The sequence below is a fragment of the Castor canadensis genome, chromosome 3, assembly GCF_047511655.1.
Source record: "Castor canadensis chromosome 3, mCasCan1.hap1v2, whole genome shotgun sequence".
NCBI classification, from domain to species: Eukaryota; Metazoa; Chordata; class Mammalia; order Rodentia; family Castoridae; genus Castor; species Castor canadensis.
The window spans coordinates 127,498,888-127,643,066 of record NC_133388.1 but is presented as its reverse complement, the minus strand read 5'-3'; the positions used below and the strand labels follow the sequence as shown (position 1 = coordinate 127,643,066).

Here is a 144,179-nt window from a genome sequence, read left to right as displayed (position 1 = left end):
CCAATCCACTGTGTCTTCTTTATATCTTGTTACGTGCAAATAACAGGTATGACTTGTTTGCCAGCTTGGGCATCCAAAAATGGTCACACAACTCTTTGTTTAAACAAAGCGCTATGCCTATACATATCTAAGAATGCTACTGGGGAATCCCTCTCCATGAATTGGGCCAAACATCCAGGGGTTTAATTCCAAAAGAGCCAGGCCCACCATTCCAGCATGATTGCTCCCATGACACTTAGAGTCACTCACTTTCAGCACAATCATCTAAAAACAGGAAGCATTAGGCAGATCCCAACCTCAGCCTCCAAAATGCCAGATAAGTCCTACCTATAGATCTTGGGCTTTCAGATTTATCAGGGGTCACCAGACAGGCCTCACTTTTCCTACGTAGTATGTTGCTTTGCAGGTGCCCTTCTGAAGTAGTGAATTTGCATAGGTTTCAAACTTGGTTGCAATTCTTAGTTCCCTCTCCCCCAAGAAGGGCTCTTTGTGCAAATAGTTTAAACTTCTCCTCACAGTTCTCCTGCCAGAGGATAGGTAGCCTTTGTCAAGATCACAAAATACCCTGCTACACCTTTCCCCAAGTAAGGAGAGTTCAGTTGCCTACAATTGTAAATTTAAAAGAGGTTTCTCAGTGGCTCTGAAGCAGAAGAGAAATTTGCACTCTTAAGTATTCTTTCTGCTTTCCTATAGAAGAATCCAACATAGTTAACTTTTAAATTGTCTGTATCAATAAACAATAGCATACAAAATAATATAATAAATTCCATTTGCTTCTCATTTCAAGAGTATGGTTTAACTCATCCTCCATAGATTATTTCATCATAGTCCTTAAAGAATTTTCATATTTTAGGTTGACCCTTCCTAAGGAGTACAGTTCCTCTTGGTGATTTGTATGAGGGAAGGGAAAAAGGAGAGACACACCTTAGGTGTGGCAGCATCAGGAAGTGATATTCTTTTCTCCTTGGTACTTGAATGTGTATTAACAGCGTAAGGTACAGAGACAGTTCCATTACAGTCTAGGCAAAGGGCCCTTGATGGAGCAGCTGGGCTCTAGAATCATTTTCTTGGCAAAAAGAAAAGAGTGGGAGAAAGAAAAGAATAAGTTCATGGTTGTCTGCAGAAGTTTGGGTGGAAAGCACCAGAGAGTTCTTCAGTCTATATCCCAATGGCATAAGAGTTGCTTGTTTGTTATTGTGTTCTATCCTTACTAATAGAGAAAAGCTGTCTCTTGGTGTTCTGACAAAGGAAAAAAACCTGTAACTGGATGTCATCATTGTCCATCAGTCTGAATATGAAATGAGTTCTGGGAAGATAGAAGGGATGAGGATCCTTTTGCCAGTGGAGCCTGGGGTGCTGCAAGGCTGAGCACAGAGGTGTGCACATTATAAAGCTCCCAGGCACAGCAGGGAATGGATTGGCTATCCACTTAGTGCCTGTTAAGTACACAAGGATCAGGACTGTGTCCTCATTCAACCCCTATTATGAAGACATAAATAAAAAGAAAGGATCAAGCTAGGTGTGGTGGCACAACCTATAATCCCAGTTCTTAGGAGGCAAAGATCCTTTCAAGAGGATTGGGGGTTCAAAGCCAGCCTGGGATAGCTTAAATTTAATAAAAAAGAAAGAAAAGGAAAGGGTCTGCAAGTTCCAATCAGGCCTAGTAGATATGGCTTGTGAGACAGCCTTCCCTCCTTCCTAGATTCCAAAGCCTCATGATCCGGCTAATTTTAATCTTTTTTTTCTTTGAAATTTCTTTTTTTCTTTATCATTTTTACATTTACTTATATGTGTATACATTGTTTGTGCCACCTACCCCCTGCCCCCACTTCCTGGCAGAACCTGTTCTACCCTGTTGTTCTCCAATTTTGTTGAAAAGAAAAACATAAGAGATAATAAGAAAGACACAGCATTTTTGCTGGTTAGAGATAAAGATAACTACACAGAGAGATGCCTAGCATTGCTTCCATGCATTGTGTATTGCAACCCACATTGGTTCATCTCTGCCAGACCTCTCCACTACTTCCTAATCCCCTTCCCATTGGGCTTCTGCCAGTTTAAGATCACTTTATTCACTCCTTTAAAGTGAGCACACCAACCACATTCAAGCTAGAGATTTCCTTTCCTTTTAATATTTCTTTCATGTGCATTCACCCCCTAGTGTGTGACCTATGTCCAATAATATTACTGCATTTGTTTTGGGCTTATAATCCACTCATGAGGGAGAACATGCGTTTTTGGACTTCTGGGCCTGGCTAACTTTGCTTAAGATGATGTTCTCTAGTTCCATCCATTTACTTACAAATGACAAAATTTCATTCTTTGTGGCTGAGTAAAATTCCATTGTGTATAAACACCACATTTTCTTGATCCATTTGTCAGTAGTAGGGCATCTGGGCTGTTTCCTTAGCTTGGCTATTGTGAATAGTGCTGCAATAAACATGGGTGTGCGAGTGCTTTTGTAATAACCAGACTTGCATTCCTCTGGATTTATCCCTAGGAGCGGTATTGCTGGATTGTATGGCAGATCTATGTTTAGTTTTTAAGGAGCCTCCATATTGTTTTCCAAAGTGGTTGCATTAGCTTACATTCCCACAAGCAGTGTATGAGGTTTCCTTTTTCCCTGCATCCACGATAACATTTGTTGTTGGTGGTATTCTTGCTGATAGTTATTTTAACAGGGGTGAGGTGGAATCTTAGCGTGGTTTTGATTTGCATTTCCTTTATGGCCAGGGATGGTGAGCACTTTTTTCATGTGTTTTTTGGCCATTTGGACTTCTTCCAAAAAAAGTTCTGTTTAATTCAGTTGCCCACTTCTTTATTGGTTCATTGATTTTGGGGGAGTTTGGTTTTTTGAGATCCCTATATATTCTGGTTATCAGTCCTTTGTCTGATGTACAACCACCAAATATTTTCTTGCACTCTGTGGGTGGTCTCTTCAATCTAGAGACCATTTCTTTTGTTGTGCAGAAGATTTTAATTGTATGTAGTCCCATTTGTCCATCCTTTCTCTTAGTTGTTGAGCTGCTGGAGTTCTACTGAGGAAGTCCTTGCCTATACCTATTGTTTCCAGGTTATTCCCTGCTCTTTCATATACAAACTGCAAGGTTTCAGGTCTGATATTAAGGTCCTTAATCCATTTTGAGTTGATACTAGTACAGGGTGATAGGCATGGATCTAGTTTCAGTTTTCTGCAGGCAGATAACCACCTTTCCCAGCAACATTTGTTAAAGAATCTGTCTTTTCTCCATAGTATGTTTTTGGCACTTTTGCCAAAAATAAGGTAGGCATGGCTGTGTGGATTCATATCTGGGTCCTCATTCTGTTCCACTGGTCTTCATATTGTTTTTGTGCCAGTACTATGCTGTTTTTATCGCTATGACTCTGTAATATAGTTTGAAGTCGGGTATTGTGATACCTCCATCATTGCTCTTTTTGCTGAGCTATTGGCAGTCTTTTGTGTTTCCAAATGAACTTTAGAGTAGATCTCTGTGATGACTGTCATTGGGATTTTGATGGGAATTGCATTGAACATGTAGATTGCTTTTGGTAGTATAGCCATTTTTACTATGTTGATTTTGCCAATCTATGAGCATGGGAGATCTTTTGTTTCCATCTTCTGTAGTCTTCCTCAATCTCTTTCTTCAGTGGTTTGTAGTTCTTCTTGAAGTCATTTACATCTTTCATTAAGTTTACTCCTAGGTATTTGATTTTTTTTTTGAGACTATTGTAAATGGAATTGTTTTCCTTGTTGCTATATAGAAAGTCTACTGATTTTTGTAAGTTGATTTTGTATCCTGGTACGTTGTTGAAGCTGTTTATGGTGTGTAGAAGTTTTGGGGTGAAGTTTTTTGGGTCTTTGATGTATAGGATCATATTGTCTGCAAATAGACAACATGATCCTATTATGTTTTGATTATTTCTTTACCTAGTTGTTTTCCTTTTATTTCTTTTTCTTGCCTTACTGCTCTGGCTAGGAATTCCAGGACTAGTTGAATAGGAGTGAGGAGAGTGGGAGCCCTTGTCTTGTTCCTGAGTTTAGGGGAAATCATTTGTTTTTCCCCATTAAGTATGATGTTGGCTCTAAGTTTGTCATATATAGCTTTTATAATGTCCAGGTACATTCCTTCTATTCATAGTTTTCTTAGAGCTTTTATCATGAAGTGGTGTTGGATCTTATCAAAGGCTTTTTCTGCATTTATTGAGATGATATAGTGGTTTTTGTCTTTGCTTCTGTTAATGTGCTGTATTACATTTATTGATTTGTGTATGTTGAACCATCCCTGCATCCCTGGGATGAAACTGACTTGGTCATGGTGAATGATATTTCTGATATGTTGTTGGATTTGGTTTGCCATTATTTTATGAGCATTTTTGTGACAAAGTTCATTCAGAAGATTGGCCTGTAGTTTTCCTTTTAGGATGTGTTCTTGGCCAGTTTTGAGATGAGTATAATACTGGTTTCATAGAATGAGTTAGAAAGTATTCCTTCCCTTTCAATTTTGTGGAGAAGTTTAAGAAGTGTTGGTATTAATTCTTCTTTGAAGGTCTGGTAAAATTCAGTTGAGAATCTGTCAGGTCCTGGACTTTTCTTTTTTGGGAGACTCTTTATTGCTGATTCAATTTCATTACATGTTATAGATCTGTTTTGGTGGTTAATATCCTCTTGGTTCAGTTTTGTATGGTCATAAGTATTTAGAAATTTGTCCATTACTTCAAGATTTTCCAATTTATTGGAATATAGGTTCTCAAAGTAGTCTCTGATAATTCCCTGGATTTTCTCGTTGTTTGTTGTTATTGCCCCTTTTCCCTTTCTGATTTTTTACTAATTTGGGTCTTTTCCCTCCTCATTTTAGTCAGATTTGCCAGGGGCTTCCCAATCTTGTTTATTTTTTCAATGAACCAGCTTTTTGTTTCAATGATTCTTTGTATGTTTTTTGGTCTCTATTTCATTAATTTTGGCCCTTTTTTTTTCTCTCCTGCTTATTTGGGGTTTTGCTTGTTCTTGTTTTTCTAAGAGTTTGAGATGTAGCATTAGTTGTTTATTTAAGATCTTTCTGTCCTTTTAATACATGCACTCGTGGCTATAAACTTTCCTCTTAGGACTGCCTTTGCTAAGTCCCATAGGTTCTTGTAGGTCATGTTTTCATTTTCATTAGCTTCCAGAAACCTTTTGATTTCCTCTCTTATTCCTTCTATGACTCACTGATCATTGAGCAATGTGTCATTCAGCCTCCAATTATTTGCATATTTTCCGCTGTTGTTTTTGTTGTTGAGTTCTAGTTCAGTGCATTGCGATCAGATAGAATGCAGGGGATTATTTCTATTTTCTTATATTTGCTGAGGCTTGCTTTGTGCCCTAAGAGATGATCTGTTTTGGAGAACGTTCCATGGGCTGCTGAAAAGAATGTATATTGTGTGAATGTTGGATGATATATTCTGTAGACATCAGTTAGGTCCATTTGATTTATGGTGTCATTTATATCTAGCATTTCCTTGTTGATTTTTCTGTTTGGATGACCTATCAATTGGTGATAGAGGATATTAAAATATCCCACTACCATTGCATTGGTGTCTATATGTTCTTTTAAGTCCTTTAGTGTATGTTTGATGAAATTGGGTGCATATAGGTTGATAATTATTATTTCCTTTAGATGTATTGCACCTTTTATTAGTATGAAGTGTCCTTCTTTATCTCATTTGACCAATGTAATGGTGCTGTATAAGGAGGCTTTCCATGGGCCAGAGGTCCAGGACGTCACAGAGTTTGATTCTGATTGATGTTCTGTCTTCTGCTTGCTGGGAGAAGGAAAAAAAGAAAGAATCGGCCAGGGGCTTTTTTCCCAAGGCCAGAGGCCAGACATGCCTTGCTGGCGTTAGCTGCAATTAAAGGCTGATCTAAGGGTCAGTCTTTGAATTTTATTGGCATCTAACGTGATGGTGGTTATTATTTTGGCTTGGAGCAATCAGAATTACCCAGGTGTAGCTCCAATGTCTCCAGAGGGTTTCTGATGTCACAGAGATTAGGAGTTCTGATTCCCTATCTTAGCTGCTATTTTGGATCCCCAAGTATAATCTAATTTTAATCTTTAACTGCATCAATGTAGTTCGTTGTGGACAGTATGACACCATTATAGTAAAAATAACTTGGAGAGTGCCTTATTCCTGTTTATTTCAGTTCTTACCTGAAATGTATAAGTGATTAACAACCAACAAACATCCTATGTTATTCTTAATAACCAACGCAATTGTAACAACAGGCATCTGTGACTTCTATCTTATTCATATATATATATATATATATATATATATATATATACACATATTTCTATAAAACCAGACCCCTTTCAGTCCATCTGTGGAGCACTTTTCCTAGACAACTAGAATTTGTGTTTTCTCCCCAGGTTGCCATCCTCATTTCAGCTTGAATAAATTCTTTGTTCTCATATTCAGTGTGCCTAATGTTGCCTTTTAGATTAATTGTTGCTACCACCTAGCCCTTTTAAGTGCTTAGAACTTTTAAGTGTATGATGAACAGTTGTTGAATGAGTGAATGGACTCTTTTGTAAACTTCTATAACATAGATGCATGGTAAAAAGTTTTCTCTATATGTATTAGGTATCCCTATGATTGATGGAGCAATAATAGTAAACATTCATATTCCTATGAATGCTTAAAAAAATCTTAAGATTCATATCTTAGGGTTAAAAATGAAGAAATTGAGGCTCAATGAGATTAAGTACATTGCCCAGGCCACCTGATGCTAGTCAAACTACTCAGAGCCAGGATTTAAATCAAGGAAGGCTGGCTCCAGTCAATGTCTTAAATATATTTATTGCCTGCTGTGCTAATCAGACTGTGACAAAATACTTCAGCAAAATAACTTAAAAGTGGAAATATTTATTTTGGCTCATGGTTTCAGTCCAAACAGGTAAGGGGGGTGTAGCAAAGCAGAGAAGCTTACATCATGGCAGCCAGGAAGAGGTGGGGGGGGAGAGAGAGAGAGAGAGAGAGAGAGAGAGAGAGAGAGAATGCCTAAACACTTGGGCTTTCTCCTTTTATTCCATCCAGGCCCCAAGCCTAGGGAATGGTGCTGCCCACACTGAGGGCAGATCTTCCCACTTAGTTAATCATCTCTGGAAATATCCTCACAGACTCACTCAGAGTTGTGCTTTACTAATCTCCAGGGGCTTTTCAACCCAATCAAGTTGACAATCAAGATTAATAATCACACCTGCCAATCTAACCCTATTACATGATGTGACCTTGTAGGTATTTTATTTGAAGTGAGTCACAAACCTGTGTCCAGACAACAATATTATAAATACCTTGATTCATCTAAGGCATTTACCGGCATCTTCCCCACTCCTTACACCACTGAGAGTCTGACTGCATTGAAAACATGTCTTCCTTTTGGGAAGTCTCTGAGGCTTCTTTTCTTTTTGCACCTATACCAGGTATACTCTCATGTTATTGATCACCTTCCAGTGGCAGTGCTTTTGCCTTCCAGTGTGTTGTGCTGAAGGATCCTTCATATTTCAACAGGAAGAAATGTCCCACAACTTCCTGTTACTTAATTTCTTTCCTCACAAGGCGGTGGTAGGAATTAACAGGGTTAGGAGAGGTTTTGTTAATGGTACAGCACAACCCATAGGAAGAATCCTAAATGAATTCAAAACATAAACAATTCTTTGAACATACCCATACTTGATGCACTTTTCCTTTTAGTCAAAAAAGGAAATGGATTCTCTTGACTAAATCAGAGGACAGAATTAAGAATCCCAGAAGCCGTTAGATCAAAAAGAATTAACCTAGAAGGTAACACACATGCACAGGAAATCAATGTGAGTCAATGCCCTGTATAGCTATCCTTATCTCAACCAGCAAAAAACCCTTGTTCCTTCCTATTATTGCTTATACTCTCTCTACAACAAAATTAGAGATAAGGGCAAAATAGTTTCTGCTGGGTATCGAGGGGGTGGGGGGAGGGGGAGGGGGGGAGTGGGTGGTAAGGGAGGGGGTGGGGGCAGGGGGGAGAAATGACCTAAGCCTTGTATGCACATATGAATAATAAAAGAAAAAAAAAAAGAGAATCCCCGAAGCCTATTCTGTCACCCTATCTGGTCAGTTATTAAAAGGTTATTTAAGAAGAAAGAAAAAAATCTGACTCAAACATTGCCTACCTCCTTTGAACTAATTTCTGCAAGTCAATAATTATGATAATAAAACTGTATTTTATAAATATAAATGATTGTGGTGGTAAAAAAAAGGGGGGGGCCTATAAGGATTGTATTGGAAGCATGTGTTCTCTTGACAAAGTATCAGATCCAATAGTCTTCTCTGGGAGACTCAGATCAGATCAGAGAGACCCAAGCTGGAGCCCATTAGTCACAGCTGCATTGAGGAATAGTAGGTGCAAGCAATTCCCATAAAATATTTCAAATATATAGTCTTAGGAAAGCACTAACAATACTAAAAATCATAATCCACATGTGGTGTGCTGCCCTGTGGAGTTACCTGCTCACCTACTTGTTGTCTCTCACAACAGTGCCACTTAGACATTTTCTCACATTTGAATAAATGAGGAAATCATCTCCTATAATTTAGATGCATTAATCCCTCTTTCTGGGAAGACCAATGTACACACAAGAAGACCTGCACTCGCTTTTCTTTCTATAAATGCAGAAAATAAAAATCTATAAAATGATAGACTCTTCTTGACTTCTTCCTGTTCTCCCCAAACTTCTTTGTACTCATGAGTATGAAGGAAGTTGAACTTGGCCTTCATGACTACTGAGTGTAAGAGTGGAGGCAGTTCCCTTTCTGCCATACTATCACAAGGGACTTCACTGGATTTGAATGTGAATTTTTTTTTTCCTTTTTGAGTAGAATTCTAAATGTATTTCTTGAATACTTGGAATTATTTTATATGAAGATAATTGCTAAAAGTAGAAAAAGGAAAAAAATACATATTATGGCATTTTTATTACGAGTATTTCACTCAAATGAGATTTATTCCTAAAAGTATTTGCAAGAAAATGTACTTAAAATGACTGAAATTGTAAGAAGTCATTTTCCATCACACTCTAGTTTTGTAACAATAGTGTAGATTTTCTGTATGTATTTTTGTTATAAAAGATAAAATATTTTTCCTACAATGTAGAGGGTTTGGCCTGCAATTTTAAAAAAATCCCTTTGAGCTACATCCTAACATGATTTCACAGGAAAAATTTCTAATGAAGCAACTGAATTCCAATATAATTTGAAAACAATTAAAGCTTATCAAAGGAACTGTGCAGTAGGGTATTTCTGGACATGAATCGGGCCCAGTGGGAGTAAAACGAGCAGATCTAGGTCTATGCTGAGCAATCAGTGTTTTCTTGAGTTCAACGACCCACTAAGCCAGTGACCATTGTGAGATAAAACATTACAATGCTTCATTCAACTTTTGGAAATGGAGGTTTCTTCAAACTCAATAGTGTCATTTCCAAAAGGTCTTTTCTGTATAACCTGAGGTATAAAGGTTTTTGCATGCTTTATACTGCACAAAATTTCTCATTTAAAGTACTTTTTCCTGTGTTATTTTGTCTTTTTTAAAAAGCGTTTGAAAAGTCAGCCACAACTCTCCACTTCACTATCTCAGTAGATGCCAACTTTCTTTCACATGAAAGTACCACAAGAAATGAATCTAAACCACAGAAGGAAACAAGGAAAGGAATGAAAAGACTGTTTTTTCTTTGTGTATATCCTCAGGGCCACATAATACCATTGTTCTATGGTGCTTTGTCTTTTTCATAATATTCTATATTTTGATCCAAGGTAATATGCTGTATTTAACCAACATATATTACCTTTTATCATTTCAATATTTCAACATTAATACATTTCAATAAGTACATGGACAGCATTCTAAGTAAAATGAGGCTTTCTAAATGTTTATTTATGCAAGTGCTATCTTGGGGTTAAGTTTGTGTACTTAACACTTAAAAATCATTAATCATTGCATACTAATTAATCACTTTGAGTTAGTTAAAATAGTGATAATTTTAGGGCAATAAATCCAATGAATTCATGACTGAATATGTCTATTTCATTTTCATTTTGATAAACATTCCATTTTATTTTTATTAGTGCATATTAATTATACAAAATAAGAGTTTCATTATGATATTTCCATACATGCATATACTGTATTTCAATCATATTCACCACCTTTGTTACACTTTCTTATTGGTCAATTTCCCCTTTCACATCCCTAATAGACCTCTTTTTATTTTAATGTCCTTTCATTGCTCCCTAGAGTCCACATAATAAAACATAAAAGACATGTGATACTAAATTTTGTGAGAATGGTTTATTTTACTTAACATGGTGACCTCCAGTTCCATCCATTTTCCTACAAACAATGTAATTTTATGGCTGAATAAAACTCCATTCTGTATCTACACCACAGTTTATCCATTCATCCATGACTGGTACTTAGGCTGATTCAATAACTTGGCTATTGTGAATACTACAGTGATAAGCATGGGTGTGCAAGCATCTCTTCAGTAAGTTGATTTGGAGTATATACCAGAAGTGATTTAGCTGGATCACATGGTAACTCTATTCTTTCTACCTTTAGGAACCTCCATACTAATTACCACAGTGGCTACACTAATTTACGTTTCCACCAACAGGGTTCTTTTTTTTCTGGTATGCTTGCCAACATTTTGGTGCTTTTTGTTTGTTTGTTTTTGTTTTGTTTTGTTTGATGATAGCTATTCTGACTGCGGTGAGATGGAATCTCAATGTTTTGATTTGCATTTCTGTGATGGCTAAAGATGTTGACTATTTTGTCAAGTATTCATTGGCCATTATATTTTTTCATTTGAAAAATACCTATTCAGTTCATTTGTTCATTTGTTGATTGCATTGTTATTTTGGTGTTTAATTTTTGTAAATTCTTTATATACTGCCCTGTTGAATGAATAGCTGACAAAATTTTCTCCCATTCTTTAAAGGCTATATCTTCATTCTTTTGATTATTTCTTTTGCTGTGCAGATTTTTAATTTAATGCAGTCCCATTTGTCATTGTGAATTGATTTTTGTACCAGGTGAAAGACAAGAATATAGTTTTAGCTACATGGTGATATCCAATTTCCCAGCACCATTTTTGTATGCTGATTTGTATCCTACTACTTTGCTGAAAGAGTTTATCATATCTAAGAATTTCTCGGTGGAGTAATTCGGGTCTTTTAAATACAGGACCATATAATCTGAAAATAGGAATAATTCAACTTGTTCATTTCCAATTTCTGTGCCTTTCATTTCTTTCTCTTGCCTTATTGTTGTGGCTAAGATTTGTTGAAGAGGTTGTCTTTTCTTCATATATTTTTGGCACCTTTGTCAAAAATCTGATAGCATTACCTGTTTGGACTTATTTCTGGATTATCTATTCCATTTCACTGGTCTATGAATCTATTTTTGTTCAAGTACCATGCTGCTTTGTCAGTATGGTTCCTGTAGTATAGTTGAAAGGTATTGTGATGCCTCCAGTATTGCTCTTTTTGCTCAGCATTGCTTTTGTTATTTGGGGTCTTTTGTGTTTCCATATGAATTTTAGGATTATTTTTTCTATTTTTGTGAAGAATGTCATTAAAATTTTGGTGGAGATTGAGTTGACTCTATTGATCACTTTTGGTAATACAGCTATTACACAGCATTAATTCTGCCAATCCATGAATTGGGAGGTCTTTCCATCTTCTAGTGACTCATACAATTTCTTTCTTCTGGGCTTTATAGTTTTCATGGTTTAAGTCTTTTACATGTTCACTTAAGTTTGTGCCTAGGTATTTTACTTAATTTTTGTTAGGCAATTGTGAATGCAAAGTTTTTCTGACTTCTTTCTTAGCAAATTTGTTGTTGGTATATGGAAAAACTACTGGTCTTTATATGCTGACTTTGTATCCTACAACTTTGCTGAAAGAGTTTATCATATCTAAGAATTTTTCTGGTAGAGCACTTTGGGTCTTTTAAATACAGAACCACATCATTTGAAAATAGGAATAATTGGACTTCGTTTCCAATTTGTATGCCTTTCATTTCTTTCTCTTGCCTTATTGTTGCAACTAAGATTTCAAGCACTATTAAATAAGAGGGATGAGAGTGGACACTCTTGTATTGTTCCTGATTTTAGAGGAAATGCTTTCACTTTATCATCATTCAGTATAATGTTCACTACCAGTTAGTTGTATAGTCTTTATTGTGTTGAGGTATGATCCTTCTATTCTAGTATATTTGGGGCTTTTATTATGAAGGAATGTTGAATTTTGTCAGACTTTTTTGCATCTATTGAAATGATCATGTGATATTCTCCTTGATTTTATTTATAGCCCATATTGTTTATCAACTTGAATAAACCTTCCTAGAATGGAACCAACTTGATCTTTTACATGTGTTGTTGATCTAGGTTTACAAAGATTTTATTGAGGACTTTCGTGTTTATCAAGGAAATCGATGTGTAGTTTTCTTTTGTGTGTGCCCTTATCCAATTTTGGTACCAGGTTAATACTGGTGTCATAGAATGAGTTTAGTAACATTCCTTTTCTATTTTAAGAAGTAGTTTGAGGAACATTGATATTGGTTCTTCCTTAAGATCTGGTAGGATTCCATGGTGAATCCATCAGTTTGGGGCTTTTCTTTGGTGGAAAACTATATTGCTGTTTTAATCGCATTGCTCATTATAGATCTGTTTGGGTTTTTTAATATCTTCTTGGTTCAGTTTTGGTAGGTCATATGTGTCCAAAATTCATCCATTTCTTCTAGGTTTTCCAATTTATTGGAATATAAGTTTTCAAAATATTCTCTAATGATCTTCTAGATTTCAATGATATCTGTTGTAATATCTCCCCTTTCATCTTTAATTGTATTAATTTGGCTCTTATCTCTCTTCCTTTTGGTTAGTTTGCCTAGGGGTTTGTCAATCTTCTTTATCTTTTCAAAAACACCAACTCTTTGTTTCATTGATTCTTTCTATTTTGTTTTGGTTTCTATTTCATTAGTTTTAGTTCTGATCTTTAGTATTTCTTTCCATCTACTAATTTGGGGTTTGTCTTGTTTTTGCTTTTCTAAGACCTTGAGATGCATCATTAGTTTATTTTTTTGCGATCCCTCTGATTTTTTAATATAGGAACTCATAACTGTAAACTCCCTCTTGGAACTGATTTTTCTGTATCTCATAGATTCTGGCAAGTTGTAAAGCTTTTAATTCCTCCATGATTTCTTTAATGACCAACTGGTTGCTCAAAAGTGTATTGTTTAATACACATGAGTTTGTGTACTTTCTGTAATTTCTGTTGCTATTGATTTCTAGCTTTATTCCATTATGAGATAATAAGATACAAGAAATCTAATCATTTTTATTGTATTTGTTAAGATGTGTTTTATGACCTAAAATATGATTTATTTTGGAGAATGTTTTATGGATAGCTGAGAAGAATGTGCATTCTGCAGCTGTCAGATGAACTATTCTGCAGGTATCTGTTAAGCCCATTTGATCCATGGTGCAGTTTATCTCTAATGTTTCTTTGTTAATTTTCCTTGGTCTGGATGATTTATATCTTGATAAGAGTAGGGTATTAAAGTCACCCACTACTATTGTATTTGGACCTATCTGTCCCTTTATGTCCAATAGTACTTGCTTTATATAATTGCATGCACCAATATTTGTGCATGTATATTTACAACCATTATCTCTTCTTGATGGACCATTTCCTTTATTACTATTTATTGACTTTCTTTATCTCTTCCAACTAAGTTTGGCTTGAAGTCTACTTTATCAGATATAAGTATAGCTACTCAAGCTTGCTTTCAGACTCTGCTTGGTATACCTTTTTTATTCCTTTACATTTAGCATGTGTGTGAAGTGGGTCTTTTGCAGACAAAAATATTTGGATCTTGTTTTTCAACCCATTCACCCAGTCTGCATCTTTTAATTAGAAAGACCATTTACATTTATGGTTATTATTGAGAGATATATGAAGGTTCCTGTAATTTTACTGTCATTTTCCTGGATGATTAGAATACTATTTATTCTTTTCTTTCCTTTTTGTCCTAGGAATTTGCTTGTTTACTGAGTTGAACATCTGTGGTTCTTTCCTAATTCTCATTTGTTTGTCTATTCCTCTCATGAGATTTATTCTTTCCCAAGCTCTCAGGATTGTAATCGTCTCTCTTCCTTACCTGTGTGTAGGATTTCATTAAGAATCTTCTACAAGACAATCTTAGTAATCATTAATTACTTTATTTTGTGCTTATATTAGAAGGTCTTTATTTCTACATTGACTTTAAAGAATGCCTTTGCTGAATATAGTGAGCTTGGTTGCAGTTATTTACTCTCAAGAAATGAAATATATCATCCTGTGCTTTTCTGGCTTTTAAAGTTTCTGTTGAAAGGTCTTACATAATTCTGCTAAGTTTGCCTTAATAAGTAACTTGGCACTTCTCTCTTTCAGCATTCAATATTCTTTCTTTATGCTATACTCTTGGCATCTTAAATACAATGTAAAGTACAAAGGTTATTTTGTGGTTATGTGTATTTTGGGGTTCTAAATGCCTCCTGTACTTGGATGCCTTTATGTTTCCCTAGGTTTGGGAAATTTTCTTCTATAATTTCATCCAATTGGTTTTAATATGTTTTGTTTGTATCTCAGGTCCTTCTACCCCATGAATTCTTAAGTTTGCTCTCTTTTTCATGTTCCAGTGTTCTTAAAAGTTGTGGTCTCGGTTGTGCTTGTTTTCTGCATTGCTAGTTGAATGCAATAATTCTTTAAACTTGTCTTTAGTCCCTGATATTATTTTTTCTGATTTATCTAGTTTATTATTTATGCTTTCCACTAAATTTTTACTTGATTTGATCAGCCTTTACTTTCCAAGATTTCAATTTGTTTTTTATTTTCATAATCTCAATCTGTTTGCTAAATTTATTATACAAGTTGCCAAATTTTCATCCTAAGTCTTGAATTGGCTTCCTTGCTTTGTGTGTTTACATGAATTATCCTTGAGGCCAATGATCATTTTTAAACTATACTTTGGATTCTTTGGCATTTAATATCTTTGGACATAGTTATTGAGAAGTAATAAACTTTTGAAAGGGTCATATTACCTTGCTTTTTCATATTTCTTGGTTTTTTTCTATGGTGCAATTTGCATACCTGTTGGTATACATATCTCTTCTGGTTTCATATGGGGTCTTCTTTGTATAAAGAATTTCTCTTTGTATGCCAATCCCTACTAAAATTCAGAGGAGAGAAAGCAGACAGAAATAGCAATTCAAAAACAACCCAGATATTTAAATGTAATAATTATTTGCAAACAGTATGTCACCATAACAATAGAAAAAAGGAGCAAATATATTTATAAAATAAACTAGAAATATAAAATTTACTAGAATAAAATATATTAATTAATAATAAAAAGAAAAGGGATGAGGATAAAAAGAGCAAGATAGGAGAGGGAAAATGCATGGGATGAAGGTGTAAAAAAATAACAGGAAAACACAATAAAACAAATACAGAGTAAGACAAAACAATCAAAACAGAAAACAAAAGAAAAAAGCAGTCAATATTTCTTCCTGAGAAGAAGAGTATGGAGATGGTTCATTTCAATCTCTCTCTCTCTCTCTCTCTCTCTCCATCACACACACACACACACACACACACACACACACAGGCTTTGATTTTATAGTTTACTTGGTGTGTTGCAGATAGGGGGTGAGGGACATTGAACCATATTCCCTCTGAAGTCCAAACAGGTTAGACCAGAAATAGCTGTTTGTAGGCTGAGCTCTGCCCTGCCTTTCCTGATATGGTGCATGCTACTATGAACACTAAGGCAACTGCTGGGCTGAATTCCTTCCAATATTTTCCATATCCAGGCTGGGCAAGGGGGAATGCAAGAAGCACCCTCAAACTGCTGCCACCAGTGGAGCCCAAGGACTACTCAGTTGATGCTCCCTTGAGATGCTCTGCTGATGTACAAGTAGGCATGGGAAACGCCCAAGCAGACACCAAGTGTTTCTGGAGCTCTGAAAGTATAGAAAGCTGTCAGACTAGAGCAATCTGTGCTGACAGGATGAGGCTTGGGGCGTAGAGGGATCCTGCATGCCCAGGCCATGCTGGTCTCCCTCCTAGCACCACATACCCCATGTTCACACACAGCTGTTCTCTCTCCACTTTACAGAAGTAGGGCTAAAGTTCCCAAATGTAATTGCCCTTGCTTTCTCTCTGCAGCATGGCCTGCATTTCCCACTAAGTAAATCCATATGTATGAATTTGAGTCCAAGTCATGACCAGCTTCTTGGGCCCATACTGATGCTCAGGGTGTTTGATCACTTAAACAGTGGAAAAAAGTAGGCCTTTGGAGCACAGAGATATAAAAATGCAGGGGCTTCTGCTCTCTCCGGCTGAGAGGTTTCATTATAAGACCTCTCTTAAGATGAAATCCCACCATAGCAACAGTGAGCAAGGTAGGAAGTACAAGGGAACCCTTCTCAGGTGTCTGCTTGCTGGGCAAATTTCAGAGCTCACATCTTACACTCTGTTTGCACAGAGTGCCAGATTGCACACCTGTGGAGCTCATTGAGCTTTTCCTTTCCTCTTTTGCTTAAAGCCCCACTTGAAGAGGGGGATTCTCCCTATTCCCTACTATTTTGCCTAGTGTTGCCTATGTTAGTGTCAATTATTTCTTTCACAAAAGAAAAAACTCAATGTTTCTGGATTTCACTCTGTGTACTGTTTACTGTTGCACTCCTGTGCCTTTCCATGCTATCCACCTCTCCCTGTGTGATACCTGATGTTTTGTTTCACATTTGTGAAGAAGCAGGAAAGTTCTGGGTCATCTTCCCTCCTCATAACCAACATTCTTTTGAAACTTTCAAAAACCATGACCCATCTTCAATCGTAATGATACTTTGGGCTTTTTTTTTAATGTATATATACTTCAAAAAGGAACTGATAGCCTGATATTTAAGTAATCTACTGTTTTAAATAATAGAGAATCATGTTCATGATGGCAGTGTGAGGAGATCTATAGACCTTCTCACCAGTGAAACAACCATCACTGATGAAAATGACTAAATATGAGTGCCTGCATATGCATGCACATTCATGTTTGTGTGTTTGTATATGTCTGTAATTGCTCCTAAATGCATGTAGAAAAATGGAGAAACATTTACTCCAGAAAATCTACTAAGCCTAAACAAGAACAGTCAGAGTATTAGATTTGAAATCTGAGCCATAGACCCATGCCCTCCCACCCCTAACCCAGCTAAGAATGATTACATCTCCACTCTTGGAGGTGGAGGTGTTACGAAGAAGATGTGGCTCCCTCTTCACTTAGCTGCCAACTGAAGGGGGAAAATCTCTGAGAACAGTGCTAAGAAGTTACCTAGCTCCCACTCACAGAGTAGGACTCTAAGCCAGGCACAGAAAGCAGAGAACACTACTAGCTAGACCACAATCTCCTGACTCACTTACATGGTTTTCAAGTTAGACTTCATGAGAGGAGAGCAAGCTACAAAGTCTAGAGGGCTACTACCCTCACTCAGTGCCCTGTTTGCAAGGGGGAATGCCATTCTATAAAAAGTGAGCCACTAAACCCAACCACAGTTCTCGAGCTTTAGTTCAAAACTTTTGCCTTGAACAAGAGGTATTCAAGCACCACAGTTCTATCCAGAACTGACCTCATTAGTAACAGGTGCAGGAAATTCAAGCCTAAGGGTAGTCTGGAAATAATGATGATATTTGTGGTAAGTAATTGAAAAGAGACTGTTAGCAATGTGAGAGAATTAAGTTGGTTTATCAGAGAACCAGGGAAAAAATTAAGAACCTCCTGAGGTTAGAAGAAGCATTAAATTCAGGCCTCAAAACCCTACAAAGGGGCTCAAATTTAATTGAATCAGGTGTGGAACAATTTAAACCCCCCAGACAGTGCCAAAAATGACAGCCACCAATTGGCATATCCCAATTGGTATGATACTTATGGAAACAAACATCTTAGCAGAGGAACGAAGGAAAGTGAGTCAAAGAAAGACCTGCTAAATCTCTCATCTCAGAATGACTGTGCACATGCCCAGAGGAGTATCCTCTAGGTAACTACATTACAGGCCTCATATTGTAGAAATAATAGACTTCAGTAAAATAGTACAGCTAAACCACTGAACAAATACAAAAGAAAAGAACAACAAAAATAGACCCTGGGTGTGAAGAAGTAATGGAGCAAAAACGAACACAAAAGACACAAAGAAATATGGGACTCCATTAAGTGCAATAATATGTGGCTACTGTGAGAACCAGGAAAAGAGGGAGGAGAAAGAAAGAAGTAGAAAAACATACATTCAAAGAAATAATGGCCCAAATTTCGAAAATCATTATTCCACATATACAAGAAGCGCAAAGAACTCTAAGTAATATAAACACAGATTCATAAGCAGGCACATCACAGAATGCTAGGAGAAAGAACTAGTCTGATGCAGCAAAAGTGACTTGTCATGTAGAAGGGAACTTCATTAAGCTTAATAGCTGACATCTCATCAGAAACAATGAGGACCAGAAGGTGGTAAGACATCAGATTTAATAAAAAGGACTTTTTTTTTGGCAGTACAGGAGTTCAAATTCAGGCCTCACAGTTGCTAGGCAGGTACTCTACTATTTGATCCATGCCCCCAGCCCATGTAATATTTTTTTAAAGAAAGAATCTTATATCCAGCCAAATCATGCTTGATAAATAAAGATATTCCATATAAACAAAAACAAAGAGGATTTGTTAGCAGACTTGCAACACAAAAAATAATAAAGGAAGATCTTCAGCCTAAAGCTCAATGATCCCAGACTCTACTCCAAAAAAAGTTTACCAGTAAATGTAATTACATAATTATAAAAGAATATAAATATGTATTTCTTCTCTTATTTGAAAAGCAATTTATAAAACAATACTATTATAATTGTACTTTTAGGCCTAGAACATATACAAGCATGACATTCTTAACAATAATAGCACAAATCAGACAGATGAGAACAAAGCAGTATTAGAGTGAGGAAATGATACCAGCTGGTAACCTGAATCCACAGGACCAAATGAAAACAATCAGAAATGGTCAAAAAAAAGGATTAATATAAGAAACTCTACAAATATACTTACTCTCCTTTGCTCAACCTTCTTAATATACATATAATTATATAGCATAATAATTATAAAATGTATTGTTGGGTTTGAGCTATACACATATAAAGAGAGAGGAGAGAGATAATATGTATAATATGTAATACCACACAAAAGAGGATGGGGTAAAACTATTTAGGAATAATTAAGTATCCCATTGTAATTAAGTTAGCATAAATCTGATTCTAATAAATTAGCACATATATGGTAATCCCTAGAGCAAACATTAATAAAAAAACTCAAAAAAGTAAAAAGAAATCATTTAAGTAATTAAAACATTATACTAAAAATATCCACTTAATGGAAAAAAGCAATAGAGGAGGAACAATGGAATAGCAACAACAAAAAGACATGTAGTCATCAAAATCCCAATGACATTCATCAAAGAGATTGAAAAATCTACCCTAAAATTCATTTGGAAACTTTACAAGAGACCACAAATAGTCAAGGCACTACTCAGCAAAAAGAGCAATGCTGGAGGTATCAGAATACCCGAGTTCAAACTATATTACAAAGCATTAGCAATAAAAACAGCATGGGGGTATTGAGGGGGTGGGGGGAGAAGGAGGAGGCAGAGTGGGTGGTAAGGGAGGGGGTGGGGGCAGGGGGGAGAAATGACCCAAGCCTTGTATGCACATATGAATAATAAAATAATAAAAATAAAATAAAAACAGCATGGTACTGGCACAAAAACAGACATGAATACCAGTGGAACAGAATAGAGGACCCAGATATGAATCCACACAGCTTTGCTCACCTTATATTTGACAAAGGTGCTAAAAATATACGATGGAGAAAAGACAGCCTCTTCAACAAATGTTATTGGGAAAAGTGGTTAGCCATCTGCAAAAAACTGAAACTAGATCCATGTTTATCACCCTGTACTAGTATCAACTCAAAATGGATCAAGGACCTTAATATCAGACCCTAAACTCTAAAGTTGGTACAGGAAAGAGTAGGAAACACTTTGGAAGTAATAGGTATAGGCAAGGACTTCTTCAATACAACACCAGCAACTCAGCAACTAAGAGAAAGTACAGACAAATGGGACTTCATAAAACAAAAAAGCTTCTGTACAACAAAAGAAATGGTCTCTAAACTGAAGAGACCACCCACAGACTGGGAGAAAATATTTGCCAGCTATATATTAGACAAAGGACTGATAACCAGAATATATAGGGAATTCAAAAAACTAAACTCTCCCAAAATCAATGAACCAATAAAGAAATGGGCAACTGAACTAAACAGAACTTTCTTAAAAGAAGAAATTCAAATGGCCAAAACACATGAAAAAATGCTCACCATCTCTAGCCATAAAGGAAATACAAATCAAAACCACACTAAGATTCCACCTCATCCCTGTTGGAATAGCCATCATCAAAACTACCACCACCAACATGTGTTGGCGAGGATGTGGAGAAAAAGGAACCCTTGTACACTGCTGGTGGGAATGCAAGCTAGTGCAACCACTCTGGAAAAAAAATTGGAGGCTTCTTAAAAATCTAAACATAGATCTGCCATATGATCCAGCAATCCCACTCCTGGGGATATACCCAAAGGAATGTGACACAGGTTATTCCAGAGGCACTTGCACACCCATGTTTATTGCAGCGCTATTCACAATATCCAAGTATGGAAACAACCAAGATGCCCCACTACTGACAAATAGATCAAGAAAATGTGGTATTTATACACAATGGAATTTTACTCAGCCATGAAGAAAAATGAAATCTTATCATTTGCAGATAAATGGATGGAACTGGAGAACATCATTCTGAGCGGGGTCAGCCAGGCTCAGAAGATCAAAAATCGTATGTTCTCCCTCATATGCACACTTTAGATCTAGGGCAAATGCAGCAATGTTGTTGGACTTGGATCACAAGAAAAGGGGAGAGCACATATGGGAGATACAGGAATAGGTAGAAAACCCAAAACATGAAAGCGTTTGATGTCCCCACTCCAGAGGAACTAATACAGAAACCTTAAAACAACAGGTTATCATGAGCTGGGGAACAGGAACCAAGGTAAAAATCAGTTAGAGTTGAATCAACATGGGTCGTAACACATGGGTACATGAAAGCAATAGTAGTTTCCTTAACTCAACTAGCAAAAATGCTTTGTCTTCCTTATTATGCATATGTCCTTTTTTCAACAAAATCAGTGATAAGGGCAGAACAGGACCTGCCTGAAACTGAGGAGGGGAGTGGGGAAGGGTGGGGGGGGGGGGAAGGGTGGGGGAGGGGGGCAGGGTGGAGAAATGACCCAAACAATGTATGCACATGTGAATAAATAAACAAACAAAATAAATAAAATAAAAAGGAAAAAAGAAAATGTGGTATTTATACACAATGGAATTCTACTCAGCCATGAAGAAGAATAAAATCTTACCATTTGCAAGTGAATGGATGGAACTGGAGAACATCATTCTGAGCAAGGTTAGCCACTTAGAAGACCAATAATTGTATGTTCTCCCTCATATGCTAACTTTAGATCTAGTGCAAATACAACAATGTGATTGGACTTTGGTCACATGATAAGGCAAGAGCACACAAGGGAGGTATGAGGATAGGTAAGAAAAGCAAAAAACATGATAATATTTGATGTCCTCAATGCAAAGGAACTAATGCAGAAACTTTAAAGAAACAGAGGCCAATAGGAGAAAGGGATCAGGAACTACAGAAAAGGTCAGTTTGAGAAGAATCAATTTAGAATGTAACACATTTGTACATGGAAGCAATGCTAGGAATCTCCCTATATAACTATCCTTATCTCAGCTAGAAAAACGCTTTTTACTTCTTAATATTGTTTATACTCTCTCTTCAACAAAATTAGAGGTAAGGTAAGAACAGTTTCTGCCTGGAAGCAAGGGGGTAGGGGGGAAGAGAGAGGGGGTGAGGGGAAAGGGAGGAGGTCGGGGGTAGGGGGAGAAATGACCTAAACATTGTATGCACATATGAATAAATGGAAAAAAAAGATGCAAAGCAAAAAAAAAAAAAAAAAGACATGTAGTAAAAAAATAAAAAAACTAAAATGGCAGACATAAATCAACTATGTCAATAATAATATTGATGTGAATGAGTTCAATAACCCACTCAAAAGACAGATCAGATGGCTGAATTTTTAAAAAATCCAACTATATACTTCTTATATGACACACTTTAGAAAAAAAATACACATAAATTGAACAAAAAAGGATGAATAAAAATATGCTCTGTAAACAGCAATTGTAAGAAAGCTGGAGTGACTACTAATCTGAAAAGGGATATATTAATGTGAAGAATGTTGCTAGAAATAAGGGGTATATTTTATAAGTATGAAATGATTCCATCAGAAAGATATAACAATTATAAACATACATACACCTAACAACAAAGTACCAAAATGCACAAAGGAAACACTCATAGAACTGAAGAAGGAAACAGACAATTCAACAATAGCTAGAGACTTCAATACCTGCTTTTAATAATAAGCAGAAATAGGCAGTAGAAGGTCAAGAGTTATTAGACATCTATAGAACACATCACCCAAAATATACATTCTTATTAACTATACATGAAACATTCTTCAAAACAATCTTAGGGTAAATCATAATAATACCTCCATAAATTTAAAAGGATCTAGATTATACAAAGTATGTTCTCTAACCATAATCATGGGAAATTATTAATCAATACAAAAAACTGAGAATTTATAAATATGTGGAAATTACACAACACAGTCCTAAGTAATGAGTGGGTGAAAAGAAAATCATAAAGCAAATTAGAAAATACTTTGAAATGAATGCAAATGAAAACGTATCATTTCAAAATATATAGTATGCAACTAAAGCAGTGCTTAAGAAAAAAATTATAGGGATGGTGGAGTGGCTCAAGTGATAGAGCACCTGCCTAGCAAGTATGAGGCCCTGGGTTCAAACCGCAGTACCAGCAAAAAAAAAAAAAAAGAAAGAAAGAAAAAATTATAGATACAAATGCTTGATTTAAAATAGAAAATCTCAAACCAATAATCTAAACTAGAAAAAGCACAAATGAAATCCAAAGCAGGTATCAAGTAAGGGAAGTAAAATAAAGATTAGAGCAGAATTTAAGGATATAGACTAGAAACACAATAGGGAAAAACAACAAAATCAATTTCTTTTTGCAAAGATCAACAAAATTGGCAACCCTTTAACTAGACTGACAAATAGTAACCACCACAACAAATGACTCACAGTATCTTAACTGACAAACTTTCTGAAAATATTACTTTACATGTCTCAAGTACATTAATTACCATAGATTAGTTGTAAGCTATGTGGAAAGGCACCTCCATTGCTTTTACTGGATTTAGTAAACAAAGCCCACCCTAAATTAAATTTCAAGATTTGTGAAATTTGTCATGTATCCCTGGTTAACTCCCTCCCCATTTTTGCTCTAGAAAGCTCCCTCCCCAATTTCAGGGCTGCTCACATATCTTTTACTTTTCTTTTCCATCCCACCACCAAAACAATATAGATTTGAGATCGGTTATTTGCACTTTTGTTGATGAACAAATTAGACTTTTAAATTGATTAGTACAAATGCATACTACAGACAGCATTCTTATTCTGAGTTGGAGGTAGGTAACTGTGGCATAAAATAGTTTTTCATATTAAAGAATATCAAGCCACCACACAATCTCCCCAGTGGATGCTGATCTGAATCAAGTAGTTCATTTCAGAAAATAAATTCTGTTGCTTCCCTGAAAGAAATAAACTATTTCAGAGGATGAAATATGAGAAACTAGATATTACCTTAGACATCATTTGTACTAGTTTTTGTTGTTACATTTGTTTATTTTGTATACCTCAGGGCAAGGTGGCAGGAAACATGAGAAGTCCAAGAACCCAGGCTCAGAGGATTGAACTCCATGACAAACCTTTTCTGCTTCTATTTTCAGGAATATCTGGTGTAGTTATTATTTGTATCTTTTCTATTAATATAACCTCTACCCAACACATATAAAACCTATTGATACATACTTATTTCAAATATTTCTAACACATATTTTGCATCACAAATACCTACAAATTGAGAGTATGTATTTGAGTCATTAGTTTTACACCAATTATAAGAACAAATAATATTTATTTATTAATTTACTTAAGTTCTTGCTTTACATAAATTATCTCATTTTGTCACATCTAACTGTGACTAAGTATATGCTTAAGTTTGTTAGTAGCACTTAAAAGTAGAATACAATATTTTGAAGTATTATAATGTATAGAACATTAAATTAATGTAGGACACTTAAATTTATGTTCCTGTTTATGGAAAACAAAGCTATTCTGGAAATGCTGTACCTAATTTCTTTTTATCCTATATATTTCTTATACCATTCTCAAATTATTAGAAATCACAGCTTCATATAGGTCATAAATAATACTTATGATTTATATAGTAAATCCTTTAAGAAAGATATATATGTGATGTTATGTTATTGCATTAACTCTCAAAATAAAATGATTTCCATGAAAAAGCAGTCTGACAATAATTTTGGTATGCACTCTGGAAAATAGCATAAGATGATTTTTATCAGTTCTTCACACTGCATTCTGAAGATCTAGGCTGTTCTCACTCAAAATTCCTATTTTATTATCAAGGATTACACTAGCAAATTTTCTGCTGGGGACAGGAAGTTAATAACTACTAATGGTAGAAATTTTTTTCTATCTCAATATCAATACATGATATATATTCATGTTAATAACAACTCTGAAAATTAGTTTCATTCCTTCCTTCAACACATAACCCATAAACAATGTGTGAAAACACATGAATACTAGGAGCACTGATGTGGATTATAACATGGGTTTCTTTACAATGTATATCCATTTCTAATGTTTCATGAGAGCATGTGTACAAGCAGCAATCATAGATGTCCATCAAAATTGGATTAGGTAAAGATGAACAACGCAGGCTTTGAGGATGAAAAGAAGCTGCAATTCACAGGTTTCCATTTCTCCTCCAGGGTACCACAGGACTGTTGTCTTCCTCCCTTGGGCAAAAAGAATGAATCAATTAAGTTACTAACATTCCTTCACAGCTTCCTAAAAAGGCTTTTTAACAGCCCAATCAGAGAGTAAAAACTTAAAAATCCGTGATGAGAAAAGGGAGAAATTTTAAAATGTCTTCATTTGCAGTTTGGGAACTACAATTTTTCTACAAACTACCTAATTTTATTCTATGGCAGAATCTTACTCTCTGGCAAAATCTCACAGACAACCAAAATAAGTTAACTCTTGAAATACTTTACAAACAAAATATTTCCATGTCATGCCTAAGAAATAAAAATAAAGTTTTAAATTACTGCATTAAGTTCATATGTAATAACTACAGACAGATGGTAACTCAAAAGCACACAGACCACTTCCTCCTAGTCAACAAACAACTTTGAAATTCTATTAAGTACATAGCTAAATAATAAATATAGACCTTTTCAGATAACAGATTGTATACTTTTCATTTGGGAAAAGGGTATCAGCTAAGATTTTAACTTAACAACATCCAATGGGAGTTGGAAAACTAAGACTCTCATACAGATGCCTAATGTAAACTGGTCTAATTTTTCAGACAACAAATATTGTTAAAATCTAGGATAGAGGTTGGTTGTGTGACTCTGTGGTACAGCACTTGCCTAGCAGGCACAAGGCTCTGAGTTCAATCCCCCAGCATAACAAAAGAAAAAATTAAGAATGCATATATTTTTGACCCAGATACACACATTTAAGAACTTATATCACAGATATAATCATCCAATCAAACAATATTTTATGTATAAGGATTTTCAGTGCAACATGAAGCCAGGATACAAACTAAATGGCTCTTTTAAAATAAATTATAATACAATTACATGTTTTAAATTTATCTATATAGAGTGTATTCATATGTATGCATATATATGTGGACATACTTGTATACATACTCATATACATACATGTATACATGTATATTTATATATACAATTTTGAGACAATTTGAAAATGTTTTCAATGCTGTGGTATATATTTCCAAACTACATTTCAGATAAAATACTAAGTCATAATCAATTTTTTAAATGTTTTAAAATTTATTTTTAAATTGACATAATTGTATGTATTTATCATGTACAACACGATGATTTGAAATAAGCATATTGTAAAATGGCTAAATAAAGCTCATTAATATATGCATTACCTCATACAGCTGTCATTTTGTGGAGAGAAAACTTAAAGTCTACACTTAGCATTTTTCAAGAGTATAGTATATTCTTTTTAACTAGTCACTATGATGCTCTACAGACCTTTTGAACTCATTCCTGATTTAGATTGTATAACCTTTGATCAACACTTCCCCAACTCCTCCCATCAAATTCATGAAACTGATTTCAAAGGTAAAATAGGACACTGCTTTATATATATTTTGACTATTATAAGACCCCAAATTATAAATTAAAGTAACATGAAACCAATTGATGATTATTTGGTAAAATCACAGCACTTTGGAGCTCAAAGAACCCTATAGTTCATAATACATGAGGGGTTTTTTTGCAAAAGGAAATAACCCTGAGTGTAGCATTTCCCAAAATATGCACCTCATAACTCTAGAAGTTGGTTGAAAAAAATGAGTACATGTACAAAACAAATTGTTGAGCCTCTGGTAACAAACTTATCAGAGCTTCTACAATGGGCTAGTGTGAATTGTAAATCTCCCTAAAGAGGACATTATATCCAGGACTCTCCAAACATGTGGACAGTTCCTCTTGATTTAATGCTTAAGTGGACCAATGCTCTACTGAACTCATTTAGGATAGGCTGGTCTAGAGGCATTATCCTAAGTTCATGAAGTAAAATTTTATTTCAAGAATATACCCAGAGGTAGGGTGAATGGAGATGGTAAAGGAGGGTGATTGTACTCTATATGTGTATGAAGACAGAACACTGAAGCCTGTCAAAATCATTTTAAGTAGGTGGGGAGATGAGGGAGAATAATGGTGGGGATGAACCTAACCAAGGTACATTGTAAACATATATGGAAGTGTCACCGTGAAACTACCTGTACATACACCAATAAAAATGTTTTTAAAAAAGAATACACCCAAATGTGTGAATTGGTCCCAAACACCAATTACTTATAAGATGGGTAGATAACTATGTAGTCACTCTAGGAGGTCAGAGCTTAATCCAAAACTGAGTTATTTTAACATTCAGCATTCATCCACAGTGAACAGTCACACATGCTCACTGGTGTCCCATTCATTTCTAAAGTTCTGAGGGCATGAGTCAAGATTTCTCAGTAAATATCTGATGAATTCTAATTCACCTGGGTGTAAAATCTGCTGGTGAATTTGAGTACTCACTCTACTAATACTTACCTCAGTGAGGAAGCTAGAAATTATACCCTATTATGAGCCTTCTTCTTCTGTATTTTTAAATGACACCTTCCAATGTCAAGGCTCTCTGAGAATGATCTTTACATTAGCTCCCCACTCCCAAAAAAAGTGCACTTAATCTTGTTTATGACAGATACAAAATTCACCAGAAAAATGTTTCACAGTCTGGGGTATGGATTAGAACCAGGGGAACCCAAATTCAAATCTCAGATCTTCCACCAAACTGCTATAAGATTTTAGGCAATTTACCTTTCTGACTCTCAGATTACAGTACCCACATTGTAGGGAGTGTGTGAGAATGTATTGTGACAACAGATATAATGGGCTTGGAAGAGTGCACAGACGTGAACGACCAGCAATGATTTCAGCTGATTTTAATGACATCTCGGTAACGGATAACTAAACTACAGTCCTTGTGCCCTACCATCAATGGGAAGCATGGCTCATTATTTTCCATAGCAGGTGTTTGAGATTTACCCTCAGTAAAACTTTAGAGGCAGTTTGCATGGGATGAAAGCATGCTTGGTCTCATCGGCATTGTTTTCCCAAGGCTCAGCACAACATCTGACCCCAAAACAAACATTCCAAGAAAATGTGTGTGTGCACATGTACACATGCATGCACAAAATGTATAATAAAATGACAGCAGAAATTACTCATATTTTATTTAATTCAATTATTTGTATCAAAAATATGCACATACAATTTATAGAATTAAAAAGCACTAAAATATTTGTTATGAAAACTATCTGTCCTCTGTCCCATGTGTCACTAATTTCTTATTCCTCAGTTCTTTTCTTGGATTTTTTTTTTAACATCACAGAACTAAGTGTCATGACGCTATGCCTACTATCCTAGTGGTGACTAAGGATTTGACCTTCTTTTCTTCTGTCACACACACACACACACACATAAATCCTTCCCATTTATAATTACACATTAATATGGTGATTTTGATTGGATTGATATTTTTATATTATTGTAATGATATAAATATCAGTCAAAACTGAACTACACATATTCACTTGTTTTTTTCTTTCCTACCTAATGATTTCTCTGGACTGAATAGGGATCTTGGGTTTTCCATTTTAGTTTTCTATGTACTCATAATTAAGTCAATTCTAAACTACCTACCAATTGCCTAATCCTCCTCTCAAGAAGGTAAGATATATTGTGCATTGTGTCCCTGGAGAACGCTCATCTAGAGCCTTCTCCCCAGTTCATGTCTGTACTGAATGCTCTCCATGCCTAAGTCTCACTCCATCGCCATCCTGGGCAATGCCCTGGCTTTTCCACAGTTGGGTCTCCTGTTTACTGGGTCATACATCTTTCTTCTCGGCTTACTGCTTCACTTTGGCAAGACACACCTAGCAGCTTCCTGAGAAATACGTTTTTTCCTTTATTGTTGTGCTGGGTAAGGGTACATTGTGGCATTTACAAAGGGATACACTTTTTTTATGGTACTGGAGTTTGAACTCAGGGCCTCATACTTGCTAGGCAGGTGCTCTACCACTTCAGCCATTCCACCAGCCCTTTTTTATGCTGAGTACTTTGTGAACTATTTGCCTGGACTGGCCTTGATCTTAGATCCTCCTGATCTCTACCTCCCAAGTAGCTAGGATTATAAGCATAAGCCAACAGCACCTGGTTGGATTTTTTTTTTCCTCTCCATATAATTTTTCCCTCAGTGTTCTGAAATTTCACAAGGATGGCTTCTTGGTAAGGATGTATTTTGATCTGCTATGTTAGAAAGTCAGTGAGTCCTTTCAATAAATAGAACTTGTGTCTATTTATGTCCACAAGTTCTGAAAAATGATTTTGTTGCTGGGTTCTTCTCCACTTTCTCTGCGGACTCCTGGGACTCTGAGAGGTCCTGTTTTGAAAACAGGCTTGTTCCTCACATCTGCTACATCCATTACCACACAACCATTTGTTTCCAGATTCCAAAATGCTGTTACTGTTGTCTCCCCTATTTTTTATTTCACGTGTTGTGCACTTAGAAATCTTTCCTGGTATTTTAATGTGGTTTGTGGTAGAAACAAAATTAATTGCCTGTGCTCAATCAATGATCATTATTTGTAAAATATGTTCCTTTCTAAGAACTTTGTGTATTTTCTAAGGTTTCTCCCATAATTGTATTATGTAGTAATCAAAAGATAAATCTATTTGGTAAAAAAAATCTAAAGAAATTACACTTTGGATAAATAAAGGTAATCAGGCTTGTATTCTCCCCTTTGGGACTTATTCCAAATATTCATTTATCTAAATCTAAACAGGAGGGCTTAAATATAAAGTGAAATTTTCTATGATACAATGATCATTGTTCATAATGATGACCTTGAAGTACGGCCACATCCTGCAGAGTCTTCTAAATTATGGGCTAATTCAATACAACAGATGTTATCTTTCATATGAGTATTTTGAACTTTAAATTATGTTCTATGAAGACACCCAAGGGAATGAGTGCAAATCAAATCCCTATTAGGTAACTTCCTGGAAAGCTACTAAAAATAAAAAAGCACATGTACACATACACCCTACTCCTCAGAAGATGCTGCAGGTCACAGGCTGACATGCAGTCCAATGCGTCTGGCCCCAGCTGACTGATAACCCACTAAGTCATCCCTTTTGAAGTGCAATAATTCTTGACCTAACCTCCAAAAAGAGTCTTTAGAGAAATAGTGATATGCGAAGAACAAGGACTCTCTCTCAGAGTGGTCTCTTTCCTCTGAGCACTAGTGGACACATCCTCCGGGTAGTCTGCATACACTTATACTGGAACTTAACTGTGCACCAACCCTATGTGGGAAGCTCCTTCAGGGAACAACCATGTCTGCTTATGCTTACATTTTTCATATAGCTGCTGCAATACTGCCATACACAAAGCAGAAGGTTAAAAATAAATGCCCTTCCATTACAAGCAAGGGCACTTGGCCACCTTCTTTTTCAGCATATCCACTAATAATGACATTGGGTAATGAGGAAGGAAAGTGAAGAAATAAAAGAGAAAGAGGACGGAGACTAGTATCAAATGCTTTTGAAGATTCCAATGTAAGAGCATGGAAAACAAGCCACTGGATTTGGAAATAGAAATCCAAGCGTATTAGAAATAAGAAAAGAATGTGAGATATCACTGCTAACTATTTAACATTATTCTGGAACTACTCAGTGAAGCAATAAAACCAGAAGTACTAAAATTAGTAAGGAAGAGATAAAATTGTCACTATTTTGAGATATTATAATGGTCTACTCAGAAAACTTAAAATAATCAACTAAACCCTATTGCAAACCATAGGAAAGATTCGTAAGAAAATCAGGGACAAACCTAATCAATTATATTTTCAGTGAAAAAATTATAACCAATGGAAAAAGACACTAGTCACAGACAATAGTGGTAACCACAATAATAACAATAGGGATTGTTTACGTTAAATTAATGTTAACTCTCTGCTTGCTACTGTACTGTGCATTTGCCATGTCTAATTTAATCCTCCCAACATCTCTAGGAAGTTGTAATTCTTAATAGCTCCACTTCTTAGGCAAGGAAGGTAAGACTGAAATAATGTCCAGAATTTGCCCAAATTGGGGAGCAGCCAGTGGAATCAAGCCACACCCCAGGCTGACTGCAGAGCCTAAATGTGCCACCTGGAGTAAATTTAGTGAAAAGAGAGAACTGGAAAATGTATGAAGTACACACACACACACACACGCACACGCACACACACACACACACACACACACACACACAAACACCAAAACTGTAGTAGAGAAAGAGCTATGCCTTGTTCTTTCACAGAAAAACTCAATATTATAAAAAAATTAATTCCCATAAATTACATGTAATTCAAAAGACACATTCTAGTAGTATTCTTTTTCTCATTTTCTTTTTTATTACCCTCTGCTTTTTAATTGCGTCCTTCAGATAAAATGATTCTATAGTTTATCTAGAAAAATTAAACATGTGAAAATAACCAAGAAAAATCTGTAGAAGAGATTAATAACTGGTCTTATCCTACCAAGCACTGAAATACACATCAATGCCACAGACTGCAATTAATGTTCATGAGTAGACAGATTAATAGAAGAGAATGGGCACTTCAGGAATAAACAAAGTATCCACAGACCTTAATATAATTTAAAGTAGTCATTTATAACTACATTGGCAATGATGAAAAGATTTAAAATACTCAGTGGTGGTGAAGGTGAAGAGAAAAATATACTTGCACATATGGTTAGTGGGAGCAAAAACTCACACAAGTCTTGGGAAGAGAAATTTGCATATGTATTACAATAAAACTCCCTAAATCTCATCACTAAGAATTTTTTAGGGAAATAGGTAGGAAAGTTAACCACAGTCTTGGTGATTATAGGAAAAACATGAAATGACCTAAATGTACAACAGAAGACCAGCTCAATAAATTTTAGAAGCATGGCTTATAGTTATATAATGACATAAAAAATGTAATCAAACCAACAAATAGAATGCACAGTATAATTCCAAAAGAAACACTATTCATATACACATATACATTGCACTCATACATATAATATGTATGCATAAAGAGAGATCAGATGGACAAAAACAAAGATAAAGGTAATATTTATTACTTATAGATTAAAATCATGTCAAACACTTTCATCATAGTGTCTGTTTATATCTTCACAGTCACCCTATGAGATCAACACTATTTTGTCCTTTGTTAAGTGATGGAAAAAGAAACTTAAAGATGTAAGTAATTTTTTTTCAAGGTCACACAACTAATTGATGATGGAATCAGAACAGAACCTACCTATCACCTCTATGCTTTGGGTGCTGGTAATGGCTGTCACTTGTAAGAGAGTTTCAGAGATATGTGCTGCTGCTGAATTTTGTTCTGTATTATTTGATATTTTATGACAAATAAGTATTAACAATATTTGGAATCATGGAAACAAAAAGCAAAGAGAGCCAGGAACAGTAGTTCATACCCCAAATCCTCATTAATTGAGAGGCTGAGATTGAGAAGATCACAGTTCTAGGCTAGCTCAGGCAAAAAGTTAGCAAGACCCCCTATCTCAACAAATAGCTGGGTGTGGTAGTATGAGCCTGTCATTCCCACTATCGTGGAAAGGGTAAATAGGTTTGCAGTACAGGCCGGCCTGAGCATAGAGTAAGATTCTATCTCAAAAATAACCAGAGCAAAAAAGGCTAGAGTCTTGGCTCAAGTGATAGAGCACCTGCCTAGTAAGCATGAAGCCCTGAGTTCAAACCCCAGTACCATGCATAAAAGAAAAAAAGGAAGGAAGGAAGGAAGGAAGGGAAGGAGCGAAGGAAGGGAAGGAGGAAGGAAGGAGAGAGGGAAGGACAAAAGTAAAGATAGCTATATGAACAAAAATATGTTGCAATAGACTAAGAGGAGATCAGAGAAAGGTTGGAGTATGCTGAATGATTGACAAAAAATGACAAAAATACCTTCTATAAAATATTCAATCAATGATGTAGGCACAAATTAGCATAACCCTCACAAAGGGTACTAGCAATATTACCAACACGTGAAAGGACAGGTGTTCTTTTTTTCCCTGAGAAATCTCATTCCCAGGAATTTATGTAAAAGAGATAAGGAGGCAAAAATATATAAGGAAGTTTATAATTTCATGCTCTTTGTTATTCTGAAATGTAGTGTAGTGTAAAGAGCTCAGTGTTGGAGTTAAACCTACCTGGGTCTGAATCCTTGCTTTGTACTTTACTGGCTGTGACCTTGAGCAAGTTACTTAACCTCTCTCAGCCTTAGTTTCTTTATCTCTAAAACAAAAATAAAAACACATGCCTCATAGGACTGTTGTGAGATTAAATGAGATAAATATAGTATTGCATCTAGACAATGCATTTTCTTCTCCTTCTCTCACTCACTATTATGTATATATATCAACTTAGGCCAAATTTCTAAGTTGGTAATTTCTACATTATTCAGCACTGCAGTATTAAGAAACACTAAACTTAGTATTTAAAATTATTCAGATATAAATCTATGCGATACTTTGACACTTTCTCAATCTCAATTAGCACTAAACTAATTAACCAAACTGTTTAATACACTACAGTGAGTCACATTTTTCTTCCCTCTCCCTTTATCCCTGGTGTGTTATAAGGGTGATCGAGTATCTAATTACTTCTTAATTGAAAGCACATATCATACATTTTTCACTAGTTCAAGCTTAATAAATATTTCTAGTCCAGAAATCAAAGTCAATGAAATTAAGTTGAATTGGGATTTGTGCAACTATTATAAGCAAAGGTTTGTATTGTGTCTAGTTATAAGTAAACATAGGTTTTAGTCTTATCTTCTATGGAAATACCCTATGGAAATAGTTCAGGTACAGGAATGCCATAAATGACAAATTTTGATGATTAATAACATTGCTCTTATTTACAATCTTTTATTCCCATTATAGTGATTTTATTGCGGGGACATACTAAATATAATCATTCTTTAAAGAAAATATGCCATTAAAGAACTGCTGGTTGTACTCAAATTAAAATCAGAATGAATAGTAATAAAATCAGAATGAATAGGAAATCATGTCTGCAAAAAATTACATGTGTTTCTCTGCAGCATAAAGGTTGTGAGAATTTTCACATGCTGCTAACAAAAAGGAAACAAACATTGGAATACTTGGCATACAGTCAGTTACATTCATCAAAAGCATGTATTTATAGAAAATAAAAATATTCACCATCAAAATGGCATTCCAACACTGAGTAGGACAGATTAAGTAGTGAAAGTTTGTTGTTTTGTTACTTTATATTACTGATCTTTAGTAGTAGTATGCAGGAGTATGGAAATGCTGAACTTGGTATTCTCAGACAGCAAAACTATTAGCTTGCTTGTTTTTTCTAGGTATGGGGAGTAGCCATCTGGAATAATTCAGTTGAAGATTTCTTCAGGCAAAAGACTAAAGAACTTCTTGATATCCAATTCAACACCATCCTTCTAAGCTTTCTCTGGAAACAAATCCTAAAGATTTTTATAAATTTCTAATAAAATCCATAAAAGAATGAGTAAGAATTCAGAGCAATAAGGACAACAGAATTCAGAAATTTTGAAGGGGCTTGCTTTAAAAAAAAAACTGTAATGGAAAAAAGACCCATTCAAAACTGGTATGGGTTTGTTGTTTTAGTAATTAGTTTATTTACCACTTTAGTGGTAAATTTTATGATTGAAGAAGCCTCCATATTATCTATTAAATAGTGAAGATTCTATCTAATGTGCTAGGCATTACCTAAATTATATTAGCTTTGTGTGCTCTCAAAACAAACTTTAACTAGAATGCTTAACTAAAATTGAAGTTACCTAAAGAATAAAGCAAACCTACATGTTACTAACATAAAAATATCACAAATACCTAAAAGTTTTGTACCAAATTATATTTTTGTTAAAAATATTTCTCACCCTATGAGGGTCAAGCTAGTGTCCACCTTTCTCTTACAAGAGTTCTTCCCTACCCTACTAGTATGCCATGAATGCTTATGTCTCCCCAAACTTCACATGTTAAAATTCTAATCCTCAAGGTCCTGATATCAGGAAGTGGGGCCTTTGGGATGTGATTACATCATGAAGGTACAGTCCTTATGGCTGGGATTAGTGCCCTTATCAAAGGTACCCCAAGAGACTCAGCTAGCCCCTTCCACCAACTGAGGACACAGCAAGAAGGCACCATTCTATGACCCAAGAAATAGGACCTTACCAGCACTGACTCTCCTGGCACCTTATCTTGAAGTCCACTTCCCAGCCTCTAAAACCAAGACAGACATTTCTGTTGTTTAGAAGCTACTTGATGCTAGTATTTTGTTAAAGAAGCCCAAAGGGAAGACATTTAGCTCTCTCCTTTCTCATGAGAAACCTTCCATCCATTATAAACAGATTAGAGCAAATTGTTCCACCCTACCAGGCCATAGTTCTTTCTTCCCCCATGACATTTCATTTCGATTCTGAGATTTCAGTTTCTAGGCTTTGCTGTATGTACACAATATGCTGTATATAAGTATCTAGACTACACACAACCTACACATAAATGAGATGAAATCATGAATAAGGTAGATGGGGGCTTCAGTCATTTTGATACATTTCTCTATTTCCTTAGTAATTGCTAACAACTGCTATATGCCACTATATATAATGATGATCAGTTTTCTAAAGTCCAGTTTCAAGACTCCATAATTAATATTTGAGACATATAAGTCAGATCCCAACAATATTACCTCTCATTGTGGATCGCAATTAAGAAACTACAATACCCATCTCCACCAATTTTAGAAATGCCAATCAGTCACATCACCCTTTCCCACTGTGCTCACATACAGATTCAGAATTCAGAATCCTTCCCAACATCTTCAGAGGACTAATACCAACCAAACAGGGTTGGCACACACGATTGTTTGCTGTATGTCATCCATGTTTTTTATTTTTATAAATCTTTCCTTAATAGTCATATGTAGATTATGTACAGCAGTCTAACTAATCTGATGCTAACTTTATGGGTTGTGAAGAAGGAAATGGAGATATACAGATGGCTTTGGAAGCTATCAGGAGGCAAATGTGCCAAAATGGATGACAACTTGGAATGTGGGGGTGAGACCAGGAGGAAAGGGGTTGTACCAGACCCTAGTTTCAAAGTTAGGGAAAGAGAGCCAGAACTCTGAAAGAAGACTAAATCCAATCTTTTACATGTTGAATTTGAGATGCCCTAGACACATTTAGAAGAAAAGGACACATCCAGGTCTGCCCTTCCTTCCCTGAAGACATGTGAGAAGAACGTAAGTGTTTATGGGCTCTAGTCTCCACTCCTGTTAACTCTGCTTTTATCTTCCCACTTCAGTTCTTTCAAAATCACAATGAATGCTTTGGATTGCTGCACATTTACCAAAAATACATTCTGCATCCCTATACTTCTCTCTGCTTAAATTTGTGTGACGCCAAATACTACACCAGACTGTCTTGGACCTCAGAAGTCCTGTATGAAAAAAGCCTGCTTAATACAATACTTTACAAACTATCTTGATTTTAGTACATAGACAGTAAGACTAACACTTACTGCTAAGTATATTATTAGAAGACTAAAATAATTAAAAAACAAATAACATAGTATTTAACTCAGAAGGAAAAGAGGGAAAGTTTAGTAAGGATGTTTTATTTGGGAAAGAATTCATGGAGGTAAAACCTGGTCCTTCCAATATCAACAGTAGTTAAATAATCAGAAGACATGGGTGAGCACTCTAGAATCGTATGTTCCTAGAGTGTCTTTACAAAGGGAGACAGCTAAGCAAATCCTCTTGCTACCTAATAATTTTTATACTTGCCTAGTAACAACCTAGTTTTAAATGGTCAATTCCTAACTCCCTATTTTAATATGAATTAGACTTCTAGGTAATTCTCTAGTTTTCTTGAATTGTAAAAATTATTGATTCTACTTTGATTACATCCTTCCTTTAGTTTTGTTTTTACGACTTTTAATAATAATGAAATGGCTAACATAGAAAGGCTCTCTTTGATGTTGTTGCTTCTATATCTTGAGTTTTTGGTTTTGTTTTGTTTTTTTTTTTTTTTACAGTACTGGGGCTTGAACTCAGGGTCTACACCTCTAGCCACTCCTCCAGAACTTTTCTGTGTCTGTGTGAAGGGTTTTTCAAGATAGGGTCTCATGGACAATTTGCCCAGGCTGGCTTTGAACTGCTATCCTCCTGATCTCTGCCTCCTGAGTAGCTAGAATTACAGGCATGAGCCACAGGTGCCCAGCTATTTTGCATTTTAAGAGATGGCAAAATTTTTAAGAAAATTATGCAGTATTAAAAAAAATACCTACTCAAACTTCTGATTGAAGCACATGTTATTTCTGATGAATCTTATTTTTTAGCTTTTTGGTAAAAAAATCAATTTTTTAGCTCTATCTTTTCTAGTCAGAGGCTAAGAAAATCTTATTGATAACAAAGCATTCACTCCATCTGCCTGCTAATTTACTTGCTGCCTATTCTCTCATTTTTCTTTTCCATGATACAGGTAATACAAACATAGGGAAAAACATTGATCATACAAGGACCTCAGTCAAAGGTATTTGGGAGGCCTCTTGTCCAGACTGGTTCCCACCTCCACCATTCAGGAATTCAAAGTATTTCATGCCACAGTATTCCTCAAAAAACTACTCTGAGGCTCAATCCATCCATCTATAGAAAAAGTCTTCCTTGTAGTCTCTAGAAGTAAATTCTTTAAGTTTTTCCAAATGTTTTTGCTAATACTTAAAAGCCATTTTTTAATGTTTACACCTATCTTTTGATCATTGGTGATGGTAAAAAAGCATAATAAAGCATGTTTAAATGACATAAACTAGTCACAGTGGTTTTCTTATGTAAAATATATTCCTTAGAGTGAGGATGATGAAATCTACTTTATTTGAGATGTCAAAATATATTAATTCTCAACATACACATCAGTTCTGACTACAAAATGTTCTCCTTTCTTCTTCCCAAACACAAATTTTGTTTGAATTTATCAGGTGAGAAAAAAACTAAACCATTTCAGAATTTGTATCCATAATAAGTTATTAAAATTTCTAAAATATAAAAAGGAAAAGGGAGATAATTCAAAGCAGGAATTATTTGCCTTGCTTAGTGAGCCATAAAAAAAAGCCTATATAACATCGATATATAATAAATAAATTTATATAAATTTAATAAATTTTATATTATATAATCAAAACATAGTGTGAAGTTTGAGCATCATTGGTGCTTTAGTCTTTTCCTGAAATAATTTTGTAATCCTTTAAGAAATCCATTTTGTTTTTAGGAAATTATATATGATACAGTAAATAGAAAACAGCTATATCAACACAGCTTTCAATTCTCGCCCTACCCTGCACATGTTAAGTGGTTAGTGAGGAGAGTTCCAGTTCTACTGACTGAAAATATGGTTTTAATCTTTTCATTCATCCTGGAAGGACAGTAGCTTCTACCCACTTGGTTATTTGGAGGTAACATTCTCACTTTCCCCATACAGCCCCTCCTTTCTCATAATGTCTTATGAAATTGGTGCTAGCAATAGATTTATTAAAGCTAAGAAAATGAAATTACTAAATGCAAAAGTACATGTTGGAAAAAGTTCAACATAGTTTAGGATGACTTTAAAGACTCAGAAAGGAAAATGAGGGCAATTTTCACAAAGGGACTATACAGAGACACTTGTTGAATGATTCCTTTTCTTCCCTTCTGCTCTTTTTTTTTTTTTTTCTCCTAATCTGTTTGGGAAAAATTTACTTTTCTACTTTTAAGAGAAAAAAAAAAAGAAAACCAGAGAGACTTGTGGCATTGGCTTTTATGAAAAACAAATGATTCATTACAGTTACTATAAACAATATTTGAATTATGGGTGAGATAGTCAGAAGAGCCTTTAAAATGAGCTAGACTTAATGAAATAAGCAGACAAATAATCATTTTGTCAGAAGACTAGTACCAATATTATAATACCACAAATAATATGCAAACTGTGCCTATAGCTTGGTTTTACTATTATTGGTTGTTATTAAGATTTGGTTCTTCTGATCTTATAAAAAAATTTAACCAACCAGGCACCAGAGGCTCACACCTGTCATCCTAGTGACTCAGGAGGCAGAGATCAGGAGGATCGAGATGCAAAGCCAGCCTGGAGAATAGTTCACGAAACCCTATCTCAAAAACTCCCATCACAGAAGAAGGGCTGGTGGAGTGTCTCAAGGGGTAGGCTCTGAGTTCAAGCAACTGCAAAAAGAAAATCCATCAGTAAAGCACTCCTGAATAGCAACTGACTCCCTGAAATCTAAACTACCATTGCTGAACTGAAGAATTCCTGGCACTTTGGTGGGTTACATGCTAATTTCTTCGAACAAGTACAAAATCATAGTTCATATTTCTTAAATGGTAATATAAAAAGTCTCAGATTATTCATGGGAATAATAAATCTTGGTTATCAAAGCCCTCCAGATTTCCAGACCTGTCATGCAATGAAAAAAAAAAAAAACTGTCATTTTTAAATCCAAAAACTAAAGTTATTTCAGCTAAAATAAATCTGCATTATTTTAAACATTTTTTTAGAGAACAACTAACTACCATGGAATTTTTTTTCCTTTTTAGTTCCAAGAGCTTAAATGAAACATTGATGCATTAAATTCACAGTCTGTCAAATCATTTCACTTTAATAAAAATCTGAATTACCTGCCTTAGGGCATTATTAAATATCAAATAAAAAGCACACATCCATAAGTCTGATTTCCCAATATAATTTTTATGTAGAACTATGACTAGATTTGTATTACACATTTTAAGATAAAAGGATAAAAAATGTACTCATAAAAGGATGAATCAGAATTGCAGTCACCTTAAAAGGAATTCCTGTGTCATTCTTAGGAATTTGGGGAGGAAACTGCCCCCTTTAAATAATCTCAGTCTATAAAATCAGAATATAAACTCTTCCTCCTCTTTATAATACCTAAGTTATAATTAATTAAATACACTGAAAAAGTAAACACTATTCTTCTATGATAAAATGAAGAATCTGAAATATGCATAATCTCAAAAAAACCATTTTGGGGTATGTGTGAAAGAGACAGGGAAAATAGTGATGGTTATTTCAATATTTACACAGAGGTAACCCTGGTCTAGGACCAGATATGGATCAAACAGTCAAGGCAATAACCTCATTTCATTAAAAGTGTCATTTGTAGTTAATGATATTCACAGCAAGAATATTAACCATAGACTGGAGAAACTGACAAATTCAAGTTCACCAAGCCACCCAGCACAGTCTGCCTCTTACTGGGCCTCTCTTATGGCTCCTCCTTCCCCTTCACTCTGCTCCTACTTCTATCCCCCCTGCCTCTCTCACCTCTCCTGGCTACTCTCCCGTTCCTTGTTAAGAAACAAAAACAAGTCCTGGACACATTCAATCCATAAACCACCTCTTCCTTCTTCCTTCCAGCTGCAGCCCAGAAAGTGTATGTCCTCTTAACAAGTCACTTTCCACGTGTGCTCAGGATTTCACCCTCTCAACTGCTAGGGTTAGCCCCTCCACAGAACAGCTGCTCGCCGGATACATGCTCCTTCTCTATTGTGAATAGAAAAGTTCTGGTATTTCTTTTGCTTCAAAACAATGGTGATTACGATAATAATGATAATATAGACATATCCTTCAACTCAATCCCATGCCCTTTCTGGTGGTAGCTTCTACTCTACCAGCCCAGTTTATCATGATTAACGCATAATGTATGCATATAAGGAAATATCACAGTGAATCCCATTAATTTACACAACTAATATACATTAAAAATTATTTTTTGAAAAGACTGACTACCAAATATTGATGATGATGTGGAGGAACTACAACTCTCATACATTTCTCATGCGTTGCCACTGCTTGGAAAAACTATTTGGTAGTCCTTTATAAAATTAAACTCCCTGGCCGGCGGGGGGGGGGGGGGGGGGGCGTGAAAAAAGCACCAGTGGCTCACACCTGTAAACAGCTGAGATCAGAAGAATCATGGTTTGAGGCCAGTCTGGGGAAATAGTTCACAAGACTCTTATCTTCAAAATAACCAGAGAAAAATGGGCTGGAGGTGTGGCTCAGCAGTAGACAGCCCGCTACACAAGCATTAAGTCCTGAGTTCAAGCCTGATCCCCACAAAAAAATTTTTAAAAATTAAAAAGGAGGTGAAGGTCAGGGGTATCATAGTTCCAGGGTAGATCAGGCAAAAAGTTATTAAGAACCCACCATCTCAACAAATAAGCCTGACATGGTGGAGCAGACTTGTTATCCCAGCTACCTGGCAGTCATAGGTAGGAGAATTAAGGTATGAGGCTGGCCCCAGGAAAAATAGACCCCACTCAAAACATAAATAAAGCAAAAAGGGCAGGGGCCAGGACTCAAGTCATAGACCACCTACCAGCAAGTATGAAGCCCTTGAGTTGAAACCCCAGTACTGCCAAGAGAAAAAAGTAAGTGTGTCCAGGATATGCTGTCTCCAGCACAACCCTTCTACTCCCCTACAGCCTGGTGCAGTATGCACTTCCTGTTCAACGCTCTCTGACCTCTGCCCAGGAAGTGGTTAAGAAAAAGGCCTCTGCCAGGTCAAGCCACGTGTGTCAGATTTCCTGCTTCGATGCCCAAGAACTGCACTACTGGCTGAGGATGTAGCTCAATGGTAGAGCCTTTGCTTAGCATGCCCAAGGCCCTCCACCACAAAAAAAGTACTACACTACTTTGGTTAGAGCCCCATGTAAAATTTTGTAAGCACTTAATGTGGTAATCCCTCCAGATCATTATAATGTTCTATATACATACCCATATATCCATATGTCTCTACAGCAAATACTTATTTCAGCCCAGACCACTTTTCTCATCTCCATTCCCAAAATTCCGACAACTTCCATGACAGACCCACTATTGTGGGCAGCATCTCTATCTCAGTGTGCACCAAATCAGCTCTTTACCTTTCTACCCCCAGCAGGGCCTCTCCCCAGCATTCCCACTGTCACTCAATGCCATTTTACCAATGGGTTCTCAAGCTCCAGACCTCAGCAGTTATCTTTGACATTTCCATCTCCCCCATCCTCTCTCAGCTCATCACTAGATACCACCTGCAATTCCAGTTCCTATACTTTACCTTCTCTTCATCAACACTGCTCCATATCTATCAATGTGCCTGCAAAATAGACTTCTAAAATATTTTTCTACTCACACCTGGCCCACTGTAATCCAATCATTCATTCTCTTTTTAGGGCAAGCAATTAAAAATATACATGGGACCAAGTCACTCTCTTGAGTAAAAGTCCCTATAGATTCATTGTGCATCCATACTGAAATAGACACCTTAGCATGACTGACAGACCTGTGAGATAGGGGTCTCCTCTACTTCTCTCCTTTGATTAATTTCTATACTCCATACTCACCATGTTTTTTTTTCAGGTACTTCAATGAATCAAATTCTTCCCCCTCCACAGGGAGCACCATCCCCAGGGCCTTTGCAAAAAGGTATTTCCTCTCCCTGAAAGCTCCTTCCCCATATTGCTTTGTTCTTCTCATTCATGGAATTTTTGTCATTAACAATTTTATAACAATGTACCTCAGCACAACAATAATTTCAAAATTAATTTTATATTTTTGAATGCTTATTGCTCTACTGTCAGTCTCCCCACCTCAAACCCCATGCTTTGTGAGGGCAAAGACCATGTGTCCTTACCTCTATACGTCCAAAACCAATTTGATAGTAGGTACTCAATAATTTTTTATTGAACATCATCTTAGTTCTTTCACTCATCCATTCTAAGGTTTAGCCTAAAACACTCTTGGATTTTCTCCCCTGTTACCATATATAAGTTACTGAAATTTTCTTCTCATTACTATCAAAGGTGAATTTTCCTGATCCTCATGGTTTCCAAAATTAGAAGAATGAGGAGATGAACTACACTGGCTAAACTCAAAACAGAACAGAAATGAGACTGACTGATATGCAATGTGTGTGGTTCCAAGGAACTTCTAATTTGCCTAAAGTCATACAAGGTATCACATGTGATATGTTATTATGGGGTTATAGTAAAATAAACACATTTCAATGCTTGAGAAGCTAAGTGGAAGAAAGAATATGAAACAAGGTATAATTTAAGAGAGATGAGAGAGAAGTAGAGGATCCCTGGTGAGAGCAGTATTTGAGCTCGGCCTTATGATAGCGAGGATTTCACTAAGCAAAAGGAAGGCTGGGCAGTTTGAGGTGAGCAGAGAACATTCCCAGAAGGTAAAAGACAATTTTGGTGGAGTGCTATGCAATAATAATAAAGAGACAAGAAAAATAAGTTGGGAAACACTGGGATGAAATGCCCACCTGTTGAAATTTCCATGTCTGCTGTCTAGCTCATGAGACTGCAAGCTCCTTGGGGCCACAGATTTCTATTCATCTCTGACTCCCCAGGCCATAGTACCACTCACACTACACCATGCTCTCCAGAGTCCATCAGGCAGTCACAGTTCTGTCAAGCTTCCCACGCACCATTCAACAGCATTCCCCTTTGAAGGAAGAGGCAGTTTGCTGCAGTGCACCCTGCCCTATGCACACTTATGCTACTTACAAGGTAAAGAAAGAATCCACTGATAGTCATCTTTGTATATTCACCTTTTCCATGTTTTTGATGTTTTATTTTGTTAATTGCTTAAGGGTAAAGAATACATACACAGAATTCAATATATTAAAGTGTATAGATTATGTTCCAATCAGTAAAGTAATGTACCCTATTCAGATAGTTAATAAGTGCTTCTTGATCTATCAAATAAAAAGCACTTCTAGGAGGAAGAACGGGGGACAAGAGAGGGTAACAAATGGAGTGGATATGATCAAAGAACATTATATGCATGTTACAAAATGTCACAATGAAACCCATTGTTTTATACAATTAATGTATAGTAATAAAAAAAACACTTCCATAGGACAAGTATTTCAATTCATGCCAGATCCACCTGATATATCCCAATTAACAAGATGATCAGATCTGCATCAGACAAGAGGCTCAACGTGGAGGACACAAGCTCTTCTAGCCCCTTCCATCGTGTTCTTTGGCCACTGGGGGGTGACTGCTGAAGCTTCAGAGCAACAAGATGAATTACTAAGGAGGTCCTTGCAAATCCCTGTTTCTCAGCCTCATGTGCCTTTCTTTATGAAAGCCAATACTAAAGCAAAACTTTAAATTAAAGGCTGCTCTAGTGGGAGCAAAATCAAAATGATCATCTGACTTGTCATTACTGGGGCTTGAGAAGTTGCCATAAATTTGTTGAAATGAAGTACACTTGTTCTATTGCTAAATTAGCAAGCTAACCATAGAGTGACTTTGGGACGCTAGGTTTCGGTAATGTGCACCTCGTTTTCCTCACTTAATCTGCACATACCCTGATAGAGATGGGCTTGTTCCTGTTCTCTCTGGCTACTGAAATGCAGCTCTAATAACTCTGTCACTGAGTGGCTGAGTGGGTCGAAAGTTGTCTCCCAAAATCCCATCACAGCCTTCCACAAGTTCTGCCCCCTTAACATGTGTCCTCAGCCTTCGAAATTCTTCTATCTGAAAATAAAAGCAAACCAAAATAGATTAATCATTTGCTAGATATTAACAAGATTGGTGTTTTATAAATGACTTAACATACACATAAATTACATAATAAAAAAGAAATTTGAAATTCAACTTCAAAGAGAAAACCAGACCTGTTTCAGACCTAAGTAAGGCATTAGAAGAGACCCTTTTAAGAGAAGACAACAGAATTAGGGATCAAAATATGCAGACAACTCCAGTAGCCACAGAAACCTGCTGGATTTGTTAGCATGAAAATGATATACACATCTCTCACAAAAAAGCTTTGTTCCTGTCTATAATACAAAGAGAAAGAATGAACAAATAAGTAAATGTTCTTAAATGCTTCCTGGTAGGTTTCTAATTAGCATATTCTGATGTCACTGTACATTAGCACTGATTAGATGTTAGATTTGTCAGCTGAACTAGAGGTTTCTTCATCAAAATACTTTCTTTGCCTCTCATCTAGCTCATTGAAGAACATAAATCAAAAGAATAACAATAGTAACTTTTGAGTTCATCTTCCTTTTTTGGTGAGGAACTGAGGCACCAAATTAGGTGGGGGTAGAAATCTGACAATTCCTATTTTCCCAGTTCCACAGCTATCTCGTTAGAAGTTCTAGTCAAATTAATATACCTTACATCCTGCATATACCCCAGGGTATTGGGCAATGTGATTTGAATACCATTAATTCACCAAAAGTTCACTATCCATGTACCAAAAGATTACATGTAGGGCTGGGGATATGGCTCAGTTGCAGAGTGCTTGCCTAGCATGTACAAGGCCCTGGGCTCAATCCGTAGCACCACAAAAAAAAAAAAAAAAAAAAGATTATATCCACAAATTTCCTTAATACAACATAACCAAAGAATTCTGCCCCTCACAAAGAGAAAGGAAATGTAGATCAAGTAATTCAAGGATTCTAATAAAAATCTAAACTTTCAAGGAACCATGAAATCCCTGAATGGTAAGCAAAATTGTACATGTGTGTTTTGGTAAGATGAGGATCCCTGACTCCAAAAGAGTTGAATCCCACAAGATTCTAATTCAATCCTCTCACACACATGTTAGGACACAGAGCTGGGGGAAAATTAAATGCTTGTTAGATGAGAAGCCTGATTAAAAAGTTGACTTCTAATGTTTTATTTTCCATATCTTCAAATACTGATTAATTTCCCTAAGTGAGGTAAGTCTGACCCAACTGGAATTGTCCTGTTTGTTTAGTTTTTTTGTAATGCCTACATGCTGTATTTATACAGTGCCAGTCAGATAAGCAGTGAGCTATTTCATCTGCATAGTGGTTTTTCACTGGACTTTTTTAGGGTCAGAGTGGGGATGGGGGTGGCATCTACTGCTTGTGCAACTGGAAAAATTGTAGAACCAAGGCTTCATGAGAATCCCGTCATTATTTACTTTCACTTTAAAGTGTTCCCTAAGTATGGAGTAGAAAGGAATCTGGTCAGCCATAGCATCCCATGCTATTCCAAAAAGAAGAATATCATGGTGAGGGTATAAGCTTTGAATCCAAATGCTGGTTCTTGTCCTGGTTCTGCCACCCATGACTCAAGTAACCAAATGACATTTAAGCCTCAGTTTCCACATCTGTACAACACAGATGATGATTACAACATTCACAATAATGACATAAGGAGAAAACTCATGAATATCACTTAGCATAGTTCCAGGCACATAGGAAGTGCTCCATAAATTGCAGCTTTTTTATTGTACAGCTTCCTTTGAAGTCAAACCTTTAGTATTTTGAGATAAATACTTAGCTACAATTGATGATAAACCAGTTTGCTGAGAAAATTTAAATTCATCTCTCATAGCATTTATTTCACACATAAGTATATTGTTCCTGAAGTGAGAATCCATGAACCATGGGCAGGGTTGTTGATTGACAATGTGGGCAGAAACCTACCTAACTGCCTAAATACATTTTAAAAACTATTCCATTTTTATTGACTTTGAAGTTTATCTGAAAAACAGGTTGATTTTATATTTATGTACACTGAATTGAAGATACACACTTCAAGCCCCAGGCCTCTGCCTGAAGCACATTCTCCGGAAACAGCTTCTTTAGAAGAGGCGATCTGAATCAACAGCTAGCGTCCAATCACTGCACTCTTGGAGAAAACCATTTCACAGAAATGTTTTTCTCTCATCACAGTAACACTTTGAAGATTTCAAATATCAACAGAGATTGAGGGAAAAATGTGTCTTTCTGAAATGCCATTTTTTCTGAAATAACCACCCCTCAAAACTGTTTAATCACTTCAAATGGTTTCAAGTGCATAGTGAATCAGCCCACCCTGAAATGAGAGACTGTGATGAATGAACACAGTAATATTTCAGGACAAAAGTCTTCAACAAACTCAAATGTCAGGGCATTAGAGAGACCAACATTATCACATGTATCTAAATGTGTGGTTGCATAGATTTTTAAGGCTACTGTAGTTAGATATTTTTGTATTTGTTTTTAACCTATTTAAGAGAGGAAGACATGGCTGTACTAGAAATCTAAATAGATACATAGTTAACAGTAATATTATATACATATATAGCATTATATAGAAAGAGAGGAAGGGAGGGAGGGAGGGAGGGAGGAAGGAAGGAAGGAAGGAAGAGGGAAGAAGGAAGGAAGAAAGGAAGGAAGGAAATACTGGAAAGAGACTCAGCACTCCAGGGAGAGTCTTTGTTTTCTGAAGGTATTAGATCGAATAGCCACTGTTCTCTGAAACAGATACACTCCAACTGATCCAAGTCATTTATTCAATCTGCACTGACCCACAAATCAGATTATTCACTAAAGTTCAGCTTTAAAACTGCTTTTCTTTATGGGTACAAAAGGGCTAATTTCCAGAGTTTGTAGTTTGGTACAAATTAATTTATAGATCTTCTCAAGTTCCTAAGGCCATCATTATGTTAAAAGGTAAATATAATGCAGAATACATCTGTGAACACTTAGGTGTTTCCCTGCCTTGGCTGTGAGTGAATGCAGGAGTGCAGAAACCTCTCCAAGGTAGTAACTTCAATTCCTTTGGTCTTCTATCAAGAAGTAGAAATAAGCCAGACAAATACTATATGATCACACTTATATCTGAATCTAAAATAGCCAAACTCATAGAAGCAGAGGGCAAATTGAGTTTCCAGGAGCTATAAAAGGGGAGAGGTATAAAAGGGGAGGAGATGGTTAAAAGTACAAAGTTGCAGTTATGCAAGATAAGCAGGTTCTGGAGATGTAGTTTATAGCATGTTACTCATAGCTAACAGTACTGTGTTGTACATTTAAAAGTACTCAGGGAACCGATCTTATGTAAGTGTTCTTACCAAAATAAAATAATAATAATTATTATTAAAAATAAGTATAGGAAGAATAAAGAGTGTAGGAGGAAACTTTGAGAAGTGATAAATGTGTTTTTGGTCTTGGCAGGAGCAATGGTTTCACAGGTGTACACTTATCCTTAAAAGATGTATATATTTGTATACAGACTTATATTTAATATGTATAGCTTTTCATATACTAATTAATCTCTCAATAGAATGTTTTTTAAAAAGGAGAGTGCTCTCAACTTCTTTTATTACCAATGACAACAAATGAGTTAGAATAATATAATTCCTTGAATTATATAGCTGTGGTTTGAATGTGTACCCCACAGCTCATATGTTTGAAAATTTCCAGTGTGACAGTGTGGGGAGAAAGAGTCTAACAAGAGGTCATTAGGTCATGTGGGCTCTGACCACATGAATGAATTAACATTGTAGGAATGAGTAAGCTATTGTGAGTGGGTGTGTTATAAGACAACTCTTTCTCTCTTGCCCTTCCACCTTCTAAACATGGGCTGATGCAGTCAGATGATGGTGCCATGCTTTCGTACTTCCCAGACTCCAGAATTGTGAGCTAAATAAATTTCTGTTCATTACAAACCATCTAACCTATGATTGCTAAAGTTTAGATCTGCAATGTCCCCCAAATACCCAGTGCTGAAGGCTTGGTCACCAGCCTGTAGTGCTATTGGAAGATAGTGGAATCTTTAAGAGATGGAGCCCAATGGAAGGTTTTAGATCATCGGGGCATGCCCTCAAAGGGGATGTGGGATGCCAGACTCTGCCAATCTCTTCTTTCTTCTTTCCTGTCTCAACTCTGGGATGAATAGTTGGCTCTACCATGTGCTTCCTGCTATCACGTGCTGCCTTGCAACAAACCCAAAGCAGTAGGGCCAAATGGTCATGGAAAGAAATCTCCAAAATGTGAACTCTTTTCTCTGACTAAATTGATTTATCTCAGATACTTATTACAGTAACGGAAAGTGATATTATGTTATAGCAGCACAAAATATACTAAGACATGCTAGTAATTAAATAAAAGAATCTAAACCAAGTTGTGTTTAAACAGTCTGTATATATGCATATACAGTAAGAAATACAGAGAAATAGACAAATAGAAATGGCTCCCTGCCTTTCATGTACTGCAACCTTTTGTTTCATTTTCTTCTACTTAATTATCTTAAGCATCTCAAATTATTGTTCCCTCTTTCTTACTGGCTTCTTATCCATAAACAACTCTCACTCTGTTACTGACTCCTTAATCTGATCATTTTCTTTTCTTGAGGAACAGCCCAGAAAAGAGGAACTCCTCTCCCCAGTAACACTGATGTCAGCTTTCTCCTCTTATTCCCATCATCAACCTAAAGCAGCCCTGGCCTCAGCTGTCTTCCCTCATCATCCCTACTGATAAACCCACAGACCAAAGCTCACTCCAGAATTACAGGTAACAGTACATGATCACCAGGGAAGCACTGATTATCACTGAAGACACTCAGAAAGTATGTACAGAAAGTTCCACAACTACCTAAAAATAACACATCTTAAGAACGGGAAGGAGGCTGCTGGATGCCAGTGGCTCATGCCTGTAATCTTAGCTACTCAGGAGGCAGAGATTAGAAGGATTGCAGTTTGAAGCCATGGGAAAAGAGTTTGCAAGACCCTACCTTGAAAATACCAAACACAAAAACAGGGCTGGCAGAGTGGCTCAAGTAGTACAGTGCCTGCCCAGCAAGTGTGAGGACCTCAGTTCAAACCCCAGTACTGCCAAAATAAATACAGAAAATAAAGAAAGGGAAGAAGGAATCTCTGAAGAGAGAAAATGCTCACATTGTGCTCTCCAATGCTACAGCCACCAGCTCCATGTGGCCACCGAGCACTTAGTCTACTAAGTCGACCAAGATGTGATGAAGTACTGAACACAAATGGAAAGCCAAACACGTGAAAGTAAGATTGTAAGACAGTGTCATCAATGAGATTTTATATTGACTACATGTTGCACCGATAGTATTTTGGATATATTTTTAAGTTGCTGTAATAGAATACTGAGACTGGGTAATTCATAAAGAACAGAAATCTATTTTCTCACAATTCTGAAGGCTGGGACTTCTAAGAGCAAGGGGCTGGCATGTGGCAGTGTCTTCACATGGCAGAAGGTGGAAGGGCAAGCAAACATCCAATTGTCTTTTTCACTCTAGCATATGATATGCTGGCCAGGAACAATACAAAAAATTCAACTAAGCAGGGGCTTTCAGTCCCCTATTCTAGAATTCTCAGCATGCAGGCAGTAGTCCCCTATGGGCTTAATTGTCAACGCTACATTACAACAGAAGTCTATTCTCCTTAAATCCAAGCTGCTACGCATTTAATATATTATGATATAGGGCATTTTCTTCAATGGTGCTAGTGTAGACAGACACTACCATCCTATGCATCCAGATGATGCATAGATATCAGAGCTTCCATAAGAATGTCCAGCAACAGGGTCAGGCATAGTGGCTCACAGTAGTAATGCCAGCTACTCCAGACACAGAGATCAGGTGGATCATGGTTCAAGGCCAGTCCAGGCAAAAAAGGTCATGAGACTACATCTCAACCAATAAGCAAGGTATGATGGTGCATACCTGCCATTCTAGCTACACAGGAAACCTAAATAGGAGGATCACGGTCCAAGCTGGCTCAGGCAAAAACATGAGACCTTATCTGAAACATAACTAAAGCAAAAAAGGGCTTGGGCGTGACTCAAGTTACAGAGTGCCTGCCTAATAAGAGTGAGGCCCTAAGTTCAAAACCCCAGTATTACCAAAAACAGTGTGCTCCGCAGCTTAATTATATATGCATGCTAACCATATGATATAGGAGGAAAAGTTTTTTTAATTCAGTGCAGTTTTATATATTTTCAACTTGTTCAGCTATGTATGTAGAGACTCTACCTGCCATTCACTACTATTTTTATTGTTTTATATATCAGTTTGTGTTCTCTCTCTCTCTCTCTCTCTCTCTCTCCCTCTTCTCTCCTCTCCCTTTTAAGTGCAATAGTATGTGCCTTCTCAGTTTCTCTTGGTATAGATCTAGAATCCCAGCCTCTCCCTTTATGGCTTCTCATTTTTACTACTGAACCTCTTGCGTTTTTGTTCTGCTTTCTCTGAAATTATATGAGCAGCACCAAATGTTGAGTTGATGACAGGCTGATTATACTCTCTTAAGATCATAATTTTTCAAACTCACACTAATTGCATTTTAATTTACATGAATGTGTGTCTTTATATGTATGTGTGTCTGCATTTAACACTGTGGCCCTCTGGAGAGAGGTAGCAATGGCTGATGTGCTGATAGCACCAAAGTCTTTTTTCTAGAAAGATTATAGCTGATTGGGAGGTCATCCATTTTCAAAGGCAACTGAGATTTTTCCTGCTGATACGTATCCCTTTGGCTTTGGCTGTCCTTAGGGAAGATATGGCTTATCTCTTAATAATCAAGGAGCATGACTCAGTAAGTTAGTACTGGACTTGGTCACTGGTCTTACTCAGAGGGACAACACACACAAAGCCAGGATCCCTTTGAAGCCAGAGAGGCCCAAAGGGGCAATGAGTCTATCTCTATACTAACATAGCACACTGGTCAACATGGTAGCAGAGCATTATATCATGTCTACAGTACATCAGTTAACATTCCCAGGTGAATTCGACATTAATATTCCCAATACCATGTTCCAAGAGTCCTTCAGGGAACACTATGTGAATGGAGAACTGTGACTCAACAAGTTTAAAACATATTGATTTTTAGTAAATTGAAATTTTTGGTTACAGAGAAAAATTTTACTCTTCACTAAAATATTTTACCTACTTTAAAAACTTTGCCCCTCCACAAAGTAATGCTCTTCAGCTCTTCTGTTATTTCAAGTCTAAGACCTCTTCTTGTGGCTAAATCTAATTCATATTTTTCAGTCCTTAACTGAATATGTGTGCAGATTCTAACACTCATGATCACTCTTCTCATTCCTTCTTGAAACCTGCTTCTCCCTTGGGTCTAGACATCCCATCACCACCTGACGTTCCTATGTCTCAAACCATTCCCTAGGGACACCTACAGTGTAGGCCCCTAGTTAGCTGTCACACACACCCCAGTCCTTGGGATCACCTCTCATTTCTCTTCTTCTACACTTAGGGTTTCACCCACTGCCTCTACATGGTACCCCTTTCTTAGATGTCTGCAACCATGAACTCATTATCTTCCATAAAGCCCACTCTTGATTCCCCATCATGGTAAAGAATGACATCTAATACTCACCAGTCACCTAAGCCAAATCCAGGGTGTAGCACAGGGGTCTTTCCTAAGTCCCTCTTATGTCATCACCAAGTTCCAATTCTACTTCCTAGTTATTTCTAGTTATTCCCATCCCTTCATGTCACTTCCACAGCCTTATCTCAGACCCATATCTTTACACTGAAACTAGAGACCACTCTCAAATTGAAATCTGGTCATGTCTCTCTCCTTACAGTATTCTAATGATTTTTTGCTATCTTTAGGAGAAAGCCCCCTTCACAGCACAGCACCAAGCAGCACCAGAATCAATGACAAAAGTCAGGAGTCTGCTCCCTCCTGGAGCTCATGTCATATGACAGGCCTTTCACACCAAATGCATGGCTTCTCCTGACTCTGTGACTTTGTAGGTGCTTTTCCCCTCCTGGCAACATCAACTAATACCCAGCTAGCACAGGTGGAGATGCAGTGACAGCAGTTACTAGCTGATCTTAGCTAACTGAATTAGTTTTCCTTCTTCTTGAACATGGAGTTAAAATGTAATTCCCAACCTCCCACTGCAGGTAGATGTGGTCATGTGACTAGTTCTAGCCAATAGAAAGTAAACGTAAGTGGTATATGCCATTTCTAGGTCTAGTGGTTGAAAAATTCCTTTTGAGATCCTTTGCATTCTTCCCTTCCTACTGGCCTTGTGCCCCCTCCAAGGTCAAATCTGGAAAAAAGACATAAAAGATGGAAAAGCTTCTTTCAATCTGATCTTTGAATGACTGTACAGCAAAAAAGCCTTCACTATGAATCAGAAACACATAAATTGGATTTTATGTTACTATGAAACAGATAAATATTGTAAATCAACAAAATTTGTGATTTATCTACCAGAGCAGCTACTATCTTTACTCAGATCTACACATAATTCATCCAAGCCTCTATTCTTAATAGTAGACTGAAATTTCAAACTTCTGTACTCTCCTTAACCAGACTAACTTTGAATATTTTTCAGAAATTATTTCCTAAATTTCCTTATCTGGGTTAGTTTTTTCCACATGTATTACTAGAACACGTCACTTATCATATCAAAATTATAATCATATCATCATCTTCTTTCTCAACTCTATGGTAAAATGTTTGAAAATAAAGACTGAGTTTTAATCTCTGTATCCTCTGTGCCCAACTGGAACTCAGGAATAGTTTCTCATAAGAGCAAATGGATGGATGAGTAAGTAAAGAAATCAAGATTAGTCATATGGAAAATATAAAGGCCTAAAGGAAATATGATAGAAGTTCATAAAATAATGAAAGGCATGGAAAGGAGAGGCTAAATGGAAACTTTTAAAATTTATCCCTAGAAAAGCAAAATAAAGATAAGATGTTAAAAGTTGAAAGGATTTTAAAGATCTAAGGCCAAATAAAAGAATACTTGATAAGAAGTTAGAGCCTCTTAACTTCAAGAAATGAGGAGACACAAAACATTATAAAACCTTATTAAAGAAAACCTGTTTACTCTGAGTAGAGCCCACACCTTTGAAGATTGATCATGAAGGGCAAAAATAGCTTTCTAGAACATGTCCCTTAAACAGATTTCTGAAAGACAGAAAACATTTAAAGCACCTCTTTGTACTGGTAGAGATGAACCAATGTGGGCTGTAATACACATATGAATGGAAACAACACAAGGAATCTCCCTATATAGCTATGTTTATCTCAAACTAGCAAAAATGCCATGCTTTTGTTATTATCTTTTATGTATTTTCTTCTACAAAATCAAAGAACAGGAGGGTGAAACAGGTTCTACCTGAGATGGTGGGGGATGAATATGGTGCAAATAATGCATACACATGTAGTAAATGCAAAAACGATACCTGTAGAAAATTTTTTTAAATAAAGCACCTCTTTGTAATGATATCAAAATCACTGTTTATTCTTTTTTGTGTGGGGTCCTGAGGATGGAATCCAGGGCCTCACACATGCTAGGCAAGTGCTCCACCACTGAGCTGTATATCCTTAAGTGCCTTACAGTGATGTCACCTCATGTTCTACCGCCTAACCTTCCATTGACAATCCACTCATGTGTTACATCCCCTGCTCATTAGCATTTTTTGAGACAGCATCTTGCTATATTGTCTAGGCTGGTCTGGAACTCCTGAGCTCAAGCAATCCTCCTGCCTCACTAAATAGCTGGAACTACAGGTACGGGCCACCCCAGTCAGCTTACACTAACATTTACAGCACCTACAGCTCCTATGCAGAGTCCACACTCCAGGTGGACGACAAAAATAAAGCCAGTGAGCAACCCAAAACTCTGCAGGGCACTCTTTCTAGCTTCCTTGCCTCTTCACATGCAAAATGTGCCTGTACATGGCCAGGAAAAACTGCCACAAAGTCCACATGTGACCTACAGAAATAATCAGCATGTTCACTTTATTTCCAGGCCTTTCTCCTCTTCACACTGGGGAAACCCACATAAAAGAATAATGGACTAATCAAAAGTTTGGCTCTTTTAGTTACTTTTATTTACTCCCTAAAAACTAACTTTTAAAATACAGATCATAAACGAGTGCTAAGATTTGTTCATCCTTGACTTTTCTATTGCTTTCACTCGCTTGGGACATTTAACTTTCATCTGAAAAGGTATAACTGATCTAAAGGGAGCTAAAACAGAAAACAGAACTTTTTTCCTTTTACAGAAACAACATTTAACCTTTAACTCGGAACTTCACTCTGAAAGATTTAAGAGTGTACTCACCTGGAGCTGGGATATAGTTAAAGGGTATCGGAATAATATCCAGGTAACACCCTCACTGCAAGGTGGGATCGTAAGAGACCCTTCATAAACCCAGTAATCCCGTAGCAGAGGGTCTATGCAAACACATGGAGAGGTGATAAAAAGGCAGGTTAATAACACTGAAGACCCCAATAATAACTTCCCAAATTACACATTGGCCAGATGAGACTTCTGATGAATATCGTTTTTAAGTTAGAAGCTTACGCATACTCTTAAACTAATCATTGTGGAGATTTACAATGGTTTCTATCAGTGGATTACTATATATTTCTATCGAGTTTAATTGATTTAGAAAAACATATTCATGTTTAAAGGATTTATCTGACTTACCTAATAGCCACTGAACTGCATGCCAGTTAACGATCTGACCATTATTCCTCGCTTATTTATACCTTGATTCACCCATGAGACTGAGGCTATTACTACCCCATTTTTCAGCTGAGGAAGCCAAATCACAGGTGGTTAGTAATCTCCCCACTCAGCTAATAACTGGCTCAGGATTTGAACTCATGCAATTTGCTTCAAAGCTTGTGTTTTTAACTATTCTATTCTAGCCACCTCTATATTGTTTCTTCAACAGTAAAATATTAAGACATAGTACGACAGGAGAAAACAATCACACACAATCATCTTGCTCTACATTGGAGCTGAATATTAAATATAACAAGTGAATGTTTAACATATGACAGAAATTGGTTTGTGGTACAGCAATTAAATGTAGAAAATAGAGGATACAATGCATTAGCCTATTTGATTTTGCTTGACATGCTACAAAATAGCACATATTTTAGTCAGATAAATATTAAGACCAAAATATTATTTAAAACCACCTTGAACTTTGAGTTCTATAATGAGTATATTTTGCACAATTATTACCTGTGCATAAATACAATTAGAATAATATCTAAATAATATATTGCTATTAATTATGAAATTAAATGTAAAATTTACTTCATTCTAGACATTAATAAGAACTTCACTGATCAATCTTAGAAGAGTATCAGGGAGCTTTTTTTTAGCAATTTTTTTATATTATTGTTTTACTGGGGGTACATTGTGACATTTACAAAAGTTCTTATAATACATCACAGTTAAATTCATTCCTCCCATCATTCTTCTTTCTTTCCCCCTCAAAACCTTTTTTTTTTTTTTTTGAGCCACTGAGGTTTGAACTCAGGGTCTCATGCTTCCTGGGCAGGCACTCTACCACTTGAGCTACTCTGTCAGCCCTGAATCAGGTTATTTTATTCTTCAGGTTAATTTATTCTTCTGGTTCTTTACCCAGAAGTAGCAATTTTTATAAATGATAATCCTTACAAATTTCTTATGGATTAATGGAACTAGTGGCAAAGTGTTTTTTTATTATTTCAAAAGGTTTACTCCCATATTTAGAGTAATATGAGATGGTACCTGCAACAGAGAATATAAATTGTAAAGAAACTTTATTAATTAATAATGTATAGTTATGCATGTTCTGACGAAAATAGTGTGGTTAAATCCATAGTTAAAATTCATTTACCATCAAGTAAATATTTACCTGGCAATAAAGTGTTGGGATTAAAGCAGGGTATTGTTTTGGACTTTCCCTGAAAAAGAAAAAATATATTCACTCCATGTTAATGTTAAAGTTAAACTTCTGAATTTTTGAATAAAAATATGGCCAAAAACCTAGATTGACATCTTTTCCGAATGGCTTCTTTGTTCACCAAGATTGGTAGGTGTATCACTCTCTTCTCATTGGAGCAAGATTGATTGGTTCCAACAAGATACTCCTATTCTGAGTCTATGGCTATTTTCTTTGCTACTACAGTTCAATTTCCTCTATAATTCCTTGCACGGAATTTACAACCGGTATTCATCTGTCACATATAAACTATTTTTTCTGCTACTAGAACATTCATACCCAAGACTTAGGCTGCATGTCTTGGTATAAAACACCTGAACCCTGGCTCAGGGTATTCTTTTGAAATGGCTTTCCTCTTGCCTATTTAGAGTTCTGCTCCTAAACCTTTGACATTACAACCTGGCTCCCAATTTGTCATTTTGTCCCACTTGGAAATTCAGCTCCAGGATCTATTCTGAATGTTCTTTTCATGCAGAAAGGGAGATCTGAAACTCAGACATGTATGTTCTAGTCCAACTAACATTTTTCAAAGTGGGATTTAAATTTCAAGGGAACTATCTGTGTTCTTATTCAATACTTCATGCTTAGGATTGTTATTTTAACTTGTGACACTTACATGGCTCAAGTCTTAAGAGTGGGACAGACCTATCAATCCAGTTGGATTTCTCTTATAAGATTACTCTATTAACACAGATGCAACAGGGAAAGTTATCATAAGAAGTTCCTTCCTTTATTCCTGTAACTATCTTATACATTAAAGACTTCAACCCACTTGTCTCACCTCAGCCTCCTGTAGTCCATGATTGATGTCCTATTAGCTAAAGAAATGAGAGATATTTTCTCAGCCCATTTCTACTGGATAAATGTCAGTTCAAAATGTATTCTCACCCTCTTTATACACACTTCCCTGGTAGCTGGGTTCATTCTGTGCCCACTCAGGAGATCTTCAGTGGAGACCCTACCTGGATCAAGGTATCCTGGGATTGTGCCCATGTAGTTAACCAGACTTGACTCCCATTTTGATCTTAGAATTGGATTTGGGTTTTTGGATCCCCTTCAATCAAGCAAGTTCAATTCCTGCTCTGTAACTCCAGCAGCCACAGACGACTTAAACTATGGCCTTTCCCATAGCTGCTTAGCTTCAACTCAGAGAGGCTCCTGTTTATAACAGAGCTTGGCTTCCAGGGTCATTAGAGAGTCATATTGATCTAAATCACCTTCTCTGAGCTATTATCTTATGACATTTTTACCATTACTATTAGTATTAATACTCTAGTCTGGTTCCCAAAATTATATTGGTTTCATTTACACAAATTTTCTATAATGATTCAGCAGAAAGGGTTAACTCAGCAGGCTTGGCTGCTCAAGCCTGTACCTGTTTTTAGGACTAGCCCTTGGCTGGCTCTTGGGAGGCAGCCCTGAGCCCTTGGGACATTCTATCCAAGAACAGTGTTTTCATTAGCCTGAGGCCTTGGGTCATGCTGCATTTATAGTAAATGCCTGACATATGCCTGAGAACTCCAGGCATGCTGTATTACTTTGGCCCGGTAGGCTTATCCTGACAGTGTGATTTAGAGATGCCTGGTTTTGCTAGGTTGTGGGAAAGAGGAACTGGAGTTTGAGGCGTTAAGGGCAGTTAGGCAGGCACATGGTGCTTACATGACCAACCCCTGATAAAATTCGAAGACATGCAAACTCAGGTTGCTGATTATTGATCTGTAACCTTACACTGGAATAAACTATATCCATTAAGCACAGCAGCTGTCTGGTCCTGTGAATCCTTCTAGAGATTTATCAAGCCTGGAGCTGATCTCAGGGACCTTTTACATAACCAGTATTTCTATTTGTTTTAAAATAATGACTTACCTTATATTGAATATCCTGGAGTATCTCAGTCACAGCCTTCAGGCCAATGTGCTCCTTCCCTATCTAAAGCATAAACCACAAGTACATTTTTTAATGTTTAACTTTTACTCAAGGAAACTACAAGAAGCAAGGCTCCAGTCCACCTGAATGTCCTTCTTATGGAATTAAACACCTTATAATCATGCCAATATCTACTAAAGGTAACTAAAGTTGTAACAGCTAGTAGAAGAAAGTATTAGCTATAATACCCAAGAATCCATTCTAAATTCATCTTCTTCCATATGGGTATCATTCATGGTGCCATATATACACCAAATCAAAAAGGCTGTTATATAAAATTGTCAGGGATATTTAAAATAACTCAATACATGTCCATACCCTTGTCATTTATAGATCATTGTTATAAATATTTTATCAAAGTTGAATTTTTTTAATTAACTTGGAAAAGTGGGTAAGTGATTTCATATATTAAAGTTACCCAAATTGGCACATTTCATAATTATCACATGTCATAGTTCTATAACCACCTTTTTATTCTTAAATACATAAGAATGCTTTTCATTGCCTTTCATTCTAAAATAGTGCACGTTTTAGTGTAAAAAATATTCCCAAAAATGCTCCAAAGAAAAAACTTTCTGATTTTAGTGTCTTTGGCTTTATAAATTCCAAATGCCATCTGATTCCCACTTTCCTATCAGCTCCCACTACTCCATGACAATGGAGAAGAGTAACAGCAGAGATCACCTCAGATAAACAATCATTATTATCCTGAGTTTTTTTACTCTTCCACATACATTTTTGGAGAATGGCCTACAAGAAGCTAGAGTAGTTGTCAACATGAATGCATTCTCTGGTTCTCTCAATAATAACCAACTATGAAATATAGAAGGAAAAAGAAGAGAGTCAAGGCAAGCCAATCAGTTTAAGGTAACTAAGACTATTTTCCAGGCATATGCCAAAACAGAAAATTAATTTTCTGAAGTTAATAAAAACGTACTGCAAATGTAGGCAGGAGGTAGTATTTGAATGCCTGAGTTGTGGTGAGTTTCCATTTCATGCATCTCCTGTGAGATTATGAACTCTGAGAAGAGTCCACATCTGAACACTGAAAGACCACATAATATAGTGGTCTAGGAGTAAGCTCCCTTGCATTCGAATGACTGGATTCTAATCCTGACTCTACCATTTTTAAGTGTGGTGACTTTAGGCAGGTTTACTTAACCTTTATGTCCTTCCTCATCTACATAGGAGGGACAATAAAGTGATAGGGTTGAAGATAATATTAAACCAAAGAACTCAGAATACAGCCTAGTGCACCATAATTCAATTAATGTCATCCTTATCATTCTTGACCTGAACGAAGCATCAACTGTAGTTTTTACATTTATAGCGCTTAATAAATATTATTAGCTCCTTCTAACCATAAAATTTTTATGGATAAGACTTTACCCATAAAATCTTTGTATCTTACAACAAACTGCAGCTATGACTCTGCCACTTTCCTTTCCTTCTTTGCCAAAATTTTATATGAAGAGATAATAACCACCATAAAACTAAGTGTAGATAACAATCTCCATGCTGTAATCCTATAGCCAGCCATTCAGGTAACAATCCAACCTGGTGTCAAGTCCACCAGGACCATGAGCCCAATTCAAGCCTTCCCTCTCACTCTGCCATCCTTCACCACTGAACATGCAAAGCACTCTGTCCAATTCTCTTCTCCTAGAGTCTGAATGCTCTTCAAACTGTTTTCACTTCTAACTCTGTCTTATCTTTTGTCCTCTGGGCTCCCAGAACACAGGACAATTCCATCTTTAACAAGGCCTCCCACCACCTCCTGGTCTCTGAGAAGTTCTGAAGGTCTGTCTCTATCAGGGCTTCCCAGTGAACACAGGGCATTCTCCTAGGGAGAGGGCGTAAATCTATGGTCAGTGGTCTGCTGTCACCATCAGTATGGTACCTCTCATTCATAGGCACAAACTGCCCTTCTCTGAGTGGACTGTCCCCCTATGATGCCACCATGCCCTCCCTGTCACGTACTGACCCACTGGTCACTCCCTCCCAGGTTTTGCTTCCCGCTGTCACTCTGGAGACTTCAGCATCCTGTGAGATCCCTCTCTGACCTAAGCCACTTCACCCTTCACTCTTTGGATTTCAGCCCCAATTCACCTCTGCAAACCAATCCTGAGACCACATCTGTGTTTACTTTTTCATTCTGAAAATTTCAACTCAAACAGACTATTCTCTCTGACCAAACTCTCACATCCACTCGGCTCTCTTCTCCTAGGAGATGATCACTAGAAGCCCCTCTTGGCTTCATCTACTTCTTTAACCTCACTAGACTAAATGGCATAGCTTTCACCACTCTCAACTCTTCCATCCCTTTATGCTCCCAAATAATGTGCTGTGCAATGGATCACACAACAATTTGCTAGGATGCCCTACACCTGGAAGAGAACAACCCACAATACTCTGTCCCATACAATCCCTGTGGTCTAGCTATAAGTGAATCTCCCTCCCTGACTGTCACATCTATTCTCATCCCCTTCTGAGCTGCTTCAAAGCCCAACACTGCATCCACATTTCACTCACTTTATAAACAATTTTGCTTTGTATGTCTCAGAGATAATAAAGGCTATCAGGCATGAAATCCCCTAATTTACTGCCTTCCTCCACCACTAAATTGGTCCCTTTCCTCCTGGCTCTCTGTTTTAGAGAAAAGGTAGGTCGCCCCCTATCTAAGTTAGTCCACCAATGTAAGTTCCTCCATCCCATGTGCCTCCCTTCTCCTCCAGGACTTTTCCACATCAGCTATCTCTTCTCTTTTCAATATTTTTAATTCCATGTCTGTATATCTCTTCTTGCTCAGAATAGAACCATAAGATCTCATACTTTAAAACCACCATTAATTATAGCCCCTTCTGTCCTTCCTTCCTCCAGTCATGCTTCTTGGAAGGCAAGTCCTCATACACTGCCAGCAACTTCCTCCTCCCACTTCCACTGCTCTAGCCCAAGTGTCAACCTGACACTGCCTCAGTCCTTTCTTCATAAAATTTGGTTCTCATAGTTTTGGCAACCTTATTCTCTCCTGAGAAAGATATTTTCACACAGTAAACTCAGTGTTAACCTCCCAGCAAACTTATGGAAGAACAGTGTGCTTGGTCTGAAGACTTTCCCTTGCCTGCCATCTTGCTCCTTCAAATACTGCTCTAAATGCAGGGTCTTCAATCTTGGGCTCTATGGACTATTAACTATTGGTTGAGATGGGATTTCATTAATTTTTTGCCGGAGCTGGCCTGGAACCAAGATCCTTCCAATATCAGCCTCATAAATTACTTAGATTGCAGGGATGAGCCACCAGCACCCAACTTGCATTTTGTTTTTGAGATTGCATTTCACTGACTTTTCCTGTGCTACCCTCAAACTTGAGGTCCTCCTCCTCTACCTTCTGAGTATCTGTGTTTGTAGGCATGCACCACCTATCTAGCTAAAATTATTTTTTTAATAAAGATTACCAGAGTGTAAAACTAAAAATACTTTCATCAATATTCTGTAATTCTTATCTACTTATATAATATAGCTATAAAATAGGGCCATGCCTATTAAAAACTCATGAATAGATTCATTTTAAAATTAAGGATTTGCTGTTAAATTCTATGGCATAGGTCATACTTTCAAGACTCTGGTTTCAAAATATTAAGAGGATAAAACTAGATGACTATTTTTAAGCCTCAATGAAGAAAAACTTTAGAAATGCAATAGGAAGTTGTTATAATTAATAACATTCTTGATATATATGCCACAAAAAGCATATTAAAAGAGAGTGATGCTCAACTCTTTAGAAAATTAAGTAACTATGACCACTATGTTAATATCACTACTCTAATCCAAGAGGCAACCTGTAACCATGCAGAGTTAGAGTTCTGGTTTTTGGTACTGACTGGCAGTATTGTCTGTCTGTGTGGCAGTAAACAATTACTTGGCCTCTCTGGGTCTTATTTCTCTTCTGCAAGACTGGAAGGAGGAGTGGGATAAAAATTCCAGGATCTCTTTCATTTCCTTTAGTCTCTTTCAATTTTGTATGTTTGGCTAGGAGTAGATAATATTCTTTGCCCACTATGGAGCTCAAATCTAAATTTTATATTAGCTAAATCTGCTATGGTCTTTGTCACTCTTATTTTATCAGTGCTTTCTATAAGGCATTTCAAATCATCTTCAGGTGAAAATTATTAATAACAAAGCGATAAAGTAATCCACTACATGATTATATTATTTTTCTTAGATTTTACCATAAGCCAGGGTCTGAAAACATTTCTGAAATTCTTTTTCATAAATGAAATGATCTCTGCCTTCAGGAGACATTTTCTAAATCATTTCTCCAAAGACCCTGAATGCCAACTCTGAAGAAAATCTCTAATAAATAAATGAACTATTCTCTCTCAGAAATATGGCTGAACTCTCAAGAACTACAAAGTTCAAGTTCTATATTTTTAAATTCTATATTTTTAAGTCAAATTCTTTATTTTTAAATTACCAGTATTCTCTGTATGTGTTTAATTTCATCTCTAAGTAATAAAATTGAGAGTGAATAAAAAATATTTTACAAAACAACTTAGAAATAAGCATCTCTTGTGCAATACAACAACTATAGTAAATGATTTACCTGAACAAACAAAGCAATGATGGCGATTCCATGAGGCTTCCCCACAGCCTCATCAATACTGCCAAACAGAGTGGAGTTCCAGTGGATCAGATGAAGCTGGTAGATAACAAACACATAGATCACATCACTCAATGTACTTCTGTCCAAACAAGCAAAGACATACCTCCATCTCCACTGTATCTACATGGTATCATAGGCAACGAGATCACAAATAGACACAGGCTGCTGCCTCAAAAGAACTCTCTGTAGGAATTCCTTCCTTCAGGAGATGCACAGGTAGGGAGCCCCAAAGATTTCACATTGACTTGATTATCTTTCCTTAAATGTCCTCTAGATATCAATGGAACAAAATTCCAGCTCTGGCATAAATACTTGAACTCATTCAAAAAATGAGTACAGAGTGAGGGAAATGGAGCCTGGTAATGTGGCTCAGTGGTGGAGGGTTTGTACAGTATGCCTGAGAGGCCCTGGATTTCATTCCCAGCATGGCCAAAAAAAGGAGAAGAAAAAAGAAGGGAAGAGAAGAAGAAAGAAGGAAGGGAGGAAGGGTGAATGAGTGGATTACTACTATATAACCAATCACCCAGTATTTCCATCAGGAAATACAGAAAGTCAGTCTCAAAATCTGGTAAATTATTTCAAGAATATTCAGAGAGAACATTCTATTTAAAGAAATGCTGTGTTTTTTAAGCCACGGTAAAATAATGAATGCTGATGTAAGTCTCTAAAAGAAGGCCATTTCCTGAACTAGAGATAAAATTTTATCTATGAAGAAATGACAAACAATGCTCAGAGGAGTCCCTCACTCCTAGCTTCACAAAGCTTTGTAGCTTTCAAGTTTATCTAGAATATGCGCTTGCTCCTACAGCACTGATAAACACTTGCAAGAAGACAAATTCAATTCCCTCATTAAAAATCAAATTGCCACTGAGTTTCTCAGTTATAGTAACCAAGTAAAGCTTCTGCCTGGAATACTATCTTTGTTATTGTAGCTTTTAATTGGTATAGTCACTTACCACCTTAAAACATTGACCCATTTAAAAACTAGTTTCAAATCCAAAAAGATGTAACTAAAATTCAATCATTATTCGTTTTGCATCAATAATTAAATAATAATTATTTAATAATTTGCATGGTAATTAAAACATTTTAATAATTATTTATTAAATAATTATTATTTAATAATTTGCATGGTAATTAAAACATTTTTAATTACCATGAAAATTGCCAAAATTTTTATTTTTCCACAGCTGAATTTGCCCACATACAATTTGAGACTATAATATTAACCACGAGATAGTGGTAATAAAATCAATAATAGAAACAGTAACCTAGAGAAGAATATAACCAAAGCCAGTCTGAAAACGCAGGTGGACTGTAACTGCCCAGTAATCATTAACGGTCAAGGCACTGCATTTAAGAAAACAATACTCTACAACTTCTCAACTAAAAATAAAAGACTGACTAATCTTAGCATTTCTTCTCTGGCTGCAAGAGTAGCACAGAAGTCCAATTGGAACAGGGCTGGTGGAGTTGCTGAAGTGCTAGAGTGCCTGCCACAAAGCCTATGAAGTCTGAGTTCAAGCCCCAGTACCTCCAAAAAAAAATTATAAGTCCCCCAGTGGAACAGATAAGACTGACTACTTTCCTGAACTCAGCAAAAAAGGTCTAGACCCAGAGCTTAAATATATTTTCATTTCATGACTATAGAGTTCAAACTGATGATTTTTTTACTTCTCATCATAGTATTATAAAGTATTTTTTTCAGAAATAAAACATCAATAAACCAAAAAGCATGGCTTTGTTTTTTGGGGGTTTTTTTGCCACCCTTTGACAACATCATCATTCACTCCTGCTCTCTTCAAAAAAAAGGTTTACATTTTTTGGTGTGTTTTAAAAAGTTGAAGGTACCCATTCCTTCAGTGTGTGCTATGCATGGTGACTTTAAGAAAATGCAGAATGGAAAAGGGGCAAAAGAATGACTTTAGAGTGGAGGAACCTAGAAACCATCTGATCAAAGTCTACATCAGTAGTAATTCATCATTGTGTTGACAGTAGGTGTCCTTGATATATGACAAAAATGGCATTTTATCTCTGTGCTCTTCCTCCCAATAACCCATAACCACAATCTAATCATAAGAAAAACACCAAAAAAATCTCAGTAGGGGACATTCTACAAAATCCCTGACCAGGACTCCTCAAAGCTGTCAAGGTCATCAAGAATAAGGGAAGCCTGAGAAAATATCATGGACAAGAAGATTTCTTAGCTGCATGACCATTTACAGATCTTGCTACTTTTTAAAGAAAACAGTTGAGAAGTCTTTCAGTTAAATTAATTGCATTGTCATATTATCTGTTAGGTAGGTAAGAGGTCAAATAGGAAAATTTATATAAAAGGGTCCATATGATATGGTTATAATTCTCTTAACCAAATACACAGAAAAAAATCTGTTTTAATGTTTTCGAATTTATTGTTCTTTCTTCAGAGAAAAGGTATCAATATAATTATCTCTGATATTCTGTAATTTAAAAATATGATAGCATGCTCAGAGCGTTGTTAGAAGTGACTGAAAAAGTAGTAATCAAGAATATAAGCAATTCACTTAGTATTTAGCAAAGAGCTCTCATAATAACAAGATAATTTCTACAAATGGCAGATGGCACATGATTAAATGGGTTCATTAATTTCCATTGTAAAATGTATGATAGCTTGTTGACCACATGGATTTCCTGTAGAGAAAGTACTGGACAGTGATGATGGTATGTTAGGTTGAAGCTAAGAATAAAAATTAAATTTTACAATTTATTGGTCCATTCTGCTACTACAGGGAAATTTCTATTTATTGCCTAAGGAATTCAGAAAACTGAGTTTAACCAGATAGAGTTCTTTCCAAAAGAATCTCTTGATAGATTATCTTGGACAGTTCTGTGCATTTCTCTGAGCTGCCTTCAACTTATTTGTACTTTGCAACTACATGACCCTTTGTAGTGTGCAAAGTCTCATTGCTCATATCCTTCATTTAAATTTGAAGCATGTCTGCCATTGAGTTTTAATAACACACCTGTGACACTAAAGTTACTGTGGGGTAGCTTAGAAGAGGAAAGATGGAGGAAGAAGGCTAAGTACTGTGATACTGAAACTTAGGAACATGATTTCTAGCGCAGTCCTGATAATTCACTTTTGAAAAAAACCCAGGGATACTGTCTTTCCATTAGTAAACTGGTGAGCCTTTTGTTTCTGTTTAAATTACCCCACCAGAAACATGTGCACTCAGTAGAAGCATATTCATAAGCAGTTCTTTCACTTTCATTGGTGCTGAACTGGGAAATAAATAAATAAATGCAGCTTTGGAGGGGAAAAAAAAAGAGAAGGGCCTAAGGAGATGGTAGCAGCAACTGTATGTAATATAGTACCTTGAGTGAGACCCTCTAACAGAAGGAAAAAAAAAGAGAGAAAGAGGAAGGAAGGGAGGAAGGAAGAGAGGGAGAGAGCGAGAGAGGAAGGGAGCAAGGGAGGCATGGAGGGAGGGGAGGAGGGAAGGAAAAATTAAAGGAAATGTTGACACTTCAACCAACCCAAGGTAAAAAGGACGAAAGAGCTCTGTGATCCCCACATGTCTACAACAGTAACATAAAACAAAAGCAGCAAGAGAACCTCTGTCCCCATTGTTTCTTGTACCGGCTGGGTCTCCATTATCCACTTGATTGCTAGTAGCTCATAGCACCGGTGCAGGAGAAATCCTCCCCTCCCTGTCGACAAATGACCCAGGCTTTCAGACATTAGTTCAGTCCTGGTACCAAGCAGCTTTCTTCTCTTGAAGGTGCTTCTCATCATAAGACGAAACAAAACAACAGAAACTCCTTTCCACACTAGAATATGGTGAACTCATCTATCAGGCAAATTTTCAACACAATCTGAAAACCAGTCAAACTTTCAGCTGTCACCTGGTAGCTGCAACCCAGATGCAAGATCACAGGCACAATACACTGCATTTCATTTTTGCTGCTCCTCAGCTTTAAGCTCACTCTGCTTCCAGAGCACCTTCCTGCTCCATCTGTAGTAGTTTGTGAGGGCCGTCATAACAATGTGCTATGGGCTGGGTGGCTTAAACAACAGAAATTTATTTCCTCACAGTTGTAGAGGCTGGAAGTCTGAGATCAAAGTGCTGGCAGGGTTGGTGTCATCAGAGGTCTCTTTCCTTGGCTTGTAAATGGCCATATTCTCTGTGTCTTCATATTGTCTTCCTGCATCTGTCTATTTCCTAACCCCTTCTTATAAGGACTCAGTCATATTTGATTAGGGCCTATACATCTGAACCCTTTTCAACCTAACTACCTCTATAAAGATCTTACCTCCAAATACACTCACATTTTGAAGTCCTGGGGATTGGTACTTCAACATATGAATTTATAGGGAACACAATTCAATTCATAATACCATCTATCTCACCTTTAGGGATCAAGTATGACCTGGACACAGCTGTCTTGAGTTATAACCATGAATGCTCTGAGTAATGCTGAGTAACGCTGTTTTTCTCACATAGGTCCAAAAATACAACAGGTCAACAGAACCACTAGACTTATAGGTGGAGCTTTAGGATCAAACCCTGCCCTGTCGCACAAGGAATGTACCTGACATCTTTGCTGTTAGCTTCAGATAAACCAGGTTAAGTTCCAGCTTGGAGGAAGTCATGCTTGCCCAACTACCACATAAGCTCCTTCCCTCATACCAAGTCATGGACACCCACCAGTCTCTGCCACCTTTGACCATGCTCTGTCTATAAATCCCCAATAAATATTACACTCTGTATTCCCAGATCTGTCTGACTCTTTCTTCTGTCTCTAGGCACCTTCTGCCTAGGGTAGCTAATCTTTTACACCAGATTTTTCTCAGAACATCACCCTTTCCAGTCTCCCAAGGATCTCCAAAGCTTGAATTATTCAAATCTGTCTCTATTCTCCCATAGTCCCTTCTTTATTTCCATAATCTTCTCAATTTTGCCTCAAATTTATCTTATCAAATTTGCTTTATGTTTTTCCACAGAGGTAGGAAAATTGGTCCATTTGAAGAACTAAGAGTACTATTGTTGGCAGGTAGAGGAGACGTAAGTCTGGCAATATCAAGGGAATGAGGCAGTCACATTATAGGGGACAGCGTACACACAGCTTTAAATTTTGTCATAACTCTATCTTGGAAAACACTAAAGCAATATGATTGCAATGAATATTATTACTCATGTTGCATAGAATCAACCACACTTCCCCATAACAACCTCTTTCCTTCAAAGGTCCTTTTGACAGCGGGAAGGATGGACTAGCAGCTGGACTGTAAGTTAAGCAGTGCCACAGAAGTTCCAGCTAAAAATCTGTGATAGGGATATGCAACAGTTAACTGTGTGCATTAACTTTTCTAGACTATGGAACTCAGTTGCTTGGTCAAACACCAGTCTAGACGTTGGTCTGAAGGTGCTTTTCAGGTATGATTAACATTTAAACCAATAGACACCAAGTAAAGCTGATTTCTCTCCACAATATAGGTGAGCCTCACTGAATCAGCTGAAAGCCTTAAGAGCAAAGAATGAGGTCCCTCAAAGGAGAAGTAATTCTGCCTCTAGAGTGAAAGATAAAAATTTCTACCTGAGCTTCCAGACTTAAAACTCAAACTTCAACATCAACTCTTACATGAATTTCCAGCCTTCAGCCTACCTCTCTCATTCTCTCTCCATCCATTTTTTCTGTTTTTCTATAGAAGCCTAATGTAATAAATAATGTAATGTATAAATAATTATAGAGACCAATGGAAGTTTAAATCTGAAGATGAGTAGCCATAAGAATAAAAATAAAAGGATCCTAACAAATGATATTTGGAACTTTGTCCTCTACAATTAAAGAGAAGAATGGAAGCACAAAAACCCTCTGATGATTGGAAAGAATTTACTAGAACTTCTACTTACATTTATTTTTATTGAATGCCTTTTAATTTCAACTTTTTATGCTTCACAAAATACATATATTAGGCCCCGCTTACCAGTGTTTTTGCCTTCCACATTTACAGTTACCCCAATGAAAACATTAAGTAGATAATTCCACAAATAAACCATTTATAAGAATTAAACTTCTTTTACCATGGTATATTGTTAAAACTTTTTCTATTTTATAATTAGTTATTGTGACTGTTTCTGTGCCTTGCTCATAAATTAAACTCTATCATAGGTCCGTATGTTTAGGAAAAACACAGTGTGTATTTCTAGGGTTTGGAAGCACCAATAGTTTCAGACATCTACTGAGGGTCTTTGGACAAATCCCCCTTGGATAAAGGGAGAACTACTATATACATATTAATGTATGAGTGTAGTTTATTTACAGATATACAAGTACTAAGGTTTGTTCTAATGTGGGTGGTTAAACACAGACAAACAGGGCTGAATTGAATGACACAGATAATAAGGATAAGGTGTAGAAATGAAGTGACCTGAGTGTAAGAGAGAGGAAGTGGTTTTTCCAATCATCTTCTGCACTAGCTTATAAGAGGCCCAAGCAGACAGCTATTATCAGTAGAGGGACCTCAGAAGACTGACTTCAAAGCCCAGCAGTACAGATAAGCTCTGGGGCGGGTCTATTCTATAGTGAGGGCAGAATGGAGGGGCGGAAAAACCGTGCAACTCAACTGTAATTCTCAGACGCAATGTGCTTTCACAGAATATCTCTGAGCTAGGAATCACAGGTCTGGGATTCTCGTTTCAGTTCTGCAAGTCTTTAGCTCTCTGAACTTCACAAAACACTAACTGCTTTGAGCATCAGTCTCTGTGCAGCACAAGGAGAGTTATCTCTCATAGCTTGGATTATTCATGCCTCTCTCTGTCTTCCCAAGTACTCTCTTTATTCCTATATTTCTATTACATTTTGTTGTCATTAACATTAGCTATCCATGGCCGGCAAAGGCAAGGAAGCAGGGGATAAACTCAGAGGACAGAGAGCAGCTCATCAGTTTGTAGTGAAGACCACATATATTAAATGCTGCTTTCTGTTGCTAAGAAGTCACAGGGTTGGATGTATCATCACTGCCTATGGCCCACTCTTCATGACCACCTACCTCCTCCCAGGCCACTGGACTAAAGACAACTCCAGGCAGCATTCAGCCTTACCCAGACCATCAAGAGCTTTTGCCATTTGTTGTTGTTGTTTATTAAAAAAAAGTTTTTGTTAATACATATTAGTTGTACATGAGGATTTCACTGTGACATTTTCATGTATGCTTACAACGTACCTTGGTTAGATTCACCCCCACCATCCTTCTCCCTCCCTTCCCACCCTTTTTTAAACAATTTCAACAGGTTTCATTGTCCTATTTTCACTCAAGTACATAAAGTACTTTGACCATATTTGCCATCCTTCATCTTCCCTATTCAGCCTCCATTCCCCTCCTTTCCCAAACAGAACCTTTTTTTCACATCTCTCTCCTTCATTTTTTAAGTGTACATTCATTGTTCAAAGCAGTTTGCCACTGTATTTCACACTCAAATATTAACCTCCTCTATTACTCTTTCCCTTTCCCTCCTATCCCCCATTATTCAACAGCTTTCAGTGCATTCTGCCATCTTCCTACACAGACACGATGTATTTTTATATTAATCACTCATTCTCTCTCCTTCCCCCAGACCCCTCACAGTCCCACTACTACAAACATGTTTTATAAATATATGCATAAGACAATGTATGTATTTATGTATACATTTATCTTTTAGCTTTCACATATGAGAGAAAACATGCCTTTTAAACACACCATATGCAGGTGGTCGAGGGGCTGCCTCATGCAGATGGAACACAAATTCCTACAGTGGCCACCAAAGCAGTGGCAATGAGAACTCCTAACTGAAACAATCAGCAGTCAGTCTCCAGGCTCCCTTCAGGGCTTCTCCCTCAAAAGGCAAAAGGTTTGACTTTCCCCTCAACATGGGTATGTCAGAGTACATGAAAGTGGTTTTCTCTGGCAATGGAAGCCCAGTCTTTCCTTGGCTCCTTTTTTTGTTTGTTTGTTTTAGCAGTTAATGGGCTTATTTACTTATTTATTTGTTTTTGTAGTACTGGGGTTCGAACTCAGGGTCTTGCACTTGCTATGCAGGCACTCTACCACCATTTGAGCTACCTCCAACCCCTTTCCTCACTCCTTACCACACTGACTCACACACACACACACACACACACACACACACACACACACGTATACACACACAGCCTCAGTATGAGGCATGTGTTAAAAAAAAATCAATGCTCCATTCTTATTCTAGCATCAGGATGACCACACTGCCTTCCTACTAAAACACCAGACCCTTTCATATTTTACAGAAAATCTCTGAGCTATTGCTGTTGGCCTCTCAGGTTCACATTTCTTGAACTGATTATATATTGTTTTGCCATTAGTACCTCAGAAATGTTCATCCTAATATGCTTAACTCACAGCAATGGACAAGTTTGTCCAAAGTTAGGAAACTGTGAAAAGCTGTAGGTTTATAATCATTTGTCACTGAGAAACATAAGTTTGAAGAGAGCTATCTTCAAGATAAATGAGGTTTATTATAAACATAAATAACATGACAGCATTAAAGTACAAAAGAATGTATCACAAGGAAAAGAAAATGTAGTAAAAACTGGAAAGCTAATTATGACTCACAAATTTCTTTCCCCAGTCCTGTGCACTCATACAAGTTTTGTGAAGTCTCCTATCTGCAAATGTCTAATGACTTTTCCTTCCAGATGTTTTCCTGTCACCTCAAGCTAAATATTTCAAATATTTCTAGAACTGACAGCAGCTCCCTTCACAAGTGGCCTCTTGCTGACTCAGGAGAAACCCAAAGTCCCAAGCTTGGACTTTCAACCCCACCCTTTACCTCTCACTCACCAAGGCCTTTCCTGCCCCTGGTCATTTATATTACAAAGCCCAATTGACCTCTTGAGCCCAGCTTTTATCACATTTCCTCTCAAAAATTTCTAATATCCTTTATTTCCTATCCATATCAGGCTTGAATTTCCCTAGTCCCATGCTTCCCCACCATAACTAGCCCCCAAAAGCTCAAAACAGTATGTTCTACTCCCTTGAAATGCTTTTCCCCACCCTGTCCTAACACCTATGCAAATCCTACCTATCCTCTGAGCCTTTCCAAGCATTTGACAAAAGGACAGACTGGAGCTGGAGACTGGAGACAGTCTGGAGACAGAGAAGAGCAATGAGGAATGAGGTAGAAGGTGGTAGAGACATCTGAACCCACAAACATGAAGGAAAAGGAAGAGGGAGGAAGGGATAAGTGGGCTTTCCACCAAAGCCCATCAAATGTAAGATGAGTTGAGTTTTAGATAGGAGTTCAACCTACCCCAGAACAGAGAAACTGGTGACCCCTTCCAGAGCAATGCAGAATTACAGCTGCCCTAAGAAGGGGCTAACTGTGCAGGCAGCAAATGCTACTAGAGATGTGGCCTTACAACATCAAACCAACTGTGGACCATGTTTTGGGAGAAATTTAGAGAGGCCCCAGGACTAAGCCATGGGAAATGGAGAGATGAGGAAAAGATTGTCAAACAGGAGGAAACTCAGAAAACTCCAGTGTGCTACCAGGACAAATGAGAAAAGACTTCCTAGAAGAAAGTGTCATCATCGACAGTGTCAATGTCACACTAGAATGGAAGCTACAAGAGCTGCAAAGAAAAATGAGAACAGAAAGTGACTTTGTATGTCATTTTTAGTAATGCTACGAGGCACTTTTGAGACAATAAAAAATGGCACAGAGGCAGGTGAAGACATCCAGAAAAAAAATGACACAAGGATATTCATCCTAGATAGTGGGTAGAATTGTCAGAAGACAGAAATTAGAAGGGCACTGACATGCATGCTAGGTGACTGTTTAAACCTGAGGGAAACCAATATGCTTAAGTTTAAGCAAACTTCACCTATGACTTATAATATTCTTTTCATCTATTCTTTTAATGGTCCAAAGTAAAATCTGAAAGAATCACAGGCTGCTGCAAGTTTTGATAAACTACAAGTATTCAATGCAATCTATAAAGTCACATGTAATTGAACCTGAAAAATATTTTCTTTCCTATCTGTAGTCATTAAAACTTTCCTCTGAGATGCTCCACCATAGAGCAGAAAGAAGTCATCAAGACCAAGTTCTACTTTCTGTGTCCTGGGATTGCTTAATTGCTTTTATCAGTCTCAAAGAAATAAACCTATGGAGAGTGGTGTCTATCTCCAACACATTTTGAGTTTCAGAAGCCAAGTTCTTCCAAAATACATATTCTCAAAGCACTCAGAAAGACCTATGACATTCACGTGTATGTACACGTGTATGCTGTGCTGGTAATCAAATCCAAGGCTTTGCAATGCTAGGTATACAAAACTATAAAAAAAATTTAGAAGGAAAAAAATAGAGTTACATCTCAACAATTCTGCTGATATTTCAAATTGAAAGAAGATATTAAGATTTTAAATAAAAAAGGAAAAGTAGTCAGAAGTGAAATGTCTGAGTAACAAATTGGGGCATTAAATAACAAGAAAATAGTTAACAAAGAAAGCAGCACCTCTCTCCAGATTCACTCTTAATTATGTGAAGCAGTCTGTTCATCTGTGTATAAATCGAGATTTAGTGCATGTTATCTGGTGCACTTGAAGATGTCATTGTCAATATATTATGCAGCTATTATTCAGAAAAGAACATTCAAGGTGTAGAGAGACATAACAGTGACAAAGTGCTGCAAAGCATGGAATGGAAAGGGAATTATTTCAAATTCTATCTTTACTTGTCACCTACTTGTTATGTTTACCTAAACTTAATTATGTATCATCTTATAAAGGAAAGAGAGAAATTGGAGACTGTTATTGTTTCTGTACAACTTCATCCATTAATATATTAATACCAAAAGGTATTTGTAGTGTTCTTTGAGTTCAGAATGTTCCATTTAAAAGGCGCTAGTTTTATGTAATTTATAAAAAGAAGATTGTCTTCCAAAGCAGAGCAATTTCCTCTGTGAATGCTTTTTAACTTCCTTTTGTTTGCATTAATATTGCTGCCTTCTTGGAAAGGGCATCGTACCATAGTGGGCTCTTCTCCCAAAGAGGAAACTTCCTTTAGAAAGTTACTGTGAAAGGTTCAGAAAGCCTTGTGGGAGCAGACATGTGAATCAAAGAAAGGAAAAACTGCATCATCTTCTAATATTTTACATTTAACATAAGATCAGTAACACTTAAAACTGATTCCTTAACACTGGTGTCTTGGTTTCCCAGGAAATGTCCTCTCTTTACTTTATTTTTTTTTAAAAAAATCTGAATTGTAAATTTATGTCTGCAATAAAATTGCTACAACTTAAATTCTCTATACTTCATTTATTATTATTTATTGTTTTGTAAAAAGATCATCAAAGGGTCTTGGTGTTGTGCAATGTAAGTTAGTTATAGATGGGATCTACTCACTTTGTACAGTGAATCAGTGAATTATGGCTGCAAACCCCCTTCTCATCCCGAGTGTGAGCTGCATTTGACAAAAGAGCTCTGAAATAATGGCAGCATTCCTCTAAACATTTACTGAGCACCAATAATATCTAAGGCTTTACTGTTCACTGCTTTCAACATTGGAAATACAAAGACCTCAAATCTTCCTATAGAAGAGCTCACAGTGTGCATAAATAAAAACATGAATGTTACAAGCAAATGGAAGAAAAAGATGAGTGAAAATGGTTAGTGTGCAATAAAAACGATGTAGGATGCTGTGGGTGTTTGAATTGATTTAATGAGCACTGATGTGACATTCTCTACCAGGTCCTGCTCTTTACAAATTTGATTTCATTCAATCCTCAATAACATCTTTAAAATGGGCTGGGGGGTGTCACTCAAAGGCAGAGTGCCTAGCATACCCAGGACCCTGGGTGTGATTTCCAGCACTGTAAAAACAAAACACCTTTATAATGGTAGATTCTATTGCTGTGGTTTGTCCCCTCCTTTGTCCCTTCTAAAACTCATGTTGAACTTTGAATGTCACTGTGATTGTTGGGAGGTAGGGCCCATAAAAGATGATTAGGTCTTTAAGAGGGATTAATGCCTTTCTTGTGGACTGGATTAATTCTTGCAGTACTGAGTGCTTGGTCTCCCAAGACTGAATTAGTGACTACAAGAATGAGTTATAAAACAAGGATACCCCTTGCACTTCACCTCTTTGCACATGCCCACTTGCTTTTCTGCCTTCCACAATGCTAAGCCAGAGCATGAAACCCTTAGCATATGCTGAGCAAAATGCCAGTGCTGTGCTCTTAGACTTTCCAGCCTGCAGAACTGGGCTGGTTGACTGGCTTAAGTGGTAGAGCACCTGCCTAGCAAGCATGATACCCTGAGTTTAAGCCCCAGTACCACCAAACAAACAAACAAACAAAAAACCCTCAAAAATCAGCCTCCAAAACTGTAAGCTAAATAAACCCCTTTTCTTTGCAAATTATCCAGTCTCAGGATTCTTCTATAGCAACACAAAATAGGTAATCACCAACTCCCCCACAGCAGTAAAAAGGAAATGGAGACAGACAATGCAAAGTAACCTTCCAAAGGTCACACAGCCAAGTTACGGAGCCAGGACCTGGACACAGATGGTGTGGCTCCACTTCCTCTATGCTACCTTATTCCAAAGATGGAGTGTTGAAGAACACTGTGCAGGGTCAAACATTCATCTAAGCCACGAACAAATGACAAAGTTTTTAGTAGAGACAAGAAAAACCAGGAGAAGGAATGGAGAGTATGCAACCAAAGAAAAGCCAGTGATCCAGGAAGATGCATGTCTAATGTTAATGAACACCCTTGCTACTAGTTTCTGGGAAAGCTAGCTGAGCCATAAAAGAAAGACCACAATCCATCATGTAAGACTACTGCAAGGGAAAGAATTATTCTCTGAAAACTACTGGACTACACAGAGTATGTGCTGACTAGTGCTACATTAAAGTGGGGAAAGGAGGGAAGTGACAACAGAAAGGTAGACAGGCCTATGGGTGAGAAGAGAGGTGTGCTCAATTATCTTCATTTCCATGTTTTCCCATTATTCTGTGTGAATTCATGCACATTGTTAATATTCTAACACCAAGATCACTCATCTCTAGAGAAAATAAAACCATCAGAAGCACCAATCCCTGCTCCCTATCAGAACTTCCTTCTGCCCTTTTCTCCCAAACCTCTACCCTTGCTCTGCTCCATTCTGCTGCTGCCCACTTAAGGGTCTTGGGTCCATTAGTTGTTCTTTTCTAAGCGTTTGGCTGACATCTCCCTCTCTGTAAGCTTCCTGTCACCACCATTTAAACATTAGTAGATTTTTCTCATCTTCAGAAACAAACTTCTTTAACCTCCCATACTCTTGTTCTATTTTCCCTTCACAGCAAACCTTTTCAGAAGCTTGTCTACACTCCCACCACCACTGCCTCCCTGCGGCTTTCCTCCATGATCCACCACAAGTTGCCTCTCCTCCCCACTGCTCCAATGATCTGCTTGCCATGTTCACCAGGGCCTTTTTTCTGCTAAGTCACTCAGCTCTGACCTTGGCATGCTTGCTTTTTCTGCAGCATCTGCTATCCCCAACCCATCCTTCTCCCATCGCCCAGGCCTATGGGCTCCACTCCCTGGTTTTGTCCTCCTCCATCTTGGACTACTCTGTGGTTCTCTTTTCCTGATCCTCTTCACATGGCGATTCTGTCCAGGTTCCCTTCTCCAACCTCTCCTCTTTCCTTCTCCCTGAGCATATTCTCCATTAGGTATCCCATATCTTCAACTGTCATATAGATGCCCATAATTTCAAAATCAACACCTTTAACCAAAATTTCTGCCTGATCTCTGCTGGATCTCTTTGTTAAACTGCCCAGTGAGATATCTCACTGGCATATTTTAAAGTTAGCATTTCACAACTAAACTCCCTCTACCACTCCCACAACCTGTGTCTCCCTCTTTGCTTCCCACCTCCAATGATGGAACCCAGATCACCTTCTTCCCTTACAGACAACCAGGATAAATCTGCTATTTCTACCTCTATAAAAACCTCCCAGATTAGCTCACTTGGCTTACTCACACCACCAACTCCTTAGTTTAGACATCCATAATCTGTCACAGACCTGCTGCCCAAGTCTCATTACTAGCTTCCATGCCCCTAAAGTTTGCTTCTCAAGTTCGTTCTCTGTCTTGTAGTTACACAATGCTCATCAGAGCTCCTTACCCCTTGCAGGGTGCAACGTAAACTCCTTAACACACCACACACTAAAAGAATGTCCTGCAGTCTTCCAATGTGGGAAATGTGGTTTATTTTTTATTAACTGTATCCAGTATGCTGACAATAGCAATAGCTCTTTTGAGTAGTGGGTCTCCACATACATCAGTTTTAATTGGAATTTAAAGTTCAACACTATTTCATTTTGCTTATGAAATACCACTGTTGGTTTTCAATTGACTCCAACTTCACATACCACATATGTTGCCTAATAGCTTAGTTATCAGGAACAATATATTCATATCCAATTACAATATTCAAACTATTATAATTTACAGTAAAATACATTTATTTGAAAATATTGAAAAAAGAAAACATTTCATTTTAATTCTCACTACTCCTGCAAAGGTACTTGTCTATTAACATGGTATACTCAGACACTTATGCTTTTTAAATTTCAATTATCTAAAGCAAAAATCAGAATCATTTTATTAGAAGGTGTAGAGTATAGAGGAGAGAGAATGATACTTGATCTGAGTCTCAGCCATTTGTAAGTAACCTTGAACAACTTACTTAATGCCTCTTGACCTGATATTTAGCCAAAAAAAAGAGACATAATATCTACTTGTAATGGATTAAATAAGATATGACGAATCTCTGGCACATATTTGGTCTTCATATGCATTAACACTGCTCCTGCCATTCCCTGAGGACTGAAATAAAATGTGTCTTGTATTAACCCCATGCCCATGACATGATATAAAACTTCCCAACAAAATAAACCCTCTGCATCTTCAAAATATTGTGAGAAGAATGAACTTTGATAGACTAAACAAATAAATGTATGCATAGCAGCATATTAATAGAATTTTACCAAAAGCATCCCTCTGGAATGGAGTAATTTTTTACCTCAACATCTACATGAAAACAAGGAGAGCTACCCTAATCTGAAAGACAAAAGCTCTGTAAAAACCTACACCTATGTTTTTCCCACAAAGTGCTTCCTTATTTATCTAAGTTTTGTAATTTACTTCAAAGTCACAGCAAACCAATCCAACTCACTTTTTGCTCAATAGATTTGCACAAAGAACTATTCTTCAACAAAGTTGCCAGAAACCACATTACAGGTACTTCTCAGGCTAGTTACAGGGGACCAATATTTGGGAAAGACTCTCCTGCTCCTATAGAGCTATGGGCAACCAATACCAAGTGAATTATTTTAAAGGACATTCCAGGAAACTGGATTTTAACACATTACTGACCTAAAACACAGACTCTCACTCCTTTTCAATGCTATGATAAGGAAACATATCAGTTTCCTTGACTGAGGTGGAATTTGTACCAAAACAGCTCGGGTTAAAAAAAAGGTCAACTAGGAACAGGAAAGACATCAATGGGTGTGAACCAGAAAAGGCACAAAAATTCAGATAAGAAATTTTACCTATGTTTATGTGGCAATCCACTTCAATTCTGTATAGCTCACACTGATATGGGGAAAACATTTCTAAAACAAGATGACTGCACCTTGTATACAACCCAAAATGCATTGTCATTGATGACAAAAGTGCATGTAGGGCTCAGAGTGCAGACAGGGGAGCAGCAGGCGAGAAAAGAGGTCTGCACCCTGCCCAGCCCAGGGCCTGCCTCTCCAGGTCTGGCTGGAGTCTGAATTTCACCCCAATCCTCAATTCCCTGGTCTACATAGTCATGGTTTTCTAACTAGTACATAAGAGGCACTAGCCAATGACTTAGCCACCAAATCATTCTCAAAAAAGCCATTTATATTTAAATAATAGAAATGAAATTACATTTGTGCATCCAGTAGTGATGTTTCACTTAACAACAGACAGGATATGACTGTGGTCCCATACAATTACAAAGGAGCTAAAATATCCCTATTGCCCTGAGACATCACAGCCATCATAAAGTTATAGTAAAACACATCAACCCATTTACAATACTAACAAAAACACACCTACTGCACTGCCAGTGACCTAAAAGTATGTGCGATCATGTACAGCATGAAATACTTGACAGTGATAGTGAACAGCTATGTTACTGATTTATGTGTTTGCTACACTAAACTTTTCATTGTAATTTTAGAGTGCACTCCTTCTACTTATTTTCTTTAACATTTATTGTAAACCAATTTGTCCTGTTATGCCAGCAGCATGTCTCCCATGTCACCTGACTGTTTGAAGAGGTCACATCTAGTAACTGACCTAGACCATCTAGGTTTGTGTGAATACACTATATGAAGTTCACACAGTAACAGAATGGCCTACTAATACACTTCTCAAAATACGTCTCCTTCATTGAGCAATGAATGACTTTTGTTTTCTAAAATATTTACCATAAATTGTGTATTTGTTTTAGACAAATGAAATATATCAATGAGCAAAACTGTATTTTGGCATGTATATATACTCATTGAGATGGGTGCCTTAGAAAAGCAGGGACTTTCTCACTCTACAGTAATGTAACTCAGAGGATAAGTCTGCTATCTAAAATTATAATGAAGGATTGGGTGTGGTGGCACATGCCTGGGATCCCAGCACTAAAGAGGCTGAGGCAAAAGGATCATGAGTTCAAGGCCAGCCTAGGCTACATAGTGAGACCCTGTCTTAAAATAAAGATAAAATTATAATAGATATACACAGTTATTTTATCTTTGCACTATGTGACATATTATCAAATGTTTTAATAATATGCTGTTAAGCCTTTAACAAGAATGAAAGCTCAGTAAAAGCATTATTTCTGTGGTATAGTGACTACTTCATAGAATGTTTTCAAAAAGGCATGGTGACTTATAATGGCAGGCTTAGAAAAGTACAAATTAAAATGTAAAAGAATAATTACAACAGAAAATACTAATTGAGCTATACTCTATTAAACTACTGTGAAACTAAAAGGCCAGGTAGTTTTCAAAATAACTCCAGCAGAGATATCTGGTGGAGTAAAAAGTATCTAAATGGCTTACAGATAGTATCCAAATGACTTAACTGGATGTTCCTTCTTCAAGTACACACAGTTGACTTCTACTCACCATTCACTCCCTCCCTGTGTCCTTTATGTTAACAAAACTCCAAATGCATGTATTTATCAGGAAGCCAAGTGACTATTTCTTTTTTGAATGATGAAAGTGTTCTAAAAGTGTTCTGATCTCTGAGGTGTACTCACTTTATGAAAATGCAATGAATTGGGTACTTGTGATTTGGGCACTTTTCTATACCCCTGTCACAAAAATTTTAGTTTAAAAAAAATAAAGACAGTATAAAAGCACAACCAACGAGAGAAAAATTGATAATCTGGACTTTATCAAAATATTTTGCATATCAAACACTACCACTAAGAAAGTAAAAAGATAACCCACAGAATGAAAGAAAGTATTTGCAAATTATATGTCTGATAAAGTACTTGTATCCAGAGCAAAGAGTTCTTACAACTCAATAATAAGACAAATAACCTATTGTGTGTGGATGTGTGTGTGTGTGTGTGTGTGTGTGTGTGTGTGTTCTAGGGATCAAACCCAAGGCCTTGCACATGCTAGGCAAGTGTTCTACTGTTGAGTGACATCACCAGCCCAACCCAACATTTTAAATTGGCAAAGATTTTAAATAAAAATGTATATGGATGACATATGAAGCTTGTCAAGATCTGCCACTTAGAGTTGACTCAGTCATCTTGCAGATATAAGTGAACAAATCAAATTGGAAAAACCAAAATGCTTAAATGGCTTTGCAGGAAAACCAAAAGAAACTGGCCCTTGGAAATATGGTTGGGCAGCTAAATTAACCAGCGCTGAACCGCTCTTTAGGAGGAAATATTTACTATTTTCTAGTTCACGTGTCTCCCATTATTTACCTGAGACCAACACATTCCTATAAGAGATGTAAAATGCTGAACAAATTCACTCCACAAGTTACCTACATCAAATGTGTTAGATGTACGCACTGCATAAATAACTTCATAAATAAAAGAAAATTTTCATTACAATCCAAATGTGGATTTTTGATAGGCAAAATGTAGACTATGCTGAAAATCAAATTATGTGTTAAATTAGATAAGGAGATTGGGGTTTTTTTGTTCTGAATTTTAGAGCTTTTCACAAAAATATTCTAAAAGACATTTTCTATATCATTATTTTATAATATCCAAAAATAAAGACATCATGAATGTAAGCTAATTATCAATGACCATAAGAGGTATCAACAACTAAGGCAACTTTAAGGGTATCAGTCTACTACCAAGTCTCCTATAAATCTCTTCTATCTCTGCAGGAAATCAATATTTCCTAACTATCAAGCACTAGATTGTGTTAGCAGTAGTTTATTATTGGGAGTAGCTTAATAAATTTCAAGATTATTGATATGGAAAAGAACACATATGCTACTGTTATAGCTACAATAATGATACGGAAACCGGTGGCACAAAGTAACCATTCACAGGATGAGGGATACAGTTTCTCTTTGGTAGAGTTCTTCATGGTCAGGCTTACTCAGGAACAGTACATATTCCTGTGATGCCAGTTCGCACCAGTGATAGGATGCCAAATTAAAATTGCAACTGTGACCCCAAGACACTGGATGAAGACAAGGTACTGTGTGTTCCTGCAATAACTCTTCACCTAAAGCGAGATTTATATAGATAAATTTATATTTATATTCATTATTTATATTTATTATTTAATTTATAGCTATATTTCTAAAGATAAATATTAGTGGCTGCAATAAATCTGGGCTGTTACCTCTATTTGGAGTCACAGACCCACAATTCCTGGGCATTTCTACAGAACAAATTCAAAACATTTCAAATTATACATCATGATTTTCTAACAAAACAGTCCTTCTTTCTGACATCCATTAAGAATTCCACAATTCTTTCAGTTACAAAGGCTCACATCTTAGAGAGGCCAAAAGCTCCTTTCTCCTCTGATACATAATACTAAAGTCCTTAGTGAGTGTAGAAGGTTCCCTCGCTCACTGCTAATTGTCCTCCTGTCTTTTCTTTGCCAAAGCCATCATCCCATTTAAGGTCACCTGAACAATCACAAGTAGCTTTTAGTAATGATTTCCTAAAGTGTCTTACCTCTTCTGATCAAGGAAATTGACTACATTTCACTAGAAGGAAGTCTTACAAGAGAAGTGACTTTTATATATTTTTTTCACTGATGTGTTCCCAGTAGCTAAAACTATCTGGAACACACTTAGTAGGTGTGTTTCACAGGACCAGGCAGGATGGCTTACCCCTGTAATCCTAGCTACTCAGGAGGTAGAGATCAGGAGGATCACAGTTCCAGGTCAGCCCAGGCAAAAAGTTAGGAAGACACCCATGTCAACAAATAAGACAGGTGTGCTGGTACATGCCTGTAATCCCAGCTATGATGAAGGCATAAGTAAGAGGATTGTGGTCCAAGGCTGGCCGGGAAAAAGCAAGACGCTATTTGAAAAATAACTAAAGTGAAAAAGAGCTGGAGGTGTGGCTCAAGTGGTAGAGTGCTTGTCTAGTAAGCATGAGACCCTTTGTTCACACCACAAAAAATAAACTTTGTGCATGACTGGAAAATTCATAACTGAAATGTTACACAATGATACCCCACAGCTTTTGGTCAAACACCATACAATGTATACAATATTATATCACAGCTTCTCACTGAAAGCCTGATATTCAAAACCTTCCATTCTATGTTCCTAACCTTCATTCTAAATTAATCTCCAGCTCCATATCTGCTAAAATCCAGTTTGAACAGATGACAATTTATATGCTTATACATATGTTATAAACATGCATATATACATAAATATACCTATATTTATATCCCATTATATTACCATAAAATGTTATGGAGAAAACAAATTAGAAAAGAAAACATAGACTCCAAGCAGGTGTAGGAAAGTCAAGGGTTACCTCACTGATTATGTGACACTTGAATAGAGACCCAAAGACATTGAAGAAGCCAGTCAGTCACGTGGCTATCTGGGGGAAGCCTTCCAGACAGAGGAGACAGCAAAGGCCAAGTCCTCCAGACTGGAGAAGGACATCTCAGTTATCTTTGTATCCTCAAACACCTGGCACTATGCCTAGAACTCTCCCATTTATTCTGTCACGCACTTGTTCATATGTATTTTAAGTTCACTATATGCCAGGAACTTCTATTCTATTACAAGTCAAACCAAACTTCCAGATAAGAAAATTCCTAGAATTTGTCACTTAGTTTAATTATATTAAAAGACTTGACCACTCACAGCTTTACATGACTGTTTGACCTTGAAACCTTCCCCCAGTTCCCTTTGCCTCCCAAGCCTCACACTCAAAATCTCAACTCATACATGATATTAAATACCCACTTAGTGAGTGTTATTCTGAAAACAATTTAGAATATTTGATTGGCTCAACTCTGCATCTACTCTCTTCTCCCAGTTCCCCACCCCCAGAAAGATTGAGGGAGAAGAGGAAGTCATCTTCTGTTCTCTTAAATCCTTGTCTCCCAGAGGATTCGGTACTCATTCAATGACACAGTCTGCCAGACACCAGTGGCTCACATCTGTCATCACAGCTACAACAGAGACTGAAGGACTGCATTTTGAGGCCAACTCCATGAGATCCCCATCTCAACAGAAAAAGCTGGGCATGGTTACTGTGGGAAACAAAAAGCAGGACCATATTTCCAAAATAACCAGAGCAAAAAGGGCTGGAGGCATGGCTCAAATAGTAGAGCCCCCTGCCTCAAGTTCAACTCCCAGTACTGCCAAAAATAAAATAAGATATCAAGTACAATCTAAATGCTTCAGAAATCAGACCCCAGAAACAAAGTATAATTTTTCCTGTAAGGGAGGCTCAAATTTACTGGAATCAAGAAATAAAAGTCTAGTTCTCCAAAAATTTTTAGCTCATCCCAGAAGAGTAATGCCAAGACAAACACTAACAACCTAAAAGAAAGTTCTGTATTGTTTGACACAAAACTGGTTTTCACACCAAAGTCAAAATTAAGTCTACATTAAAATTTAGAAATCTTTAAATGTAGAAGACTCACATAATTTGATGCATCTTCATTTTTTCCCTTTTTATTTTACTACTTTTTGTAATTTATCAAAATACAGAAACTTCTAAGAGTTCCCCACCACATTCCCAGCCCCAGGCACACTGATAGGATATAGAAACCTTGTTACAGTGAAGGGAAGGGCATGACAAAGATTCTAGGAACAGTAATCCACACCAGCAAGCTGCAGCAATGTTAGGGAGCAAAGATACCAAGACAAAAACCCCTCAAAAAGTACCAAGATATGGAAGATTCTGACCGACACTGTCTAGGGAACCTGGGCAGAAATACTTACCATCTTGTGAGGATCCACAAATTAAGACCATAGAACTTTTAAAAAACGAAAAAGGGAAAGGAAATTTCAAACCAGTTTTTCCCTTGATAATACAAATCAATTCCAATTAATAAATAAAAACTAAAAACTAGTAATTCTTAGTTTGATTCACTTTTCTGTTGGGTGGAGAGAGACTAGTACTATTCTAATTAAGACTTAAATTATGTAAGGCTTAGTACTGCTTCAAACATTTTCATTGCTTCACCCTGCCAACAGCTAAGAACATCTTTACCAACTTCTCACAGAGCTATGACTCCAACTTCTATTGTTCTTTGTATAATTTAAAAGTGGAAGAAATTAAAAGCAATGTGGACAGTAACAAGGGAAAGTGATAATTCTTTAAAATAGTGTTGACTGAAATCCACCAGTTTTCCCCACTGTGGCACTTCACTTTCTGATTCCTTTTTTTTTTCCTATTACATGTTGAACATTGCTAATTCAAAAATCTGAAACTCGAAATACTCCAAAATCTAAAACTTTGTAAGCACCAACATAACAACTCAAATGAAAAATTACACACCACACAACTTTGTTTCATGCACATTATTAAAAATACCACGTAAAATTACCTTTAGGTTATGTGTATAAGACATTTATGAAACACAAATAAATCTGGTTAGACTTAGGTCTCATACCCAAGATATCTCATTATTGTATAATGCAAATATCCCACAGTCCAAGCTGTGAACCACTTCCAGGTCATACACATTTTGGATTAGGGATATTTGAGCTATAATTATACCATCATTATTCCACTGATTCCATGCCAGTATTATTGCAACTACTCAAGTTCCATATCCTGGTGATCTTGTCTAATTACTCACCCAGCCCCATCTATTTGTCCCCGAGCACATCTCTCACACCCACATCTTCTTTTTCCATCCTTATTTCCCCCCCCCCATTCTATTCCATCACCCAAATTCAGCCAGTGAAAATCTACCTCCTTGAAAGTACCAGTGATTCTGACTGTCTCAAGAAGCTGGAGTCTAATTTTCAGGTTGGTGTTAGGCCCTTCCCAACCTCACTCCAGGAAATACCAGTGCCTTTCCCCTAAACTAGAGCATCCCAAAATTTCTGATCTGAATCATGCTACTCTCTTGTCCTGAAACAGCCTTCCCAGCCTTGTCTACCCAATGAACACACCTGCTCCACACCAAGGTCTCATTCCAAAATCCATTCATTTCTTTCTAGTATTCTATGAGCCTTGCAGAAATTCATTATTTCATGATCCACATTCCCCTTTGTATCCTGTCTCCTAGGTCTTTTTCAGGCATAATAACCATTTTTAGGTTTGCCATACTGTAGAGAATGTGCCCTTCTTTGACTTCTAGAAATTTCTCACTCACTGCCAACCCTTATCAGCAAATGCACAGAAGTTGCTTCCTATGCATGTTTTGAGTTGATTTGCACCGCTCTTTAACCCTTCCATCCTGGCCTTTTCACATGTTTCTATGTTACTTCTACCTCTCCCTACCAGACTTTGGATTCATTAAAAACAAATGCTATTTTCATATATTTTCTATTTCTCATAGGGCATCGTTTTAAACACAGACACTTACACATTTGCTAAATGAATGGTATATACCACCCCAGCATCTTCCCTTCCAAATAAGACTCAAAATTCAGTTACATATTTCTTCTCATTTGCTCATGAGGAAAACAGCCTCTGGAAGAGAAAAAGCTACAAAGGAAGGAGCCCAAGGGTGTTCAGCTGAGGAAGGTGACAGACCACAGGGAATGGTGTGGTCTTTATTCCACCAGGACCACACAGCTTTAATCCAACAGAGCTCTAGATCAGTGAGAAAACAGCAAGACCAGGAACATAGGTAAACAAAGCATGTCAGGGCTGATAAGTTAATTAGGAACAATGCCCACTGATAAAAATCTGTAATATTTGTTCCCCATAACAAAGTAGATAAGCGGTATTTGTTTTTGAAAATTATTGCAAACAAAATATTCTAGTGCTATACAAGTACAACCCAAATTTGGCAGGGGGTTAGTGATGTAAGCCCTGAGCCAGGTAAAAAGTAAATCATTAATGTTTTATCCTTAATTTAGTGTCCACAGCTCAGTGGACACATCCCCAGACTATGAGCGAGAACTGAGGAAAAAAAAAAAAACTCAAAAGAAAAAAAAATTATACCCTGGGGTGATTCAACATCCCTGCCCACCCTGGCCCACCCCTAAATCTTCAAATCTTTTTAGAAAGTGGACAACCATTTGATTATCTTTTGATTCTAGTTCACCATATTTGACATCTGACTTCTGTACAGTGGTTTAACCTCAATTCCTTCATTGTACATAAGGACAATGAAATTGTCCTACCCTTATAAAACAGAGAGAGGTTATGAAAGTTCATAGTGTATGTTGGGAGTGCCATACACACTGAGTTTCTCAAATAGTAGGAAAAAAATCTTGTTAATTAAACAAAATCTGGTATTTACTTGAAGTGCTTTCTAAAAGCATTTTATGGGCATAATTAGGTGAATTGGATGTAATGATGTTAATTTAGGGCAACAGAGCTTTTGGGTTACTTTAGAAGCCTTGAAATGAATAGAAAAATAGTATTTTAAATTTTTGACCATAAACACTAATTACAAAAGGAAGACATTTATTCTAAAATCTGACAAATGACAGGTGGACTTTTTTCCACTAATGTTCCAGCTTAAGGAGTCAGTTTACCCTCTGGATGAAAGAGCTGATTTAGTGGAATGGATTTATTTGGCTCCAGAGTTAATGTTTTCCATGGCTGTTCCTTGGGACTCATACATTGATGAATTCTCTGAGTAAAGCGATCCCTTCTCCCTAGACTGAGTTTAGAACAAATTAGGAAATAAAGCACTGTCAGGGTACTGGACGGAGAGCAAATGTCACCTTTATGAAGGATAGAACTGTACTGGAGATAGGGCTGAGTGTGAGAGGAAAGGGTCTGCTGATTAGACAGATGTGCCTGTGTGGTTATAGGCAATGGGACAGGCAATGTCCCAGGTAGGATTTATTAGTCTACTCCCTAAGACTAGCTCAGAAGAGGTTTAAAAATAATTTTTTTTAAAAAGAGGGAGGAGTTGGTTGAAGACATGGAGAGGAGGGCCAGCTTTGTTTAGGTAAAATCCCTCTTCATGGTAACTGGGAACAGGGAAGAGACATTTCCTGTAATAATCTTAACTCTTCAAATTCTCCCACTCACCCTTTAAAGCTCTATGGCAGTAGACAGTAGCAAGAAGACTATCAGATCTGGGAATTGGTAAAGGAAATTCCATTTCCTTTGCTTGTGGATCAGTTCATCCTAACCACAAGGACCATGCATGTCCCTTCTTGCCTAATACATTAAACACCAAACACCAAAGCCAAAACCTTACCAATTGTTAACTGACTAAGATCACACTATTAAAAATCTCTTAACATCCTTTGACTCAACAAGAAGTTTTAAACTGTTACCCAGTTATCTTTCTCAAAGCAGTATTTACTTCATTTTCACTAAAATGACCTGATGATATAATGTCTACTGCATAAGCATGCAAATTAATCATAATATAAAAAAAGATGTCAAGAAAAATGACATACTGATTACACTGTAAAAGACATTATTGTTAACTAAAGAGAAGTTTTAAAGAAAGGAAAAAGGCTTCACACTTTTTTTCTTCATTCACTCTCTCTGCATATCTTCTTTATAGCAACAGAAAGGGTTTTTATCTCCACCCTTCAGTATTTTTCCACTAGAATTTTTTATCATCACTACCAAATTGTTCCACAGATGTTCTTCCATCTCTTCCTAATCATAGGAAATACAAGACAGTTGACTCTGCCAACCTCTGAGCTCAGCTCTTACCCTTTTTATAGATAGAAACATCGAGGTTGGAAAGGTCACTAGCTTGCCCAAGACTGCAGAGTTGGATTGAAATCCAGGTTTTCTGCTTCTATGCCATGCTGCCACACTGCTCCCTTACTTAACCCTTCACGCATTGTGACAACTTCCCTATCCTGTGTCTCACTGGTTCAAACTTTGTTAGGTTACTAATTTAATCAACAATGATCTATGATTAGGTTATATCTAGCACAATGTGTTCATACTAGCTGATAAATATTTTGTGGCTGACAATCATTTGCATCTCAAATGACATATTTGTGTTCTAACAAATGTCTTCAAAGCTTCCTCTTATTAAACTCCAATAGTCAGAATTTGCATACTGCATAGACTGGTTAGACAAGTGATGTCCTTTCAATACCACAGACACTTAATTTAAGCATGTTAAATTGACCCACCATTTAGGAAAAAGAGTTGAGGAGATAAATCACATACACTGCTTTTGGACTTCCCCATTGTACAGAAAATACCAATGTCTACTGCATTCACCACCGTCTCTTTAGCACCCACAGCCTAAACAGTAGATTCTCAGGACATACTTTCTACTGGATGGAGGGATGGATGGATGGATGGAAAAAAGAACAGATGGATGAGTTTAGAAACAGACACACAGTTATAGACTATATATTCAAATCAGTATTTATTATCTGGAAACATGTTGAAAAATATGTTTTACTTTAGAATTTAGATCTGTTAGAACACAAGTTTATAACTACCCATACATTAGTTACATATATACATTTACAGTGACTTTTAATTGTTCTACAAGTTTGCCTAGCTCATAAAATCAGCTATAAATGCTTCTTTCAAATTTAGTTTGCCAAAACAACCTTTTGTATATCTTCAAATGATGACAAAGAATTATCACTAAGGAAATGCTTACAAACACAAAAATCAAAGGTAACTTCAAGGTGACTGCAGAAAGGTCAGATGGGCCTCAGACATTTCTCTTTCTGAGTGGGAATGGCAGATTGCCCCATCATCTGGTACAGCTAAAAGAACACTTCTATTTGCTCAACATCATTTATTTTCTATTGAGTAAATGTTAGGTTTCTACACAAAATACATTTTCAATAAATGAAAAAATAAGTATGCCAAATCAAAGCAGGGGCCATGGTTTTTACGGAGGAAAAATGCAAGTGTTCATTAGAATTCAGGAAACATAAAATTTGTTTTGTTTTCTGCCAAGATGAGGGGGAGTTTCCACAACTGTGATCACTGAAGAGAACACAGCACAGGGTTCTAATTCCTTCACCTGTTTGGTCTGCTAGTGGGAGATTCCAGAGTACCACATAATAATAATCATAACAATTACTATATTTAGAGACAAGATGTCTCTTTTCCTGGTGAAATAATAAAACAACTCAGGGAAGTTGAACATTCAGATTGCTTCTTTTAGCATCGGTGGTAAATCCTCTGAATGACAACCTTTTTACTCCCCAAAGCAACCTCAGTCCGAAGTATTAACTACAGGTACAAATAAAATCTCAAACCAGTGGTAATTTTCCTGGTAAGAATTAGCTTTGAAAAGTGAAAAAAAAAAAAGCTCTCTTTCGAGCAGAAATTAGTTACTGTGCTATTTGGGGGTGGGGGTGGGGGTTATCCCTCTCCAGACCTGGGTGAAACTCTGAACAAAGTAAATAGAACCAGATGGTCCATTAAGTACCTCCAGTTCTCAAGAGGCAACAAGGGTTCCATCTTGGTAATACCACACCCTTGTGCCTTCACAACGCCACTGTGGTTCTTGGTTTTCACAGCCTCTAAGATAAGGGCACAGTGCTACAGCCCCACTCCCACCCTCCTGTGCAAGGCCAAACCCTTCTCTACTCCCATATTTGGGGTGGCTGCAGACAAAACAGCCTTTCACAGAGAAAGGGAGCAAGGATGGTCCATTGGGTCAACTGTGTCCATCAAAACCATTAGCAAAAAGAGCACTGCAGAGGATAATTCTTCCCTAAATGCAGCATTTTAATTAGCCAGTCTATATTCTTCCTCATTCTGACCAAACATTATGATTTCCTACAAGGTATTCCATGATGTTTGACCTTTTGGATCCTCAGATTTCTCCAGTGTAAGATAGGCACTTGGATTAGGTCATCTTCAACATTCCTTTAAACCTAAAATGCTTTAATTAGATACCTTCTATCTCCAATTCTCATCCTATTCTGTTTCATAAAGTCTTGTACTACCATTCCCTAGAAAGCTAATGGAAGCCAATCCTAGAAGAGACTCACCAATTTGAAGCTCTATCTGAGATGCTTTTGGAAATGAAGTAACTTGAAAAGATCTTAATTTCACTTTTAACTCTTCCTGGGATCTCCTCAGAGCAGCAAAAGAAGTGAATAAGAATAAAGGTATCTTTTTTCAGGTAAATATGAAAATGACTTGGGAGGGAGCAACCCTAAAGACCACATCATTTTTACCAAAAGAATATTTCATGGTAGATACCCTACTTGCCTGAAAGGAAAGGAAGAAAAGCAGGATATCTGGAAAACTGGAGCACTTTGGGGGACACTGCTGAGGTGAAAATAGAATATTTAGGATGAATAAATTTTCAGATAGAGTCTTCATAATATTTTTGCTGGCCTATGTTGGAGCCAAAACCCAGACTGTTCTCAATTAAAGGACTCTGCTCTGCACAATGAACATTATTTTCCTATGCACTTAATGCACTCATCTAATGCTGTAGTACAAAGAGCAACAGCAGCTCTTTCAATACAATATAAAGATAAGGGTCTGGCCTATGACAGAACTAGACCTCTCACAGGACAATTAACTCTTACATCACAGACTTTTTAGGCCCAGAAGGCAAGAAAATCACTGCTATACCTGCTCACTGCTATACCTGCTCGCTGCTAGCCTGTAGGCAGGATCCCTGTCCAACCCTGACAAACGCTCATGCATCTATAGTGCAATGAGAAAATAGTGTGGACAGTTTTTAAAATGCTTAACCTATTCAAGTTTTATAGGTCTGTGATTTATTCTGAGGCCTTCCTACATTTGACAATTAAAGTTCTGCTCTTCATCAAATGATAGAGATAGCAGACAATGAGTGATGATGTTCTTATTGAGAAAAATTAAAACTTGGCCTTGCTATTGGGCTCCTCATCACCTTTTTATTTTACTTTATTGATCCAGGTTAAATCTAAATGCCTGGGTAGCACTGTCTCCTAGAATTATGACAGTGGCTCTTTATGTGTAAAGACTGATCATAATTTACCAAAATTTATTCAGAACACAGAGTTATACTGCTTTGAAGCAGAAAAGAAATGAGCTTTCACAGACAAATTACAGACTTAGAATACATAGCAAAGGTTGAATGTGAGTCTAGGAGCCTAAATACCCAGAAACTCCAGATATAGAACCATCATTAATGTGATGGAATAAACAATTCCAGTGGAATGGAGGATGCACAGAGCAGGTGGGTGTTAGTGCAGTGGAAGAGCCAGCATAGCGTCAACACTGAACTTCACATGCCAAGGTGTCTAACAACATCCAAGAAAAATAAGAAGCTTCTATAGCCACCAGGAGAATAAACACACAAGAATCAACTTTAGTGGATCTCAAACTTGTCTCAAATCAACAATCTTCCAAAATACCCATATAGCAAATAAACAGATTCCAGCTATTAAACAGGACCAGACATTGTAAGAATGTACTTAATATAAGTACAACCGTTGTGTTTTCAGGTACAGGGCAGGGGGAGGGTAAAATGCAGCACAATTACTTTTTTCTCTTGCGAAGGCACTGTTATTTAGGCATAAACCTATAGTATTCATAACAGAATTCAAGTTTACAAGAAGAAAGCATGGTCAGAAGTGCCAGATGGCTGTGGACACATATGTTTTTCTGAAAACTAAAATTTCGAGAAGGGAAAATAAAAGGTTTATAACCTTGCTGAGTGAAGGACCTGCAGCTGAAAGAGATGGAAGTCAAATGAAGTCAAATATTGTGTTAGCTTTTTGAAGCTGTATTGGTGCTAACTTCTCAAAGTATCGAAAATGTATTCAGGGTTATTATTATGTTTTTAATAATAACCTTTGAAAGTCAAGAAGAGCTTGATGAATCTACCAAACAGCTGAGAAAAGCCATTTCTGTGTGTTACAGGTGACATTTATGGAAAATATTTGTAGTATTTAACAAACCCCATCTAAGTGAGATCAACAAAAAGGAAACAGGTGTATGGATATGTGATTTTTGACAATAAAGTTAATCCTAAAACATAAATAGAATATAAACAGTGTTTTAAAAAAAAACTAAAAACTTATGTGCTCAAAAGATACCTGGTGCCATCACTTTCCACTGCCCTGTTGTTCACATTCTTGTGTTTAAGGTGATCCTCAGTGACCATTCAGGACCAGGGAATCAGAAATTCCACATTTACCAACCTATTACTGCTTCTAGAATTATCTTCTCCATGGACTCCGTCTCTCCTTTCTGTCACTTCAGAGCCCTCTCCTCCTTAAAACCCGGTTGAGTGTTCATAGCCTTTACTTTTAAAAACTGGAATATAGGAATCTCCCTCTAATTCTGCATGCCCCCAGCATTTATACACTCAACATTTTATCCCTAAACAAACATCAGATAACAGATACAAGTATTTTCTCTGGGACTGCATCAAGGTTAATCTGAGATTACAAAGAATATAAATATTACTCCTTACCTATTTTGGAAAAATTACAGTCAGTAATTCCATTATCTTAAATATAAATATTTCTGCAGAAGCAAAGCCTTCCTACCAGAATTTAATCTTTACTCAAAACAATCCATTACCTGTGCTTAATGGACCAAAGCAGTTAAAACACCACTAAGTAGCTGGACCAGTCTGAACATTTGGTCCAGAAATTCTAACTACACAGAAAAAGCACAAATCACTGACTCCCATAAACTAATTAAACCTTCCCAAGGCTATAAATTGTGTGCCACAAGCACAGCCATAGAATTCCCATCCAGGCATCCTTGCCTGCCCAATTATACCCATCTCTCTCTAAACATTAAGATTACTAGAGTTTGTGTTTGAGGACTGATGAAATGGCCTTTCAAGTCAAACAGGAGGGCAGAGCTTGCCCCGTTCATCCCCTTACCCTGCCACATAGCACCTTCAATTATTTTAGAATATTTTGTTTTGTGTCCTCTTTCTCAGGGGTGAACTTTCCATTCTCAGGTTGGCTGAGAATAAGACAGAAGCCAGAGGTGACAGAGAATGGCTTTAAGACAACAGAAATGAGAGACTGTCTCTAAGCATTGAGAAAATAGCTCCTAGCAAGGGAACACACAAAGACCTTCCTCATCAAAACCTTTAAGAAGCTTTCTTCTCTACTGTCTTATATTCTTCAATGTGCCACAATTTAGGGATTTTTCTCTCCATCTTTAAAATGTTTCACATCTTACTTTTAAAACTCAGATCTTTTTTTATGAAATATTTATCTTGTGCTTCCAAAGGGATATTTAAAATTATAACTAAGGTAACGCTAAGAAATACTGTAACTTAATCCTTTAAAATATTCATACATGTATATGAAATTATATAGTAGAAATTTCCATTCACCCACGTGGTGCTAGATGTGGTATCTGGACATAGCAATTACATATTTAATATTAAGCAGACATGCAGTTGGGAATAAAAGAGAAAGAAGACTAGCATTCCAGTGGCCCTCAAAATATACTTTTTTAAAGGATTGGATTGTATTTGATCTGTTATGTCTACCAGGCACCCAAGTCAGATAAGACTGGGGCTGATGTAGTCAAAATTAAGGTCTTAGAAATGAATTAGACCACTCAAAGAGGAAGGACAGGGGAGAGGGAAGAAAGCAAAGGAAGGAGGGTAGAAAGGAAAACATACTCTCAGATGCCAATAAATACCTATTTCCTGGAGAGAACTGTGGTTCCTTATAGACAGAAATATAAACAAGTCCTGGCCCAATGCAGTAATCTACTAACCTCACCAACATGGAATATTTGTCCATGATGTGCCTAGCAGTGAGCTAAATGATGGGAGTAAACAAGGGAATAAGAGGGATACCCTGTCCTAAGGAGATCACAGGCAACAAGAAAGACAAGTGATCTTGATATGTCTAAACTAACAAGTTCACTGGGAAGACCACAAACACATACACACACACACACACACATACACACACACACACACACACACACACACATGAATTCTGCCTGGGGAAGAAAGTCAGAAAAGGTCCCATAGGAGGCACAATATTTCAACTAGATATTTACAAAAGTATGAGAATTTACTCGGAAGGTGAGTGCAGGAGGGAGAATATTTCCGATGTAAGAATCTCTCTCTAAAAAAAAACATCCCCCTTTCCTCAATGACTTGGAATAAATAAAACCAATTTACCAACTTTAAATGAACTGAACTAGACTTTTGAGCCTTCTCCAACAGTTATTTGTTTGTAGCTCACCACCTACTCCTAGCATCTACAGAAGTGACTTGCCCAATTTGTACACACAGAATGTTCACAACAGGAATAAACCTAGGGTGAGACTTAAAGTGCAGATAACCTTTATGACCAATTGCTCACCTGTGAACTCCAAGCCCAGTAAGTAAGTGGAAGCTTCATTCATTGCCCCAAGGTTACATTTCACTATGTACTTTTTTTTTATATCTTAACATAAATTGATAAAATTCAAGAGCTATGCATTTACTTTTAATCTGAACCATTTTCAGTAAATTTCTGAATTCTTTACCAAAGAGCAAGATTTTTACAAGATGATCATTATTCTTACCTCCATGGGAAAAGCTTTAAAATTAACCGTGTGCTCAGAGCCACGCTGATTTTCTCTTCCCCAGTGAAATCTAACTTCATAAAGTTCAAATTCATGCCCTTGAGGCAATGGTCCTCCTGACAGAACTGAAAAGGAAAATAAATTTTACTGAATTACATCACAAGCTTATTACCACAACATTATCAACATAGAAGATTTGGGGTTGGTTTGCTGTTATTGTCTGAGGTGATGGTGGTGGTAGTTTGAACAAAAAGTTCTTGTGAGCTCTATAAATTAAAGTTACAAAGCCAAAATGAAAAATATATTACAACTATGACATAAATTTAAACTATCTTGGGTTTGTCTAAAATTCTTATTCTGGCAACTCAGATGGGACAGAAGATCAAAAACCCTAGAAATGTTGGTGATAATAAGTATGTTTTAAGATCTTTTGTGTCTTCTGACCAGGACTAGACAGGAAAACAAATTCTTCCTTGAGATTTAAGCTTAGCACCAGTCAGGACACCAGAAGATGGTCTGAGTCTCAGACTCACTAATTTTTGCTGTAGACCTATCAATAAGCTAAATGACAATTGTAGATCACTCACTAGTACTAGTATGGTACCAATTCAGAAAACCAGCATAGGCTAACAAAATTATCCAAGAAGGGAATTAGTATTAAGTCAATCAACAATTAAGTCACACAGGTGAGCATTCAATGTATCACGTACAATTCAAATAAAATAAAATTATAATAAAATATTAAAATACTAAAAACATTAACATTAGTTGTACAGAGTCTTATCGCCATTTCTCACTCTGAATATCATCTAAAACTTTGACCCAAACAAGAGCATACAAAAGGAAAATGAAAAACACATTTTTATGAGAACCTGTCTTTAATCAATAAAGTACTTTCTTTAAACACTCTCCGGTGGCATATGTAAAAATGAAATAATGTATTTTAAATAAATGGTTAATTTCAATACAAAAGAAAAAGGTTGTTTCATTCTGGGCATTTCCCCTCTAGCAAGTCTCATTTCTAAAACACTATCAGCCAAGAATTTTAGGTTCTTCTTAGTGAAAGAGCTGACAAACTTCACCACTACCACTATCTTAGAAGTGGAATCTTTGAAACCAATTCCTGTTCACACTTGGGATGCCTTTGTGGAAGTAACAGAGCCCAGGGCTCTCTCTTGAGGTACAGTTTTATCATCCATCTTCAAATACAACAGAAAAGAAAACAGGCAGCAGTATTTATTTGGCTGGTTGGTTCTTATCTAATTACTTATTCTAAATAGGATTTAAGGCTGCTTTTATCAACGTACCTATGATGGAGTCAAAAAGCACAGATTAGCAAGAAGAACAAAGGGAAACAGGCAGAAAACAGACAGAGAAGTGAGGCTATCACTTAAGATAAAGGTTGTGAATTCCTTATTAAAAGTGTCCTACAAATTTGTTTCTTAGCTTTCTTTCAGCTCAAATAAAAAAGAAAAATGGTATCCACCAAAAAAAGTGGTTTTAATTCTTCATTTTCGTTCTTTTCACATTAAAAGGAAAGGGCGGTAAGAGCCACGGCATAGCCATGGGATAAGACTACCTCACAGGACTTCAGACTCCTCCTCGTGTTCAGCCTGACTTACGTTGCACGACAAATCCAAACGGTCAGTGTGATGGTCCCACAGACAGAGGAAAGGCATAGGCTGAGAGGGCTAAGCATGGCCTGCCACAGTCAGCCAGCTCGCACGCCAAGGACAGAACCTAAAACTGAAGTCTTCTGACCACATCCCGAGGGTGAGTCAGGGTTAAGGAAACCCAGATTTCAGTATCCGTGAGCAAGAACTAAAAAATAATGAATTCTCTAAGCCTAGATGTCTAAACTGCAGTTCCTCCTTTGAGAATTACACTTCATCCTATTTTCCAAGACAATCTAAAAATTCTAAATAGATGGATCAAGAAAGGTCCACAGATATTCAGAACTGCTATTCAGGCTTGCTCCATCTTCCTCCTCAGTAAACACCATTCTGTGGACTTAAGAATGGATGTGATGTTTTTATTCTGAGCAGATGCCACAGTCTCTGAATAACCTTACCACCCCCTCTGTTCCCTTGCTTGTCCAAATTTGGTCTTAAGAAAAACCAGGAAGGAGACCATGAGTCTACCCACTTCATACTCTACCACCCCACCCAAACCAGAAAGAAAAAAGAGACAAGAGTCTTGAAGTCTACACCACATCCCAGCCTGCATCAGCAGCAGGAGAAAACACACCCAACACCATCACACAAAGCAACCACCTATCTTAGGCTTCAGGGAGCAAGCTCTGCAATTCTCCATTTTTAAAGGAGGGCAATAAAATTGCCTTAGGGGAGGTTCAGCTCCATGTTTCTACAGAAAAAGAAAGAAGAGTGTCATGTAATGACACACTTATGAAACTAACACACTCACAATGAAGCTGTTAGAACAGACTATAGTTCTTATGGAAAAGGATGACGTAACTGTCTTGACAGTGATTTCAGGGGAACAAAAAGAAACTCATCTTTCACAAATATATTCCCCAAATTATCAGTATTCAGTTTTTTTGTTGTTGTTGTTTTATTTTATTTATTGGTTTCTAAAGACAGGATTTCCAGGCTGGCCTGGAAATCAAAAGATTACAGATCTACACTACCACTCCCAGTCTCAGTGTTTCTTTAAAAGCAATAAACCACAAGAGATAGTGGCTCACACTTATAATCCTAGCTACCTGGGAGGCAGAGATAGGGAGGATCCATGGTTAGATACCAGCCCAAGCAAACGAGATACAGTGGTATAAACTTGTAATCCCAGCTAAATTGGAGGCACAGGTAGGAGGATATAAGTCTGAGGGGCAGCCCTGGCAAAAATGTAAGACCCTATCTGAAAAATAACTAAAGTAAAAAGGACTGGAGTGTGGCTCATGTGGTAGAACACCTGCCTAGCAAGCAGAAGGCCCTGAGTTAAAACTCCAGTACTACAAATAAATCAATAAATAGAGTAATAAAGCCTTTAGTTTGAAGCTCGGAAATTGAACTTGTATTTTAAACATCCTGGAAATTCAAACTGTATGGATCCACACTTTGACAGGGAGAAGTTCAAAGCCCAAGGGGGTCCGATTACAAATATTTCTGATCATCTATCACATTGTACCACACACTGTATGAAATGTTTAAGAAACAATGTTTTGACAAAACACAACATTCCTGACCTCATGGATCTTACATTCTGTGAAGGTCAAATATTTCATAGTAGGTTAATTAGCTGTAATTCATTATGTACAATAAAACCACAATGAAACAACGTGATCCCAGTGTACCTTACAATCTATGAGGCTGAAGAGGGCACAGAAGGTAAGCACTGTGCCTAGGCCTGGTCCTCACAGGAGAGGTAACAAAGAGACAACTTTCATCCAGGAATCAGACGCTGGGTAACTTTCATTTTGCTACAGGTGAATAATCCAAAGTTAAACCACATAAAATCATAGCTGCACAACGCTATAAAAAATAACAAAATAGTGAATTCAGGGTTTTATGAGGTGCCAGGCAAAGCACTACCTGTTTATCTCCCAAGAGTGATGGTGTTTATAGACTAAAAATAAACTGCAGCTGCTTATCCATGTAGCAGCATCCCCATAAGAAATTACTCCTCCTTTTTGTAAGGAAAGCAGTTATACCAAAAGAGGCATAATTTTCTTATATTATTGAATATTGAATTGTGATAAGTGATATTTAGTTACTACATGGCAGGTTTACTAGTTGCGATGACATTGTGTTCAATGAAACAATGTAAAACTTTTATGAAAATGTGCTGGATGTCTGTGGACCTTCCTTAGAGTAACAGACCTGTGGAAAGATGCTGAGGAGTGACAAGAATGGAAGTACATTACACACACACACACACACACACACACACACACACACACACACTCATATGAAGACAACATAATGAAATTACCAAAAGCTGTTTGAAAAAGTGCAGAGGAGGAAAAGGAGGACTAAGGGGATATAAAGAAGGGGGTGAAATTGTTCAAAGAACACTGAAGTACAACCATGAAATTATCATAATGAAAACCCCTCATAATATCAACTTATGCTAACTAAAAAAGTAAAATAAGGAAGAGTCCCAGTAGCTCACATCTGTAACCCTAGCCTACTTTGGAGGCAGAGATCAGGATGATCATGGTTCAAGGCCAGCCAGGACAAGAAAAGCTCACAAGACTCCATCTCAACCAACAGCTGGGTACAATGCACTCATCTGTCATTCCAGCTATGTAGGAGGCTGAGATCAGGAGGAACACAGTTCCAGGCCAGCCCAGGCAAAAATTTTGCAAGCCCCCATCTCAACAGAAAAAGCTGAGTGTGGTGGTGCACACCTGTCATCCCAGCTACTGCAGAAAGCATAAACAGGAGGATCATGGTCCAGGCCAGCCCAAACATAAAGCAAGACCCTACCTCCAAAATATCCAGAGCATAACAAAATGAGAGGCATGGATCGAGAGATAGGGCACCTGCCTAGCAGTGTGAAGGCCTGAGTTCAAAACCCCAGTAGCGCAAAAAAAAAAAAAAACAGTAAAACAAAATTTAATTTAAAAAGTATAGACAATAAGTTGATGTCATTGCTACTACTTCCATTTTCCTAAAAGCCCCTTAATAGGTATGGCCATTATTGTTATGAGACATTAAAAGAGCTCTCAGAAGAAACTTTCACAGAATTTGAGAATCCCAGAAAGACTCGATGCATAAACTCTCTGAACTACAGCCCTGTGCTGAAAACACATTTTCCAGAGAAGTCAAAGTTATCAGCTCAAGGCTGATAACTTCACGTTTTAGTTGGTTTCAACACATGTTTTGAGATGGACTCTATGCCTGGCCCCTACTGACCACTGAGTACATAAAGTGAAAGGATTCAGTCTCAGTACTGTCCAGGCACTCTCAGTGCTTAATGGACTGAATTTAGTACTGCAAATAGGCTACATCAGGAACAGTAAATGAAGGTGGACAGATAGTAAAGGGCACCCAGCAAGGGCCAACCCACAAACAGATGGGAGTCACGAAGTCACAGAAGACTTGCTGAAGACTGTAGCTAAGCTGACACTTGTACAGTAAGCTGAGACAGAAAAGTGCATTCAAAGCACAGAGAAGAGCCTAAGAAAGCAGAGATATGAAAGACCAATACCAGTGGATCCTGCCACATCTCCTACAGAGCCCAAGGTCCAAATAATTCATTCTCAATAGGTTTCAAGATTTTATAACTTTGGATTAACCTTTAAAGAATGCATTTGTAAAGTATTCCAAAATATTCCAAAGTAGTATTTGTTTTTAACATTTGAAGCCAAAAAGCAAAGATCAATATTTCAATCAAATTTATTGCTACTGCTGAAACTGTGCACTCACCAATAAAATATCTGCTATTCAAAATATGTATGTACGTGTATTTGTGCATATGTGTGTAGGCATATATATAAATATATACAGCTCTTAAAGGTAGAACTCCTATCAAACTGTACAGGTAATTCAAGTTCCTCAGAGTTATCTAACAATAAATAATACATAAATATGAATAATATATAATCATGAAGAAATTCAATAGAAAATATAGAGCTTCGTCAGTGAAAATTGTGTGTGTGTGTATGTGTGTGTGTGTGTGTGTGTTGCGTATTTTGCAGTACTGGGGCTTGAACTTTGGATCTCATGCTTGTTAGGCAGGTGCTTTACCTCCTGAGCCACTCTACAAGCCCAATGTCAAGCTATTTTTGACAACTTCATCTTTAAACCAACAAAGTTAAACACGACAAAAAGTTGTCCTCTGTTAAGAGGAAAAATATGATTAATAATTATCTAGACTAAAAATAGTATTAAGATATTATAAAAGACCCAGAAGTATGATTTTCTAATTACTTTCTATAATAAGTTACACTGACTGGCACAAATTACCTATCCTGATTAGAAATTTCTCCTACACCAATGGCCCATTAAAAATGTCATTACCCTTGCCAGGTGTGGTGGTGCACAACTGCAATTCCAGCACTTGGGAGGCTGAGGCAGGAGTATCTTGAATTTGATTTTGAGGCCCATCGGGGCTACATAGCAAGATCCTGTCTCACCCTTAACATTATCCTTAAGTCACTACCTTAATACACTGTAGTCAAACAGAATGACACGCTATTGCACAGGCTCAGGCAGTCTCGTGCTTTTTTGCTACTGAAGTATCAAACGACTCGGGCTAGAAATCTATATAATAGTAACCCTTATCCACAGGTTCTGATGTCAGTAACCCACAATCAACCACATCCTGAAAATACCGAGTGGAAAATTCCGGAGAGAGAAACATTCACATAAATTTTATTACAGTACATTGTTACAATTGTTCAATTTTATTGTTGCTTACTGTTGTTAGTCTCTTGCTGTGCCTAATTTATAAAACGCACTTTATCACAGGTTTAAAAGGAAAAAAACAGTATAGAGAGAGTTCAGTACAATTCACAGTTTCAGACATCCACCGCAAGGCTTGGATTATATCCATCACCAATAAATGAAGACTACTGCAATTATATTTTTATATTTATACGCTCTACTTTATATTATCATAAACATGCTCAATTTTAATTTGTGCACCTTAAATGTTAAGATTCCTCCATCCCTCTTACTGAGAAATCAAATGATATCTGTGGCAGCCGTGACTAACTTCTCCAGGCTCAAGGAGCTCACGGGGCAATAGTGTGGTCAGGTCACCCCTAGAATTTGGAATGTGATGGGTGATTGGTTCAACTCCATGTTCAGATGGACTCTGCCACTTTGAAATATGCCCAGGACAGAGACACAAGGATGGTGACAGGTCCCAAACTGTGGTCTAGTCTCAGGGGCTCAGCCACTGCTCACAGGAGAGAATTCTCTCCTTTCTGCTGCTCCATATTACTAATCATTGGAGTTCAGTGATCTGCACCTCAGAAATCTGTGTCACCCTTATAGGCAATGACTGCAGTCTTGGGTAACTGAGTCTCTTGCAGTGACCTTCAAATTGGCTTCTAATCTCTCCAAGATCCCATCTCATATTCAGGGATGCCAGGTTAACATTCCTGAAGCAACATGCTAGTTCTGACTTTATCCTATAGAAAAAAAGGTTATGCCCTTTAGACTGTTCCAGGTCTCTCATGAATGTGCTCCAAAATATACTCTCTACTATGTTTCCCATTAACCCATGAATGACTCTTCTTTTCCAGAGGTACTAAAGGACTTGCCTTCCCTTGTATCATCTCTAGACCTTCCCACATCCATGGCATTTTGCAAGCTGTCCCCTCTGCCCACCATATCCATAAGCTGTTTACCCTTGAAGGATCACTTAAAGTGCTACTCCTCCACAAATTCTTCCCTAACAATTGCCATCAAAAATAGTATTTCTTTCTATACCTATCTTCTATAACCTACCACTATAACCTCCCAGAGGGCAGACTTTGGGTCTGATTTATATTTACATCTTCGAAAGCATGTACCTCACATGTGATAAAACAAAGACTGACAACTGCACCCTGTTGGTCAGAGGAAACCAATGAGCATTCATGTCTGTGGCACAGGTATTTCTCCTGACACACTAAACATCTGGCAAACTAGGCATGCTTTCTCAACTTGCAGGGTTCACACCAGGCCCTACTGCTTCCAACACTGCAGATGATGCAGAGGGTCAGTAGCTATTTATCATCTTCTGCTCTCCTGGCTCTTCTCATTGATAGTATCTGCTTGGCTCTCAAGACACAAGGGAATTTATATCACCTGTAGTAAGAAATAAAGGACTATCACAAGTTGAATGAACTAAATTTTTGTGAAAGAGAAAATAGCAACTGTATGGTATGATGACAGCAGTCAGTATTTTAAAGGATGCCATGTGAAAGTACAATTATATTTATTATATGTAGTTCCAGAGTTCTAAAATAGAAATGATGAGGAAATTACAGAACTTTCTGACTTTTGGAATTGCTCAAATGCAAAATGGATTCCTCAGTGAAGAATGAATTTCCTTCCCAGAGCTGCCCAAGCCAAGGCTGCCCAATCACTGCCCAGAAAGTCTGCAAGGGGAGGCTGAACTGGCCACCCTCTATAGACCTATTTCATTCAGAATCCATGACTGCAGCCCCTTTCCTAAATGCATTTGCTTTTTATTGGAAAACAGACACAGCATAAAGCATCACACAGTCTGTATGGTTCACTGCCTATAGCATACAGGCAGCATGAGAAGAGGACAGAGGCAAGGGGGAAACTTTGAAAAAAAAAACCATTATGTTAGAATCATGGAACATGAAGAACTGACAGAGAAAAGGCAATTAAATTTAAAAGGAAACATCAGAAGACTATGAGTTACAAAGATCATCAGGAGAGAGTTTCCCAAAATCCATTTCAAATGCAGTAGAGTTAAAGTATTCTAAGAATTTTTAAATGACCACTGGGGTAAAGGACAAGAAGATCATCGGTGACACTGGACTGAGAAGTTCTAGCAGAGTTGTGGGATAGAAGGAGGGTGCAGCAGGCTCATGCTCATGAAACACCTCAAATTCAAGTTAAGGCAATATTTCCAGGTGGGATTATAGATAGGAACTATATCATTACGATTATGCTAAAAAGCTTTATTTTGTTAAGTGTAAGCATTTAAATTATACTACAGTTGTTGTACTATAATTACCTTTTGATATTTTTTGATTTTTTAATATAAACAGAAAAAAAAAGTAAAAAAGAAAGAAAACTAAGTAGCCCCAACCCTTGACAGCCTCAAGGAAGTGTGAGGTTTCAACAGAGTTGTGGATAAAAATTCAGCTTTAATTTCTAAAAAACAACTGTGCTTGTTGTATGATGGTTTTGTTTTGTTTAACTTACAAAGACAGCATGCTTTGAATAAGACATCTCCAATTAAGCACAGAGGATTGCATGCCAACATTTATCTTCCCTCCCTCAAGAGAAAGAAAAAAGCAGAAAAGGTGGGGTTTTTGTCATTTTTTGAGACAGGGCCTCACTACTGTAGTGCCAGCTGACCTCAAAGTCCTTATCCTCCTGCCTCAGCCTACTGAGCATGTGTATTACAGGAGTGTAACACTAGACCCAGCTCAAAAAAATGTATGAAAGTAATATAAGAAATATATTACAACTTCTGAGAAATAAAAGACACAAGTATCCTGACTAATAAGAGTCACAAAGTGTCCAGCACACAGAATGAAATAAAAACCACATGAAGACCCACAGCTGTAAACTTTCAAAACAAGAGCAGTAAAGGGAAAACTATAAATGCTTCCAGAGAGGGAGAGAGAAAAACAGACACACTGAAGAGACTAAAAAGCAGATGGCACTTGGGTTTTCCACCACAAGACTGGAAGCCAGAAGGCAATGCAGCAAAGATATCAGACATCAAGTAACGTCAAAAAATACTTCAGCCTGGACTGCCATCTCTGACCAATCCAGTCAATCACAACCCCTTCAGACACACAAGACAACCAAATATTTACCATTCACCTGCCCCTTTGTTCAAGAAGTTCCTAGAAGATGAACTGTGAGAACAAATGAAACAAGAAACTCCCTGGAATGAGGGGCAACCCCACAGAGGATAACACAGCATTCAGGAAGATGGGATCCAACACAGGAAACAACCAAGGGGACTTCCCAAGTGTAAAGGGCCAGGAATAGCAGGTGATAGCTGCAAAGGAGGCCGGGAGAGCAAGCAGTCCAGATGTGAAGAGCACCCACCAAGGAGCAGAAGAAAGGACAAGAGAAGGGGAGGGAAGACTATCTGATGACTGTCCTGAGAGAAGATCTGTCATCTGTCAGAGAGTTTTCAATTAATTTGTGACAGATAAATTCAAAAGTAAACGAACAAAAACACACTAACTCTAGGAAAAAATATGGTTCAATAAATGAAATAGAATATAGTCTCAACTGGAAATAATTGTTACATTGTCCTAATAATACAAATACTGAGTATTAATTTAAATTAAAATGTAATTTAAGTATAGGGAGATAATGGGGAGGGGTGAAACCACAAGAAGAGAACGTAACAAGGGAACCAGCTTCATCTTCAAAGTCAGGAGACTCAGGATATCTTAAATAATGGAGCACAACAGCATAAAAATATGCTAGTAAGAAATACAGAGGTGAATGCACTGAGAAACGGCTAAAAGGTTCTAAGTAGTTGTCGCTAGAGAACAGAAGCTGGAGGTGGGGAGGGGTTTTGCTATAAGCAGAGGTAGAGAGAAATATATTAATATTCAGCTGTCTAAATAATGTCTATGTTCTGCTTTGATAAAGATAAAGCTTTATTTAAATAAAGGAATAGCAAGGTATCCAGGGCTTAAAAAGTATTCCTTTGAGAAGTTTCCACAACATGGAAAAATAATGAACTGATCAAAACATGTTTTTTAGTTATTTTTTTAAACTTTGTAGAGATATTAAAAGGAAAGAAATTATTACAGTGACAGAGAGACAACAGGGTCTCTGAGGGAGGAAGGCCTCCAGTGAGTCCGAAAATAAAGGCTGTGGATCACCTGTATCCAAATCAGGCTTAGAAAAAATAAAAAAGTTCTTCCTCACTGGTCAGGGGTAGAGGACAGAAAAGGGAAAAGGACCAAAAAGAAAAAAAAAAAAGTTAGGTGAGAAAGAAACGCACCTCCCAGCTAGAAGATTGAGACACTGATCCATAGTCTGTTTTGAAGTAAGGTATAGGACCCAAGAAAACTGTGTTTAAGAAGGTACCAGAATAAATGGATGGAATTGGAGAACATCATTCTGAGTGAGGTTAGCCTGGCCCAAAAGACCAAAAATCGTATGTTCTCCCTCATATGTGGACATTAGATCAAGGGCAAACACAACAATGGGATTGGACTTTGAGCACATGATAAAAGCGAGAGCACACAAGGGAGGGGTGAGGATAGGTAAGACACCTAAAAAACTAGCTAGCATTTGTTTCCCTTAACGCAGAGAAACTAAAGCAGATACCTTAAAAGCAACTGAGGCCAATAGGAAAAGGGGACCAGGTACTAGAGAAAAGGTTAGTTCAAAAAGAATTAACCTAAAAGGTAACACACACACCCAGGAAATCAATGTGAGTCAATGCCCTGTATAGCTATGCTTATCTCAACCAGCAAAAACCCTTGTTCCTTCCTATTATTGCTTATACTCTCTCTACAACAAAATTAGAAATAAAGGCAAAATAGTTTCTGCTGGGTATTGAGGGGGTGGGGGGGACAGGGAGGGGGTGGAGTGGGTGGTAAGGGAGGGGATGGGGGCAGGGTGGAGAAATGACCCAAGCCTTGTATGCACATATGAATAATAAAATAAAAAAAAAAAGAAAAGAAAATATAGTTAAATGAAAAAAAAAAAAAAAGAAGGTACCAGAAGAAAATGCTAAATTCAAACTGATGGGGCTGGGGAAGTGGCTCAAGTGGTAGAGCACCTGCCTAACAAGCAGGAGGCCCTGAGTTCAAACCCCAGTGCTGCAAAAAAACAAAACAAACAAACTGATGAAGTAAATTTTATCTTTGGACAGGACTGGACACACTCCACCTCATGGGATATTTGTACTTGGTCACTTTCTATACTCCCAATAAAGCTTTATCATTTTCATAACAAATTTACACTAGAACTTAAAGAATTGTGCTTGCACTAGACAGCATCCTTAAAAATTGTCTTGTCCATTTGTACACAACCAATACTTACCATGATGCCTAACATGAAATTCATTTTGTTATACAGATCTATAAACATTTATAGAAGAACACTGAAGAAATACAAGGGGTTATAGGCATGCCAACAAATCATATCACATACATGTATTACCTTAAAATGTCTTTTTTATATGCCAGGCTGATATTCAGTAATTTTACAATAAAAAATAATATATAATGTCCCATCATAGATAACACTCCAATAAACTCTTATTTAAGTTCAAATCTAAGTTTTATATGTCTCTTTGACTAAGTATACATGAAACTCAGAATCTCTTTAGGGAGATGTCCATTCTGTGACTAAATTCAGAACATCAGGGAAGAACACATGAAACCTGCTTTGCAAGCAGAAACTCTGACTTCAAACTCCAGTCCCACAAAAAAAAAAATGAATCTATAACTATGTCGTGGATTTTAAATTCACAATGAATTAAAAATGCAGACTTGAATAAAAGAGGCCTTGTCTAATAATTAAAGATTTTATGCTTTGAAATATCAAATTTACCAATTTGGAATTAATTTGAGCAGAGTCTGTTTATCAAGCACATCCTAATGTTTCAATATACTGTCCAAGAAGCAAACATTATTATGAAAAGCATGGCATTAATGCTAATTTAAAAAAACGTGCTTTCCCTTCCCCCATGCTTAAGCTAAAGATGGGTTCCCTCATTTCCCACTAAACATTTCACTTCTTTCTCAAATATGCTCAGATGGGAGGAGTCTGTGATTCAAAAATAAAAGCAAAAACTTTGCCATTTAAATCTTCAGTTGAGTTTAGAAGAGATTTTTATGGCTATTAAAATTCTTCTTGTCATAATAATAGAGCAGAGAAAATTAAGTTGAAAAGTTTATCTTTAATGCCAGACTATGTCAATAAATTCTCATCTTCAGTTTTGCAAAGTAGTAAAACAGAAAATTACAATTATCTAAATGATTTTCAGATCATCAACAAAATGAAGAGCGAAAAAAATGCAGATTGGTGCACCTGCATATGCTTCTCCTCTTATTTCACAAAGTGTAAGTTCACCAACTGGGGTGGCTCCAGCAACATTGTACAAAACAACAAGGATCTCCATGATGCCACCCTTTTGTCCATTCAAAATTGTTTCAGAAAATAATTCCCCAAATGCATTTTATAATATACAAAGATATCTTGAAAAAGAGCTATGTCAGTTCTACCTTTAAGTCAAAGTTCACCAACTCCACAATGACTTCCAGCTTACAAAAGCACATGAAATGCTTTCTAAAATACCTGATTTTGACTTCAGGATAACCTGAATGGTGTGTCCATCGTTGGTGACTTCACAGTCTCGGCAGACTACATAATTTGGAGAGAGACGGACATCCAGCAGTGAAGGGTCATACCTAGCTTCTCTGGAGTTCAGGTTAATAGGAGACTGATATTCCCCATTAGCATCAGGAAACACCAATCCCCACTCAACACCTAAGGATGAAATGAAAAAAATCAGGAACAGATTAAAAATGAAGTTAGAGTAAAATTCAACATGAAAAACCTAGTTTAACACTTCTGTGATCCTTGGTGTTATGAGAAGGTTTGATGCAATCTCTATACAGATAATATGGGGTGAATGTATACGAATTTCTGCAATCATTATATCAATGACCTAATATTATCAAATACCAGACACAAAGTCCTAGAGCTGTGAAATAGTCTGTTTGTAGTTGTCCACGTAGATGTAATAATCTATGTCTACAGGAAGTTTAAGTCACCTTAGAAAAAAACTTACAAAAATTTCCTCTGCTCCTTAGTTCAATTATGTTCTACAACTTAGAAATTAACTGCGACTTTCAACACGGTTGTTGAGAGCCAAAAGCCCTAATTTTGATTCTAGTGAACACCTCTTAAAGGAAACACAAATAGTAAAGTATGCGTATGTGTACATATATAAGTATACAGTTGCTCTTGTCAATTTTTTATAATCAAATGTCCTGTTTCAGCACTAACGGTTAATTATTAGGAGCCCTATGTCTTCAGGAAACTAAGTTTCTTCAAAAAAGTCAACCAAGCCAAATAATCCAGCTTGAAATTTAAGGCATGTCTTACAGAGTTGAGCATTTAGTTATCCTTCACGAAAAGACTAGAGAGCAAGAAACTGTAACAGTTTCACTGACACCACCTTCTCAAAGCATTGAGCAACCTGTACCGCTGCCCTCCTCCAGGGCTGGAAGTTGGCCCTAGGGACCCACAGCAGCAGGTGGATCCGCTGCCCCGGCAGGACGCCAGCTTTGCGAAGCTTCCCGGGTCACGAACACGGGCGGCGAGCGCGCCTCCTTGGAGCGCCTCCCGTGCCAGGGCATGGGAAAGGGAGACCCGGGTGGGACAGAGGGGTCGCGCCGTGCCGGGACCCCAGCCCCGCGGCGGGCCGGTTACCTTCCTCGTAGCCCCACTCCACACCCTCCTCCTCTTCCTCCTCGTCCTCCTCCTTCTCGGGGAAGGCCACGGAGTCTTCGATGAAGCTCAGGTCAGCCATGGGGAGGCCGCGGGGCCGCTCTGGCTGTCACCGGCGGTGCCTGTGGCTCTGCGGGACAGCGCGCAGCGTGGGCGCGGGCGCGCGTAAGAGGAGAGCGCGGGGCGAGGCTCGCGCGCGGAGGAGCGCGCGGAGAGAGTCCGCGGGCGTCCGGCGACGATGCGTCCGCCCGGCCCGTAGCTTCCGGAGGCCGGCGTGGGGAGCGTGTGGCCCCGGTGTGGCGAGGAAGCGGCGGCAGGTCCGGGAGCGCGCGCCGGCCGAATTATAAACGCGGCCGGGGCGTGTCCTGGCACGCGAGGACCCGCCCCCTTCGCTCCTCAGGCTGCCGCAGCGGGGGGACCCCGGGCGGCCCCACCAAAGCAGCACCAGGGTCTTAGTCCTGCACTGACTTTCCGCAAGGCCGCCCCGCCACCCCGGCAGAGCTATCACCCGGCCCCGCCGCCAACCCAAAGCCGCGCGAGAGGCCAAGGTCAACCCGGGCGCGAGACCCCACGACCCAGCCTCGGCCAAGCCTCTGTCCCCTTACTCATCTTCATCCTCACTGCAGGAAATGCCGAAAGGAAAGCGAGTTGGACAGGTGGGTGGGAAAGAGGGCTGGAAGACCTTGTAACAAAATAAAAAAGGACTTCCCCAACGGAATCTTTTTATTATTAAGTATTTACTTTTGCATTCGTCCTTAGGGCACATGAAAACGGGTATGGAAATTTTTCCAAGAGACTCGGAGTTCCTAAAAACATTTCACGAAATGTCAAGAAGTAGATATTCTTTCAGAATATTTTCACAAGTATTTGAAAAGCGAAGCCAGTGAAAGACAGTAAAGAAAGAGTGTCCTGTTCTAGTTTCAGAGTCTGGGGTGCTGCTACAGGCTCACCTTGCTGTGTACACAGCTTCAAATCGCTTAGTGAGATCATGTAAATAACGAAATGCACACATTGCATAACCAGCAGGAACTTTCCTGATCCAAAGAGGTCACATTGCAACCTCTTAAATGTGCTCTCCAAATCAGCGTTAGAAACTACAGCCCCAGTCTCATCGCCTTTTAAAAGCTCTATTCAATAACCTCTAAGCGCCTTTGCTCCACACTTGTAGAAGTATTTGCATAATTAGCTCAGATTCAGGCCTCAATTACAATTTGTTTTTTATATGCTCTGTGCGCACAGCAAAATTCCTGTTGGTAGTTGAATAGCCTGTTGTTCCTAAATCATACCATCCTTGCGAATGCTGAGTTCCTCAAATAGGAATGGAGAAGATTACTTTGGGAATTTGTAGGTTCTGTGCTCCTATCCTTCACTGCCTCTTGGCACCTTCACTTGAAAAAATGGGAGGAGGGGGACCTGGCAGAGTGGCTCAAGTGTTAGAGCACCTGCCTAGCAAGTGTGAGGCTCTAAATTCAAACCCCAGTACTGAAAAAATAAAAATAAAAAAGGCCACATCCCAGTCTATTACAAATTTCTCTAGAAAGTGGATTGATGCTGAAGGAGATGGTAAAAGCTTAAGTCAATAAACTCTGCCAATTTTAGCTAAATAGGTGAAAATTATTGACCAACTTAAGCCTTGAAGATAACCTGTAGATTTCAAGTATTTGTGTAATTTCTCTTTCCCCTTAACACAGACTGTAAAGCTGGCCACACCATTCAGAGGACTGAATCAGTCCAAGACACTGAATTTGTTCTGCATTCACTGCCTTTCAGGGCTTCTTTAGTTGACATTCCTTCTGCTGAGTGCCTTAGTATACCTGAGATGGGCAGGAGAGGTGTTCCCTAAAAACCATAGCACTACCAAAACTATCAACCTCTTTTTTTAATTATTTTATTAGCATATAATAGTTATACAGGGGGATACATTGTGATATTTACATATGTGTTTACAATATATCTTAGTTAGATTTACCCCCTCCATTGTTCTTCCTCTTCCCCTACCTCTCCGCTCTTAGAACAACTTCAACAGGCTTCATTCTTCTATTTTCATATATGGATACAAAATGTATCCCCATATTCATCATCATTCCCCATTTCCTTGTGCCCACCCACCTCCCACAGGTAGCCACCCTGGAAAAGACCTAGTCTTCCTCCTGGCCTTCATTTTTTTAAAGTGTGCATTGATAATCCAAAGGAGTTTCTTCTTGGTACTTCAGGCCTGTATATAATGTGCTTTAATCAAATTAATCTCCCCCCCTAGTTACTTACTCATTCTCTATCACCATGCTCCCCTAATATTTAATAACATAGTATAGTAGATTATATTATATTCACATATAGATGAGTTGCTTCATATTTTTCATTCTCTAACACTTTTTTTTTCCTTTCCTACCTCTCATAATCCCCTTAGACTGACTCACTAATCCAATTTTGTTCTCTCTTTCACTATGTGTGTGTGTGTGTGTGTGTGTGTGTGTGTGTGTGTACATTTAACTTATAGGTCTACCTTCCACATATGAGGGAAAACATGACCTTTGACTTTTTTAGCCTGGCTTCACTTAACATGAAGTTCTCCAGTTCCATCCATTCGCCTGCAAACAACATAAATTCATTCTTCTTTATGGCTGAACAAAACTCCATTGTGTATATATACCACATTTTTTTCATTCGTCAGTTGTGGGGCATCTGAGGTGGTTCCACAGCTTAGCTATTATAAATAGTGCTGCAATAAACATCGGTGTACAGTGGCTCTATCGTATCCTGGAGGACATTCCTTCAAAAATACCAACCTCTTTCCACTGAAGTTCTTCTAAAAGGTACATTTCATTTCTTTTTCTTTACTTGGATTTTTTTTCACAGTGAAGAATTTGTTCTGAGTTTTCTTTTTGCATTAATCATTAGCTACAGTTAATGAAGCCCCATACGAAGGTTATTGATCTCAATAATAAATCACTTTGCCCTCAGAGCTCATCAGCAATATTCATTCCCGTCCTCAAATGTGCGTAGATGACATGATGTACCCATTATGTGACCACAGATTGTATTTAAAGAGTCACATGAACATAGATAAATTTACCAAACTAGAGAACAATAAAAATCACCATTGCAAGCAACTGAGTTTTCCGTGAGAAATTGGTGTCCCATATTTACGAAAGATAGGCTGGAAGACTGAGTTGTTAACATTGATTTTGCAACTAATAGCCAATTTTGTATATAATGCATCACCATTCAAAAATACATTTTTCTGCTAGACAAACATATGTTAGCCCCTATTTGTTCTTTCTGGGTTTTCAACATCATTTGTGTAATGTAACTCCTGTAAGCAAGCCTAGGATACCCTGCTCAGCCACACATGAGCCATTCCAGTCTGTATCCAAATACTCAATTAACATCCTTAATTGCTTTGAGACTGTGTGCTTCAGATTTCTGCTAATTAACAGCACCTTAAAACCTTTTCTCCTCAGGTCCCTGTACTATATTACCACAGAGATAGAATTTCTATTTCTAGTTATTATAAAGTGTCTGCTACCATAAAACCTAAACACACAAATCAAAGATATAGGCCAATTCTTTGATTTACAAACTAGAACAAGCACATCTGAATCCAATATAAAGAATCTAAAAATATCCATGCTCTATATTATGATTTTAATCCCTTTCTACCCAATATCATATTTGATCCTTTAAATTATCCTCACATTGCTCACTTTTAGCGTTTGCATAATGAGGTTCAACTACATCAGCACAGCAACTTCATAAAACTAAGCTCCATATAACCAATTAACATTTGATACTAAGAGAATAAAAATAGAAACCCTTACAAGGAACAAACTAATCTAGATGTCAGACAAACAGAGATGCTAAGATTGCTCATAGCACCCATACCTACACATCCCTCTCCTCCCAATCTTTTTTTCACCATTGGAGGTACTGGGGCTTGAACGCAGAGCCTTGTACTTTCTAGGCAAGCCACACCCTCAGCCCTTTCTTGCTTTAGTTATTTTTCTAATAGAGTCTTAAGCTTTTTGTCCAGGGCTGGCCATGGATCACAACCTGCCCTCAAGAATTCAGTTCTTTTTGGGGAAGGGCTAAATCATTAAATGTAACTCAAGACAACATGAAATATGTTAGCTAGAAATGTAAGCACAGCTGCCTCCTAGGAAGATGTGATCCATACTTATGGGAAAAATTCAGGAGGATTTCTCAGAAAAGATGGCATTTAAGGGCAAGCTTAAAAAGGTGAGTAGGATTTGGGGGGAAAATAGGTGGCAAAGAATTTTCCAGGCCTGAGTGATGATGTGGAGTCATGAAAGTACTCACTGGGGATCCATTTTTTTTCTTTATATACCTTGTGACCTGCCAAAACCAACTCAAGTCACCAGGAAAGTGTGTGCCTCAGTAGGCTGATGTCCAAAGATCAGTTGGTTGGTTGGCTCAGTAGTCTGATTTTTGTTGTGTTAGGAAGGTTATAAAATTTTTTCTTAGTGTAGACATTTTCCTTTCTGAAGTTTTCTAACTTAATTTATAAGAAAAGAAGTTTTGATTCTTCCTTTTAAATTTCTTTCTTCAACAGATTTAGATTTCTCCTGTCTACAACTATATTTAAAAGCACCCTCTTGTTTGACCTCTCGTTCTTTTGTCTTCAGAACCATCACTTTCTAGTCTTCAGGTTGTGTAGCCATAACAGATCCTATTCTCTGGCCATTCACTGTGTGGCCATGTAATTTTCTTTAACCAATTAAATGGAACTATAAGTGGCCAGTGTCACTTTCTTTAAAAGAAAATTTTAGGAATTATGTGGTTTCACCATCATTTTTGCTTTTCTTCCCTCTTCCCCAAACTATCTAGTCCAGGAAAGGCATTGCTCCTTCATCTTCACCACCAACCATATGTTGACATGTACTGTCAGTGAGATATAAACCTTTTGTAAATCACAGAGATTGGGGATCATTTGTTACAACAGCACAACCTAGTGAAAGCTGACTGCTACTGTAACCCATCCAGTAAAAGTGAGAAAGGTGAGTTCAAAGGTAATTTTTATTTGTTCCAAAGCTTTTTTGTGTGTGTGATTTTCTTTGAAAAAAAAGTACCTCTCCAGCTTGTAAGGAAACTAAATAGCCTTTTAAAATACCTTCGTAGGCACCTTACAAATTTCTTAGAAACCCTGGCCACTCCATAAGGTAGTGAGAAAGCCCTTATCCATAGAAAATCCTTGAATCCTCCAAGGGGACAGAGGTCACAGGTCTCTCCACTTTGCTGTAACTATACCAATTATGCCTGAGGCCCACACCCGCTTCAGCACCAAAATGACCTGGGCCAAGTTTGGCATGTTTGAGATGGTGATACTGGTGACTCCTGAGCCTGCTGTTACAATAAGCAAAATCTTCTCTAGGGATGCCTCTGCAAACAAAATGCCCTACCCTGGGGATTAAAGTGCTTCTTCTTCATGCTTCTGCAATCCCTGCCACAGATCTCCATCCCTGAAATCAAAATTATATTTTAAATACATCTTTTCTGACCTTCTCCTCCATCAGACAGTGAGCTTCCTAAGAACAAGGGATTCTTCTTATTCCTCTTTGTATCCCTCACATAGCACATGGTAGGCACTTATCAGTTTCCTATGTCACCAGCCATACAGTGACCTGATTAGCCTCTATAAAGTTATGGTTACTAAGGTGGAAGCTTTCATGGTGCCGCAAAGCCTCAAAAAAAGGGAGTAATCAAGTTTATCTGGTGGCAGGTGTGTCAATAGGGGCTTCATAAAGGAAGTGACATGTGAGCTGCCCTGAAAGATAAATAAGTCCTCCTTTGCTTACAGAAGGTGAAGGAAGGGAGCTAAGAAGGACATTCCAATCCCAAGAAAAAACAAACAACAAAAACTCAATTCAGAAGCCAGTGTGGGTTCACCTTTTTGATCAAGTTATTTTCTTTTCTCTATGGTGTTAGAAGAAAAAATTATATATTTTAAAATAGCATATTTGTTTTAGTGATTTTTAAAAAATATGTCTCAAAACAATTCATGACATGAGATAAAATGCAAAGTACATGATATGCTTGAGTGAATGCATACTACTGACAGAACAGAAATACTAAAAATGTACTGAGCCTGTTTCTGAGCCCCTAAGCCCTGAGCTCTGAGCCTTCAGACCAGGTGAACTCAACTAGTGTGCTCCAGCACCAAGAGAGCATAGGTCACAGCACCATTGCTGGAAACCATCTACTGGTCTAAAATCACACTTCAGCCCCACTGCATCCTTCTCTGGGCAGCCGAGAGATATGTTGGACCAGCCTTGACAGCTGAGTCAGAGGGGTCTAAGAGGAAAGAATAAAGGAAGGTAAGTTGAAAAAAAGTACAATCCAAACTTTAAAAAAAATTGGCACTGTGCATTATATTATATTTATATATAGATGAGTTGTTTGCTGTTGAATATTAGGGGAGCATGGTGATAGAGAATGGGTAAGTAGTGGGGGTAATTTTATTAAAGCACAATATATACAGACCTGAAGTATTAAGGTGAAGCCCCAATGGACTATCAATGTACACTTAATAATAAAAAAAAAAAGACCAGAAGGAAAAATTCTGGGCGTGGGAGGTGAGTGGGCACAAGGAAAGGGGGAAATGAGGGTGAATATGGTCAATGTATTTTGTATCCATAAATGAAAATAGAGTGAAACCTGTTGAAATTGTTCTAAGAGGAGGGAGAGAGGGGAAGAGAAAGAACGATGGAGGGGGTAAATCTAAGATATATTATAAACACATATGTAAATATCACAATGTACAGCTATTATATGCTAATAAAATTATTTAAAAATCAACTTTCTTTTTATCTTTTTTCTGTTTTCAAAGCTATTTTTAACATAATTTACCGAAAAGGTGAGTAGAAAGTGCTGATAGCCTTCCTCACCTCACTCACCAGTTTTCCCTATTATCAATATTAATGCTGTACATTTGCTACAGTTGATAAGCCAATATTGGGACATTACTATTAACTAAAGTCCATAGCTTGCATTAGGGGTCACTGGTTGTGTCACACGTGCTATAAGTTTAAGACTGTGCTTAGGTTAGGAAAGGAATCAGCAGCTGGAATCCCCTGCTGAAGAGATATGTTCCCAAACCAGCCAGGTCTGACAGCTTCCCTCTGTCCTTCTGGCCCCTGCTTGTTTTAACCCATTCTCTAGCTTTGAAGCCTTACATCATGAGGTTACCTGTCCACACCTTATCTCCAATCTTAGGCTTGTCCTGCTCAGACCAGCAACCCAGGAGTAAGCTCTTGATGGGATGCAGTGTCCTTTTTCATTGATAGGTGATTTACTAAGTACCTATTATCATATTATGTGTCTAATATGATATAGCTCATTAATTCATAATAATAATAATAATAAGGCTTTCTTTACAGCTGAAGAAACTGAAACTCAGAGGGTTAAGTGCTTCACTCATGGCCACACAGCTAACGGCAGGAATTGCGACTTGATGCAGCTCTGGCCAGCTCCAAAGCCAGAGCTCATTCCAAACCACCCCCACCACCTCACACACACACTCATACTCACACACACACAAACACACACACACTTCATGCCTCAGTCAGGTGGTAATTGCTATTGTAAAAATTTTTTTTAAAGTCCATTCACTGTGTCACTTTTTCATCCATTCACGTTTGCTACCCACTCTCAACGGGGTATGAATTGTGAAGTGCCTATTTACCCATCTAAAATGCTCCTGCTCAAAAACAGAAAGCATTCAAGATGTTTTATGTTAAATATTTCTATTCCATAAAGAGTTTGTGTAATGAGGAGGAACTGGGACACTAATGAAATACACAAAGCAATAAACACTTGGAATGCTAATGGAGCACAGTGTGTTTGTGCTATGATTGGAGCCCCTTGATTAGACTTCACAGGGTATTACTTCCAACATAATTGTCAATGATAAAAGAGAAAGTCAAGCCTGGTATTCAGCACATATTAAGCACCAACCAAGACTAACTACCCTACCTTCAACTGGAACTCAATTATTTAACGGGCAATAACATGCAACATGATAGCTTGATAGTCCCCATCTTTTCAGAGAAGATACTGGAGAAATAGACTAAAACAATTGCATGAGAGGCTTAAGTAAGACACATAATCATCAGGTTGTTGACTAATAGAGGTTAGGGGAGACAGGGAAAAAGAGAGTCATAGAGGGGCTGAATCTGATTAAAGTACAATATATTCATTGTGAAATACCATGGCAAAACTCCTTTGAAAAATGAATATACACTTAAAAAATGTAAGGCAAGAATGTAAAACAGATCCTATTCAGGTAGTAGTGGAGGGGAAAAGTGAACAGAAAGGGTAAAGGAGGATGAATATGATTGAAGTACTTTGTATATTTGTACAAATAAAGAAAACAGAATAATGAAACCTGTTGAAATTGTTCTAAGAAGGGGTAGGGAGATGAGGGAGAATGATGGAAGGGGTGAATCTAACCAAGGTACATTGTAAGCACATATGCAAATGTCACAATGAACCCTCCTGTACAATTAATATATGTTAATAAGAATGTTTAAAAAATAATTATCAAGTATTAAGAATTATTTAACCTATTGAAACTATTCTAGGAATGGGGAAAGGGAGATGAAGGAGAATGATGGAGAGGGTGAATTTAACTATGATATATAGTAAGAACTTTTGTAAATGTCACAATGTACTCTAGTACATCATTAATTGAAAACTAAAATAAAAAATAATTAAAGTGAACTTCTCCAAAATAAATCCAACTTGAAAAGTCTAGTGGAAACAAGTATCTTATTAAATACATTATTATCACTAGTATAATATAATATATTGAAAGGCAGTACAGTATAATGGCTTTGTTGTTTAATATGTTTTTATCTTGATCAAGTTACTTAGCCTTTCTTTGTCTCAATTTGCTTATCAGTAAATGAGGACAAGAATCGCACCAAATCAAAAGGGTTATTGGGAGAATTAAATAAGTTAATTAGATAAAACTCTTGTACTAGTCGAACAGTCTTGTTTTGAAAATGCAAATGTTTCAATGAAATTAACATATTAGGGAACAATTTGAGCACAATAAGATATCCATGTTTATGCATGCCAACTTCTGTGGGAAACATTGGGACAACAAACAGAAAAGCGCACCTAGTTGAACTGAGTCTGCAGGGAATATGAAAAACACACACATGCACACTCCTCAGATATCCACCAACTACCTTAGCTCACCATATGCCTCCAGCCACCCCATCCTCATTCAGTGCTGCAGCTTTCTATTAGGAGTCAGGTGTCAGATAACTCTCAGTCCCTGGCTTTGAGATAGCTCCCTTCCTATTGCCTCTCAAGCTCATTCTCACAGTCACACACTTTACTTTTCCAAGTAAAATTACAATCTGGATTAGAAACCATTGAACATGTATTTTTTAAAAAACGGTGCTGTCATTTAATTAGGTTTCAGGGTGTGTGTGTGTGTGTGTGTGTGTCTCACTGTTGAGATTTTTTCAGACTTCTGTGCCCTAAATCCATTTTCCCCATAAACCCTGTGGTTGTTATTGTCAAGTTTGCATAGCACAGTGGTTATTAGAAGTGGATGTGTTATGTTTGAGTAAAATTGACCAGCATGTAATAAATACTCATAAAATCCAATTATTATTGTTGTAATTATTATACAAAACTAACAGTTTCTTTTCTTGGATCATTTTGTGTTTGAATTAACTTTATTATTAGTTTGAATACTGTCTGTGTTATTATTATTACTATACTTATTCAGGAATGTTTTTATGAGTCACACATATGTGAGATTGTTCAAGTATATAAAACAATACAATAACTATCACTTGAGAATTTCAAATGTACTGAGTGCCCTGGTCACCTGTCCTTATCCCTTGAGACTACAGATAAAATTCAGACCTACTGGCAATCTAGGTAACCCTATGTATCTGACATGAAGATACCCAGCTTTAGACACCGTAATGTATTCTGGACGAAGTATCCCTAAGTATCTTCCACCTGTGATCACATAAACAGAAGTGTGCTATTTACATTGCAGGGAAGGGAGGGAATCAGCAGGCCCAACAAGGAGCTGAGGTCATGGAAAGAAGGCAGGAAGTCTTTGGAGACACTTTCTAAACATCCAGGACACAGTAAGAACACAAATACAGTCATGAGAACAACATTTCAAGAAACGCTTCCCTAAGCAATTTTGTTGTACAAATATAAAGTGTGTTTACAGACTAAGATGTCTACAATATCACCATTGTAGTAGAACCACCATCATTTTAGGATACCATGAGGCCTAAGATTGGTCTTTGTCCTTGAGGCTCTTACAACTTGAAAATAGTGTGCCTATACTCGTAACACCTCCAGGGGTGACCATGAGAAACAGGCTTTAGAAATCATGGTCTGGCCAGTGGAAAAGATCCTAGAACTTGGGAGCTTTTGGGTTTCACACAGAACCATCAATAAGGATGGCTTAATGTACAGAAGCTGACTAAGCACGTGTGGTGGCACACACCTGTAAACTTAGTACTCAGGAGGCTGAGGCAGGAGGAGTTAGAATTTGAGGCCAACCTAGGTTACATAGATGAGTTCCAGGACAACCTGGGCTTCATAGAAAAACTTTGTCCCAAAAAAAGAAGAAAAGAAAAGAAACCAGCTGAAAATCAAAAGACAATTTTGCCCACCTTCACCTCTTTACGACATTAACAGAGGTAACATAATTTACCATGTGAACAGAATATATGATATTATTTTAAAAAATCAATTCACAATTTTAAAACAAATAAGTTAATACATATGAGGGTTCTCAAAATTTTCAAATGATTCGTAATCATTATTACTAAATTGCTTCTCAAAATCATCTGTCTAAAATGAGATTCACTGCCAACTCACCCCACCTGCCCTTACTACCTGAATTTTCTTACCGCAGTGAGGGAAGCCACCAGGCAGCCAGTGTGGAAAGCCTGGAATCAAGCTGAACTACTTTTCCTTTGCAACTCCGCTGTTCCTCCCAAATTCAACCCTGTCAATTCCATTTCAAAATATGTTCCTTAACCTCTACCTTCTTATTTATCCTTACAGTTAAAAAAAAAATCTGTCTACCCAACTCTATTGCTCATCTTCCATACTGATGATAGAAGAAATTCCATGTCTTTTTCCAGTTTAAAAAATACTACTAATCTGGGAAGATGAAGACCAGTGGGAGGGGGAAAAGGACAAGAAAAGGCAATAGGAGGTGAATACAATCAAAATATCAAAATACACATTTTCATATGTGTATGAAAATGTCATAATGCCAGAATGAAACTCACTAAAATGTACAAAAAAATCCCTCAGACTTCCTGCTGCACACAGCATATATGATCCACTTCCCTTAGTATGGAAAAGCAAGGTCCTTGAAAACTGGTCACATCTTACCACTTAGCCTCATTAAATTCAATCTCTATAATTTAAACCCAAACTTTACCCACAAAAAGTTTACCATTAGCTACAAAATATCCAAGGTCTTTCCATGCCCACTATGTATTTTATATACCGTTCTTCTTCAACACATTCCCCATTACTGGGTGCATTTGAGGAAAGAGGATGGAAAGGGTACAGGTGAAAGAAAATTCAGTCCCATTCAATATATGTCTCTTCCTCTGGAATAGGATGAACACCTTTCTCATATCCTTTGCATTTCCAGGATCTAGTAGTTTCTTAGCCTATACTAGTCACTCAATAAATTTATAAACTAATGACTTTAAGTCATCTTTTGTACCAAGTTGTAAAATAGTTCACTCAAAGATAATCAAAGGCTTACAGCCCCCAAAGATTCAGCTTATCTTGTGTGGATCCCTTGGACAATGTCCAACCGTTCATTGAAAGAATCCTCCAGAGTCTCTTCTGTCATTTCTAATGTCTTTCATGATTTTTCCTGGTGGAAGAAATCTTGAAGATCCCTTGATTTTAATTTAAACTATGAAGATAAGTCAAGTGCTTCCCCCCCACACCCTGTTTATACTTCTAGTTGATGGACAGCCATGACTAGAACTAAGTTTTAAGTCTCTTTTTGATGCTTGTCATTTTTCCTACTTCCCATAGAATCCTTAAGCATTTCTCTTCAGTAAGAAATTCCCAACCTAGAGTTTTGGCAAAGTTCTCTCTTCTAATTGATGCTGTCTTCTTTCCAAGTTTCATTCTTACAATCTACATTCTCAAATACTCTTAATAGGGTATTTAAGAGTCCATTTATAGCTGATAGAGTTATTCTACATATTCATTACTCAATGAAAATTCCCAGCATTTCCAGCAATGACTGCTTCACCATCTGTTTTTCCTAACAGTTTCATGTTTTACTAACATCTACAGAGCAGTGTCTGGTCCAGTAGTAAAGAACAATCTTCTAATATAGACTAATTCTTAAAATCATTACAAGTGAACACAATTAAATAACCTGGAAAAATCCTAGCTCATTTTGTGACCAAGAAAAGAAATCTATATAATGAAATTGACAGGCAAAAAAAGACATTCAGGGAACAGTCTTATGACAACTTAAGTACTATTCTAAATGATCAATGAGATTCTGCAAATTTGACACAAATAATGAAAGAGCATCATTGTAGACCAATCAGATGATCTAACAACAGAGACTATAGTTTTGTGAAAAACTAAAGCAAAGGCCCCAAATCCATTTGACCTTCAGAAAAAGAATGTGTTCAAATGAATTTGCAGTATTTGAAGCCATGGGAGAGGGTGAAAGTAAAGAATTATAATTTTAGAAAGCTCTCCCATGTGATATCAATATATAATATAACTAAGGATCACTGAACTAAAGCAAAGCTCAACTAAACCATCCTAGAAATGTCTCTGATTTCTCCAGAAATGCCACAAAATACTAAAAGTTAAAGAAGTGATACTAAACCTACAAATAGATATGACAAAATCACACTTCACACCAAAGCAGAAGAAAGGGTTAGAGCAGGAACAGTGATGAGCTCATTTTGAGCATCAAGTATGAATCAGCTACTCTTGGGGGTTAGTTGCTCACTTAATCCTCCTAAATATTCTGTGATATATTTTCTCCATTTTAAAGATGAGGAAACTGAAGCTCAGAGAGTCTGTGTGTCTTATCCAATATAACAGAAACAATAGGCAGTGAAATTAGAAAGTGTATATCTTCTAGCTTCAAAAATGGTATGATTTCTATACAATGCTAGGCTCCAGAGACATGACAGGCAATCAGAAAAGCAAAGGTCCCCCCGTACAACTAATGTATGCTAATAAAAATGCTTTGAGAAAAAAAGAAAGACAAGGTCTTTCCATATATATATGGAACATGTTTCCAATAGCAGGACTATTAGAGGAGACCAGGTGGAGAAGGAAAGAAGAGACTGAGTGAATAATATTGAAAAACATTGCATCTGTGTAGGAAGAAGTCACAATGAAATGCACTGAAAAATATTGAGCAGTATGGGGTAGGAGGTAATGGTAAGGAAAAGTAAAAGAAGGGTTAGACTGATTAAAGTACAGTATATTTGCAAGTGAAATACTAAGGCAAAATTCCACTGAACAGACACTTAAAAATGAAGGACAGGAATGTAAAACAGGTCACGTTCAGAGGAGGGTAAGAATGGGAGGGGGAGGGTAAATGAAGAGGGTGAAGGAGGGTGAATACAGTTGATGTATTTTCTAAACATGTATGAATATGGAAACCTGTGCAAGTCATTTTAAGAAGGGGGAGGGGGAAAAGGGAGAATAATGGGAGGGATGAACCGAACTAGGGTACATTGTATGCATACATAGAAATGTCACAATGAAACTCCCTGTGTAACTATTATATACTAATAAAACATTTAAAAAAGAAAAGAAATAGCTACTGGACTAGGGGTATGGTTGGCCCTTGGTTGGACCTCCAGCACAACAGAAAAAAAAGAGATGAAAAAGAAAATTTGTAAAATAATAAATAGCAGGTGATTAATGGTTGATGTGCTAAAACTCTGTTTCCCCAAAGGGAATCTGACATTCAATACGTATTAGATCCTTATTGATATACACTCTAGAGCATAAGGATGCTAATTTATATTGCCTACTAAATGGTTTCCTCCTTCCAGCTCTCTCCATCTTAAAAGTCCTGAACTCAGAAAACTCCCATGTTATCCACTGTATCTATTTCAATTGCCTTGATCCTCCCTCTTCTTCAACTCCAACACAGATACTTGCTGGTTCCCAGATATAACATGTCATTTCCAATTATATTTATTGCACATGGTGTTCCCTCAGACCAAGGCAGAACAGTGGTCACTTCTCTTCCCATTTCTTCCTTTTGCAACCTACTTTGCCCTCCCCCATTACCCACAAAACTGCTCATATTATTTCTCCCTGTGAAGCTTTCCCTACTCCCAGAGTCTGCAAGGTGCTCATTATTCTTGAAGCATTTGCTTCTAAATCATTGGTTATATGCCTTTGCCTAACACTTGAGTATAATCTCCCAAAAGACAGTGACTACATTTTATTCATCCTTAAATCCCCCTAAACCTAGTAAGAATCATCCTAGTAAGAACTCAATGATATTTTAAGTGATCTATTACAAATTTAAATGATTTGTTGCAAAAGTCTTAGAAACACTATAATAACTTGAACTCTCAAAAATGAAAATTCTGAGTCTGTTGAGAATTGTTTTGAAAGCTTTCAAACAAAATAATTAAAATACATTGTATTATATCCCACATATTTTGAAGTTCAAGGTCCCATTCTTTTTTTAAATTATTCATTTATTCACATGTGCATACATTGTTTGGGTCATTTCTCCCCCGTCTCCCTCCCCCACTCACTCCTCCCTCTCCCCTTTGGTTCCAGGCAGGTCCTGTTCTGCCTTTATCACTAATTTTGTTGAAGAAAAGACACAAGGCTAATAAGGAAGACAAAGTGTTTTTTGCTAGTTGAGTTGAGGAGAGCTATACAGAAATATTCCTAGCATTGCTTTCGTGTACACGTGTGTTATGACCCATGTTGATTCATCTCTAACTTAAATGATATCTCTAGGCCACAATGGATCTGAATTCACTTATAGAAAATATCATCATAAAAATTCTGACTTTTACATTTTGAAACCCTTTTCTATATTTTAAATTGCTGAACCATTGATTCTTGTTCTCCTTGGGAATTTCTCCAATGTGAGTGACCTTCCCTTCTGCAACAGAAGCCTGATGAGAACCTTGTGTTTCTGACTCACATGAATATCCAAGCCCATCTATATTTGGAGTTGATGGAAACCTTGTGCCTTTGTGATAACTGTGAGAAAATGGCCCCTGCTGTGTTCCAGAAAAACCTACAAAGAAGAAACTTTTGTTTCTTGGTTACATGAAAATAAAGATCTGTCTTTCTTTGCACCTGCTGAAAAGAAACTTTTGTCTTCTTGGCTACCAAGAATATCCAAGCTTTTCCAACAGACTGGAGTGCATCTCCACCCACCTCTTTTTTTTCTTTTCTTTCCGTAACTGCTTTGGTACTAACAGATGATTTTTAAGGGACTAAGCCAAAATAATTTGTACAAAAAATGAGGGTTTTGATAGCAAAAGCTGGAAAGGAAATCTTTATGAATATGTAATGGGCATAAGCACCAATCCATAAGACTCTAATGTTCTCAACATACATTAGTGGGTTAGTCAGCTTTCCTTTGCTGTGACAAAATATCTGAGATAAACAACTTATAAAAAAGACTTATTTTTGCTCATAGTTTCAGAGGTTTCAGTCCATGATTGCTTGGTCCCATCACTTTGGGGCTCTGAGGAGTTAGAATGCCACAGTGAAGAACATGTGGTGAAATAAAGCTGCTCACCTCATGGCAACAGAAAGGAAAGAGAGTGCATGTCCCAGTGACCTTATTTCTTTCTACTAGAACCCAGCTCCAAATGTTTCCGCCACCTCCCACTAGTACCACAGCTGGCAACCAAACCTTAAATACATGAGATTCTGGGGGGGACACTCCAGATCCAACTCTAACACTCTGCCCCTGGCCCCAAAGGTTTATGTCCATCCCACAGTGCAAAATGCAGTCAGTCCATCTTCAAGAGTTCCCAAAGTCTTACCTATTCCAGAATTGTTGAAAAGTTCAAATCCAAAGCTTTCACTGAAACTCAAGACAAACTGTTAGATTTGAGTCCTTGTAATAATCAAAAAAGAAGTTGTATACTTCCAAGATATACTATTACAGGGCAAATATTCCCATTTCAAAAAAAGGAAGAATTGGACAATAGCAAGCAGGAACTGGACTCAAGCAAGAACAAAACCCAGCAAGGCAAATATTAAACCCTGTAAACTCTATGTCAGGTGTACAGAGCACATGGTGACAGGATGTGGGACCCAAAATGCTTGTGCAGCCCTGCCCCTACAGTCTTGCTGTCTGCAGCCTAAAGTCAACACTCTGCTGCTATAACAAATAGTTCAGGTGTATCAGGTGTGTCAGCTTAAAGGTTAATTTTGGTTCATGGGCTCAGAGGTTTCAGTCCATGGTCACTTGGCCTTCTTTGTTTGGCCCTCTTATATCAAGGGGAGAACATGTCCAAAGGAAGACTGTTCATCTCACAGTGACCAGAAATAAAAGAAAGACAAGAAGGATCTGGGGGTCACAACACACCCTTCAAGCACACACCTGGAATGACCTAACTTCTTTCCAGTACACTTCATTTTCAAAAGGTTTCACTACCTCAAAACAGTGCCACAGACTTGGCAACAAAGCCTGTCAGGCATGGGCCTTTGGGAGACGTTTAAGATCCAAACAATGGCACAGAAAAATATCTAGACATATTCCACTAGCAAATAATGCAGTGTCAGAATATTTGATATAGATGTCCTTGCCAAATCCTGGACTAATAAAATTAATAAAGTTCATCTTGGAGATTAAAATAAATAATTTTGGGAATTATGAAAAGTTCTACTTTATGTAGTTAGTAAGTCTCCAAAATTATGATACAGCTTGACAAATTCATAGTTTCAAGAAAGAGGTGAATAAATCCATGGGTTTAATAGCTGGCAGATATGTTATAAAAGGAAAACATAGAATTATTTATGCCTCTGAGATTTAATTCATGGGGAAATTCTCTTCCATCACTGAATGCACTTCATGGGAATACAGGAATACTAAATGCTACCTTTGACTTCTTCCTACATGAATGTTTGTATACGCTCAGTGAAATTTTTAAGTTCCTCTGGTGAAGTGCAAAGAAAATATTAGGAGCCCAAGAATTAGATAATGACATAAAGGAAACATGCAATAAAGACTAAGAAAGACAGGACCATTTGGAGTCATCCTAGAAAATCTCAATTTCTCTGACCAAGGACAATCACTTCACAAAAATAAGTGACAAATTCCCAAAACATACATTCCTGTACAGAGAGGAATTCACTTCTCACGTGTAAATACTTTAGGTGTTTAAAAAAAAAACAGATTAAAGCAAAGGAAACTTCACTATCATGCTGATTAAAACCGCCTTGTTTGGGAAATTTGGCTGTTAGAGCTCTCACTGGATTTCTCAGAAGGTGTGATGACAGTCTACTTTTGTGTGGTGATGTGGAACTTTAGCATGGGTGATTCTGCTTTGAGTTTTAGGGTCTGGTCTGTTGGCACCCAGTGCAGAAACTTAGTTAAAAACAATAGTGACAGGCTAGGGGCATGGCTCAAGTGGTAAAGTGCCTGCCCAGCAAGCACAAGACCTGACTTCAAACCTAGTGTTGCCAAAACAAAAAAAAGAGTCCTGTAATTTTTGTTCAACAATTCAAAAGAGAACATACAAAATTTCATTGTTTTTGTATTGATTACATGCTAAAATAATGATTTGGCTATACTGGGTTTTAAGTTATATTATTAAAATCAATTTAATTGGTTTCTTTTTATATTTTTAATTTACCTACAAGAAAATTTCAAGTTACATGACTAAAATTACATAAGTTTATGAGCAATTTATAAAGTTTTATGAGTTGCATTCAATTTCTATAGAGCAATACTGCTCTAGTCCAAACTCACTGAAAATGTAAAACTCCCCACAAAATTCCTACAGAAAATTATGTAACTTCTGCTTGTACATTTTTATTGACAGGGAACCTATAAGTCAATACTTTCATTTTTCTTTTTTTTGCAGTGGCATAAAAATTTTTAAGTCAAAACAGATACTCTGAAAACAATAGGTTATAAAATAATAATCAAGGCCACAAGCCCTCACTGATTTTATGACATAGCACACCAGTTGTCATGGACCTGTTTCACAACTCACTCAAAGAGCACATGAAAGAAATTACATTCAAATATTATATTGCAAAAATCCATATGTCAACATTGCAAGTACTTTCATTTCTGAACAAGTTTTACATATATTAAAATCTGCTTTGCTGTAATTTCTATCCATTCACTTATAACCTGGTTTTGACATTTGAGCTTCACAATAATTTTTCAATATTTTATGTTCATCAATGTGTCTTGTCTTTGCCAGGCTGAAAATATCCCATCCAATAAATGTCCACAGAACATACAATTTTAAGAGTTCCTGTTTTCTTGGTTATCATCTGTTGAGACTTCTGTCCAGTAATATTCCTCAGGCAGGAAAATTGGTCCAAGACTGGGAGGTGAGCAAAAGTGATTCCTGGTGTCCTTTTGGTTGTGTACAGGGCATTGTGAGCTGCACCTCTGAGGAAGCTCTAGTTCTGTACAGTGCGCACTTTCACTTGCCTTTGATGGACTAGGCTGTTTTCCAGCTCTATAGGAATCTGATTTAAGTTATAGGAAATGAATCACAGCTGAAATGTTTTCTTCCCTTAGCAATGCGAAAGTCTCCTGTTCACAACAACGCAGATGAAATTTATCTGGCAGAGAATATAAATATCTGTAAGTCAAAATCTCATTTTGAGTTAATAAAATACTTGACACATTTCATCTTAATTTTGTGGTTTTACCTTTTTGAAAATTATAGTTTGCTCCTCGTGAAATGGGATTTCCAAAACACAGTATCATGCATGGGATGTGGTCTGAGCACAGATAATACTTTCCTGGTCCTACCAGGCACACATTCTACCTCCAGAGCTTTTAAATGACCTCATTAGCACTACTCACACTTTGGGTTTATGGTGAAAGAAAAGACTTATTTCTTCCCAGATGATACTCCAGCAAAGTTTCCCTGTGAACTGAAGTTCTCTGAAGAAGCTGCATCTATATTAAATATCTTAGAACTGTCTGGCCTTGGCTGACCAGATCATCATGACTGTGGAAACAGAATGTTGTAGGTCAAGAGCCGAAATAATCTTGGCTGTCTTAGTTCTTTTAATAACCATTTACTTTCAACCTTTGTATCTGCCCTAACATCCTCATGACAATTAGGTAAACTTCTTGGAATGTATCACTAAGCTTAGAAGACCCCCGGCTTCTACCAACCCTAAAGCTAAGAAAGCTATAACACAACATCTGAAACCTACCAGAAGAAAATTGGTCCAAGACTGGGAAGATACTTTCCCCATCTTTCTGTAGCCCTACTTAATGCCCCAGCCAATATATTTAGAAAATAAATTTATTTATGACTTTCTTTTGTGCTATGACTATTAAAGTTTATGTAACCTTTCCCACAGTGAAACATGTAATTCAAAGTAATTAGAATCCATCTTCCCATGTCATGGTCACTCATATTTGGCTCAAAATAAAACTATTTTCTTTTCTTTATTTTTTTATTTATTTAGTGTGTGTTGGGCAGGGGGGAGTGTACTAGAGATTGAATTCAGGACCTCACATTTGCTACTCAAGCACTTTACCAATTAAGCCACATTCCCAGTCCTTTGTTTTTAGTTTATTTTTCAGATAGGGTCTGGCACTAACTTTGCCTAGGGTGGCCTCAAACTATGATCCTCCTACTCTGCCTCCTGAGTAGCTGGAATTACAGGTGTCCACCACCATTCCTGGCCATAAACTATTTTCTTATTTGCTTTAAATAGGAATCTTAATTTTACACTGACACCTCTATCACGTAGCACTTTTTTTGGGTCACAAATGCTAACTTTTCTCTTTTTACACTTATGTCTTTTAAATTTAGTGTTAAGAATTTGAGCTCATTATTCCAGTTTGAGAAAATCATAGTCATGTCTTTTATTGCTTTATCAAGACCATTCAGACCTCAAAGAAAGATTTGGTCAGCTGTATCTGCTTCCACAATTTAGGTAGGAGAGAGAGAATTGGAGCAAAAGGATTTCTCTATGGAAGCAAGATGGAGTGAGCAGTCGTTGATAAAGGTATTGAGGAGCTGAAACTTACACAGTTTGGGCATGGGAAAGAATAATGCAAAATTGTCCCATGTTCAATAAAACTACTCGCCTCAGAAAAAGAATGTAAAATGGCTAGAGCCCCTCCAATGTTCCTGAGAGGGCCCCTGAGACCGAGATTCTTTAGCTTCCCCTTAAGTCTGTTCTAAGGGGCAAAAAGGACCCTCAGTACCTAGATGTGCTGGTTTCACGCACAGCTCACAGCTTTTATGTGATTCATTTCTTTGGCTCCCTGCCTCTTTACAAAGCATATGTACAAATCTCCATGTACTTACTTCTATAAGCATCTATTATCATTATTATTATTATTCAGCCTGTGACAAATAACTTTTAAAAATGTCATTTTAGGGATATGACGGTTTCAATTCTAATGAAGATGAAGTTTTCAAAACTGTTGACCTTCGCAAACAGCAATTTTCCTTTTAGACGTCTTATAGATACTGACAAAGATTCTTTGCCTAACCAAAACTGTGGTCAGCTGCTTAAACTTTCTTCAAGGCCCATCTGTGCACTTCCTTGTAAAATCCAGTTTTAGCAAGAAGACTGATAAGTTGATTATCAAGACTCCTCTACCCTCAATATCTGATTGATTTCCACATCCTCCACAAGCTCCAGAGTTTCATCACTCTGGCCTGAGAATACTAATAGGGCAATTTAGCTAGAATTACCTTTATATTTTGTTTTTTAGTAATTTGTTTATCCACTGATGCCTCACCCTGCTCTCCTTGCCTACAAAATACCCCCTTGACCATGCTGTTTTCAGAGTCAACCCAATCTCTCTCTTCCTACTGTAAGGTACCATTACAATGGTCCTTATACATATGGTAAGGGTCTTTAATAAAGTCTGCTTTAACAAGTAGCATCGAATAAATTTTCTTAAACAATACCCACTGGGATGGTTAATCTTGATTATCTGCTTGATTGGATTGAGAGATGCCTAGGAGATTAGTAAAGCACACCTCTGGGTGTGTCTGTGAAGGTGTTTTCAAGGAGGATTAACTTGGGGGGTGTGGAGATTCACCTTGAATGCAGGCAACACCACACCACAGGCTGAGGGCCAGATGAAATAACAAGGGGAAAAGGAGAACTCCAGCTGGCACAGCAGGCAGATTCTCTCCCATTATGTGAGCTACTATACTCTGCTTTGCCATGCCCTCCCCATCATGATGCACTGGGACCTCTGAAACTATGAGCCAAAATAAACCTTTCTTCCCTTAGGTTGTTTCGATGGACATTTTGCCAATGATAAGAATGCTTAACTAATACAGAAAAGTGGTGCCAGAAACTTACAGTCATTGCTACGACTATTCCTGACAGTGTGGTTCAGACGCCTTTGAACTAGTTTGCAGAAGTCTGGGAAATTTTAGAGAAGCAAGCTGGAGAAGTCCTAGTATGCTGCAAAGAGCTTAATAGGCAATTCTAGTGGGTGCTCAGAAACCAGAATGTGGACAAGCAAGACTCACTCATGAGGTTTCAGATGGAAATGAGGAGTCTTCGGGAAGTGGACTACAGACCATGTGTGATAGACTCTAGCAAAGAACTTGCCTACATTTTGTCCTGGTCCTGAGGTTTTGTGGAAGGCAGAGCTTAAAAGTGATTAATTAACTTACCTGGTAGAAGAGATTTCAATGCAGCCCACCATGCAGGCTGTCATGTGGTATTACTTGCCTCTTTGAGCCAGGTTTATATTGAGAATTGAGACCAAAAGCAGAGCAGAAGGATTTGCTCTGGAAGGGAGCACATTTAAAGATGGGGCAAAAGAAAATGTAGTGCTGAAGAAATTAGGGTCAGTAACACATATATACATGGAAATTGCACAAGGAAACTCCCTGTATAGCTACCTTTATCCCAAACAAACAAAAATGTCATGTTTTTCTTTTTATCTCTTCTGTTCTGCAAAATTGGAGAACAGGAGGGCAGAACAAATCCTGCCTAGGTATAGGGCTGGCACCAGTGGGAGAGGGGAAATAGCAGAGAAAGGGAGCAGGAGGGTGAATATGGTGCAAAAATTGTACACACATGCATGTAAATGCAATAATGATACCTGGTGTAACTATTGCATGAATCGGGGGAGGAGGGGCATAAAGGGAGCCATGAAGAAGGTGAATCCAAGTATGATATAGTTGATACATTGTAAGAACATTTGTACATCTGTAAATGCCACAATATAACCCCCAGCACAACAATAAAGGAAACAAGAGAGAGAGAGATTGAGAGATAGAGAGAGAGAGAAAGAGAGAGAGAGTCAAGTACTTTGCATTGGGAGAATAGCAAAGACACCTTGGGGCATTTCAGGAATTGGCCAGACCCTACCCATCTCTGTTTCAAAGGCATAAAGATTTAACAAATTTGAAATTTTGATTTTGCTTTAAGAAGAGAAGACAAGGGCTCCCTTCTCACACAGGGCCACCTAGGGAAGTGTTTCCTGGTATTCAGCCACCCCCACTCTCAGGCACTCAGAGTCCACTGCAGGCATGACCCAAGGAGTCCTGGCTACTACTTGAGTTGGCACTAGACCCTGGCATCACCCACACAATGTTTATTTTGCAAGCATACAGAATGCAAGAGTTGAAGGGTCATGGAGATTTCCAACCATATTTCAACGGAAACCCTAGGAGGCCAGGTAATGGCGGGGTCTAGTTCCTTGAAGGCAGCCCCTGAGAGGGTGATTTATGGATCTGTGACAGTAAAGCTTCACTGCATAATGGAGACCCTAGGAAGTTATAGATTCTAGTAATGTGGAATGTCTACTAAGGAAAGCTGCAGGCAGCGAGAAGAGTGATTCTAAGAGAGAAGCCATATTGAGCTTAAAATGGCAAGGCCACAAGCTAAGCATGCCCAAGCCATGGGAAGCTCACATCACACCAACATGTGGCCCAAAAGCCAAACATGGAACAACAGCATTTTATTTGATGTTGTCCAACTGGGTTTGGTCTTGCTTTGGTCCCATACCTCCTTTCTATGACCCTTTCTTTTGAATGAACTATTTACTCTGTGCCATTGTATTATTGGAAGTATTCCATTCTCCTTCTGATTTTTCAGGGGCTCACAGCTAAGAGTTTGTCTTGAGTCTTAGAGGAAACTTTGAACTTGGATTTTTGAACAATACTAGAACTATTGAGAATTTGGGACTTTTTGAGATGGACTGAATGCAGTTTGCATTATGAGGTGGACATGAGCATTTTGGAAGCCAGGAGCAAAGTGTTACGGTTTAAGGAAATGTGTTTGGATGTCATGGATGACAAGGAGTAGACTTATGATGTCTTATCTTGATTGTCAACTTGATAAACATGAGAAGGACCTAGCAAAGCAAACTACTATGTATGTCTGTGAGGGTGTTTCCAGAAAGGATTAACAAAGGGGAGAAGACCTACCCTGAATGTAGGAGGAACTATCACATAGGTTGGGTGCCCAAATATAACAAAAGGGAAAAAAGGAGGAAGCCAACTGGTATAGGCATTCTCCTTTCTGATTCTTGGCCACTGTGAGCTTCTGTGCTCTGCCATGTTCACCCCACCATGATGGACTGAAACTTCTGAAAGTGTGAGCCAACACAAATCTTTCCTCCCTCAAGTTATTCTGTGAGGTATCTTGTCACAGTGATAAGAAAGCTAATTAACACACTGATTTTGGGGTGCCTGAAGTTCACTTAAGTTATTTCAAGAGTGGAACACTGGTAAAATTTCTAAGAAATGAACAGTTAAACTGAGAATCAGAATTATAAAAACAAGGATATCTTCCTTCTGTGGTTAAAGAATACCAAGAGGATGCTGGGAGGCGAGGGAGAGGGTTAAAGTCCTAACTCCATCAAAGGTCACATTTGCGTATCATTCCTATGCTGTGATAAACCCAGCACACCAGATTTCTGCATACCTATTTTCACCCTCTATTTCAGTATTTTAAGGTAAAGGAGAGGAAATATCAAAAGGCCTTGAAAGTGAACTACCCATAAAAGGGTAGCCAGGGGAAATGTGTAAGGGTGAGAGATGAATCCCCACTCTGCCTTAATGAGAAGAGAAAATGGAAAGTTGTTCTGCACTTCAGTATTCAGTTTCCTGTCTTTTTAGCCCCACGTAGGGAATCCCCCTCCCATGGCTCCTTTCTACTTGCTGTAGCTACACCAACTCTCTCTATGGAGTCTGACAGCTTTGGAAGAACAAGAATGTAATGCTACAAATCCATCTCTTCATGTTGTTTTCCCAGGAACCCTCTGCCCCAGGAAGAGACAGAGACTGGTCTTATTTGTGTGTGTGTGTGTGTGTGTGTGTGTGTGTGTGTGTGTGTGTGTGTGTGTCTGTGTGTCTGTGTGTGTCTGTGTGTGTCTGTGTGTGTCTGTGTGTCTGTGTGTATTAATGATGACTTGGTAAAGTATAGTAATCATTGCTACATGGTGAATAGGTGTGTGTATAATCTCACAAACCTGAATCCATTTTTTTCTGATTAGCCTACTTTTGTAACATTTTATGATTCAGATGAGCCCTCCACTTAATAACCTGGGAAGCAGCCATATGGAATTATAATAGCATAAATATTTAATAAAAATGATAGTAATAATAAGAATATTGTTCAATAATACTACGTTTGCTCACACTGTAGCTTGTCTGGTGATTTTTGCAACCAAATTCTTGCTTGATCATATGCTATATGTAACCTTAAGCTAACTCTCAGTTTTACCATCTGTAAAATAGGTGTTTTAGCAGTATTTTCCTTACATGTGATTATGAATATAATACATTTAAAGAGCATAGATGCAAAAATCCTCAATGGAATACTTACTAACAGAATCCAACAACACATTGGAAAGATCAGACACCACAATCAAGTAGGTTTCATTCAAGGGAAGGAAGTATGGTATAACATATGCAAATCAACAAACATAATACAACACATAAACAGAATCAAGGACAAAAATCACATCATCATTATCTCTATAGATACAGAAACAGCCTTCAACGAAATTCAGCATCAAATCATGACAAAAGCCCTGAAGAAACTAAAAATAGAAGGAACATTCCTCAATATTATAAAGTTTATGTGCAACAAACCTATAGCCAACATCATACTAAATGGGGAAAAATAAAATCATTTCCTCCAAAATCAAGAATGAGGCAAGGCTGTCTACTCTCTTCAGTTTTTTTTTTTTTATACAGTACTGGAATTCCTAGCTAGAACAATAAGACAGGAGAAAGAAATGTAAGGAATTCAAATAGGGAAGGAAGTAGTCAAATTACCTCTATTTGCAGATGATATGATCTTATATCTGAAAGACCCTAAAACCTCTACCAAAAACTCTTAGATCTCATAAACATGTTCAGCAAAGAAGCAGGATACAAAAATCAGTGCATTTCCATGCACAAACAACAAACAATATGAGAAAGCAATCAGGAAAACAATACCATTCAAAATAGCTTCAAAAATATTAAAATGCCTAGGAAAAAATTTAATGAAGGATGTGAAAGACCTATACAAGGAAAATTATAAATCAGTAAAGAAAGAAGTCAATGAAGACATTAGAAGATGAAGGAACATCCCATGCTTATGGATCAACAGAATCAATATTGTGAAAATGGCTATACTACTGAAAGCAATCTATATATTCAATGAAAATCCTTATCAAATTTCCAATGACATTCTTCATCAAGACAGAAAAGTCAATCCTAAAGTTCATAGAAGCACAAAAGACCTCAAATGGCCAAATCAATCCTGAGCAATGCTGGAGGTATCACAATACCTGACTTCAAACTGTACTACAGAAACATCATAATAAAACTAGCATGGTACTGGCAGAAAAGCAGACATGAAGACTAGTGAAATAGAAGAGCAGACACAGACACAAATCCATGAAGCTGTAGTTATTTGATTTTTGACAAAGGAGCCCAAAATACATGTTGGAGGAAAAAAAAAAAAAGCCCTCTTCAACAAATGGTGCTGTGAAAACTGAATATCCACCTGCAGAAGACTGAAACTAGACCCATTCTCTCACCAATTCAAAATAAGCTGAAGTGACTGGATTAAGAAAATGTGGCATTTATATACAAAAACAGGATTGACAGAGTAGCTCAAGTGGTAGAGCACCTGCCTAGCAAGTGTACACCCCTGAGTTCAAACACCAGTACTGCAAAAAAAAAAAAAAAAAAAAAAGCCGTATTTAGGACTGACACATGGTTCAAGTGGTAGAGCACCTGCCTAGCAAATGCAAGGCCCTGAGTTCAAACCCCAGTACCAACAAAAACAAAATATTCATCCATTTTACAAGTATTTGTTGATCAGAAGCTATTTGTGCCAGATGCTGGAGGGATTCCCCCCAAAAATAAACTATAGTCCTTGTTCCCAGGGGCCATAGTCAAATGTGGAAGGCAGAGGAATAGACAAATAATTGCCTCGTGGGGTTGATAAGCACAGAGTAGAGATGTGTGCAAGGTTCACAGGTAGCCCAGAAGTGGGAATGACCAACTAATAGATAAGAATGTGGAGAAATTGGCCAACTGAGCCTTAGGAATCATTTCCACAAATTTACTCTGTAAAGAAACTCGAGAAAGTTTCGATTGTGTTACACTAAGCTTTAGAAACGTGTTTAATCGGTGCTTATATGGTATTTAATTGCTGTGTATTGGCCCCTGTTATAAATATTCTACAATTACTCACAATTCATTGGGATAGTATTGCCATCATTCCCACTTTTAGATGAAAAATCTGAGTGTCTGGTAGGTTAAAAATGTATGATTCAGATGATAGGAGGTAGAGACAGGATTTGAGCCTGTGACTGTAGCTTCAGGTCCATGCTGTTACTGCTGCAGGATGCTGCTATAAGAGCTTGAGTTTAAACCAAATGTATTTCTACAACTTAATGTGCATACAGATCCCTAGGGATCATGTTTAAAAGCAGATTCAGATTCAATCATTTGGTGTTCAGTCTTGCTATTCTGCATTTCTAACAAGCTCCCAAGTGATATCAATGCTGGTGGGCCAAGGACTACACTGAGTTCCAATAGCCTAGAATCTGCTGTTGATTTGGGGTCTTTAATATAATACACTGTCATAGACTTTTCTCCCCCTATCTTCTCCTGTGCTTGTGGGAAATGTATGTGCAGATAACATTCTCATCACCACTGTGAGTGCTGTGACTCCATCTAACAACCTTCACTACCTACACAGCTCTGTGTTAACCCTGTGAGTGCTCAAGACTGGTTAAGAGCAGAGAAGGCAAAAAACAGAAAGTCAAGACACGGGACGGGAGGGAGGACAGAATCAGGGAAACAGGAAGGAAGAAAGAAGTCTGGAAGCAAGTATACCCAAACCTCTAAAAAAGTTCCATGTGTGTGTGCGTGTGTGTGTCTGTGTGCACATCCCCTCTGAATTTTTATTTTAAAACTGTTATTCCATTTCCAATTCTTACAAGCAAAGCATGATATACACATATGTTCAGTCATCCACTGAGAGCTATTATTAATAGCATTTTGAGGTCATTGCAAATATCCATGCATCATCACTGGATACATATTCATCTCCCCATATGGAATATTGAAAGTTAAATTGCATTCTCCTTTAACTAACAGAATGACCTTTCCACAATGCCTCATTTATTTTACAAATGGCAGCTCTTTGAAAGTTTAATAAACAATACTATAGTGGTGTCCTCATCTCACCTTTTTTCCTGGATAATGCAAGACTTAGCTCCTTTCTCTGAATCTAAATGATTCTAAAGGCTCTGCAATGGGAAGTCTCATTTCTTTTGATAAATTTGAGTTTATGGATCACTCTATTTAAGAGTATATGTCAGTGAATTATTTCACAGTTCATGGAAAATTCCAAAAATTTGAAGAATGTAGTCCCAGTTCAAGAAAGCAACTTGATTTTTCAAATGATGGCTTTATGTTTGTGCTGAATGATGTTGTGATAATAGGAGATTATCACAGTTTACAGAGATTAAACAGTTTACAGAATGTTTACTCAGAACTGGTCACTGCTCAGAGCACTTTGCACATATTAACTTCCTTGTGCCCAAGCACCTACAAGACTGTGGCATTCTAAAACAGCTGACAATTTCTAGTCCTTCTGAGTAGGAATACATGTTCCTTGATTCTCAATTATAGCTATTATTATCCAATTTCCACATGTGTAAATGGAAGCACACAGAAGAGAAGCAAATTGTCCAAAGTAAACTTGAGAGCCAGAGCCTGAACTAGGAAGCTCTTAACAGAAATATTTTGTTGACTCTCAATAGCAAACTATATCATAAAACCAGAAAAGAGCCTTTATCAAAAAGAGAAAAGGTTGGGTGTGGTGGCTCACATCTATAATCCTAGCTGCATGGGAAGAAGAGATTGGTAGGATTAGCAAGACCCCATCTGAATCAACTAGGCAGGCGTGGTGACACTAGCTATGTAGAAGGTCGTAGATAGGAGGATCTTGGTGTGAGGTTGGTCCCAGACAAAAACGTGAGAACCTACCTTTTAAAGCTAAAAGGGCTGGAGGTGTGGCTCAAGTGGTAGAATGCCTGCCTGGTAAACAGGAAGCCCTGAGTTCAAATCCCAGTACTGCCAGAGAGAGAGAAATAGCCAGTGTGGTGGTTCAGGCCTATAATACCATACTTAAGAGGTGGAAGTAGAAAGATCACAGTCCAAGGCCAGCCTGGGTAAAATTGTGAAAACCTATCTGAAAAACAAACTAAAAGCAGAAAGACTGGGAATGTCCAATCATAGAGTACTTGCCTAGCTCAGAGCCCTGAGTTCAATCTCTAGTATTGCAAAAAAGAGAGAAAGAGCAATGGTAGCCTCATTAAGAGGTAAACTATGCCTTTAAACCAACAAAAATAAAATGTTTGATGAGTCTAACAAAAGTTTTACTAGTCACCTGCAGGAAATAAGCCACTATCTCTTCATGCCCATAAGAGCAAAAACAGCACATCCCTGGCCTCAGCCTGTGCCGTGGCCAAAAGGAACTCAAGGGCTGGGTGTCAGAGGAAGAACCAGGAGAGGTGTCCTATGGCTGAGGAGCAGCTCCATGAGAAATGGAAGTAGGTATATTTAAGGGATAAAATAAGATTTGAGGATTTTAAGATTATAAGCCATAAGAGCTGCACAGGTTAGACAATGAGTAAGACAGGATTGTTCTGGGTACATTTGCCCTGCAGGTAAATCCCCTCATGGTTGCCATTTCCTCATGAACTCTTGAAATCATGCCCTCCTGCCACACTAGAAAACAGTAGGTGTTCAATTATTGTTGTTCAGAGATAGCTAGTTGTAGGATTTGCTTTGACCAGGTTTGGTCAGTGGGAGGTAGGGACACAAATCAGTAAACCCTACAAGGAGACAAAAGTGGACCTTGTCTCAGTCATCTGTTGGTACAGAATAAATTATCCCAAACATAGAGACATTAACAGTTTCCTTCAGGGAGGAGGAAAAAGGGGAGGAGCTGACAAGCACCCAGTGCATCCAAGTCTCTTTATAACTTAATCCTAGAAACAGCATCCAGTTATCTCTGCTCCATCCCTTGGCTTAGAATAAAGTCACAAAAGTCGTTCAAGGTGAGGATGACACAGAGTGGACACTGGGCATCTTAGGGGAAGGGAAAAAAGAGCAAGGGCAGAGATTTGATGAGGGAAGAATGTTTTATTCAACCTTAAAATCATGATTCTTAGGCAAACATTTTGTATCTTTCAAGACACACAAAAAAAATCTCTGCCTTACACATGTAAACTGCAAGGCATCTATCAATTTATATAAACACAAGAGAAATGCAGTGACATTTTCTTTCTACAGTAACCACTGCTTATCCAACTTCCCTGAAAATCTTCAGTAACTTCCTTCCTGGCTGCACCATGTAACTCTTCAGAGTCCTAGGATTGGTGTCTTATTGGTGGGTACGGTGGTAGCATGCAGAGCCCATGTGGATATAGGTGACCATCTGTCATCCATACTGGGACACTTTTGTTACAGTGAAAGGACACTATTTCCAAATCTGCCTGGACAGCTGGCAAAGCAGAATGAAAAGACTCTCTCCTCCGAGGCCAAGTCCAGCTTCCAAAAGTCTCTTCCTTCCCCTCTCCCTCCATCTCACTTCTCATTCCCTCTCCATTCCACCCTTTCAGGGGTGAGATGAGACCGAGCAACCTGCTAACTACATTCCTCTGACTTGTGCCTCATGTGTGGGGCTCCTGCTGAGTGCCAGTGCCCTGTTCCCTTCTAGGACTTGGTTCCCAAGCCCCACTCAGTCCCTCCCCGATATCATTTACCTGGCACTTTGACACTGCAGGGGGTGTGCTCCTCCCCATGCCAACATTTGAGAGGTGTGCTTGTGTGTGAGTGTACATGTATGTGTGTGTAGTCTGTGCAAGTGTATAACTGTGAGTGTTTGTGTATGTGCCCCTGTGTGTAGTGTATGTATATTGTGAGCTTGTGCTTTTGTCTCTGTGATGTGTGTGTATATGGGTGTGGGTGTGTGTATAGCCATATGTGACTGCTCATGTATATGTGTATGTATGTATATCTGTGTGTACATGTGTGTAGTGTGTGCATTTCTGCCTGGTGTGTGCATGTGTATATGAGTATAAATCAGTACGTGTGTATATGTATATGAAGTATGTATGTATATGTGATGTGTGTGTGTGTCTGTGTCTGCGTCTGTGTGTTTGTGTGTATGGAGTGTTCCCAGTGCCAGGGTATCAGCAAGTGGAAAGATTTAGATTTACACTGTCAGTTCTGATGGGCTAGTTCTTGTTTATACAAAGCATTTTTTTTTTGTTATACTACTAAAAGCAATCTACATGGTCAAAACTATGCCCATCAAAATCACAATGACATTCATCACAGAGACTGAAAAATCTGCCTAAAGTTCATTTGGAAACACAAAAGACTGCAAATAGCCTAGGCAATACTGAGCAAAAAGAGCAACGCTCTAAAGCAGATACCTTAAAAGCAACTGAGGCCAATAGGAGAAGGGGACCAGAGACTAGAGAAAAGGTTAGATCAAAAGAATTAACTTAGAAGGTAACACACATGCACAGGAAATTAATGTGAGTCAACTCCCTGTATAGCTATCCTTAGCTCAACTAGCAAAAACCCTTGTTCCTTCCTGTTATTGCTTATACTCTCTCTTCAACAAAATTAGAGATAAGGGCAAAATAGTTTCTGCCGGGTATCAAGGGGGTGGGGGAGAGTGAGGGGTGGGGTGGGTGGTAAGGGAGGGGGTGGGGACAGGGGGAGAAATGACCCAAGCATTGTATGCACATATGAATAATAAAAAAAAAAAAAAAGAGCAACGCTGGAGGTATCACAATAGCTGACTTCAAATTATACTACAGAGCCATAGCAATAACAACCAGCCTGGCACAAAAACAGATATGAAGACCAGTGGAACAGAACAGAGGACCCGGATATGAATCCACACAGCTACACCCACCTTAATTTTGACAAAGACTCCAAAAACATATGATGGAGAAAAGACAGCCTCTTCAACAAATGTTGCTGCGAAAAGTGGTTATCTACCTGCAAAAAACTGAAACTAGATCCATGCCTGTCACCCTGTACTAGTATCAACTCAAAGTGGATTAAGGACCTTAATATCAGACCTGAAACCTTGCAGTTAGTATAGGAAAGAGCAGGAATACTCTGGAAGTGTAGGTATAGGCAAGGACTTCCTCAACAGAAGTCCAGCATTCCAAAAAAAACTAAACATAGATCTGCCATATCATCTAGCAATATCACTCCTAGGAATATAACCGAAGGAATGCAACTCAGGTTCCTATGACAGCAACTGCACACCCATGTTTATTGCAGCACTATTCACAATAGCCAAGATGTCCCACTCCCAACAAATGGATTAAGAAAATGTGGTGTTTATACACAATAGAATTTTATTTTTTTTCTTTTTCTTTTATTATTCATATGTGCATACAAGGCTTGGTTCATTTCTCCCCCATGCCCCCACCCCCTCCCTTACCACCCACTCCACCCCCTCCCTCTCCCCCCCACAATAGAATTTTATTCAGCCACAAAGAAGAATGAAATTTTGTCATTTGCAAGAAAATGAATGGAACTGAAGAACATCTTAAGTGAAGTTAGTCAAGCTCAGAAGGCCAAATATCACACATCCTCTCCTTCATATGTGGATTATAGACCCAAAAGAAATGCAGTAATATTATTGGACATGGGTCACACACTAAGGAGAGAAAGCTCACGGGAGAATAGGGAAAGGGAAGGAAACATAAAATTTGAATGCTGTTGATGTGCTCACTGTATAGGAGCAAATATAGTAATCTTAAGGTGGCTGAGGCCACTATGGGAAGGGGACCAGGAAAGTAGTGAAGAGGTCTGGCAGAGATGAACCAATGTGGGTTGTAATACACAAGTGCATGGAAGCAACACTAGGAATCTCTTGGTATAGCTATCTTTAGCTCAAACTAGCAAAAACACTATGCATTTCTTATTATCTCTTATGTTTTCTCTTCAACAAAATCAGAGAAGAGGGCAGAACAAGTTCTGCCTGGAAGCAGGGGGGGAGGTAGCCCAAACAATGTATACACATATGAATAAATGTAAAAACGATAAAATAATTAAATAAATAAGTAATATTTTTAAGTATCTCTTGTGTACAGAATATGACTAAGTCCTGCCTGATGACTATTGTCTTACAGAATTTTTTTAAATTGTGCATTTAGAAGTTAACAAGATATCATTAAAAATATCATGGATTCTCCCTGTTTGCAGATGATATGCTCTTATACCTAAAAGACCCTAAGGGCTGGTAGAGTGTCTCAAGTGGTAAAAGTGCCTGTTTAGTAAGTGTGAGGCCCTGAATTCAAACCCCAGTGCTGGCAAAAAAAAAAAAAAAAGAGAGAGAGAGAGAAATTCCACCAAAAACCTCTGAGAAATCATAAACACTTTTTGGCAGGATACAAAATTAATATACAGAAATCAGTAGCTTTTCTATATTGCAAGAACAAACAGACTAAGAAAGAAATCAGAGAAACAATTCCATTTACAACAACCTTGAAAAAAACAAAATAGCTAGGAGCAAATTTAACAAAGGAAATCAACGGCTTTTTCAATGAAAACTATAAATCAGTAAAGAAAGAAATCAAAGAAGACATCAGAAGATGGAAAGCTCTCCCATGCTGTGGATCAGTAGAATCAATATTGTGAAAATGACTATATAACTAAAAGCACTAACAAAATTCCTAGGACCTTGAATAGACAGAGCAATTTTGAGCAAAATGTCCAATGTTGGAGGTATTACAATTTCTGACTTCAAACTATACATAGAGCCATAACAATAAAAATAGCATGGTACTGGCACAAAAACAGACATGGAGACAAATGGATTAGAATAGAAGACCCAGACATAAATCCACACAGCTACAGCCAACTGATTTTTGACAAAGGAGCCCAAAACACATGATGAAAAAAAGACAGCCTCTTCCACAAATGTTGCTGGGAAAGCCGGATATCCACATGTTGAAGACTGAAACTAGACTCCTATTTTTTTACCCCATACCAATATCAACTCAAAATGAATCAAAGACCTTAAAAAAACTTAAGGCCTAATATTTTGAAACAGCTACAAGAAGTTATAGGAAATACACTGGAACGAATAGGCAACAACTTCCTAAATAGAACTCCAATGGCTCAACAATTAAGAGAAAGAATGAGCAAATGGGACTGCATCAAGCTAAAAAGCTTCTGCATGACAAAAGAAACAGTCACTAGACTCAAGAGACAGCCCATGGAATGGGAGAAAGTTTTTGCCAGCTACTCATCTGATAAGAGACTAATACCTGGAATCTACAAGGAGTTCAAAAACTCAAGCCCCCAAAAATTCAACCCAATGAAGAAAAGGGACCATGAATTGAATATGTAATTTTCAAAGGAAGAGGTACAAATGGCCAGTAAATACATGAAGAAATAGTCAATGTCCCTTGCCATAAAAGAAATGCAAAACAAAACTACACTAAGAGTTCATCTCACGACAGTTAGAATGGGCATCTTCAAGAACAAAAACAACAAATGTTGGCAAGGATGCAGCAAAACAGGAATCCTTATATACTATTGGTGGGAATGTAAATTAGTATAACTATTATGGAAAGCAGCATGGAGATGCCTTAAAAAAACTAAAAATAGAACTGCCATATGATCCAGTGATAACACTCCTGTGCATATCCCCAAAGAAATGTAAGTCAGGATGCAATAGAGACACTTGCACACTGTTGTTTATTACAGCACTATTTACAATAGCCAAGCTATGGAAACAACCCAGGGGCCCTACAACTGATGAATGGATTAGGAATCTTGGTTATTCACTAAAATATTGCTACTTCCTCATTAAAATCACACTGTTCTCCATGTATTGTTTTTTTCCAGCCTTCTTTCATAAACACCATTTAGCTCACCCTCAGAAA

General features: G+C 37.6%; 1 protein-coding gene across 3 annotated transcripts; it reads right to left on the bottom strand.

The window, feature by feature from the left end:
* Positions 1-24,286: 24,286 nt before the first annotated feature.
* Positions 24,287-109,843, bottom strand: Ca8 (carbonic anhydrase 8). 3 transcript variants are annotated; one of them, XM_020176449.2, is made up of 9 exons: positions 109,502-109,841; positions 108,362-108,553; positions 95,421-95,545; positions 63,220-63,315; positions 58,557-58,619; positions 56,604-56,652; positions 55,028-55,140; positions 44,521-44,690; positions 24,287-25,216 (listed from the first exon to the last, which is right to left on the bottom strand). In XM_020176449.2, the coding sequence occupies exons 1-8, from the start codon at positions 109,599-109,601 to the stop codon at positions 44,556-44,558; spliced, it is 873 nt and encodes a 290-aa protein (XP_020032038.1). In that variant the 5' UTR covers positions 109,602-109,841; the 3' UTR covers positions 24,287-25,216; positions 44,521-44,555. The 3 variants fall into 3 exon arrangements, with proteins under 3 accessions (XP_020032038.1, XP_020032039.1, XP_020032037.1); XM_020176450.2 differs by lacking the exon at positions 44,521-44,690 and having other exon boundaries at positions 109,502-109,843; XM_020176448.2 differs by lacking the exon at positions 24,287-25,216 and having other exon boundaries at positions 43,741-44,690; positions 109,502-109,840.
* Between the last annotated feature and the right edge of the window lie 34,336 nt (positions 109,844-144,179).

Bases quoted from the DNA above. Each gene is read 5' to 3' on its own strand.
- Ca8 (XM_020176449.2), bottom strand. From the start codon at position 109,601: ATGGCTGACCTGAGCTTCATCGAAGACTCCGTGGCCTTCCCCGAGAAG. The intron at 108,554-109,501 runs GTAACCGGCCCG...TTTCATCCTTAG, and splicing joins GGAGTGGGGCTACGAGGAAG to GTGTTGAGTGGGGATTGGTG. The intron at 63,316-95,420 runs GTAAGAATAATG...GTTATCTACCAG, and splicing joins TTAAAGCTTTTCCCATGGAG to CTTCATCTGATCCACTGGAA.